Genomic DNA, 144,179 nt, shown 5'->3' on the forward strand with positions numbered 1-144,179 from the left:
AAAAGTTGTTATCAGATCCCAGTTTGTTAATCAGTCTTGTTCCTACTTAGCTTCAAATAATCTTTCCTACAGATGACAAATTGGGGGAATTTGGAACACATTTGTCAAACCCAAGTTCTTTTACAAAGCCAAAAGTAAAGATCATAAAAAAATATTTTGAAGAATTCTTTGGACATGAATTGTGCAAGCATTTCCGAATCTGCTGAGAGTGATAATCATTGCAAACAATGGGCTCATTGAGCCTAGACGAATTCAAGTAGGGCTACCAATTTCCATGTGAAAAATTTAATATTATAGGAATGTGTTAGGTTATTAAATATAGAAACCCATTTCTGAGAATGGTCAATAACTGAGCCTTAGAAAGCAGGCAGTTTCTCAGAGGATGTTTCAAGAATGGCTAAGGAAAACATTCCTGAGCCTTTCCAAATGCTGAAACCTGTAATTTGAGCTGTAACATGAATACTTTGTTGAACTGAAAATAAAGAAGAAAATATAGTTTCTCTCTCACCACTTTCTCTCCCTCCTCCTCCCTCCTTCCCCACCTACCCACACACATGTAGAGTCCGCATAATGCTCTTTAAAGTTTAGGTATGAATTTCCCTGGATGAGAGTTTCAGAATAAAAATATTTTATCTGGCATTGAAAGAACTCAAAGATATTTTATTAATATTCTTGTACTTGTCATCTTCTCTCATCTGGCTTCCTGTCTCAAATGATTCTTTCCCAATTTACAAATAAGCCTCAAACAGAACATCAATATTTTTGTGTTGTCCAATTAACTAATAATCATATATATTTCTTGCCCACAAGTATTGGTAGACAAGTTAGAGGAGGCTTGTTAATTCTCTCAAAGATTAGAGTCCATCTTGATATCTTTATTTCAGCTCTAAATACAAGATGAAGGGCCAGTAGGACTTGGGTGGGTGTCGTTGGGAGACACTGCTTAGTCTTTCAACGCCCTTCGTTTATAGCCTCCATTATCATTTTTCTCATACAGTGAATCAGATCATCCTCTTTGTCATTAGCCAGCCCTCCCAATGGCTTGGTCTGTTTCAAATGGATTGTTCGCTGCACATCATGCATGCTCAAATCTCTCATCAATTTCACAAAATTCCACTAATAAAGATACTTATACTTTCATTGCATCCTCAAAGAGCAATTTCCTAATGACTTATTAAAATAATGCCATTTTGCAGCCTTTGAAAAGTCCCACTTTTGCATAGTGTCATGCTATAATTAGTAATACAGCATCAGTGATTAAGCTGAATACCAATTTGAGGCATTTGCACAGCATTAACTGGGTTCGGTCACTAATGGGGTATAACGCTTTGATTGTTCCTTGATACCTGAACACTGTGACCATATCTAGATCTTTGGATTACCTTGAAATGTTGATTTCAGACTCTTGAAACCATGGCAACAGTAAATTCAAATGAATCCCAGGGCTTTAAAAACCAAGATTTTGAAGATTTTGTTGTTGAATTTCTTTGCTTTTTTTTTTTTTTAACCCCTTGGTTTAAAAAACCTGTGAGAAAATACTTACAACCAGACTTTGTATAAATGCAGTATCCATTCACCTTTCTTATAGAAAAGAACACAGGTGTGGTTATCTTTCCATCAGTGAGAGAAGGAAAAACTGGCATATGGATCCCATAACTGGTGTCTGAAGGTTGCATGTAATATGGTAGCAAAGTGATAAAACTGTACAATACTAGAATCCACCCAGTTGCCCAAGCTTAGGAATCACCCCCCTCCTATCTGATACAAAAACATCAAATTCTGTTGAAGAAATAGTTTTTATATTTCTTTGATCCTCCTCATTTTCTTTACCACCTTCCTAATTTAGGCAATCATCCATTAACCCAGCTCCCTGCCTCTCATCTGGTACCTTTTGAATGTGGTGGCCCAGATATTAAAGAATCTGCCTGCAGTGCAGGAGACCCAGGTTCTATCCCTGGGTCAGGAAGATTCTCCTGGAGAAGGGAATGGCAACCCACTCCAGTTTTCTTACCTGCAAAATTCCATGGACAGAGGATACTAGAGGGCTACAGTCTACGGGGTCACAAAAAGTTGGACACGGCTGAGCAACGAACACTTTTTTTACACTTTCATGTCTAGTTGATGCATGAGTGATCTTCCTACCTGAAAAAAATGTTCTTAATCTCCAGCACCTTCAGAATAAAATATAAATTTTTGACAAGAATTCAAGGCTCTCTAAAAACTGGCGTAGCTTAACTTTTTCACCTTTTCTATACTCATTTCTGCTATTGTTGTTGTTCAGTTGCTAAGTTGTGTCTGACTCTTTGGGACCCCATGTATAGTAGCATGGCAGGCTTCTCTGTTCTCCACTATCTTCTGGAGTTTGCTCAAATTAATGTCCATTTAATTGGTGATGCTATCTAACCATCTCATCCTCTGCCTCCTCCTTCTCCTTTTGCTTCAATCTTTCCCAGCATCAAGGGCTTTTCCAGTGAGTAGGCTCTTCGCATCATGTGGCCAAAGTGTTGGAGTTTCAGCTTTAGCATCAGTCCTTTCAATGAATATTCAGGGTTGAAACTGCCAGCCATATTGCTATTATGCCCATATTAAATTTTCTTTTAACTAACAGGATATTTCTTATTTTTTTCTGCTGTATTATAAACTCTTTGAAGGCCAGGGACCTGCCACATTTACCTGTGTGTTTCTAGCATTTAGCATAATTCTTGTTACATGACAAAATCTTGGTATTTATTGAGATGAATTATCACTAAAACTAATCCTGTAGCCTTCACTCTTTGAAACAGCCCAAGACAAAATGGTGAAGAAACAAAAACTTTTCTCATTGTCTTCTTTTTTTTCCTTTTTAGACCTAGCCCTACTTACCAGTCTAGTCCCAACATTGCTCTTGTAGCTTTTATCAGCACACAGAGAATCCATCATAGTTGGCCTTCCTTCAGGACAATCTCCACAATTTGTACACAACTTGAACAAATGCAAGAATAGGGGAGATGAACACAAAGGTTGTTGTTCACTCACTCAGTCATGCTGACTCTTTGCGACCCCATGTACGGCAGAATGCCAGTCTTCCCTGTCCTTCACCATCTCTTGCAGCTTGCTCAGACTCATGTCCTTTGAGTCGGTGATGTCATCCAACCATCTCATTCTCTGTTGTCCCCTTCTCCTCCTACCTTCAACCTTTCAGTTCAGTTCAGTTCAGTCGCTCAGTGGTGTCCGACTCTTTGAGACCCCATGAACTGCAGCACGCCAGGCCTCCCTATCCATCACTATCTCTCGGAGTTCACTCAAACTCACGTCCATTGAGTTGGTGATGCCATCCAGCCATCTCATCCTCTGTTGTCCCTTTTTCCTCCTGCCCCCAATCCCTCCCAGAATCAGAGTCTTTTCCAATGAGTCAACTCTTTGCATGAGGTGGCCAAAGTACTGGAGTTTCAGCTTTAGCATCATTCCTTCCAAAGAACACCTGGGACGGATCTCCTTTAGAATGGACTGGTTGGATCTCCTTGCAGTCCAAGGGACTCTCAAGAGTCTTCTCCAACACCACAGTTCAAAAGCATCAATTCTTCGGTGCTCAGCTTTCTTCACAGTCCAACTCTCACATCCATACATGACCACTGGAAAAACCATAGCCTTGACTAGACAGACCTTTGTTGCCAAAGTAATGTCCCTGCTTTTGAATATGCTATCTAGGTTGGTCATAACTTTTCTTCCAAGGAGTAAGAGTCTTTTAATTTCATGGCTGCAGTCACCATCTTCAGTGATTTTGGAGCCCCCCAAAAATAAAGTCTGACACTGTTTCCACTGTTTCCCCATATATTTCCCATGTAGTGATGGGACCAGATGCCATGATCTTCGTTTTCTGAATGTTGAGCTTTAAGCCAACTTTTTTTACTCTCCTCTTTCACTTTCATCAAGAGGCTCTTTAATTCCTCTTCACTTTCTGCCATAAGGGTGGTGTCATCTGCCTATCTGAGGTTATTGCTATTTCTCCTGGCAATCTTGATTCCAGCTTGTCCTTCTTCCAGCCCAGCGTTTCTCATGATGTACTCTGATGAAAACATAGAAAGGGCACATCTGGTCTGATGTTCTGATATTAGGGTTGGATGGATGCCATTCAAGGATTCCTGCTGTGTCATTCTCCTCACTGTCTCTCCTCTCTTTCTCCCTAGTGTTCTGGACAGACACAAAATTTCTCAATAGTTCTTGCCAGTCATATGGAGAGTCCTTCCCTTTTCCCCTTTGGAGAAGTCTAACCCTCCCACCCCCTTCCTTCTAGAGTTCTGATGCCTTTTGTAAATTAATGTGATCTCTTTAGAACAGTAGATAGTCATGGTATATTACCAGTTATCTGATCTTCAATAGCATCTGAAAATAGAAGAAAGTAAACTCTTGGGATATGTTTTCTTCCCCCTTGAGAAGCTGCCTGTGTATACTTATTAAAGTACCCCAATTACTTCACCCTGAAATCTCTACTGCTATAGTCTCTCACCCCAGGGGGTCAGAAAGTTGTCCAGCAAGAAGCAAAAACTTCATCTCAGACTCTTCTCTGTTTATGATTTTTGTTTTGCAGCTGTTTCATAAAAGGAGGCCAGAGAACAGCAGGCAAAGTAAATTCTGCTTCTGACATGGGTGGGGGTAGAAGTAGGGATGCTCCACACATTTTTTGTTTTCCTAGCCTCTGTCTTGTCTCTAGGCTTCTTTCAGAGACCTCTTGTTTCATTCTTAATCTTAGTTTAGCCTTTCTTGCTCTTGGGTTTCATCATACTCATTTAAATACTTCAGTTAATTTTTGAGTCATTCTTTCATCCAGCCATTTATTTCAACAAGATTTAATTGAACACCTATCATATTAGTCAGGATAAGTCATGCTAACTATTGAAACAAACATCTCCATAGCTTAGCACAGTGGTTTACTGTGGACTTTCATGCTCACCTAAAGTCCAGTGTGAATGTTCCTCCTGAGACCGCTCATCTCATAACTATCATCCAGACATTTGATCGCTTCTATGCTGTGGTCCTGCCATATTAAGGGATATAAGAATTCTTTGCCTCCAACCACACAAATAAAAAATCTTTGAAAAATTGCTTAGGATGTATTATGGCTAAGTTTGGTAGTGCTGTATATTACATGCACTCATGCTCCATTGGATAGAACTCAGTCACATGGTTATCTGTGGCAGGCTGGCAGTGGGTAGATTCAAGATGCATTTGGGAAATGTATTTTAATTGTGTATACAGGAAGGAGAGGATAATCAACACAATGCCAGACATTTTGCTTAGTATTGGGAAGTTTAAAAAAATGAATAAGGAATAGTGCTAATTGTTGGGAGCTCACAGTCCAGGGAACCAGACACACACAAATGGAAAATTAATATAATATGTTATTAGCAGTTACTGAGTGATATCTTCCTCCATGCACTACTTTAAGCCCTTAATATAGTGGCCTTTAATTAATATATTCCTTTCAACAGTCCCCAAAAGTAAGTACTTTTGTTATCCTCATTTCATAGATAAGGAAACTGAGTCATAGTACTTAAGAAATTTGCCCAGGGTCACTTTGCAAATGAGTGGCTGAGCTAGGATTCAGACCTACGTAGTCTGTTGGCAAAGGTTGCACACTTAATTATATTGTTCTACAATGATGAAGAGATGCTCAGGGTGTTGGTGGACTGTGCAGGGACCCAGCTGGTTGTAGGATTCTGCAGCAGGCCATCTCTGAATTTAGGTATAATGACTGAGCTGAAATTAGTCCAGTTTGGTGGCAGGGAAAATTCCAACAATGGAAATGAGGATGGATAAGGGTAAAGAAGTGACAGTTATCTTGGCATATTCCAGGATCTGTGTGCAATCTGATGCCATGAGTCAGGTTCCAGGCTAGAAATAGGAGAGACTAGCTATAGAGGTAGATAGGGCCAGGTCATGGAAGGCATTTTATGCGTTGCTGTGGAACTCAGAACTTATCCTAAGTAATGGAAGCCTTTGAAAAGCTTCAATTAGGGGATTTAAAAAGTCAACTTTACGTTTTACCTAAATTCTGCTGGTGGTTATCTGAAGGATGGATTGGAGTGGACCAAGAACACTGACTGAAAGATTAGTTAAGAGGCTTTCAAAGTAGTCCAGGATGGCCAAATGTTAAAATATCTTGTTTTATTTCTTATTACACAGAGAATATAAAATGGTAGCAAATGATTATTACTTATCATAGCACTCATTTGTCTTCACAACCATGTGTAAGAGGTACTGTTAACCCCATTTTACAGATGAGGAAACTGAGTCCCTGGGTGTGTCAATGGCTAGTAATCATTGTCACTAAGACCCAGCCTCTGCAGTCTGTTTCCAGAGGGTGTACAGTTAACCCCTAGTGTATACGGTCTTTCCATGTGAGGAGTGTCACATTTTATCAAAGATGCAAAAAGTGGATGGGTTATATGGGTGAGGGGGATGAGGAGGGATTGGGCAGCAGGATCAGTAAGAGGTGAACCAATCAGGGGGTACAGGGCCCTCCTCCTGAAGGTCAAGGAAGTGGGGAGTCTTGGAGGCAGGTAAGATGATCAGGTGTGCCTTATTTTACAGAAGGAAAATCTGAGGCATGGAAAAATTGTCATTCATTCAAGATCTTATAACTGGTAAGTCACAGAGGGGATATCAGTTCAGTTCAGTCACTCAGCCATGTCTGACTCTTTGAAACCCCATGAACTGCAGCATGCCAGGCCTCCCTGTCCATCACCAACTCCTGGAGTTTACCCAAACTCATGCCCATTGAGTTGGTGATGACATCCAACCATCTCATCCTCTGTCATCCCCTTCTACTCTTGCCCTCAATCTTTCCCAGCATCAGGATCTTTTCAAATGAGTCAGCTCTTCCCATCAGGTGGCCAAAGTATTGGAGTTTCAGCTTCAACATTAGTCCTTCCAATGAACACCCAGGACTGATCTCCCTTAGGATGGACTGGTTAGATGTCCTTGCATTCCAAGGGACTCTCAAGTCCAAGGGACTTCTGTAACACCACAGTTCAAAAGCATCAATTCTTCAGCGCTCAGCTTTCTTTATAGTCCAACTCTCACATCCATACATGACTACTGGAAAAATCATAGCCTTGACTAGATGGACCTTTGTTGACAAAGTAATGTCTCTGCTTTTTAATATTCTGTCTAGGTTGGTCATAACTTTCCTTCCAAGGAGCAAGTGTCTTTTAATTTCATGGCTGCAATCACCATCTGCAGTGATTTTGGAGCCCAGAAAAATAAAGTCAGCCACTGTTTCCACTGTTTCCCCATCTATTTGCTATGAAGTGATGGGACAAGATGCCATGATCTTCGTTTTCTGAATGTTGAGCTTTAAGCCAACTTTTTCACTCTACTCTTTCACTTTCATCAAGAGACTCTTAGTTCTCCTTCCCTTTCTGCCATAAGGGTGGTGTCATCCAATGAGATTATTGATATTTCTCCTGGCAACCTTGATTCCAGCTTGTGCTTCTTCTAGACCAGCGTTTCTCATGAAGTACTCTGCATACAAATTAAATAAGAGGGGACATGAATACAGGTAATTATTTCTGGAGTCTATATCATCATGTGTGAAGAAGTGAAGTGGCTCAGTCGTGTCCAACTCTTTGCAACCCCATGGACTGTAGCCTATCAGGCTCCTCCGTCCATGGGATTTTCCAGGCAAGAGTGCTGGAGTGGATTTCCATTTCCTTCTCCAGGGGATCTTCCCAACCCAGGAATCAAACCCAGGTCTCCTGCATTGCAGCAGACGCTTTACAGTCTGAGCCACCAGGGAAGCTATGAAGTGACGGGACTGGATGCCATGATCTCAGTTTTCTGAATGTTGAGCTTTAAGCCAACTTTTTCACTCTCTTTCACTTTCATCAAGAGACTCTTAGTTCTCCTTCCCTTTTTGCCGTAAGGGTGGTGTCATCTGCATATCTGAGATTACTGATATTTCTCCTGGCAATCTTCTGGAGTCTATATCATCATGCATAGTTACCTTTATTGTGCCACATCCAACCAGTTATTTAGAGTGAAAAGTGCTTTCCTGAAGTATGAGGAGGTCTTGGATCAGTATAAACTTTAGCATCTCTCAAATCTATTTTTACATTTATCAGTAAACACTTTCTACTACTAATAAATCAGGAGTAGCTGTAGAGTATACGTATTCTTGGTAAGAATGGGAGCCATTTTTTATGGTTTGCTAATGAATTACTCCCTACAGATATCATAAGGCATTAAAAATATATGTTTATGTCAAATCTGGTGGTATAAAATTGTCCTCATTTTCTTAGAGCTCTTGTGGGACTTCCCTGCTTTTATTTTTTATTATCCTGTGCATCCTCCAACCCAGCGCCACCATAAACAATGCTGAATACATAATCTTTGGGGCCCAGAGCAATACGAAAATGGGGGCTCCCTGTTCAAAAATAAGGAAGGATTTCAAGACTGTGACAACAGAGAATTAAGCCGAGCTTAGGGCTCTACTGAGCGTGGGACCCTGTGATTGCTTAGATCATACAGCTGCAAAGTTGACCCTGGTGGTGGCCCTGCCCAACACTTAGCTTAGAGGCATTGTCTGGTGTATGTCTCTCTGTTGATCCCTAAGTATATGGTGTTTGTGTCTTCAAAATGCTTAATTTGCTCACTAGGAGTTTCATCTTTAGGGCTTTCTCAGCTTCCCTCATTGTCCAGGGGTATAGAGGTTATGAATGACCCTGAGAGGACCCTGTTCCTTCTCACTGAGGCAGGCTGCCCGAATGTCAGATCCTGTCTTTCTGCTTCTGGCATCTTGGTGCATCGTTAAGACTACAGACAAAAGGAAACAATTAGAATTCAGTGGCCTTTTTGGCTTTAAGAATATGACAAAGAGTGAGAAAAAATATATTTTCAATACATAACTATCACAGGGTGATTGTCAGTAGCCAACGTCTTATGAAAATACGTTCCATCCCTCAAGTAATTAGGAAAATGCAAATAAGAACTGTAGAGGAATTTTATATTTGTCAGATTGACAAGTTGAAGTTTATTGATACCAATTTTTGTTGAAAATATGGATAAATGGGAACTTGAAAATTGACCCAGAAGCTTTGGGAAATGACTTGGATTTTACATCCTACAAACAAGCATACATATTTTAGCCTTATGCCTTGTGGCTCAAAGGGTGGTTCCTTACCTAGTAGCATCTGGTATTGGGTACCTGGGTGTTTGTTAAAAAATGCTTCTCAGGCCCCAGTTCTTACCGTGGAATCAGAATTTACAGGTGATTTGTGTTCACATTACAAGTTGAGAAGCTCTACTAGGGCACTTTCTTAGACATTTTTCACAGACACTTAAAGTCTAGAGGAAGAAGTACATTTTCCAACATCACACACACACACATAGAGTGATATGAAATTTCCTAAAGCAATTTTTACCAGATGACTTGCCTTGCACTCTGATATTTTTCATTTCTGTTGTCTTGGGAGACTGACCTAAGAAAATATTGGTGCAGTTATGTCAGAGAATGTTTTGCCTATGTTCTCTTCTAGGAGTTTTATAGTGTCTTGTCTTATGTTTAAGTCTTTAAGCCATTTTGAGTTCACGGTATTTTTTATTCTAGTGTAAACTCCTGGTTGAGATTCACTAAACTGACTCACTAATGGATGAATCTTGTCTAGAGAGCTCTGTTCTAAGGAAACTCTCACACGTGTCTGGAAGACACAGAAAAGAATGTTTGAAGCACCAGAGTCCATAATACCAAATATTCACACTTAGATATGCTATGTAGCAATGAAAACGAATGAACCACTGCTATTTGCAGCAACAAGGATGCATCTCATGGACTTAATGTCAAATGAAAAAAAAAAAACCCAACAGATTGTGAAGGAATATATGCAGTATAATAATTTTGTATAAGGTTCAAAAACATGGGAAAATTATATGTCGTATTTCTTAGGGATACACAGATATGCATGAAGCTATATAAAGACAAGAGATTGATGAATACATAATGTAGAATAGTGGTTCATGCGTTGAGTTTAGGGAGGAGTACATAGCGGTTGTGAAGCTGATGTTATTTCTTTAAGCTAGGTGGTTGATACATGGTGGATCACTTCCTTGTTATCCTTCATTTCTTGAACATTATAAATATTCCTTTGTGTATATTTAATATTAACAACAACAACATCAAAGATAAAGACTTCACATCAAAGCTATTATGAGCATAGTTTCCAAAAAGTGCTTTTTTTCTTTAAAAAGTTTTTTTTAGAGTAAGTTTGTGTATGTAAAACAACTAGACTTCCCCCATATGACTCGTATAATAAGATGAAAGCACACACAATTGATTTAGAAACCACCCCTGCAGCATAAATATGCCTTTAATCACTGTGTTGTTCAAAATATTTAATTGCGGTACTTCATTCTTCCATTTCAACGTAGGAAAACATGGTTTTGCTGATGACAGTTATGCTCTCGTATTACAATGGGGGCAGATGTCTGCACTTAATCCAAGAAATTATCTGCATTTTAATGTTGAAAATATCTTTCACAGTAATTAATAACAGACTGTGTAAGTGGACCCTTTCACCTCCTTGGCAAAGGCAACCACACGGGTGATACATAACCGTCTACAAACAGAGATACCATATGCTCCATGAAGTGTACCATGTGGGGCTGGACGCTAACTAGTCAGGATTTATTAGGCCCTCATCTTTTACTGAGTTACCATTTCTTTATTATTCATTCTTTATCAGCCCTGAAGAATAGGGCTGATAATTGCTACTCCCATTTTGAAGGGAAGGCAGTGAGAGGCGAGGTAATTTGCCAAAAGTAGAAGAGTGAGATGGTGACAGGCCAGAGATTAAAGTCCGCGGTCCCAGGGGGGTGATTTGGATTCTAGTGCCTCCGTGAGCAGATAACGGCTGCGCGTTCATCACACGCTTTTATCAGAGCTTTCTGAAGCAGTTCTTGAGCAGAAATCTCTTTCCTTCTGGTCTCTCTGGCCCTTACAGTCTGTACAACACCACTTAGCACCTATACTGCTCTTATATGTTTCTATTTTCTTCTTTAAATGTTCCATTTGTGTAAAGGATTTGAGTCCCTAATAAAGTTATGAGCCCCTTAACAGCAGGAAATGCGTTTTTCTGTTTCTTTTGATACCCTCTCTCTTTATCAGCAAAATGCCAGGCATGTAGGCCAACCCTCAACAAATAGCTATTGCTCTCTGATCCCTTACGATGACCGTTGGTAAATTAGGTGACCAAAACACAGGATTCCAATTTGCTTTATAAAATTACATTTTTCTTTTTACCAAAAAGGATCTGTGTTTGGACTACTTTTGAAACATAGCTAGATTTAACAAAATTCAATTTTGACGTAATTTCATGTGTACACATTCAGCAGAATGATATATGGAGTAGTCACCTTAGAGAACCATTTGCTCATGTAAAAAATTATAGAAAATGTGCTCTGTGCTCCCTGTGAATATTTGCTTGGGAAACTGGAACTATGTAAGGCACCATCATCCCTTGTCAACTCTAATATTAAAGTCCTTATTTAATTAGCTGTGTCTGGCCTTTATGATTTCCAGGTTTGAAAGCAAAATGAAGGAAAGGATAAGAGCATTGAACTGCTTACCATGGATGATGGGAATAAATGATTGTGAAAAATGCTAATCTTTAATTTGAACTATTTTGAGTATTTTAAAAAGAATTAGTTATATAAGATGATTTGTGTCCTCCCCTCCTTTTCTTTCTCTTTTCCTTCTTTAAATTTTTAAAGTGTTCCTTTTTGTTTGGTTTGGAGACTCCTAAGCATCAAATCCATCAACCCCAGCCTGACAAATTGGATAGCCTCTGCAGGCAGGACTGATATGCACCAGTTCCCACTGATAGACCTAACAGCTGGCATCCATTCTGAGTTGTCAGTCCCTGTACCATACTGGTTGTTAAAGATTTGACTATCACCCATCCCTTGCCATGCATGATATGGACTGGCTGCATATTTGGGTTCTCAACTATTACAGTGTTCTTGCTGTACCTTTCTCTTCAGTCCTACCTGGGGTTTTCAAAGTTGAAGATGAACAATATGTAATGGGCTTTTATTATTTTTACCTTCCCAGCATGTGTTGGCCCTGTTTTAACAGCCCCCAGATATTTTTGGGGGCTCATCCCTCTCCATATCAATCCAAGAGGTTCCAGTAGAACTGCCTCCATTCCAAACATATGTTCCAGATCTGGCCACATTGATTGGGAAGGATGATGTCATCTCATCATACTTCTTAAATGTCCTGAATTATTTCCTAGGACTACTAGCCTAGAAGCATATCTTCATTTCTACTGGTAGGGATGGAGAGTCTGGGGGCAGCCATCATGGTAACAAGTGGAGTCTGAGAATGGAGTTAGCACAGAGGCAGTAGAATGAGGACATGGAGACTAAGGGAAATCTGGTCTTAGGACTTCGGTTGAAACTTTGAGGTTTTAACATTTTCTTAATTAAAACGTTAATAGTATTTTAGAGTAGTGTGAGTTTCACAACAAATTTGAGCAGAAAGTATCAGATCAGATCAGATCAGATCAGTCGCTCAGTCGTGTCCGACTCTTTGTGACCCCATGAATTGCAGCACGCCAGCCTCCCTGTCCATCACCAACTCCCTGAGTTCACTGAGACTCATGTCCATCGAGTCAGTGATGCCATCCAGCCATCTCATCCTCTGTCGTCCCCTTCTCCTCCTGCCCCCAATCCCTCCCACCATCAGAGTCTTTTCCAATGAATCAACTCTTCACATGAGATGGCCAAAGTACTAGAGTTTCAGCTTTAGCATCATTCCTTCCAAAGAAATCTCAGGGCTGATCTCCTTCAGAATGGACTGGTTGGATCTCCTTGCAGTCCAAGGGACTCTCAAGAGTCTTCTCCACCACCACAGTTCAAAAGCATCAATTCTTCGGTGCTCAGCCTTCTTCCCAGTCCAACTCTCACATCCATACATGACCACTGGAAAAACCATAGCCTTGACTAGATGAACCTTTGTTGGCAAAGTAATGTCTCTGCTTTTCAATATGCTATCTAGATTGGTCATAACTTTCCTTCCAAGGAGCAAGCGTCTTTTAATTTCATGGCTGCAGTCACCATCTGTAGTGATTTTGGAGCCCCCAAAAATAAAGTCTGACACTGTTTCCACTGTTTCCCCATCTTTTTGCCATGAAGTGGTGGGACCAGATGCCATGATCTTCGTTTTCTGAATGTTGAGCTTTAAGCCAACTTTTTCACTCTCCACTTTATACAGAGTTCCATATATCCCCTTTCCCTACACATGTACAGACTCTCTCACCACCACATACCCAGAGTGGTACATGTGTTATAATGGATAAGCCTACATTGAGACACCTTTATCATCCCAAATCCACAGTTTTCATTAGGGTTCATTCTTTGTACCATACATTCTATAGGTTTTGACAAATGTATAATGACATGTATCTATCACCTACATGTATCATGTATCTACGTGCATCATACAGAATGTAATTTCTCCACTATTACTGTTGTCTTTTGACTGAATTGCAATATCCCTCAAAATTGGTCTCTCTGTCTTTAGTCTTGTCCTTCCCTTAGTCTTGTCTCCTAATCTTTCCTCCACCATGCAGCCAGAGAGATTGTTCTTATTTATAACGTGGATCATATTACTCCTCTGCTTAATCTATGCTTCTATAGCACATGGAATATTGCTGATAAAATGCACGGTTCACAGGGCCTTGGATGATCAAGTCCCCCTCTCTTAACACATTCCTCTCATTCTTTGTGTTTTGTCAGTTCCATGCCAGTTGTGGTACCTTTGAGGTTTTGCATATGCTGTTCTCTTTGCCTTGAAGACTATGTACTCTTGGCCTTCTCTCCTTCCTTGCCAGCTCCTCCTCGTCCTTCAATTCTCAATTTAGATATTGCTTCCTTCAGAAGGCTTTTTCTGATTCTATAATCTGGGTTAGGCCTCTTTACTATATGTATCCCCGTAATATGTATACTTAGTATTCACTGTCACGCTGGACTGTGATATCCCAGATGCTCTGGTGCCAAGCTTTGATGTGAGCCATTTCCTGGAACCAAGCCTCAAACTCACAATTGCAAGGGTGATGGGTAGGGGAGTGGGGCTGGGTTGGGAGTCCCAGACCTACTATAGGGAAGCAGGGATAAAATCAGATGGGTCCCAGAGTTGTGGGAAGGGGTAGGTAAAGGAGAAGAAAAGGCTGTGAAACAGTGTGGAGGAATGGAGGAAGGTGCACTTTATGTGCTAGGTGCTTTTGTGTGTGTCTCTGTGAAATGGAGGTGATTCTCTTCATTTCCCTGAAGATTGAGTTATGTAAGAAAATTACCCAAGCCTAACAATTAGCAGGGTGTGTACTTGGTGGCTCAGGGGTAAAGAATCCACCTGCCAGTGCAGGAGATGTGGGTCTGATCCCTGGGTTGGGAAGATCACCTGGAAAAGGAAAAGCAACCCACTCTAGTATTCTTGCCTGGGAGATCCCATGAACAATGGAGCCTGGTGGGCTCCAGTCCATGGGGTTGCAGAAGAGTCAGACACAACTTAGTGACTAAACAACAACAATAATTAGCAGAAGCAGAGTTGGTAGGACTGCCAGATTTAGGAAGTAAAAATGCAGAATGTCCAGTTAAATTTGAACTTCCAATAAAAAATGAGTAAATTTTTTTTTAGTGTTTATGTGTCCCAATTATTCATTGCTTATCTGAAAGTCAAATTTAACTGGGTGTCCAGTATTTCATTGACTCTAAAAGGCAGGGCACTCTGTTACACTAAAGACATGTAATTTCACAGTCAGGATATACTACCCTAGTTAAATCAGTGGTCTTGAGATTATTGAACATAAGAAAGCAGTGGGCAGGCCAGTGGTGTCAAAGTGATAAAGAAATCCTCAGTGGCAGTAAAAGTTTCCTTTCAAAAAACAATGAAGTGATATGTTTCTGGGAGGGCCACACATTCTGACTTGTGTAAGAATTCTCAGAATTTTAGGAAATAGCTAAATACCCTTGAGAAGTCAGTTAATCATAGATTCATTTTCTCAAGGAAGTATTCCCAAATATGGAAACATTTTTTAAAAAAAGATGCTCATAATTTAAATGCAAACACTCTCCAAAGTGGAAATAACATTGGATAGATGACTATATCCACCTTCATGGAATATTTTGCAGTTGTTAAAAGTAATAATTACAGAGAATCTTTAGTAACACGAGGAAATGCTACAAGGTAGGACACATGATTGTGTATACAAGATGATCGTAGCTTTTTGAAAGAAAGAAAAGGAAAACAGGATGAAACTTGTTTCAGCAAAAAGATTGGCAAGAAATATACTAGATGTTGAAAGTGTTTTCAGTGGGGGCAGGTGATCTTTTTCCTCCTTTCAACTTTTCTATCACTTCCAAAATTTATATCAATGATATATATTACTTTTATAGTGAAAACTATCAGTATTTTATTTGAAAAGAGGCAACCTAGATACTAATGTTAATTATTTAGAGTAACACACGTTTTCTCAACAGATATAAACTTTTAGCATTGTATTTGGCATTTGTTGTTCAGTCACTTAATCGTGTCCGACTCTTTGTGACACCATGGACAGCAACATGCCAGGCTTCCCTGTCCTTCACCATCTCCCAGAGCTTGCTCAAACTCATGTCCATTGAGTCGGTGATGCCATCCAACCTTCTTGCCCTCTGTTATCCCCTTCTCCTCCTGCCTTCAATCTTTCCCAGCATCAGGGTCTTTTCTAATGAGTTGACTCTTCGCATCAGGTAGACAAAGTATTGGAGCTTTAGCTTCATCATCAGTCCTTCCAATGAACATTCAGGATTGATTTCCTTTAGAATTGACTGGTTTGATCTCCTTGCAGTCCATGGGACTCTCAAGGGTTTTCTCCAACACCACAGTTTAAAAGTGTCAATTCTTTGGTGCTCAACTTTCTTTATGGTCCAACTCTCACATCCATACATGACTACTGGGAAAACCATAGCTTTATCTAGATGGACCTTTGTTGGCAAAGTGATGTCTCTGCTTTTTAATACTCTTTTTAATAGGTTTGTCATAGCTTTTCTTCAAAGGAACAAGCATCTTTTAATTTTATGGCTGTAGTCACCATCTGCAGTAATTTTGGAGCCCAAGAAAATAAAGTCTGTCACTGTTTGCATTGTTTCTCTGTCTATTTGTGATGAAGTGATGGGACTGGCTGCCATGATCTTCATTTTTTGAATGTTGAGCTTTAAGCCAGTCTTTTCACTCTCCTCTTTCACCTTCATCAAGAGGCCCTTTAGTTCCTCTTCGCTTTCACCATAAGTGTGGTGTCATCTGCATATCTGAGGTTATTGATATTTCTCCTAGCAATCTTGATTCCAGCTTGTGCTTCATCCAGCCCCACATTTCACATGATGTACTCTGCATACAAGTTAAATAAGCAAGGTACACTATATAGCCTTGATGTACTCCTTTCCCAATTTGGAACCAGTCTATTACTCCATGTCAGGTTCTAACTGTTGCATTTTGACATACATACAGGTTTTCTCAGGAGGCAGATAAGGTGGTCTGGTATTCCCATCTCTTTAAGAATTTTCCAGTTTGTTGTGATCCACACAGTCAAAGACTTTAGCTTCACTGACTTTAGTCAGTAAAGCAGAAATGGATGTTTTTCTGGAATTCTCTTGCTTTTTCTATGATACAATGGAAGAATGAATTAGGACAGGAAGAACGAATATTCTTTACCACTGCATTTGCTACGTCAATTAAAGAGAGTTGAGTGAATGGGGGATTTTAGCTCTTGGTGGTTTTGGACAAGCTTCCGAGACTCTCTGGGACTCAATTTCCTTACTTGTAAATTGAGGGCTTGGACTTTTTTCTCTATGGCATTTTCCAGAAGCTGAAATATTTTGTGATGATTTGATTATACAAGGTTCTGACTGTGAGGCAGCAAAGGCAGCAGCCATTTTGATTTTATAATTCGTGGCCAATTCTTACCTCTACTTTAGGATCAGGCAAGCCTTTTATGGTGGACTATTTTATGAGATGTCAGAACTGCCCAATTGTGCAGGATCACTCATGATTAAATCTACCGCTTTCTGCATTTCAAAGATTTTATTTTCCATCACTTGAATGCTTTCTGAATTATCGCTGTGTTCTGTAATGAGGGCAGTGTCTGTCCTATTTTAGGGTTGTTGGCAGCTGGCGGCTGCTCTCCAGAGCTGGCCGGACAGTTTGTCGTGCCTGTACTATATCAGAGAAATGGCACGTTGAGATGACCATTTTCTTCTATTGTTGCAATTATTATTTTGTATTTAGACAATCATAAAGGTGTTTCCTATAAAAACAAATTACCAAGAGGAGAGAGGAAATCAGAAATTCTTTACGTTCATGATTTTGTTTACCCGTTTGAGGCACATTCATAGATAAAATGGAAATGTACTCAACTGGCTACATTTGGGAGGATATTTCTGTGTTCAACAATTTTTGTGGTGAGTGAAGTCTTTCCTGTTTTGAAGATTTTTGCTGCTACTCTCCAAAATTTTTTTTCTAACACTTTGCTTAATAAGAAATGGTTAGCAGTGATTTACAAACCTTTAATCAACAGCCTTTAAAATCTTTTCTTAGTTTTAAATAATGTTCTTTTTATCCTTTCTAAAGTCTTAGTTTCCTTGATAAAAATTATTTTGGTTATTACAGGATAATTTCTTGTGTAAGGAAAATGGGAATGCTCTCAAACCTGGGTAGGTTAATTCTGCTTACAATAGGAATAGGCTAAAAATGCTGTTGGTCCAAGGATAAATCAATTGTGGAAATATCAGGAAGGCTGACTTACCAAGCACCATGTAACTTTCTCCATATTCTCCCAGGGTGTTCTCCCTAGTTTCTCCAAGAGAGGTTCAAGTAGAGATTACTACTACTACTACTAAGTCACTTCAGTCGTGTCTGCCAGGCTCCCCAGTCCCTGGGATTCTCCAAGCAAGAACACTGGAGTGGGTTGCCATTTCCTTCTCCAATGCATGAAAGTGAAAAGTGAAAGTAAAGTTGCTCAGTCGTATCCGACTCTTAGCGACCCCATGGACGGCAGCCCACCAGGCTCCTCCATCCATGGGATTTTCCAGGCAAAAGTACTGGAGTGGGGTGCCATTGCCTTCTCCAAAGTACAGATTAGGACATAGCAATAAAGTAATAAATTCATAAAAAAACAAATATACAAAATATTGAAACAATAAGCAGTTTCTGTAAATCTAAAATTAAAGCATCCATGCTTATGACACACAAACACAAATGCACATGAGAAATCAGCAATGGTTGCATCTTACATGAGGAATACTTTGTTTCTTGAGCGAACCTTTCCATCAACATCAGTTACCCCTCCAATTAGGACTTAATTCTGGAATGTTTTTAGCTTTTTCCTGTCACAAAAGCTGATTGATTTTTGGTTTTTTTTGTTTTTTTTTTTCGCCAGCATTCCATTATTTCAGATAAGAAGTATATCAGCTATTGAACTGGCATAAACATTTATTGGGCTAGATGCTTGGCTATTCTAGTCCTCATTCTCTGGCTATTGGGCTTTGACTGCAATTGTTAGAAACTGCATATAAAGGAAGAGGAGGCATCAATACCTATTGCAGTTTCTTCTAATCTTATCATTAGCAAATTGAGGGGAAAAATAAAAACCAAAGACTATTTCTTACCTTTTCTAATCAGGATGTGGATATTGAACTTAAATTCATGCTTTGGAGGAGGGATAGTTGGCTTGAGAGGGTATGGGGAGTGAGGTGGAAAGAAATTCTTCAGTTCAGTGAGAAGGAAAAATAAAGAATGAGGAGTGAATAAGAGATAGTACATTCCTGAACAGACTAGGAGGTAGGTCAGCCATTTATGGACATATTCATCATTATTTTTTCGCTCTTTGTCTTTGCAACATAATTCCAGTTCATACCTTAGCTCTAGATGTCCCTACTTTGGGATTAGGTGAGGCCTTTATGATCACTACTTTATGAGACTGCAGAACTGCCGAATTGTTCAGGGATCACGTACATTTTTGTTTAGTTGCTAAGTAGTGTCTGACTCTTTTGTGACCCCACAGACTGTAGCATACCAGGCTCCTCTGTCCATAGGATTTCCCAGGCAAGAATACTGGAGTGGGTTGCCATTTCCTTCTCTAGGGGATCTTCCTGACTCAAGGATCAAACCCTTGTCTCCTGCGTTGCAGGTGAATTCTTTACCACTGAGCCACCAGGAAAGTCTCACGTAGAATACATGTGGTGAAAAAATCTGTATTTCTCTCTCTGATCACCCCTGTATTTAGATACACTGTTCTACCTGAGAGTCTATAAAAGTCATATGGTTTCAGCCTTTTATGCTTTGCACATATGATTTTTTTGTGCTTACTTGCCCATCTCCATGCTTGGAAGTTTGGTTGAAATGTCTCTCTTCTATGAAGTCTTTTCAGATGCCTTAAGGCAGATATAACTATCCAATCTGTGATTCCACTGCAGTTTAAAAATTCTTTTTCAATTTATAAACTCTTTTTATATTGTAGCTAGATATTTGTATCTATCTTTTCTACAAAGAGGCTTCCTTGATAATTCAGTTGGTAAAGAATCTGCCTGCAATGCAGGAGACCTTGGTTCAATTCCTGGATCAGGAAAATCCACTGGAGAAGGGATAGGCTACCTACTTCAGTATTCTTGGGCTTCCCTAGTGGCTCAGCAGGTAAAGAATCTGCCTGCAATGTGGGAGACCTGAGTTTGATCCCTGGGTTGGGAAGATCCCCTGGAGAAGAGAAAGGCTACCCACTCCCATATTCTGACCTGGAGAATTCCATGGACTGTACAGTCCCTGGGGTTGCAAAGAGTTGGACACGACTGTGCTACTTTGAGTTATCTACAAAGACAATGAGCTCTTTGAGAACACATGGATGTGTTCATCAACTGTTTCATGAAGCACTGGGTTAAAAAGTAGGCACCTAAGTTCCTTATCTTCCATTTCTTTTCTGTCTTTCTGAGGCAGGATGGAATTTTCTTCCCCTTCTTCTTGGTGGAAAGTAGGTTTTTGTCAATTACAGTAAAGAAACAGTGACTGTGCACAACATGCCTATGAGAGGCAGTCAGTATTAGCATAAGTGTTTATCTTCTTCAACTGTAAAAAAAATAGAAAAGATCTAAGCTTTTTCCTTTGGTGAACTGTAGGGTTCTTCCTCTACTCAACAAGGACAGAGATTGATGTTTCTGGTTTCAGTGACATTGCAAAATAACTCCAAGACGAAAATGAGATGGAAGTGGACCTTGGGGAGCTGAGGGAAATGGAAGAGATCCAGGAAAAGCAGAAATTCCTGGAATTCTTTCTGATGAGATCCCCACGTGGAGGGGAAGATCACTGAGATGAAAGATCAAATAGATCCTTTGTACCATCTTCAGGATGGTAGGATAAAGGATTGTCTTAGTGGACTATGCTTTAAATGGGAATCTGGGAGTCTCTCTGTTGTCCTTTACTCTTTGTTCCCCTGCCTCCACCACACCCATGTCCCTGCCTTGTTTATTTCATGCCCATCTCACCCCTAGAATCTCAACCCTATCTTTAAGTCTCAGCCCTGACTTGGTAGAGAGAGATCACTACTGTACTGCAAGAATCAATGTCCAACTGGTGTGGACTGATGTCCCCTCACTTCCCCCATTTCCCTGGTAGCAGGGAAATGGTTGAGGATAAAGTTTCCATCTGTCCAGTAAAAAGGGACTATGGCATCAGAAGGTAAGTTAGTTATAGAAAATATAGTACTACATATTTCTTGTATACTTGTGTGCTGTGATTAGTACTTGCCAGTTTTATAAACATTTGTTTCTTTTTTGCATGATGAAGCAAACAAATGTCCTTTATATACATGTTAAGAATACAGAAAAACATAGAAAACCCCACCAATAATTCTACCATTATTTTTATCCAAGTTTGAAATGTAAAGAGTAAGTTTTAAACATTTCCCTCCTCTGCCATGCCCTCAACACTTATTTACTGCCATCCAACCCATATTTCTTTTAATATAGTTAAATATATGTTATTTAGTATATTCATTTATTTCTATAATTGAATAATTATAAGATATGAATTAAATACCCTGAGTGTGAAACACTGTAGTGGGTTCTATGAAGTTGTGTGTGTGTGTGTGTGTGTGTACACCTGCATGCATGTATGTAAAAGTAAGCTTCATTCTTATCCTTGAGGGATCAATTAACTGCATGTCAGAAAGACATGTGAAAAAGATGGAAATATTTTAAATAGAAATGTATAACTACACATAGTTTCAGCCTAAAGAGATTGATTCATTTCTTAGGAATAGGTTAAAATTGTTGGGAAAAGAAATTTATCTTTTTTTTCAGCTTCTCCAGTGACATTTAGCACTTCCCTTGTTATATTTTTGAAGTTTCTGCATTGAGCCAGGCACTTAGAAATATAATCAACTCAACTATGATATGGCCTTATAAAGAAAACAAAAAAAATCTCTTTTTTTCTAGGCCAGCTATAGGCATCACCCCTATCTGTTTGGCCCCATTGTGCCTCCCAAGCAGCACTGCGTGAGACCAGGCATGAAGAATGATAGGGAAAAGAAGCCCCTCTGTGATTCTGACAAGAAGTGAATAAATACAACACTCTTTCATCTTACAAAAATAAATAACATTTCCCCATTCTCTCACCTTGGTTTAGGCTTGATTGAGCCTGAAAGGGGAATTTTCTTCCTCCTTTCAGAGTAGCATTTATGAACCTCTAAATGGAAATCTCTCTATCCGCTTCTTTGCTCAGATGAGAGACATTGCTTTCATATCCTCAGGGTGTACGACATGGAGCATGGTCTGCCAGGAGGGAGTGGGAGCTCCTATTTCTGGCACTGCCCCCTGGCTTGCTGTGTGCCCTGGTATAAATCACGTGCATGTCTCAATTTCCCTGAGGGCAAGACAGCTGCTGAAGCATTCACCACTGTCTCCGGTGTCAGAGCCAGTGTCTTGCTACAGGCTTGAGAACAGGACAGAGTTGTGTCACTTGTCAGAAGAATCAGCCAGTCAGTTACTCATTTTTTTCTGATATGATTGAATTACCTTGGATAAATCCACCAGAGACTCAGAAGCAGATGGTATAATTTTTCACTTTGCCCAATTAAAAAAAAAAAAAAACGAAAACACCTCAAAACCTCCAAAACACTCAGGTAAAGTTTTATTTTAGTTTTGGGAAGTTTTAAGACTCAGATGTTTGGTCCTCCTGGGAATATATGTATAGTTTGGGCTTTGAAACAAGAGAATATGGGAGATTCTTGGAATCATAAAACTTGGGGAATAGAGAAAATTTTGGAAGTAGTCAAGATCTGACTGCTGATTAGAATCAACCAAGAAACTTTTGGGGCTTCTCTGATAGCTCGGTTGGTAAATCCTCCTGCAATATAGGAGACCCCAGTTCGATTCCTGGATTGGGAAGATTCACTGGAGAAGGGATAGGCTACCCACTCCAGTATTCTTGGGCTTCCCTTGTGGCTTAGCTGGTAAAGAATCCACCTGCAATGCGGGACACCTGGGTTTGGTCCCTGGCTTGGGAAGATCCCCTGGAGATTTCATGTGTAGAGTCATCTCTGTGTTGTTGGAAGAAAGTGTTTAGGGCTTCTCTTGTGGCTCAGCTGGTAAAGAATGCACCTGCAATGCAGGAGACTGGGTTTGATCCCTGGGTTGGGAAGATCCCCTGGAGAAGGGAAAGGCTATGCACTCCAGTATTCTGGCCTGGAGAATTCCATGGACTGTATAGTCCATTCTGTATAGTCCATGGGGTTGCAAAGAGTTGAACAGGACTAAGCCACTTTCACTTTCAAGGATCTTTAACAGGATTATTGATCCCCACATCCCAAAAGAAATATGCGAATTCAAGGGGCCTAAGCATTTGTATTTTGAGAGAACTCCTCAGAAAATCTGATGGTCAGTTAGGTTTGGGAACCACGGAATAAGTCCACTAAACTGGACACATACTCTTTCTCAATGTGTTTGAATTCTTCCAGATTTGGGGAAATCATCACTTACAGAAAAAGTAAATTGTGTTTTGGAGTTTGAGGAATTAGCTATTATTATCTCCTTTGATTAGGAACTAACACTACTTCTACCTCAGTTATTTCTACTATTGGTATGTTAATATTTATTGAACACTTTCTATTTACCATTTTTTACAGGGTAACCAGCCATGCCAGTTTGCCTGCTGCTGTCCCAGTTTTAGCATTATGCTTTTTAATTCTCAGAACTGGGCTATGAGATAGATCCTGTTACTGACCTCACTCAACGTTTGAGGAAATCCAGGTGCAAATATAATGATAAGCAGTTTGCTTAAGATTATTCAGAATGTAAGCTCAGAGTTGGAATTGGAACCCAGATAGTCCAACTCAAGAGCCCTTTTTCTTCATCATCAGTCATTTACCAAGGGTCATTCTTTTTTCTCCATTGCTTGACAGGTTCATCATGGTTTGTGCAAATGGACCCTTTCAAACAGTCCTATTTAGTGCTCTGTGATTGGATCTGTTCAACACCAGACTTTCTGGGTGACAAAATTTAAGTCTTGCTATAGAGCTGTGGTAATTAATATGGGGTCTTCCTTCAATTTTTTATATAGGTCAAATTGGTTGTAAAATAAGTATCATATGAAGTAGCCTCAAAGGAGCAGGTAAGCCATGGCAGAATAAACCTGAGTTGAGAACTGAGGGCATGTGCAGAAGGAGGCAGGAGGTGGTATTGCCTGGCTGCTGACTGTCAGCTGTTTGTTGGCTTAGGGAGTGTTTATGATGTGATTTTGTCCAAGTCTCAAGGTTGTTTGTTTTATTTTGCTATTACTGTTATTATTCTTTAGCATTGATTGGTAGTGCTCTCAGCTTGTCTTCTATTGCCTGACTCTCATTATTGTAAAAAATGCCCCAGAGAAGCCTGCACAGTGATGGAATTTTATAATTAAGAGTTATTATTATTTTTTGAGGGGCATATACACATGCTATGTTGCTTCAGTCATATCTGATTCCTAGGGACCCTGTGAACCAGATCCCACCAGCCTCCTCTGTCCAGGGGGATTCTCCAGGGAAGAATACTGGAGTGGGTTGCCATGCCCTCCTCCAGCGGATCTCTACAACCTAGGGATCAAACCCACATCTCTTACTTCTACATTGGAAGGCAAATTCTTTACCACTAATGTCACCTGGGAAGCCCATTTTTTGAGGAGTGATAGTGATATTGTGGTTATATTAAACAATATAGAAGTATTTTAGAGATACATGCCAAAATACCCTGGGTTGAAGCAATCTGCTGTGTGGATTTCCTTTAAAATAGTCCAGTAGAGGAAGGGGGATATGGGGATGTATGCAGATAAAAACAAGATTGATATGTATTGATAATTATGGAAGCAGTATGACGGCTACATGGCTCATTTTCCTATTCTCTGTATTTTTAGCTTGCTTAAAATTTTCCATAATTAAAAAGTAAAAGACAAATCCCCAAAGTAGGATCAGGGAGGAATCGCACTGTATTTCAGGGTGATCATATTGCATAGTATCCTTCAGAACTTCTTTTGGTTTGATTTTCCCCTTGAGATGTCTTCCTTACTTAATTTGATCTGACTCTTGCTGAAGAGATCTTAGAAAGTATTACATTAAATATTACTTTATTTTTAAATGTCTTTGTCACATGGGCATTTCCTCTGTGTGCAGACAGGGCAAAGCCTTAGGGCCAGGGATCACCTCACAGCTAGGCCACTGGCTTCTGGGATAGGACAGAGTTCAGCCAGGAATGAACCAGGTGGGTTGTGGCAGAGTCCAAAGCAATGGGAGAGATGTTGCTTACAGCACGATTTGATTTGGCTTTCTGTCAGTCTCAGGACTCCCTTATCAAGTTTCCCATCCCTACCTCCAGCTCATCTCATTTTGTTTAGTAATTTCCCCTTTCTCCTCACTCCTTAAAAAAATTCCTTTGCTTCCAGACACCTTATTAAAGCTACTCTCTTCTGTCTGTTAGAGTTAAGAATCTGTCAGCATTTTCCATTATACACCTCTCTCAGCTGACACTCTGTTCTTAATTGGCACTGTTGTGGTGGGGGAAAAGAAGACAAAAAGCTTTACTTAATGCTGGGCACCAGGACAGGTTTTCCATCTTAACTCTGTATTTCCTGGATTAGTGTGTTTAAGTTAGTCCTTACATTTACTTGAATATGTTTTACTCCCAGGTGACCTCTCTTATCTGCAGTGCTGAGCAACTACTGACAGCCAGAGGGAGATTCCTTTGCCAGGAAGACCTGGTTCTTCACTTAAATTTAACCCGAATCCCAATTGTTTTCCAAATAGGCTGGCTCATAAAAGGGAATAATAACACAGTAGAATATGCCAGTTGGAGGCATCCTAAGAAATTATCATGTCCATTCCCCTCATTCTGTGGATTTTAAAAATTGCCCAAAATATTTGACTGACTTTTCCCAGTCAGAAATCAAGTTTAGTGTGATAGAGTCTTGCGACTTCCATTTAAAGATAGATTCAGCCCTGGATATTTTTTATGGGCTTCCCTAGTAGCTCAGATGTCAAACCATCTGCCTGCAATGCAGGAGACCCAGGTTTGATCCCTGGGTCGGGAAGATCCTCTGGAGAAGGAAATGGCAACCCACTCCAGTACTCTTGCCTGGAGAATTTCATAGACAGAGGAGCCTGGTGGGTTACAGTCCATGGGGTCACAAAGATTTGGACATGACTGAGTGATTAACACACACATGGATATTTTTACTTTATTATTTTTTCTTCTAGCTTTATTGATATATAATTGACAAAACCTGATGCAAAGAGCTGACTCATTCGAAAAGATCCTGAGACTGGAAAAGACTGAAGGTAAAAGGAGAAGAGGGCAGCAGAGGATGAAATGGTTAGGTAGCATCACCGATTCGGTGGACATGAATTTGAGCAAACTTCGGGAGATAGTGAAGGACAGGGAAGGCTGGTGTGCTGCAGTCCATGGGGTTGCAAAGAGTCAGACACAACTTAGGGACTAAACAAGAACTATGTAAGTTTAAGGTGTACAGAATAATGATTTGACTTACATCATGAAATGATTATCACAATAAGTTTAGTGAACATCCATCATCTCAATATAGGTACGTATTTAAAAAAATAAGAAAAACATTTGTGATAAGAACTCTTAGGGTTTATTCTCTTAACAGCCAACTTTCATATATAATGTGCAGTCATATTAATTATATTTATCATGTTGTGCATCCCTATTATTTATCTTACAACTGGAAGTTTGTAGTACTTTTTGACTGCCTTCATCCAATTCCCCCTACCCTCTGCCTCTGGTAACCACAAGTCTGATATCTTTCCAGGAGTTTGTTTATATATTTGTTTATTTGTTTTGAAGTATAATTGACCTACAACATTATGTTAGTTTCTATTCAAAACACAGTGATTTTTTTCTATATATTTCAAAATGATCACCATAAGTCTGGTTACAATATGTCTCCACAAAGGTATTAGTTATGACTATATTTCCTACACTGTCCATTTCACATCTGTGACTCATTTGTTTTGCAACTGAAAGTTCATGCCTCTTAATCTCCCTCAACTATTTCTTTCCTCCCTCAACGCCTTTCTCTTCTAATAACTACCCATTTTTGTTCTTTGTGTCTAACTCCTTTTCTGTTATGTTTGTTCATTTGTATTTTAGATTCCTCTGTGAGTAAAATCATACACGATTATGTCTTTCTCTGACTCATTTATCCTAGTATTCTCCCATCTATGTTGTCGCAGATGGCAAGAGTTCATTCTTTTTTATGGTTGATGTGTATTCCATTGTGTGTGTGTGTGTATAAATAATATCTTCTTTATCCATTCAACTATTGATGGGCGCTTGGACTGCTTCCATATCTTGACTGTTATACATAATGCAGTGGTAAACATAAGGGTGCATATATCTTTAAAAACATTTTTTTTGATGTGGACCATTTTTAAAGTCTTTTATTGAATTTGTTATAGTATTGCTTCTGTTTTATGTTTTTGGTTTTTCAGCCAGGAGGCATGTGGGGTCTTTTCTTCCCAGCCAGGGATTGAACCTGAACACCCTTCATTGGAAGGCAAAATCTTAACCACTGGGATGCCAGGGAAATCCCCATATATCTTTTTGAATTAGTGTTTTTGTTTTCTTTGGATAAATACCCGGGAGTAGAATTGCTGTATCACATAGAAATTCTATTTTTAATTTTTTGAGGAATCGCCACACTTTTCCCATAGTGCCTGCGCCAATATACAGTCCCACAAAGAGTGCATGAAGGCTTCCTTTTCTCCATGTCCTCACCAATACTTCTTCTTTGTCGTCTTTTTGATAGTAGCCATTCTGACAGTTGTGACATGAGTATTTTAAAAAACTCACTTTTTGAATAAGGATTTCCACCACATGTTAATGTAGAGAATTAAAAAAAAAATCTTAAGTATTTATTTTACCTTAAATGTGGCAAATGTACTTTAATTTGCCAGTTATTGATTTCTCTGACATCCATAATGTATCATCTTTGATTCTACTTTCTTTAAAGGACTTGTAGCAGAGTGAAAGAAAAATATTTGTTTAGCAATCTGACAGCAGAGTTATTCTAAAATTTTAAGACTCCCCAATGGTCTTTAAGTTTCATAATTCATAACTAATTTGATAGCAGTATTTTTAGCAACTCACCTTTGTTGAATTTTCTGAAGAATTCAAGCTGTTTCTATAGAAACAGTAGGCCCCTCTCTTTACAAACTCACATTACATCAGTTATCTTAATATTTAATTAAATTGTGGAGTTAAAGTTACAAGTACTCAGGCAGTGACAGGTTTAGGAAACAGTACTATTTACCCTTAGTAAGCATAGCAACCAATGAAAGCAGAAGTAAATGGTTGTAGAAAGGAATTATTTACTAGTCAAGACAGGGTCATTAGTTAGTGGATTTACAAAGGTTATGAAGAGTTTTGGTTTATCTAGCCAGATGGTTAAGTGGTAGCTATTTAAGAGAATTTTTTAAAAAGATTTTTTGATGTGGCCCATTTTTAAAGTCTTTATTGAACTTATTACAATATTGCTTCTGTTTCTTTTTATGTTTTGTTTTTTTTGACCCCCAGGCATGTAGGATCTTAGTTTTCTGACCAGGTATCAAACTTACCCCCTGCATTGGAGGTGAAGTCCTAACCACCGGGCAGCCAGGGAAGTCCCAAGAGATAATTATTAATATACATATTATTGATATTTCCTATCAATGTGCTTTGAGGCATGTGGACTGATGAAAGTGAAAGTCGCTCAATTGTGTCTGACTCTTTGCAACCCCAGGGACTGTAGCCTGCCATGATTCTCTGTCCATGGGATTTCCCAGGCAAGAATACTGGAGTGGGTTGCCATTTCCCTCTCCAGGGGATCTTCCCACCCCAGGGACTGATACAAGGGCCCAATTCCCACTTCTCTGCCTTCTGGAACCCTTGCCTCATCCTGCCCTCGGACCTGAGGTCTACATCCAGGAACAGAGCTCTACTGAAAGGCTGTGAGATTAGTGTATATTTCTTGCTCTGTGAAATCTCCTTTTGTTTTTAATCACCTGGATATTTCTATTTATATATTTCAAATTCAGTTATGCATTTTTGGGGTCATATTTGATTCATCTCTTTTTTTAAGAGGAGGGGTCCTGTCCCCATCAGTTCAGTTTAGTCACTCAGTTGTGTCCAACTCTTTGCGACCCCATGAACTGCAACATGCCAGGCCTCCCTGTCTATCAACAACTCCCGCAGTTTACCCAAACTCATGTCCATTGAGTCAGTGATGCCATCCAACCATTTCATCTTCTGTCGTCCTCTTCTCCTCCTACCCTCAATCTTTCCCAGAATCAGGGTCTTTTCAAATGATTCAGCTCTTAGCATCAGGTGGCCAAAGTATTGGAGTTTCAGCTTCAACATTAGTCCTTCCAATGAACACCCAGGACTGATCTCTTTTAGGATGGACTGGTTGGATATCCTTGCAGTCCAAGGGACTCTCAAGAGTCTTCTTCTCCAATACCACAGTTCAAAAGCATCAATCCTTCAGCAGTCAGCTTTCTTTATAGTCCAACTCTCGTATCCATACATGACTACTGGAAAAACCATAGCCTTGACTAGATGGACCTTTGTTGACAAAGTAATGTCTCTGCTTTTTAATATGCTGTCTAAATATATAACTTTCCTTCCAAGGAGTAAGTGTCTTTTAATTGCATGGCTGAAATCACCATCTGCAGTGATTTTGGAGCCCAGGAAAATAAAGTCAGCCACTGTTTCCCCATCTATTTGCCATGAAGTGATGGGACTGGATGCCATGATCTTCGTTTTCTGAATGTTGAGCTTCAAGCCAACTTTTTCATTCTCCTCTTTCATTTTCATCCATCCCCATCAATTTAGTTCATTTGTCAGAAGTCTTCTGGAAGACTTTTCTATTCTAAGTAATTTGTTCAAGAAAGAAGAGCTATGATTCTTCCAGTGAAATGGTGCAGATCTTTGTATTCAAGGAGGCAGACACAGGTCTTCTACTAGGGGAATCTCTGTTGCTTAAATCCACCCAATATTGGAGCCGGCTTTGCTCTAACTTGCTCCTCACCTCTACACATTACTCCCAGGTTACTTTGGAAGCACTCCAAGTTATTGCTTTTTGTCTCCTTGGAAGCCAAGTTTTAATTCCACTTCCTATTATCCCATCACTCTGTCTCTTGGACATTCTTCTTTTGATATAGATCTGTCAGGCCCCTTTGTAAAATGTAAACCTATTACATTCCCTTTATTCACTCTGGCACTAATGTCCTGATTTCAAATAAATGTCTCGAAGCTCTGTTGGCTGGCCTTTACAGAGCAGCACATTTTAAAGTTACCTTCCATCTAGTGTCCTTTTTTACTTTGTTTAAGATGTAAAATGAGGGCAAAGAATCACTGGGCTTAACTAATGGTCTGCAATTTCCTGCTGTCTCTATACCTTTTTTATGACATTAATTCATTGCCACTTCTCTGACCTGTGGAATCTCTTCTGGATAGAAATGAGTAGAAGTTAAAATAAAGTTTAAAAAAATGCCAGTTTGATTCAGTAGTCTTGTCAGAGTTCTTGTCATTGTCTCTTTGGGACAGCATACACTATTGTAATCATTTTAACAACTGCTCTCTCTCTCTGTTAAAACACCCATCTTAATTACTTATCTCTTTTACCTGAAGGTTAGGGTTTTGATTTAGTTTCCTTTGATTAGAAAAGAAGTACTATCCACTTAAAGTGCTTCGGTCATCTAAATATCTCTCTTCTACTGACTTTTCTATTTTGTCAGTTTTCTCCAAACAGGTCATTATGGTATAAGAACTAAGAAAAACATGCAGTTTAAGTCTTACATTCTCAGTATTATCATTTGATATTCTACTCTGAATTTCTCAAAGTTGTTATGGTTAGTAAATATCAGGTAGCTTGTTTGGATTGCAATTAATAGAAACCAATTCTAATTCATTTAAGTACAATGGGAATTTATTGGAGATGCCCAGTGGTTCATAAAATCAAGGGAGGAGGCTTTAGAAAATGAACCATGTGTTAATCAGCTATTGCCACAATTATGTTGCATAATAAACCACCCTAAAACTCAAGAGCTTAAACAATGCACATTTATTCCCATTCTCATGGATCTACAGATTGACTGTGGATTGGTGGGTCCTTGATGGACTCCGCTGGTGTGGCAGGCTGAGTAATGGCCCTCTCACACTTCTCTCCATAGTGGCTGTACTAGTTTACATTCCCACCAACAGTGTAAGAGGATTCCCTTTTCTCCACACCCTCTCCAGCATATATTATTTGTAGACTTTTTGATAGCAGCCGTTCTTACTGGTATGAGATGGTACCTCATTGTGGTTTTAATTTGCATTTCTCTGGTAATGAATGATGTTGAGCATCTTTTCATGTGCTTGTTAGCCATCTGTATATCTTCTTTGGAGAAATATCTGTTTAGTCCTTTGGCCCATTTTTTGATTGGGTCATTTATTTTTCTGGAATTGAGCTGCATGAGCTGCTTGTATATTTTTGAGATTAATTCTTTGTCAGTTGCCTCATTTTCTATTATTTTCTCCCATTCTGAAGGCTGTCTTTTCACCTTGCTTATAGTATCCTTTGTTGTGCAGAAGCTTTTAAGTTTAATTAGGTCCCATTTGTTTATTTTTGCTTTTATTTCCATTACTCTGGGAAGTGGATCATAGAGGATCCTGCTGTGATTTATGTCAAAGACTGTTTTGCCTCGTTTCCTCTAGGAGTTTTATAGTTTCTGGTCTTACATTTAGATCTTTAATCCATTTTGAGTTTATTTTTGTGTATGGTGTTGAAAAGTGTTCTAGTTTTATTCTTTTACATGTGTTGACCAGTTTTCCCAGCACCACTTGTTAAAGAGATTGTCTTTTCTCCATTGTATACTCTTGCCTCCTTTATCAAAGATAAGCTGTCCATAGGTGCGTGGATTTATCTCTGGGATTTCTATTTTGCTCCATTGATCTATATTTCTGTCTTTGTGCCAGTACCATACTGTCTTAATGACTGTAGCTTTGTAATATAGTCTGAAGTCAGGTAGGTTGATTCCTCCAGTTCCATTCTTCTTTTTTAAGCTTGCTTTGGCTATTTGAGGTTTTTTGTATTTCCATACAAATTGTGAAATTATTTGTTCTAGTTCTCTGAAAAATACCATTGGTAGCTTGATAGGGACTGCATTGAATCTATATATTGCTTTGGGTAGTATACTCATTTTCACTATATTGATCTTCTGATCCATGAACATGGTATATTTCTCCATCTATTTGTGTCATCTTTGATTTCTTTTATTAGTGTCTTCTGGTTTTCTATATATAGACCTTTTGTTTCTTTAGGTAGAATTATCTAAGTATTTTATTTTTCTCATTGCAATGGTAAATGGATTTGTTTCCTTAATTTCTCTTTCTGTTTTCTCATTGTTAGTGTAGAGGAATGCAAGGGATTTCTGTATGTTAATTTTATATCCTGCAACTTTACTATATGCACTGATTAGCTCTAGTAATTTTCTGGTGATGTGTTTAGGGTTTTCTATGTAGAAGATCATGTTATCTGCAACCAGTGAGAGTTTTACTTCTTCTTTTCCAATCTGGATTCCTTTTATTTCTTTTTCTTCTCTGATTGTTGTGGCTAAAACTTCCAAAACTATGTTGAATAGTAGTGGTGAGAGTGGACACCCTTGTCTTGTTCCTGACTTTAGGGGAAATGCTTTCAATTTTTCACTATTGGGATAATGTTTGCTGTGGTCTTATCATATATGACTTTTATTATGTTGAGGTATGTTCCTTCGATGCCTGCTTCTGGATGTTGTATGTTGATGCTGAATTTTGTGAAAGGCTTTCTCTGCATCTATTGAGATAATCATATGGTTTTTATCTTTCAATTTGTTAATGTGGTGTATCACATTGATTGATTTGCGAATACTGAAGAATCCTTGCATCCCTGGGATAAAGCCCACTTGGTCATGATGTATGATCTTTTTAATATGTTGTTGGATTCTGTTTGCTAGAATTTGGTTAAGGATTTTTGCATCTATGTTCATCAGTGATATTGGCCTGTAGTTTTCTTTTTTTGTGGCATCTTTGTCTGGTTTTGGTATTTGGGTGATGGTGGCCTCATAGAAAGAGTTTGGCAGTTTACCTTCCTCTGCAGTTTTCTGGAAGAGTTTGAGTAGAATAGGTGTTAGCTCTTTAAATTTTTGGTAGAATTCACCTATGAAGCCATCTGGTCCTGGGCTTTTGTTTGTTGGAAGATTTTTGATTACAGTTTCAATTTCTGTGCTTGTGATGGGTCTGTTAAGATTTTCTATTTCTTCCTGGTTCAGTTTTGGAAAGTTATACTTTTCTAAGAATGCATCCATTTCTTCCATTTGTCATTTTATTGGCATATAGTTGCTGATAGTAGTCTCTTATTATCCTTTGTATTTCTGTGTTGTCTGTTGTGATTTCTCCATTTTCATTTCTAATTTTGTTGATTCTTTTCCCTTTTTTTCTTGATGAGTCTCACTAATGGTTTGTCTATTTTATTTATCTTCTCGAAGAACCAGCTTTTAGTTTTGTTGATTTTTGCTATAGTCTTCTTTGTTTCTTTTTCATTTATTTCTGCCCTAATTTTTATGATTTCTTTTCTTCTACTAACCCTGGGGTTCTTCATTTCTTCTTTTCCTAGTTTGCTTTAGGTGTAAAGTTAGGTTATTTATTTGATTTTTCTCTTATTTCTTGAGGTAAGCTTGTATTGCTATGAACCTTCCCCTTAGCACTGCTTTTACTGAGTCCCATAGATTTTGGGTTGTTGTGTTTTCATTTTCATTCATTTCTATGCATATTTTGATTTCTTTTTTGATTTCTTCTGCGATTTTTTGGTTATTCAGCAGCATGTTGTTCAGTCTCCATATGTTAGAATTTTTAATAGTTTTTCTCTTGTAATTGAGATCTAATCCTACTACATTGTGGTCAGAAAAGATGCTTGGAATGATTTCAATTTTTTTGAATTTACCAAGGCTAGATTTATGGCCCAGGATGTGATCTATCCTGGAGAATGTTGCATGTGCACTCGAGAAAAAGGTGAAATTCATTGTTTTGGGGTGAAATGTCCTATAGATATCGATTAGGTCTAACTGGTCCATTGTATCATTTATTTATTTATTTATTTTTTTTATATTACAAGACAGCAATCTTTTATTGAAACATTTTTTTTGGTCTAAAACTATGCATGGAGAGATTAACCTCTTGTTCATAAATTAGGGTAATTCTAACATCACTATTCCAAACCAATATTATTTACAAAAAAAGAACCTTTTCTTTGCTTTCTTGCCAGTTCACAGGACTAAATTTTAAACCAACTTCAGTCTAGCTTTTAAAATTTCCCTGCCACCAAATGCCCAGCAAACCTTATTAGGGTAGGGGGCAGCCTTTTGATGGCAACAGTCATCATTTACCAGGAATGTACAACCACAACTGAGCAACAACAACAAAAGATTAAATCATTCTAAACAATTCCTATTTGCTTTCCAAAAGCATGCTTTGTCTACTTCTCCCATTCTATACAGACAGGTGGGAGAGGAATGCCACAGAGCATCGTAATGTTAATTAAATTAACCTCTTCAAAAGGGGACAAGATGGTTTAGCGTATATATGGATGAACTGCAGTCAATGATACTGACAAGTAATAAACTTTAAACCCAGATTAACACATATCCCCAATAGCTGGCCAGCTCAAATCATTACTTCTCATTTAATCTGGATCACATGTGCAATTTTTTACTCTCTAGTTAAATACATTGCCAAAATTTTTCAAAGCATATAGGGAACAGGCTTCTTAGAAATTCAAATTAAAATGTTAAATAATAAAAATTGCTGGCTTATTATACAGTTTCTGACAAACTCCAATGTGCTGGGTGACCGAAAGTAATTCTATCTCAGTTGCTAGTAAAAAGGTATCATTTAAAGTTTGTGTTTCGTTGCTAATTTTCTGTTTAGTTGATCTATCCATAGGTGTGAGTGGTGTATTAAAGTCTCCCACTATTGTGTTACTGTTAATTTCCCCTTTCATACTTGTTAGCATGTGCCTTACATATTGCAGAGCTCCTATATTGGGTGCATATATATTTATAATTGTTATATCTTCTTCTTGGATTGATCCTTTGATCATTATGTAGTGTCCTTCTTTGTCTCTTTTCATGACTTTTATTGCAAAGTCTATTTTATCTGATATGAGTGTTGCTACTCCTGCTTTCTTTTGGTCTCCTTTTGTATGAAATATCTTTTTCCAGCTCTTTACTTTCAGTCTGTATGTGTACCTTGTTTTGAGGTGGGTATCTTGTAGACAGCATATATAGGGGTCTTGTTTTTGTATCCATTCAGCTAGTCTTTGTCTTTTAGTTGGGGCATTCAACCCATTTACATTTAGGGTAATTATTGATAAGTATGATCCTGTTGTCATTTACTTTGTTGTTTTGGGTTTGAGTTTATAAACCTTTTCTGTGTTTCCTGTCTAGAGAAGATCCTTTAGCATTTGTTGAAAAGCTGGTTTGGTGGTGCTGAATTCTCTCAGCTTTTGCTTGTCTGTAAAGTTTTTGATTTCTTCTTCATATTTGAATGAAAGCCTTGCTGGGTATAGTAATCTGGGTTGTAGGCTTTACTCTTTCACCACTTTAAGTATGTCCTGCCATTCCCTTCTGGCCTGAAGTTTCTGTTGAAAGATCAGCTCTTATCCTTATAGGAATCCCCTTGTGTGTTATTTGCTGCTTTTCCCTTGCTGCTTTTAATATTTGCTTTTTGTGTTTGATCTTTGTTAATTTATGCTTTTGAACTGTGGTGTTGGAGAAGACTCTTGAGAGTCCCTTGGACTGCAAAGAGATCCAACCAGTCCACTCTAAGGAGATCGGTCCTGGGTGTTCTTTGGAAGGAATGATGCTAAAGCTGAAACTCCAGTACTCTGGCCACCTCATGTGAAGAGTTGAGTCATTGGAAAAGACTCTGATGCTGGGAGGGATTGGGGGCAGGAGGAGAAGGGATGACGGAGGATGAGATGGTTGGAAGGCATCACCGACTTGATGGACATGAGTTTGAGTGAACTCTGGGAGTTGGTGATGGACAGGGAGGCATGGTGTGCTGCAATTCATGGGGTCGCAAAGAGTTGGACACGACTGAGCAACTGAACTGAACTGAACTGAATTTGATTAATATGTGTCTTGGGGTGTTTCACCTTGGGTTTATCCTGTTTGGGACCCTCAGGGTTTCTTGGACTTGGGTGGCTATTTCCTTTCCCATTCTAGGGAAGTTTTCAACTATTATCTCCTCAAGTAGTTTCTCATGGCCTTTCTTTTTGTCTTCTTCTTCTGGGACTCTTATGATTTAAATGTTGGGGCATTTAACATTGTCCCAGAGGTCTCTGAGGTTTTCCTCATTTCTTTTAATTCTTTTTTCCTCTCTGCTTCATTTATTTCCACCATTCTATCTTCCACCTCACTTATCCTATCTTCTGCCTCAGTTATTCTACTGTTGGTTCCCTCCAGAGTGTTTCTGATCTCAGTTATTACATTATTCTTTATTGCTTGACTCTTTTTTATTTATTCTAGGTCCTTGTTAAACATTTCTTGCATCTTCTCAATCCTTGTCTCTAGTCTATTTATCTGAAACTCCATTTTGTTTTCAAAATTTTGGATCATCTTTACTATCATTATTCTGAATTCTTTTTCAGGTAGACTCCCTATCTCCTCCTCTTTTGTTTGGTTTGGTGGGCATTTGTCATGTTCCTTTACCTGCTGAGTATTTCATGCCTTTTCATTTTGTTTAGATTGCTCTGTTTGGGGTGGCCTTTCTGTATGCTGAAAGTTTGTGGTTTCTCTTTATTGTGGAGCTTGCTCCCTGTGGGTGTGGTTGGACTAGTGGCTTGTCAAGGTTTCCTGGTTAGGGAAGCTTGCGTTGGTGTTCTGGTGGGTGGAGCTGGATCTCTTCTCTCTGGAGTGCAATAAAGTGTCCAATAGTGAGCTTTGGGGTGTCTATGGGTTTGGTGTGACTTTTGGCCACCTGTATTTTAATGCTCAGGGCTATGTTCCTATATTGCTGGAGAATTAGTGTAGTATGTCTTGCTCTGGAACTTGTTGGCTCTTGGCTGGAGCTTGGTTTCAGTGTACATATGGAGGCTTTTGGATGAGCTCTTGTCAATTAATGTTCCCTGGAGTCAGGCATTCTTTGGTGTTCTCAAGTTTTGGATTTAAGCCTTCTGCCTCTGGCTTTAAGTCTTATTCTTACAGTAGCCTCAAGACTTCTTCATCTATACAGCATTAATGATAAAACATCTAGGTTAATGGTGAAAACATTCTCACAGCGAGGGACACCCAGAGAGGTTCACCGAGTTACATGGAGAAGAGAAGAGGGAGGAGGGATATAGAGGTGATCAGGAGGAGAAGAGGGGCAGTCAAAAGGGGAGAGACAAATCTAGCCAGTAATCAGTTCCCTAAGTGTTCTCCACAGCCCAGAACTCCCAGAGAGATTCACAGAGTTAAGTAGAGAAGAGAAGGAGGAGGGATAAGATAGAGGTGACCTGGGGGAGAAACAGGAGAGTCAAAAGGGCAGAGAGCAATCAAACCAGTAATCACACCCCTAAGTAAAAATGGGTACTGAAGATTAGATTCTTAAAGGCACAAAACTGATAACAAATACCAAAAATCAAAGATTAAAAATCTAGAGTAGAGGTTAGACTCTCAAAAACACAATATTAAAAGTACAAAACAAAATCAATCACAAAAATTATAAAAAATATAGATATGAAATTTGCTTTAAAAATAGGGTCTTTTTTTTTGCAAGGTAATAGTAGGTTATAAAAATGAAAATTAAAGGGGTAATAAAGAACTTAACAATAAAAAAAATAAAAAATGATAATAGTAAAAATATATCTAGGAATTTCTCTAGAGCTGTTGAGGGCAGTGTGAGGCCAGTTCAGTTTCAGATAGTTCCTTGTTCCAGCTTATACTTCTTCTCAAGGTCTATAGGCCCCTTCCAATGCTTGCTGCTGCTGCTGCTGCTAAGTTGCTTCAGTTGTGTCCGACTCTGTGCGACCCCATAGACGGCAGCCCACCAGGCTCCCCCGTCCCTGGGATTCTCCAGGCAAGAACACTGGAGTGGGTTGCCATTTCCTTCTCCAATGCAGGAAAGTGAAAAGTGAAAGTGAAGTTGCTCAGTTGTGTCTGACCCTCAGCGACCCCATGGACTGCAGCCTTCCAGGCTTCTCCATCCATGGGATTTTCCAGGCAAGAGTACTGGAGTGGGGTGCCATTGTCTTCTCCATTCCAATGCTTAGTCAATGCTAACTACAGGGTTTTAATCTGTTGCACCTGTCACTTCCAGTGTGGCTCCCTCTTCTTTGTTTATTTTGGCTTCCTCTGTTTACAAGTCTCTTCAGTGTCTAATTTCTGCCCTGACACAAGGGGGCGAAGGTGGTCACTTATTTAGGCTCATTTACTCCGCTGTGCTATGGGGAGGGAGGAACACTGCAAAAAAATATCACTGGCGTGTGTGGGGAGTACTCGCAGTGTATGGACCACACTGGGTTTGCCCCAGCTCACGGCGCCTGTGCTTGCCCAGTCTACACTGCTCAGGCTCCAGGTTGCTCTGCAGGGGAACTGTCCAAAGTGGGCCCTCGGTTGTGTGCACTTCCCAGGTCTAAGCTGCTCAGGTTCAGGTTCTCGGGTACTCTACAAAGGCACAGACTCAGCTGGGCCTGCGTTTTGTGCCCTTCCCCTGGTCTGAGGAACTCAGGCGACAGGTACTTGGTGAGCGCAGTATCCCAGGTGTACGATGCATCTTATCACCTCCCTGGTCCCAGCCGCTCGATTTCCTGGATGTGCCACAAGAGTGCCGTCTCAGGTGTGCCGTGTGTCTCTTCTGAGGGGCTGATCTCAGGCTGTGACCCTCCTGGCAGATGTCAACTGTCCAGGATCCGAGGAAGATTTGGTTAGCACTGGGGGCCTGCTCACAGTTTGGTGGAGGATGCCGTCTCCGGGCCTGAGATTGCAGCTCGCCTTCCTGGGCTCTGGCTGTCACTTGCCTGCCTCTCTGCCTCTGGCAGGGGGATGGGCTGGTCCTCAGGCCATAGGTCTCCTTTGGTATTTGCTCAATCTTTGTCCTGTGAGCCGGCCAGGCTGTGCCTTAGGTTAGAGCTTTTTGTGGGAAAGTTCTCTCTCCCTCTCGCTCTTTTTTTCTCTCTGGCTGTCCTACAGTTTGTGTTGCTATCTCACATTAGCTCCTTCAGATTGTCTTCAGGGCATTCAGGCCCGGTCCTTACCCTAAGCATGCAACCTGTGCCTCTCCCGCTAGCTGGTGGCAGATGCTAGTGTCTGGGCTATTTCTCCACTGGGAGTTGTGGTTAAGGCACATATTCTGTGAGTTTTTTTTTTTTCCCCCTTCCCGGTTATGTTGCCCTCTGAGATTCCAAAACTCCCCACAGACCCGTTGGTGAGAGGGTTTCCTGGTGTTTGGAAACTTCTCCTTCTTCACGACTCACTCCCTGGGACAGGTCTCTGTCCCTAACTCTTTGTCTCTCTTTTTGTCTTTTATATTTTGTCCTACCTCCTTTTGAAGAGAATGGGCTGCCTTTCTGGGTACCTGGTGTCCTCCGCCAGTGTTCAGAAGTTGTTTTGTGGAAGTTGCTCAGCAATCAAATGATCTTTTGATGAATTTGTGGGAGAGAGTGGCCTCCCTATCCCATTCCTCTGCCATCTTAGGACTGCCCCCAGGGCATAATTTTTTTGTGACAAATCCCTGGAGCACACGCTTCAAGCTAAACTACAGAAGCACATGTATGTCTTAGTGCATCGCACTGGCTAATGTTCCTTTGTAACCAAAGCAAGTCACATGGCCAAGCAAGACATCTGTGTGGTGGGGAGGTGTCCTGGACCTACAGTGGGAAGGTGGGAGGTGAATGAAGTAAATATTCAGTGAACTATAAGGCAGACCTTCCCAGGCAGGGATCAAGTGAATCTGTGGGCCTGAACCACAGATGATCCATACACAACAGGAACAGTTGGACAGCTGGTAGTAGCTACCAGAAATCAAGTGTTTCTGCTGGGCTCTAGGCACAGGATGCTGCCATTACCACCTAATGAACTCTAAGCTGCTTCCTGATTTTTTTTTTTTTTTAAAGAATTGTATGTTCTAGAGTCACTGACCCATGTACAAATATTTGATTGGCCAAGTCTAGGTTGTGTGTTCAGGGAGAGCAATTTTCTAGCCCACTTACTTTCCACATTGGGAATGGGGTGGCCCCTGCCGACTGCAGAAGCTCACACAATGGTAGGACTCCCTCAGTTCAGGAAAGGGGTTTAGATGTGTGCTGTGCTTAGTCTCAGTCGTGTCTGACTCTTTGTGACCCCATGGACTGTAGCCCACTAGGCTCCTCTGTCCATGGGGATTCTCCAGGCAAGAATACTGGAGTGGGTTGCCATGCCCTCCTCCAAGGGGTCTTCCCAACCCAGGGATCGAACCCAGGCCTACCATTTTGCAAGAGGATTCTTTACCGTCTGAGCCACTGGGAAGCTGAAGAATAGTGGAGTGGGTAACCTATCACTTCTCCAGGGGATCTTCCTAACCCAACAATCGAACCAGGGTCTCCTGCATTGCAGGTGGATTCTTTACCAGCTGAGCTACCAAGGAAGCCCAGGGATTTAGACTCTGGGCAGCAAAAATCAATAATAAAAATCTTCCAAAGGACATTGTGATACAGTGGTAAGAGAAAGTTTGTTAAATGTTTTGAAACTTAGTTTCCTCATCTCTAATAAAGGGATAAAAATAACAGAAGTCTTTTAATGAATAATAGAATCCAAGTACTTGATACACTTGATGCCATTTTCTTTATTTTTTTAGGAGACAACCCATTATTTCCGACTTTGTTTTTCATGAGTAAATTCCCATTTCCTTGCCTACGAAAGAACAATTTTATGGCTCCCTGTGTGTTTGTCTGCCATCTAAAGCCAGATCCCCTTTTCAATATCCATTCTCCATCTCTTACTTATTTCTCCAGGAGTTGTTTACATTTTCAATGAGGTGGCAAGAGTTGGACACCCACTATCCACATTGTTCTGGGTGAGGTTCAGGTGATGAGAGTTACCCTTCTTCTTTTTCTTGGCCTGCACTTCATACATTTGTCTTTTCCTTCTTTACCTGTATGTGTTAAGTTTGTTCCTAGTGAACTCAGTGTTGTAAAGGGTAGATAGGTTTGTTCTGTAAGGGAAGTGTTAGGAAAACCATGTAGTTGTAGTGCTAGATGTAGTCCCGACTCTGGGATACTTTGATATCCAGTTACCCACTCTATTTCTCAGCTGGTTCCAAACCCATACTATGAAGGTATGTAATTGGCAACCCCAAACTTTCTAACATTATTTTTTAAGTGAGACAGAGAAAAGCTTAAAGTGGAGGGTTGTTATCTGAAACTCAATCCTAGTCTCATCTTACTGGGTTAGTTTCATGTCCTATAAAAAGATTTATTTTTGTATACATAAATGGCTGAACTCCAAATGTTAAAAATAACTTGAGAAAGCAAATGACAAAGAATTGAACAGTAACCACAGGGAAGGGCATCTCAAAGTGTTCATAGTCATCTAAATTGGCTCAAACCATGGAAGTAGCATATAGTTGGGAGCCAGAACAGACCTGTTGCAGACTCTGCCACCAGTTTGTTCAAATGTCTTTATTTTTGGACCACATGGGCTTCATGTACTCTGGTAAGTGCACAGGATGCTAAGGGGATCTCACCATAGCTCTTGCCACCTGGGTGTAAGGATGCTTGGAGAAAGAGTCCTGGATGGATAATCATCATGTCCTGTTAAAGTGATAATAGTTATTTCTTTCCAGACGTGTAGACATGTAGATGGAAGAGTCATCAATGTAGAGTCATCCTTTTCTTCACTTTCCCAATCCTCCCCTGACTCACATCATTTTTCAGGCCCGACTAAGTATAAGATGAACTCCACTTTCCTATTTGGAGAGCATTAAAAATGTGAAAGCTTATTTTAATTATTCTTTATTCTTGCAAACAATTGCTCAGCTATATATATGTCGTGCAGACTTGTCTTTATTGGAACTTTTCCAGAGTGAATCCAATAAATCAAAGCAAAGCTGTGACCCAAGAATGAAGGTATCTAGTGAAAGTTAATGAAATCTTGATACGAATGGCAGACATATGTAATTAGGGCTATAGAAGAGTAGCATGGATGTTGAATTTTTTGCCTTCCCAGCATCCATTTTCCAGTCTTCTGATATCAGCATTCTGAACTTCCTTGGGTAGAACTATTCCTCCTCCACCTTTCTATGTGGTTTGGGTCAGGATAACTCTACTTTCTAGATATTGAAAATTGTCACAGACACAAATTGATCCAATAAAAGAAAATCCTAGGAATTTTGGTAGAACAACTGGAGATCTGATTTATGACTATGGGGAGAACCAGTCTGAGAATGGTGCCACAGAGATAAGCAAAATCAGGAGAGAAAAGAAAGTAATAATCAAGTAAACAATATAAATCAAGTGCTGGATTTAGCCATACCTGAATCCCTGCTGCCTCTGGACTTTTTAAGTTTATGTTAGACAATAAATCCCTTTTAAGAAGTTCAGGTTGACTTTTTGTTACAATTGAAGATGTTCTTCCTTATGAAATGTGCTGACAGTCAATATGAAAAATAGAGGTAGCATGAAATTGCAAATAGAAAATGTGCAGGCTTAGGTTATTAATCCCAGTTCAATCACTAAACATTTCTGGGTCTTCTTCTTCTCCTGTAAAATGAAACTGAAGTTTTATAAATGTTACTTATTTCATTGAGAATCTAAAGATTGCTTAACTTGTAGCAAGTTACTGGCTTAGTCCTGCAGTGGGCAGAAGACATATGTTCTCATTTTAGGGCTCTGTTCACAAGATATTTTTCTCTGATACCAGTAACCTTTTATCCTATTGGCTTGACATTCTCTACAACCTTTGGAAAGTCACATGGATAAAATGGTATTGATTATGGATCATGAATGAATATTTCTCCTACGGCAGAAAAATGTTTAGCATTAGATATGAGGGGGCATTGGGAAACTGATCCACGTTTTTTGTACATTAAACTGAAGATCAGTGCATTAGAGATTTTTCTCTCATATTATATTCTTTGAAAAATTTTGAGGAGGATTTAGTCAGTTATTTATTAGATTCCCAGTGCCTTAGTAATGTGTCTGGTACATAATGTGTACATAATAAATATTTCATAAATCATTGAGTATTTTGATGTTATTTTCTGCTTGAATTACAAAGTATTTCAATTCAAAAACACTTCCTAAGAAAGGAGATATTCCAGAAGTCTATTCCTTTTGTTATTACTAAATAATATTCAAAAGTGATATTTTCTTACATACATGAATAATTTAAAAAATAGACATTTATGTATGATGACTCTTGCATTATACTTAAAAATATAGCTTCCTTAAGGAATTTATATTTTTTCTTTCATTTCTTTCTTAAGGACTTTATATTTTAAAATTCTGCATTTTATCTCTTATTAGTTTTCTAAAATTTCTTTGACTTACATTTTACATTTCTTTAAAAGATTAACTTCCTCATTCCTAGATAAATCAATATGTATATTGGAATTATATTTTCTTAAATGTTAACACATTCCATCTTATTTGCTATGCTAGTTCCTTCACTGAACAAGAATTGGAAATACACTTAGGTATAATTAGGTCACAGATTATTAAATAACCAGCTTTTTAACTTAGTCCTGTAAAATTTCCAGATGCACACACACATTTCCTTTTCTGGTCACCACTGCAGAGCACTTCTCTCCACTAAAACTAACTGAATGGAAATTGGTTTGTGATCTGAATTTATATAATGGCAGATATCTCATGTCCCCTCTTTGAAGTCTTCTTTAAGCTCCCAAACTGGATTTATAATTGGGCCCTATTTTCAACTTACTTTTTCAATTATTCATTCTCTTTCACACACAGTAGCCTTGAATCTCTTCAACTCTTCCATTATTACTAACCTCAGTTACCGTCTGTGTTCCTTCCTTTCTAACCTCCTTACCCCCTTCTGCCCTCTTTCTCTTCTTTCCTTCAGTTCAGTTCTGTCGCTCAGTTGTGTCCGACTCTTTGTGACCCCATGGACTGCAGCACGCCAGGCTTCCCTGTCCTTCACCATCTCCCAGAACTTGCTCAAACTCATGTCCATTGAGTCAGTGATGCCATCCAGCCATCTCATCCTCTGTCGTCCCCTTCTCCGCTTGCCCCCAATCCCTCCCAGCATCAGGGTCTTTTCCAATGAGTCAACTCTTCGCATGAGGTGGCCAAAGTACTGGAGTTTCAGCTTTAGCATCATTCCTTCCAAAGAAATCCCAGGGCTGATCTCCTTCAGAATGGACTGGTTGGATCTCCTTGCAGTCCAAGAGACTCTCAAGAGTCTTCTCCAACACCATAGTTCAAAAGCATCAATTCTTCGGTGCTCAGCCTTCTTTATGGTCCAGCTCTCACATCCATACATGGCTACTGGAAAAACCATAGTTTTTACTAGAAAGACCTTTGTTGGCAAAGTAATGTCTCTCTTTTTAATATGCTGTCTGGGTTAGTCATAGCTTTTCTTCCAAGGAGCAAGCGTCTTTTAATTTCATGGCTGCAGTTACTATCTGCAGTAATTTTGGAGCCTAAGAAAATAAAATCTTTCACTGTTTCCATTGTTTCCCCATCTATTTGCCATGAAGTGATGGTACTGGATGGCATGATCTTAGTTTTTTGAATGTTGAGTCTCAAGCCAGTCTTTTCACTCTCCTTTTTCACTTTCTTCAAGAGGCTCTTTAGTTTCTCTTCACTTTCTGCCATAAGTATGTGTCATCTGAAAATCTGAGGTTATTGATATTTCTCTTGGCAATCTTGATTCCAGCTGGTGCTTCATCCAGCCCTTGTGCTTCTTTCCTTCAGATCAGAGATCAGATCAGATAAGTCGCTCAGTCGTGTCCAACTCTTTGCGACCCCATGAATCACAGCACGCCAGGCCTCCCTGTCCATCACCAACTCCCGGAGTTCACTGAGACTCACATCCATCGAGTCAGTGATGCCATCCAGCCATCTCATCCTCTGTCGTCCCCTTCTTCTCCTGCCCCCAATCCCTCCCAGCATCAGAGTCTTTTCCAATGAGTCAACTCTTCACATGAGGTGGCCAAAGTGCTGGAGTTTCAGCTTTAGCATCATTCCTTCCAAAGAAATCCCAGGGCTGATCTCCTTCAGAATGGACTGGGTGGATCTCCTTGCAGTCCAAGGGACTCTCAAGAGTCTTCTCCAACACCACAGTTCAAAAGCATCAATTTTTCGGCGCTCAGCCTTCTTCACAGTCCAACTCTCACATCCGTACATGACCACTGGAAAAACCATAGCCTTGACTAGACGGACCTTTGTTGGCAAAGTAAATGTCTCTGCTTTTGAATATGCTATCTAGGTTGGTCATAACTTTCCTTCCAAGGAGTAAGCGTCTTTTAATTTCATGGCTGCAGTCACCATCTGCAGTGATTTTGGAGCCCAGAAAAATAAAGTCTGACACTGTTTCCCCATCTATTTCCCATGAAGTGGTGGGACCGGATGCCATGATCTTCGTTTTCTGAATGTTGAGCTTTAAGCCAACTTTTTCACTCTCCACTTTCACTTTCATCAAGAGGCTTTTTAGTTCCTCTTCACTTTCTGCTATAAGGGTGGTGTCATCTGCATATCTGAGGTTATTGATATTTCTCCCGGCAATCCTGATTCCAGCTTGTGTTTCTTCCAGTCCAGCATTTCTCATGATGTACTCTGCATATAAGTTAAATAAACAGGGTGACAATATACAGCCTTGATGTACTCCTTTTCTTATTTGGAACCAGTCTGTTGTTCCATGTCCAGTTCTAACTGTTGCTTCCTGACCTGCACACAAATTTCTCAAGAGGCAGATCAGGTGGTCTGGTATTCCCATCTCTTTCAGAATTTTCCACAGTTGATTGTGATCCACACAATCAAAGGCTTTGGCATAGTCAATAAAGCAGAAATAGATGCTTTTCTGTAACTCTCTTGCTTTTTCTGTGATCTAGCGGATGTTGGCAATTTGATCTCTGGTTCCTCTGCCTTTTCTAAAACCAGCTTGCACATCAGGAAGTTCATGGTTCACATATTGCTGAAGCCTGGCTTGGAGAATTTTGAGCATTACTTTACTAGTGTGTGAGATGAGTGCAATTGTGTGGTAGTTTGAGCATTCTTTGGCATTGCCTTTCTTTGGGATTGGAATGAAAACTGACCTTTTCCAGTCCTGTGGCCACTGCTGAGTTTTCCAAATTTGCTGGCATATTGAGTGCAGCACTTTCACAGCATCATATCTCAGGATTTGGAATAGCTCAACTGGAATTCTATCACCTCCACTAGCTTTGTTTGTAGTGATGCTTTCTAAGGCCCACTTGACTTCACATTCCAGGATGTCTGGCTCTAGGTCAGGGATCACACCATCGTGATTATCTGGGTCGTGAAGATCTTTTTTGTACAGTTCTTCTGTGTATTCTTGCCATCTCTTCTTAATATCTTCTGCTTCTGTTAGGTCCATACCATTTCTGTCTTTTTTCGAGCCCATCTTTGCATGAAATGTTCCTTTGGTATCTCTGATTTTCTTGAAGAGATCTCTAGTCTTTCCCATTCTGTTGTTTTCCTCTATTTCTTTGCATTGATCACTGAAGAAGGCTTTCTTATCTCTTCTTGCTATTCTTTGGAACTCTGCATTCAGATGTTTATATCTTTCCTTACTTCTTCCTAATTTTAAAGTTTATTTAAATAAATACTTTGAAACTGACTTACTAATAGAATCCCTCATTCTGGAAATTCTTGGTCACTCTGTGGATCCATGCACAAGGGCTTCATCTCCACCTTTTGCTTATATTATTATCTTTGTTTTTCTTTATATAGCTTTAGACCTCTGGATTTTTTGTCTTTTCCACAAAAAGCTTTAGTAAAATAGCAACATTATCTAGCTTTCATGAAGCACACTGTGAGATTTCTGGCATGTGTCCACAGCTAGCTCTGAGATGTGTATTTCCTGGCAGCTTAGGTTTTTTTTTTTTTTTTTTTAATTTTATGTGAAACAGAAAGAGAGGAAGTGAGGGAATTTAGTTCAGCAGTTTAAAGCAAAGGTTCTGCTGTGATGTATGTCAGAGAGTGTTTTGCCTACGCTCTCCTCTAGGAGTTTTATAGTTTCTGGTCTTACGTTTAGATCTTTAATCCATTTTGAGTTTATTTTTGTGTATGGTGTTAGAAAGTGTTCTAGTTTCATTCTTTTACAAGTGGTTGACCAGATTTCCCAGCACCATTTGTTAAAGAGATTGTCTTTAATCCATTGTATATTATTGCCTCCTTTGTCAAAGATAAGGTTTCCATATGTGCGTGGATTTATCTCTGGGCTTTCTATTTTGTTCCATTGATCTATATTTCTGTCTTTGTGCCAGTACCATACTGTCTTGATAACTGTGGCTTTGTAGTAGAGCCTGAAGTCAGGCAGGACCTCCCAGAATATTGGAAATAAAAGCAAAAATAAACAAATGGGACCTAATTAACCTTAAAAGCTTCTGTACATCAAAGGAAACTATTAGCAAGGTGAAAAGACAGCCTTCAGAATGGGAGGAAATAATAGCAAATGAAGCAACTGACAAACAACTAATCTCAAAAATATACAAGCAACTCCTACAGCTCAACTCCAGAAAAATAAATGACCCAATCAAAAAATGGGCCAAAGAACTAAATAGACATTCCTCCAAAGAAGACATACAGATGGCTAACAAACACATGAAAAGATGCTCAACATCACTCATTATCAGAGAAATGCAAATCAAAACCACTATGAGGTACCATTTCACACCATTCAGAATGGCTGTGATTCAAAAGTCTACAAATAATAAATGCTGGAGAGGGTGTGGAGAAAAGGGAACCCTCTTACACTGTTGGTGGGAATGCAAACTAGTACAGCCACTATGGAGAACAGTGTGGAGATTCCTTAAAAAACTGGAAATAGAACTGCCTTATGATCCAGCAATCCCACTGCTGGGCATACACACTGAGGAAACCAGAAGGGAAAGAGACACGTGTACCCCAATGTTCATTGCAGCACTGTTTATAATAGCCAGGACATGGAAGCAACCTAGATGTCCATCAGCAGATGAACGGATAAGAAAGCAGTGGTACATATACACAATGGAGTATTACTCAGCCATTAAAAAGAATACATTTGAATCAGTTCTAATGAGTTGGATGAAACTGGAGCCTATTATACAGAGTGAAGTAAGCCAGAAGGAAAAACACCAATATAGTATACTAACGCATATATATGGAATTTAGAAAGATGGTCACAATAACCCTGTGTATGAGACAGCAAAAGAGACACTGATGTATAGAACAGTCTTATGGACTCTGTGGGAGAGGGAGAGGGTGGGAAGATTTGGGAGAATGGCATTGAAACATGTAAAATATCATGTATGAAATGAGATGCCAGTCCAGGTTTGATGCACGATACTGGATGCTTGGGGCTAGTGCACTGGGACGACCCAGAGGGATGGTATGGGGAGGGAGGAGGGAGGAGGGTTCAGGATGGGGAACACATGTATACCTGTGGTGGATTCATTTTGATATTTGGCAAAACTAATACAATTATGTAAAGTTTAAAAATAAAATAAAATTAAAAAAAAAAAGAATAAAAGGAAAAAAAAAAAAAAAAGCAAAGGTTCTGGCTGGACTCTGCCTGGGTTGAATCCTGGATTTGCCATTTACCAGTCTGTGCCCTTGGGTAAATTACTTAATTCCTCTTACTTAAAAATGGGACGATACTAATGATATCTAATGAATCAAAATAATGGGAGGTTTAAACTCAACTAGAGTTTATGAAAAAGTCTTGAAAATATTCTATATATGCTAACTTTTATTATTCTTGTTATTGTTCAGTCACTAAGTTGTGTCAGACTCTATGACTCCATGGACTGTGGCATGCCAGGCTCCTCTGTCCTCCATTATCTCCCAGAGTTTGCTCAAATTCACACCCACTGAGTTGGTGATGCCTTTCAACCATCTCATCCTCCATTGCCCCCTTCCCCTTTTGCCCTCCATCTTTCCCAGCATCAGGGTCTTTTCATGAAGTTGAAAAGTTAGCTTTTTTTAACATCAAATGGCCAAAAGTATTGGAGCTTCAGCTTCAGTGAATATTCAAGGTTGATTTCCTTTAGGATTGACTGGCTTGATTTCCTTACAGTTCAAGGGACTCTCAAGAATCTTTTCCAGCACCACAATTTGAAAGCATAAATTCTTCAGCCTTCAGCCTTCTTTATGATCCAACTGCCACATCCATATGTGACTACTGGAAAAAACCATGGCTTTGACTGTATGGACCTTTGTCAGCAAAGTGATGTCTCTGCTTTTTAATACACAGTCTAGGTTTGTCATAGCTTGAAGGAATGCTATGACACTTTTAATTTAGTGGCTGCAGTCATCATCCATAGTTATTTTGGAGCCCAAGAAAAGAAAATCTGTCACTGTTTCCACTTTTACCCGTTCTATTTTCTGTGAAGTGATAGGATCAGATACCATGATCTTAGTTTTTTGAATGTTGAGTTTTAAGCCAGGTTTTTTACTCTCCTCTTTCACCCTCATCAAGAGACTCTTTAGTTCCTCTTCACTTTCTGCCATTAGAATGGTATCATCTGCATATCTGAGGTTGTTGATATTTCTCTTGGTAATCTTGATTCCAGCTTGTGATTCAGCCAGTGTGGCATTTTGCATGTACTCTGCATAGAAGTTAAGTAAGCAGGGCGACGATATATAGCTTTGTTGTACTCTTTTCCCAATTTGGAACCAGTCAGTTGTTTCATGTTCTAACTGCTCCTTGCTTCTTGATCTGCATACTGGTTTCTCAGGAGACAGGTAAGATAGTTTAGTATTCCCACATCTTTAAGAATTTTCCATAGTTTGTTGTGATCCACTGTTGTATTTGAGAATTATATTCAAATAACTGGAAGAGGAAGAGTAATACTTTTGTGACTATCAAAATGTGTAACTTACAAACAAATGTAAAAATGATCCATTTAATGACTCATTCAGACAATGAATAAAGAACTATATAATTTCAATGGTACTCAAAGCAAGTAGAAAACTCTTGAAAAGTTTATTTCTATATTAAGAAAAATATTATTGACTGTTGTCTTTCTTCCAGTTTTATTGAAGTATGATTGACATACAACACTGTATAAGTTTAAGGTGTACAGCATAAACTTATTAATACATATATCATGAAATTATTAGTGAACATCCATTATTTCATATAGATAAAACATTAAAGAAACAGAAATTTGTTTTTCTTGTGATGAGAACTCTTAGGATTTACTCTCTTAACAATGAACTTTTATATGAAACAGAACAGTATTAACTTTTGCTTTAATTTTCCTTGCCTGAGGAGATATCCAAAAAATACGTATTGCTAAGATCCGTGTCAAAGAATATATTGTCGATGTTTTCTTTTGGAAGTTTATGGTTTCAGGTCTTACATTTAACTCTTTAATCCATTTTATTTTTGTATATGATTTGAGGACATAGTTCATTTTGATTCTTTTGTATGTAGCTGTACAGTTTTCCCAGAATCACTTATTAAAGAGGCTGTCTTTTTGTATTTTTACATCCTTGGCTGTAGATGGATTGCCTGTATATGTGTGGGTTTATCTGGGCCCTCTATTATGCTCCATTGATTTATATGTTTGTCTTTGTGCCAGCACCATACTGTTTTGATTCCTGTAATTATTTAGCTTTGTAGTATATTTTGAAATTACGGAGCATGATAAGTTTTGTCCTGTAATATAAGATTGTTTTGGATATTTGGGGTCTTTTGTGTTCCATAAAATTTTTGTATTATTTGTTCTAATTATGTGAAAAATAGCATTAGTTTTTTGATATGGATTGATTGCATTGAATCTATAGATTGACTATTTATTAACACATTATTGACTGGAGATGTACTAATGCCACCAGTGTTGAAATACCCCAGTTAATAATGTGTTAAAAATCATATATATGTCTATGTACCAGGGGAAGATATGTTTCACTTATCTACTGACGTTTCACAATCATTCCAAAATGTGTAGGAGTAAAATAATACTATTTTACTTGTGCATGGTTTCTCTGGGTCAGGGACTTGGACAGAGCATAGACTGTCTTGTCTTGGCTCCATGATGTCTGGAGGGTCTCACTTGGGAAGACTCAGATGTCTGGGAATTTGAATCATCTGGAGGCCTCCTCACTTACATGCTGGCACTGGATAGATGGGTTGGGTTGGGATAAATGGAAGGCATGACTCACCTGGTATGGTTGATTGGTCGGACTACTTGTTGTCCTTTCCATGTGATTTGGACCTCTTCACAACATGGTGGCCTCAGAGCAGTCAGACTTCACACTTGGGGCTCCAAGAGTGTTTCAGAGGAGAAAGAAAGATCTGTATGAGCTTTTATGACCTAGCCTCCAATGTATATAGGATCACTTCTACAAGTTCTATTCATTAAAGTAGTCACAAACTTGACTCAGTTCAACGGGGGTGGGGTTATAATTCACATGTTAATGAGAGAAGTATCAAAAACTTTGTGGCTATGTTTTAAGACTACAAGGGCTAGAGAAAAATTAGTTGTACATCATTCTAGTTGCATCTGTTGGTTTCAAGGACCAAGTGGTTTTATTTATTTATATGAAAACATGGAGTGAAAAGATAGATGACCTAATTGAAAGGAAAGGATTTTAATAAGGAGCATCTGTAGGGAAAATAGTGCTGCCTCTCTGATCCTTTCTGATTTATGCTGACCTTGATGTTTTTTCTTGTTTAAATACATGTTTCTGTTTTTTAGCTCTTTCCCATTCCCTGATTACACAATTACAAAATGTACATAAAAATGTAGGAAGCAGAATTATGTTTCTATCAGTCTTCCCACCAACCATCCTACTACCAAGAGGAAATCACTATTAATATTCTGATCTCTGTCTATCTACAGATATACATGTCCAGTGTTTTTACCATGATAGTTTTATATACTTTACATAATAGTATACACACAATATTATATTTGCCTGTGTTTTAATTTTAACATTCTGTTGTAGCTTTTTTTTCATATAACTAAAATAATCTTTTCTTTTTGTCTCTCATTATATCATTGTGCCTGTGTGTGCATGCTCAGTTGCTTTAGTTGTGTCCAACTCTTTGTGACCCTATGGACTGTTGCCCACCGGGTTCCTCTGTCCATGGGATTCTCCAGGCAAGAATACTAGAGTGGTTTGCCCCTTCCTCCTCCAGGAATTTTCCTGACCCAGGGACTGAACCCACATCTCCTGCATCTCCTACACTGTAGTCAGACTTCACCTACTGAGCCACCTTGGAAGCCCCTGGAAACCTAATCATTATTAGGTTTTAAAATGAAAAAATTAAATGTAAATTAAAGCAACACATACTTATGATATAATGTTAACACACAGCTGAATAAAATTAAGGAAAGAAAGCCACTTCCCCAACCAGACCTAAGTTATTGGTCTATAAATAGATAACCCTTTTTTTTTTTTTTTTCAAAATGAGATTTTAGTTCATTTGTTGTTTTACTACTCTTTTTCCCTTAATATTAGTAAAATTTGAACTTTCTCTGTTAGAATTTGTAGATTTATCTTTATTTAGATAGTCTCTAATCCAAGTTTTTCAATGTTTGATATTAAAAAAAATGCTGCAGCAAACATCTTTGCAAATACATTTTGCACATCTGTAAAGCTTTTCTATAGTATAGAAATCTAGGAGTGAAAATGCTGGCTCAAAGGACTAATCATTAAAATTTTTGATAGATAATGATGAATTTTAATCATCTGTTTTAATAGATGTATAATACCTCCATATATAGACGTAACTTAATTTGCTTAATCTTTTCTCCAAAATTAGACATTTAAGTTGTCTGATGTTTTCCCCATTGATAAATAGTGCTGCCTGAATATCCTCATGATGAAATCTTTGTCATCATTACTTTAGGATTGATTTTTATAAAGGAAATTACTTGTCATAACATATGAACATTTTAAAGACTAATCATTCATATTGCCAAGTTGGTTTTTCAGAAATGTTCCATCAGTTTGCAGGTATCTGCAAAACTTTGAACTTGAGATTGGGATAAAATGTTGCTATAAAACATTATAGTTGGTTCAAAATAATTTCCTATCAGATCAGATCAGATCAGTTGCTCAGTCGTGTCCGACTCTTTGCGACCCCATGAATCCCAGCACGCCAGGCCTCCCTGTCCATCACCAACTCCCTGAGTTCACTGAGACTCATGTCCATCGAGTCAGTGATGCCATCCAACCATCTCATCCTCTGTCATCCCCTTCTCCTCCTGCCCCCAATCCCTCCCAGCATCAGAGTCTTTTCCAATGAGTCAATTCTTCGCATGAGGTGGCCAAAGTGCTGGAGTTTCAGCTTTAGCATCATTCCTTCCAAAGAAATCTCAGGGCTGATCTCCTTCAGAATGGACTGGTTGGATCTCCTTGCACTCCAAGGGACTCTCAAGAGTCTTCTCCAACACTGCAGTTCAAAAGCATCAATTCTTTGGCACTCAGCCTTCTTCACAGTCCAACTCTCACATCCATACATGACCACAGGAAAAACCATAGCCTTGACTAGACGAACTTTTGTTGGCAAAGTAATGTCTCTGCTTTTGAATATGCTATCTAGGTTGGTCATAACTTTCCTTCCAAGGAGCAAGCGTCTTTTAATTTCATGGCTGCAGTCACCATCTGTAGTGATTTTGGAGCCCAGAAAAATAAAGTCTGACACTGTTTCCCCATCTATTTCCCATGAAGTGGTGGGACCGGATGCCATGATCTTCGTTTTCTGAATGTTGAGCTTTAAGCCAACTTTTTCACTCTCCACTTTCACTTTCATCAAGAGGCTTTCGAGTTCCTCTTCACTTTCTGCCATAAGGGTGGTGTCATCTGCATATCTGAGGTTATTGATATTTCTCCCGGCAATCTTGATTCCAGTTTGTGTTTCTTCCAGTTCAGCGTTTCTCATGATGTACTCTGCATATAAGTTAAATAAACAGGGTGACAATATACAGCCTTGACGAACTCCTTTTCCTATTTGGAACCAGTCTGTTGTTCCATGTCCAGTTCTAACTGTTGCTTCCTGACCTGCACACAAATTTCTCAAGAGGCAGATCAGGTGGTCTGGTATTCCCATCTCTTTCAGAATTTTCCACAGTTTATTGTTATCCACACAGTCAAAGGCGAATGTGGTCCACTGGAGAAGGGAATGGCAAACCACTTCAGTATTCTTGCCTTGAGAACCCCATGAACAGTATGAAAAGGCAAAATGATAGGATACTGAAAGAGAAACTCCCAGGTCAGTAGGTACCCAATATACTACTGAGATCAGTGGAGAAATAACTCCAAAAAGAATGAAGGGATGGAGCCAAAGCAAAAACAATACCCAGCTGTGGATGTGACTGGTGATAGAAGCAAGGTCCGATGCTGTAAAGAGCAATATTGCATAGGAACCTGGAATGTCAGGTCCATGAATCAAGGCAAATTGGAAGTGGTCAAACAAGAGATGGCAAGAGTGAATGTCGACATTCTAGGAATCAGCGAACTGAAACGGACTGGAATGGGTGAATTTAACTCAGATGACCATTATATCTACTACTGTGGGCAGGAATCCCTCAGAAGAAATGGAGTGGCCATCATGGTCAACAAAAGAGTCCGAAATGCAGTACTTGGATGCAATCTCAAAAATGACAGAACGATCTCTGTTCGTTTCCAAGACAAACCATTCAATATCACAGTAATCCAAGTCTATGCCCCAACCAGTAACGCTGAAGAAGCTGAAGTTGAGTGGTTCTATGAAGACCTAGAAGACCTTTTAGAACTAACACCCAAAAAAGATGTCCTTTTCATTATAGGAGACTGGAATGCAAAAGTAGGAAGTCAAGAAACACCTGGAGTAACAGGCAAATTTGGCCTTGGAATACGGAATGAAGCAGGGCAAAGACTAAGAGTTTTGCCAAGAAAATGCACTGGTCATACTTTCCTATAGTTAAAGTTAATTATGTATGGCTCAGATGCACAGTCATGTCTGACTCTTTGTGACACTTTGGACCATAGCCCTCTAGGCTCCTATGTTATGGGATTTGTCAGGCAGGAATACTGGAGTGGGTTGCCGTTTCATCCTTCAGAGGATTGAATCCGCGTCTCCTCCATCTCCTGTATTGTAGGCAAATTCTTAACCACTGAGAGCTCAGGAAAGCCCCAAAGTTAATAGCATCTAGTAAAAAAGGGCCAGCATTTGGCCAGAAATGATAAAAAATTTTCCAGTGATTCATGTATTTCTCAAAATTCCATGGAATTTCTATGAAGAATGTCCTCTGTTGTCCCTTGGCAGTCACCTTCCTATTGCTACAACAATAAAGAAATCTGGATATATCTTAGTGGGGGTCAGGTCACTTGCCCTGGTATGAGTTTATTGTAAATTAATATAAAATAGAAAATTCTCAGTTCTGGAAATGTACTGTTTATCTAAAGAAAAACAATGTTGGAAATGATTCCCAAACAAAACTGTCTCCATGTTTACAACTGGATTCTGAAACTTTTAGAGCTATATTTTATTACTTCATAATTTTTCTTGTTCTTCAGGTTAAAATAATATTCTGAGGCAAATGGCTTTTGTATCTTTTGAGAGAAGTGTTTTAGGTTTAGGATATAAATAAATAGAGGACTGGATTTCTAGACCACCCTAAATTTTGACTTCCCCCTTTTTCCCTCCTTTTCTTTTATGTTGAAGTTTACTCACTTGTTATTTAGTCCCCATTGCTATGGATGGATTATTTATTTGGTTAGGGTGTGTATTTGTTATTAATTTCACTGTTAGGTTCTCAGCTCAGTGAACACAGTAAGTATTGCTTGCATATCTTTGTATCTCTGGATAGTGCTGAAAAAGTACCTTGACTATAGTAGGGTCTTCATTTGTTTATTCATCCAGTGTACAAATAGGCACACATTCTGTACCATACACTGTGCTAGTTCTGGAGAGTCATTGTGCATTCATAATTCTGTTTATTTTCCAGTTTCATTTGCAGTTGGGTTGGGGCCATATGACTTGTTCTGACCAACAGACTGTGAAAGTTTAACTGGGCTGAGACAAAGTTGATGTGCTACCACCATCTCTCTCTCTCTTACTCTGTTATGGCAATCTTGGAAGTCAAATACTGAGATGATGGCATCAGAAGATGCAGTCTCAATCCCCCAGTCAGTGGAAGTGAGATGAAATTTCCCACCATGTACACTAGACATCGTGTGAGTGAAAAATAAACTTTTCTTGCCTTTAACAATTATGATTTTCAGGTTTACTTTTTTCTACTGCAAAACTTATTCTATCTTGCCCTTAAACATCTCATGCTGCTGCTGCTGCTGCTAAGTCGCTTCAGTTGGGTCCGACTCTGTGAGACCCCATAGACAGCAGCCCATCAGGTTCCCCTGTCCCTGGGATTCTCCAGGCAAGAACACTAGAGTGGGTTGCCATTTCCTTCTCCAATGCATGAAAGTGAAAAGTGAAAGTGAAGTCGCTCAGTCGTGTCTGACTCTTCACAACCCTGTGGACTGCAGCCTACCAGGCTCCTCCATCCATGGGATTTTCCAGGCAAGAGTACTGGAGTGGGTTGCCATTGCCTTCTCTGAAACATCTCATAGTCTATGCAAAGTAAGGACAGGTATGATTCACTTTTGAGCATGTGACTATTAAATCGAGTGACCTATAAACTTTAGGTTCTCAATATAATAAGAGTTCAAAATGACTGGTTTCTCTGGGTTTTGGACTTTAACAATTTGCAAGTTTGAGGGAAAACTTTTAACTTCCTGGGGATGTAATTTTCTCATTTGTAAAATGAGAGGGCAGCATGTTTTTCCTGCTTTAATTCCATCTTTGCTTTGTAAGCAGCTGTGAGAGGAGAAGAAATGGAAACTATAAAGATGTTCTATCTTTATAAAAATAGGTACTTTTTGTGATTTCCTGGTTAGGTCCTCATAAGACTACAGTTGAAGTAGGGCCATTGTCTTCTAAAAGACACAGATCTTTCAGTCTATCTTCAGGGAAGCCACAAAGATTTATTGCAACCCATTCATTACTATCAACAGGGATGCCTTTTCTTTGGAAAGAGAATACTCACAATACTGTCAAACTCCTACTCAATCTTCCATGTTGGATATTGCATCTAAGGGCAATTTTTTCTGGAATATCTTCTCATTCCCTTACACAAAGGAAGTTATCCACTGTTGCCTATGTGCTATCTCTACATTCTACATATACTTTACTTATTACATGGTCTTTTATTGCTTTTTTTTTTAATAGCTATTTTTGCTCTACTTACTGCATACTTTAGATGGAAATAGCTTTTTTCCCCGTTATATCCCCAGGGTCTAATCCAATGCCCAGCACAGTATAGCTTTAATAAACAGTTCTGAAATAACTGAATGACAAGCAAGTGAATCCTTTACGGTTACCCAACATTTCCTGGTAAACTTGGCTTGGAAATGGATGAGAGAGTGCTAGTACTCTAATCTTTTTGCAGTTACCATAATTCCCTCCCTACCCTTTTTTCTCTTAAAAGAGGGGCTATTTCCAGGTAACCTGCCATGAAGTTGCATTGTAAAATCATGTTTTAGCTCTGGCTTCTTAGCTTGTTTTTGCAAGGGAATTAGGAAGTTTAATGCATTTGTGTTGCTAAAGAGCTTGAGATCTGCTCAGGAAAGTCACTTTAGAATGCCTAAGTGCTAGTATCATAATATTTATTGAGAACTGATGAATAGAGTTCTTAAAATAGTCTTGCTCATTGAAAGCATGCTATACTAAATCCCATTTGTCTTGGATATAGGATTTCTGAAAGATGAATGGATAGAGGAAATTAGTGGATTTTGTAGTGGATTGTATAAGAGTGAGCAATTTTTATGAAGGCCTTTTTCTTAAAGTGATAGATGCTAGAAAAATACCTTTAGCTGCACAAACATGGGCCTGGTAACTACAAGTCTAATACACAAGCAGATCCCATTTGCTGCCAGATGGAGAGTATAAGGGGCACTTCTGCCTTGAAGTCTTTTCTGGGATGGGGCAGAATAACTGCTGAAGGTCACGCTGATCTATAGTCCCTAATGTTGGGCATGTCATTTATGGTCACATGCATTCTCTGGGAGAAGGGATTCATTCCTGTGTTTTGTGGAGTTTGGTAGCTTTTGGTATTTATACCAGGAATGGCTTTAAAAAATGAACATGTCTTCAATGCTGAGGGAGGATTTAGTGATCAGGGTGGTTGCTGCCTGAGTTGGGACAGTCAGCTTAGTCGTTCAGTTGTGTCCAACTCTTTGTGACTCCATGCACTGTAGCACACCAGGCTTCCCTGTCCATCACCAACTGCCAGAGCTTGCTCAAACTCATGTCCATCGAGTTGGTGATGCCATCCAACCATCTTATCCTCAAACTCATGTCCATCGAGTTGGTGATGCCATCCAACCATCTTATCCTCTGTCACCTTTATTTGGAAGAACTTGGGAAGTCCCTGATGGCTCAGTGGGTACAGAATCTGCCTGCAATGCAGGAGACACAGAAGACCTGGGTTTAATCCCTGGGTTAGGAAGATCCTCTGGAAGAAGAAAATGGCAACCCATTCCAGTAATCTTGCCTGAAAAATCCCATGGATAGAGGAGCATGGTTGGCTACAATCCAAGGGGTTTCAGTCAGACATGGCTGAGCAACTAAGTATGGGGAGTGACTCTGGGAGACAGCTGGAGGGGAAGAAAACTATTCCACTTGGTGGTGTTGAATATTCTCTAAAGTGTGTTTTATACGTCTAGTCTAAAACATGCCCTTCTCTCTATAGCCAGTGAAAAGACGAAGACTGAATTTTTCTTCTCATATCCAATTTTTGCTTCTGGTTACTTAATTTTCTGTACAGAGGTTCTCTTGATGTTAATTCAAATCTCATTTTATTTCTATAAAAGTATATAGTTTCTTTCCTAGTGGCCCCAAAAGACCTACCCTCTCCAAATTTTCAGGAATGAATACTCCAAAACAGAAAAGCTCTATTGCAGTTTTCACTCTCAAAGAGTACTTGCTATCATCATTATCCAGAAACTTCTATCAACAACCCATTCTGCATAGTAATAATAGTTACAATAATAGAGGTTCTGACACTGGGAGTATTCATGCAACTTTCATAGTTACCATGAAGGAGAGGCAAGAACAGCATCGGTTGTACAAATTCAGTGTTGAACTATATCAAAATGATTGCTTGACAATCATCTATATTTAGCACTTCTCTCAGAAAGACAGGTTTTGATGACATCAATTCCTCTGATCAGAGGAAGGGAAAGTTTTCCCCCACAAGTGAGAGTCGGAGGTATGACTGGGTGTGGATGCAGGTACATGTGTCGAGGTTGCATGCATGGCTATGTGGGAGAGGGTGAGTAGAAAATAACTTTAGCTGAATGACATTGACATTATTGTCTCTAAAGTAGAAGTTAAAGTTTTCTACTGAGAGTGGGCAAAAAAGGAGCTTAAAGAGTGTGGTTATTATTCAGACTAGGCTATAGGTTATCAGATGTGTCTTCAAATCACAATTGTAAATTTCAGTAAGTTAAAGAATTTAATTTTATTCTCCATCATTATTATCATGATCAATCCTCTAGGTCTGTGACTTCATCAGACAGCATATATGCTTATAGAACTATGATGTACTCTCCGAATTGAGATGTTATTTCGAAGGCAACAATAATGTAGCACCAGGACACACGGGTTCTAATATTGCCTGTAGTTGTAAAGTTGTGGACAAAGATCTCCTGAGTTGTGGTAAATTCTCATTAACTCAGAAGCCAGATGGAAGACAGGAGAGGCTGACACCGCCTACTGCACCTCTGAGGGTTTACACATCATTCTTCTTTGTCCAGTTGCTCCATAAGAATTGGTGCATGCATGCTAAGTTGCTTCAGTTGTGTCCGACTCTGTGTGACACTATGAACTGCAGCCCACCAGGCTCCTCTGTCTATGGAATTCTCCAGGTAAGAATACTGGAGTGGGTGCCATGCTCACCTTCTGGGGGATCTTCTTGACTCAGGGATTGAACCCGTGTCTCTTATGTCTACCTACATTGGCAGGTTGGCTCCTTATGCTGGCACCCCCTGGGAAGCCCTCTAAGGAATTGAGCAGGGCACTGTTTCTAAGTACTTCAAGGACTTTGTGGATGATTGCATCAGTATGAAACTTTTTTTTTTTTTAACTTTTTAATTTTGTCGTATTTTCTTCCTTGGAAAGATTTGCATTGAAAGAACTCTGTAGATAGCTTATCTGTTCACAATTTTAGCAATTTGTCTGCATTTCTACTCTGAATTCAACTATTACCTTTTTGAAACTTTTCATGTCATGTTAAGGAAAAAAAAAACACTTCTTTTTGAAGCCATAAGAAGAACAGAAGTAGATATTGCTATTCAGTAAGGAGTGGGTATCATTAGCTTAGTACATCAGAAATCCTCTGAGTATAGGAGTATTTCTTCTGAAATGATATAAAAATTATTTAGCAAAGAATACCATTGTCATAAGCAATTCATCTTCCCAAAGAATTCTAACCTTTAATTTCTCACTTCTCTTTTTCTGAAGTGCTAAGCAGGGGAAGTTTAGTGTCAATACTTATAAAAGCACATTCTCTTTACCCTGGTCTTCTGTGTAAGTGAGGCAAATTAAAAATTAGGAGGACTGGGTCCTTTCAAACTCAACTACTATTTGACCTTGATAATCTTATTTTTTCTCTCTGAGCCTCAAGTTCCCCATGTATAAGGTTGGACTCATAATGATCTTGCATTTATATACTCCTTTGAGGATTATAAAGGGAAGGCACCATATAAACCAGGAACTCTTTATTCTTTATAGTTTTCAACTGAGAGTATTACTTACTAAAGGTTCAGAACATATCAATGAGGAGCTAGAAGTAGGATTTTTAAAGAAAGGTTAACCTAAAAGTTGTGCAGAGAGCAAATATTTATATATTAACTTATGTAATCCCATTGGCTTCCAATATGTTTGGAATGTTTCCATAGCAAAAATCATATACCTCCAACTCATAAGAGGAAATTTCACTTGAGAATCCTGATACTCAACTTCAGGGATTGTTTAGCCTTTGTTAAAAATATAGTCTGGTTAAATGTAATTCTCCTACTCATTCGGGTGGGATATTAGATGACCTTTCTGTATGATCATGCATATACAGTACTTTAAAAATATACTGGACACTAATTATTCTAGTTACTATCTCAGTGTATATCCTCACCGTCTCAACTGAAGTTGGATTGTTTGATCTATGAGACAGCTGAAGTTTAGGAGATGTGTTTAGTAGGAGGAAACTTAGAAAGGTGTATTTTCAGAATAGATGTTGTCTTCATTTAGAATAATAACAAACCTCTAATGTCCCTTGGTCTTGATTCCCAGAACTAGATTAAAAGAGGAGTCTACAGTGGCAGTGCTGATGAAACCTGCAAGAGGCCTATGGTCTTTGGAGGCAACAATGACTTCATATCTAAAATAGATCATTGTTTACATTAGCAGCATTAACAAAATTAATCTAAACCAAATGTGATCCAGGTGGGAAAGAATTGTTTTTTGGAGAAGAACAGATAAACATAAGTAAAAAGAATTGAATAAGGTCTTCTTGCTTATACAATGGTGAATTGCAAACAGATGTTCCAACTGTTTAACTAATTAACATTTACAGGTAAGGAGCAGCACTGGAAGCTGCAAGATGGTAAGTAAAAAGCAAATCATTTCTATATACCAATATGTCCCTTAATCAAAGAAAAGTATAAATAAAAGAATAACAACAATAACATCATAATTCAGGAATTAAAGATCTTGAGGGTAGTAGAACTACTCAGCCCTTTAAATGGGTAAAATGTGCTAGAAGTACTAGCTGAGAAGAATAAAGAAAATTATGGAAAAGAGAAAGTGGAAGAAAGAGAATGGAAAACCTGTTGGAGTTTCAGTTCAGTTCAGTTGCTCAGCCGTGTCCAACTTCTTGTGACCCCATGGATTGCAGCACACCAGGCTTCCCTGTCCATCACCAGCTCCCAGAGCTTGCTCAAACTCATGTCAATTGAGTCGGTGATGACATCCAACCATCTCATTCTCTGTCATTCCGTTCTCCTCCTGCCTTCAATCTTTCCCGGCATCAGGGTCTTTTCATATGAGTCAATTCTTCACATCAGGTGGCCAAAGTGTTGGAGTTTCAGCTTCAGCATCAGTCCTTCCAATGAATATTCAGGACTGATTTCCTTTAGGATGGACTGGTTGGATTTCCTTGCAATCCAAGGGACTCTCAAGAGTCTTCTCCAATACCACAGTTCAAAAGCATCAATTTTTTGGTGCTCAGCTTTCTTTATAGTCCAACTCTCACATCCATACCTGACTACTGGAAAAACCATAGCCTTGACTAGATGGACCTTTGTTGTCAAAGTAATGTCTCTGCTTTTTGATATGTTGTCTAGGTTGGTCATAGCTTTTCTTCCAAGGAGCAAGCATCTTTTAATGTTTATCATTTATTAACTACTGAGAATACCATTTTGTGAACTTATGTAAATGGAAATGTTAATCACTAAGTCATGTCTGACTCTTGGTGACCCCACAGATTGTAGCCTGCCAGGCTTCTCTGTCCATGGGGATTTTCCAGGCAAGAATACTGGAGTGGATTGCCATGCCCTTCTCCAGGAGGTCTTCCCAACCCAGGGACTGAAACTGGATCTCCTACATCACAGGCAGATTCTTCTATAATATCTTTGTATTATTTGGTGATGGAAAAATGACTTTAAATGTATATTTTACACAATCACATTTTATAATAAAAAGTTGTGGAATCTCCTTGTCAGTATACTGATGGAGAGAATGTAGCGTGGTTGTCATCAGTGACTGCAAATGTAAATGATAACTTGTCTTGAGCCATTAAAGAGTGGCAGAGACTGTGGTGAAATGTCAGCCACCAGTTATGTTCAGATAGAAGAGGATGAACTTCCTGACCCCTTCAGTCCTAAGTTCCTGACTATAAGTAAATTTCTTTACACTATTTTAAAGACAAAATTAAATGTGGCTTCTGTGAGTAACAGATCACCCATGAGAAGCTGATCTCTTGTGAACAAAGGTATTTCATAGCCTTAAGAAGGACAGCTCATTTCTGCAATGGTGCTTGCTCTATGAACAGTGGGTGTCCTATTGCTGATTCCAGGCAGCATAAACTTTGTACAGCTGACATTTTCTGACTCAACTCCTGCCATAATTGAAATTACTTTATTAAACAAGCTTGAATCATTTCAATTACTTCGTGGCCTGGAGTGCTGGTGGCATACATGATGACTACATGCTGATTAAATTAGAGCTCGTACACCCTGGAAAGATGTGCACACCAGAAAATGGCTTTCTGTTTCTTCAGTATAAAAAAACCCTTTCTAATTCACATTCACTGGATAGATCCCTTTGGGTTGTATATTAATATTCATAAGATAAACCACATAGCTAAAGCAGGAGATTAAAGTCAAGTCTCTTAATAAAGAAGTAAGAGTAATGACTACAGTAAAATCTCCAAAAATGCCATTATCCCCCTGAAGAGTGAACGCTACTACTGTACATGTGTTGAAGCTGAGCAAGAGAACAATAAAAAATGAATTACTGCAGTGATTTGGATTTTAAAATCCGCTAGAGAGGAATGAACAAACACAAACACTTAGACCAATAGAAAAGAATATCAGGATCAGACGGTTGTACAAAGCAGCATCTTAAGAGTAGAGTTTACAGTTCACCTTATTTCGATGTGAGAATAGATTTGTGCTCTAGGAGATAGCACTAAAAATTATGTCTCTTAAATAGACTATACTCTCTTGGATACTGCACTGAATTCTGAGGATCGGGTGTAAACTAGGAGTCACTCAGAGAGTTGATTCTTGTTAGTTTATCCACTATATGTTTGCTTTCCTTTGGCCACTTTGTTGAAAACTCCTTGAAGAGATGAGGACATTACATTTGTATATGCATTCCTAGATATTTCCTGAGTGACCATTTTGAGCTGGATACTTCTTAGGAGCTAGTGATTCAGCAGCAACAGACAAAGCTTCTGATTTCATGAAGCTTATATTCTAGTGGGAAGCAGTAAACGTCTGTACTAGTTATAATGATGATTTCAGAGAATGAGAAGTGCTAAGAGAAAAAGATGATAATATTGTTGGGGTGAATTGTTTGTTTTTCGTGGGATTTTTCCCTGATAGGGACCTTAGGGAAGGTCTGTCTTTAAGGAGGGGACGTTTGAAAAGAGAATACTTGCATGTTAATGCTATTATAATAATAATTTATTTTTGGATCATACTTTAGAGTTTACAGGGCACTTTCAAATAAAATATATCTTTTAGTCCACATATCAATCTTGTGAGATCAGAATTATGATCTTAATTTTCTAAATGAAGCTAATAAAGCTTAAGATGACTTAGCACAAATTATACAGCCAGTGTGTGGTAAGACTTAGGTTCATGCCATTTATTACGTAGGTACTTTTACTTTACACAGTAAACTAGAGGATTTAAATAAAACCCCAAATACTGCTACTTCAAAAGCATTATTTTTGCATAACCTCCTTTCAGTCTGTGTGTGTGTATATGTGTGTTTGCCTGAGAACATGAGGTGTATGTGTATTGATTCAAGAAGAATTTAACTCTTTCAAAAATGTATTACTCAGTAACTAGATTGTACATTAACATTCGGTCAAAACCAATTTATAAAGGAACTGTGAGGGTAATTTCTATAATTTGCAAATATTCAAAGTGTACCCCTCATGTCACATGGCAGGCTACAGTCCATGGGATCACAAAAGAGTCAGACGTGACTTAGCGACTCAACAACAGCAACCCCTCATGTCACAAGGTATATGCTAGTCCTGCAGTCTAGTTTATTCCGAATACTCTAATATGTCATGGTTAGAGGGTACGATGTCAGCTTCAATGCGGTTCTTTATTTCCTCACTGCTAATGAGGACGAGGACTAAAAAATGAGGCTCTTGACATAACTTACATGCAAACCACAGTTTTCTATAATTTGGTTGGTGAGTAATAGAATTTTAAAAGACTACAATTCTTTTAGGCATAGTGCTAATCACTTTCTACCTTTGTGCATTTTAAATTAACTCTACATGCCATAATTTGTTAAATGGTTCAATTGTCAAGTGCAGATTTCTTGTTCCAAACTGTTAGTACAATTTCTACTTATTAGAACAAACCCTTCACCTCAAAAAACTCATCTTGTTTCTGCCAGAATTTGAAGCAGTTGCATCTTCATTTCGTTTTTTTCAAGAAAGCTTTTTTAAGAAGTCGTGTCCCTGGCAGAGGTAACAGCATACACAAAGGCCTGGAGGCTGGTACCCAAGAGTCACTAAAGATGAAGACTGAACAGCATGTAGTGAGGCCCGATCTCAGGGAGCACTGATGCCATGCCAATGGGTGGGACCTTTCTTCTTGGATGGTGGGAGCCATGTAAAGGCTTTAAGCAGGGTATGGACGAATTTACTCAGTTTCTTTGATTATTTTTCAATTGTCATTTTCTTTTTAAACCTCTTGTCATATATAAATTTCATCAGAAATTAGCTGTATTTACAATGTAGGAGGGAATTTTATACTCAACCCTGAAACATATCAATAGACATGACCAAAACAATTCCTTCCTTTCCTTCTGAGCACAGTTTATACCATTACTGGAAGAAGTTGAGAAGTCTTGAAAAACATGTATTCATATTTTCAAATGTACATTTCAACTACTTAGAAATTTAGTGCATCTACATTCATGTGTTTAAGAGTGTTCATTCCATCATCTTAGCAGGCTCTGTTTTCTCCTCTTTTTGTTCTCTTATCTCCTTAGACAGCTGCAATTAAAGTCAGTGCTGCACCAGATTAGAAAGCAGCAAAACTATTCTCAGTATTATCATTTGGGTTCACACTGTTTTAAACTAGAGTCTTGAAAAAGATTGAAAAATTGGATTTGGGGATTGAACACTGACTCAGTTGTAGGTACCTTCCTGCAGAGATTAATTTTTTGTTCTGTTTGAGGAAAAGACTGATTTATAAGGTATACTTGACTGAGTGTTAGAGGACTTGAGTCTTTTAATGGCTTTACTACATAATAATAGCTGCAATTTATTGTGCTAGGTTTTATATATATATATACAGTCATATATGGGGGATTCCCAGGTGGCACTAGTGGTAAAGAACCTGCCTGCCAATGCAGGCATAAAAGACATAAAAGGCAAAGAGACAGAAAGACATGGGTCCGATCCCTGGGTTGGGAAGATCCTCTGGAGGAGAGCATGGCAACCCGCTCCAGTATTCTTGCCTGGAGAATCCCATGGACTGAAGAGCCTGATGGGCTACAGTCCACAGGGTTGCAAAGAGTTGGACACAACTGAGGTGACTTAGCGTGTGCACACACATAGTCACATATATGTATATGGATATATGTATATATGCATAGGTATATCATAATTTGCAAAACAACTCAATGAAGTAGGTATTTTTCCCATTTCAAAGTGAGGAAATCAAGGGCTCAAGAGGTTAAGAATCTTGTCCTTGGGCACACACAAGAGGTAAAACCTGGCTTTGAACCAGGCTGTCTGACTTCGAACCATGTCACTCAGCCCCTCCCACATCAACAAGCCAATTTTAGGCAAATCAACCTCTGTGGGTATCAGTTTTCTATACAGTATAGAAACTGGACTAGATAAAGAAGTTAAGCTCAATTATTTCTAAACTTTCTAGCTTGGACATTTTGTAAGGGGTCTTCCTTTTAGACATTGCCAGTTATAATCAGTAGAATTATGTGATAAAGTCATCATTTTATTCTTGGTTTATACTACATTTTCTTTATAGGAAGCAAAAAGGAATCAAAGTTTCTAGATAGGCCAGTAATGAATGAAAAGGATGGGGGTTTTAAAAAGGGCAGACCTTTTTTGCCTGAGGTAACTGGATGCTAGTCCTAGGTCTGACACTCAGTAGATGGGTCAAATAACACTTCTGAATTTCAGTCTGCTTATCTGGAAAACTAGGATGATAATACACACCTTGCAGGGTTGCATGAAAACTAGAGACAAAGTTTAAGGTTTAGATTTTTGATTGATGCAAGTAAATATTATCATTAATATCATTATTATTATCATTGACAGTATGATTACACATCACTGTCATTATCAGAACTCACACCATTAAGGACAGAAAAAGGGGAACTTCCTATGGTTCCTTGTGATAGCTACTTAAAAAATGGTCTGAATTGGAGAATTGATTCACACTCAAAAAACTGGGTTAGAACTGAGTGGATAGACCGTAAATAGTTGACTATAATAATGTTTACTCATTTATGAAACAAATATTAATTGAACAGCTATTTTAAACCACAGATTTACCAGGAAACAAAACAAAGTTCCTATGGTCACAAAATAACATTTCAGTGGGAATGACAGAAATAAATATAAATTATGTCAACAGAGATGAGGGTAATAATGAAATATAGAGCAGAGGAAGTGGAGAGTTTCTGTCTAAGGAAATATTTTGTTTATACAGTGGTTGGAGTGAATACTTTTAGTGAAAATATCTTAAAAGGCAATGAAGGAACAAGGAGTGTGGACATCTGAGGAACATTCTAGGCAAAGGCAACAGCATGTGCTAAGGCTCTGAGGTGGCATGTTTTTCAGTGCTTAAGGAAGAGCAAGAAAGCCAGTGTATCTGGAGCAGAGTGAGCCCGAGAAAAGAAGTGATACCAGAGCGATAGCGAGAGTCCATCATATTGAGTCATATAGGCTATTACAAGGTTTCTTGGTTTTTCCTCTAGTGAGATCAGAAATCATCAGAAAGATTTACGGAGAGAAGTGACACTCTCTGACGTAACTGCAAAGGTTACTTTGGTGGTGGTATTGCAAATAGATAGTAGGCAAGAGTGGAAGAAGGGAGACAAGTTAGGGGACTATTGAAATAAATGTTACAATTTTACAACAATGTTGTAACAATCCAGATGGTTTTAACGAGATAGTAGCAGTGGAAGTGATAAGTTGTTGGAGCATGGATGACTTTCCAAGGTGCAGCTGAGGTGATTTGCTCATAAATTAGTATTCATATACGAGAGTGGATGAGGAGGCAAGGATGACACTAAAGTTTTTGGCCTGAGCAACTGAAAGGACAAAACTGATATTTATTGAGAAGGGGAATAGTTTTTAAAAATTAAAAAAATTATTTTAAATATTTATTTGGCTGCGCCAGGTCTTGGTTGCATCATGAGGGATCTTTCCGTTATAGCATGCGGGATCTGTCTTTGTAGTTGTGGCATGTGGGTTTCAATCTGCACCATGTAGGATCTAGTTCCATGATGTGGGATCTACTGAGAGAGCTCCCTGCATTGGGAGCATGGAGTCTTAGCCGCTGGCCCACCAGAGAAGTGAGAAGGAGAACAGCTGAGAAGGACAAAATGGGAGTATTAATTTTAGTGGTGGTGGTAAGTTAAAAACAAATAATTCAGTTTCGAATATGGTAAGCTTGAGAAGCTTACTAGATAATCCAAATGGATACACCAGTGAGAAGTTGCATAAATGGTCTAGAGCTCAGCAGGGAAGGATGGTGTAGAGATAAATATTTGGGACACATCAGCACACAGATGGTATTTAGAGAACACGGAACTGAATGAGATCACTCAGCAAGTGAGTATCAACAGAGAAGTTCAAAGACTGAGCCCTGAGACTTGCTGATGCTTGGATTTGGGAAGATGAGAAGGAACAGACTAAGGGAGACTGAGAAGAAGAAAGCAGTGAAGAGATCTGAGAGAGGCTGACTTGGAAACCAAGCAGTGAAAGTGTTTCAGGGAGAAGATGTATTATCATGAGGATTGAGTCACATAAGGATTTGGGAAATGACCACCGTATTTTTACATCCCAGTGGTTTATAGTTTTAGCTTCAGTGGAGTATTTGGGTTTAAATCCTGACTGGAGCAGATTCAAGAAAGAATGACAGGAAACAGACTATTTAAAACTTTTTTTGAATAGTTTTGCTCCTATAAGGAATATATTGGGGGCAGGGTAGCTGGAGGGGACATATGAGGTCGCAAGAAGATATTTAAACATGGGAGATGTTATAGTCTGTTGCATGGTGATGGGGTGATAGAGTGAAAAATTAGTAGTGCTGTTGAGAGTCCCTTGGACTGCAAGGAGATCCAACCAGTCCATCCTAAAGGAGATTAGTCCTGGGTGTTCATTGGAAGGACTGATGTTGAAGCTGAAACTCCAATACTTTGGCTACCTGATGTGAAGAGCTGACTCATTGGAAAAGACCCTGATGCTGGGAAAGATTCCAGGAGGAGAAGGGGATGACAGAGGATGAGATGGTTGGATGGCATCACCGACTCAATGGACATGGGTTTGGGTAGACTCCGGGAGTTGGTGATGGATAGGGAGGCCTGGCATGCTGCGGTTCATGGGGTCGCAAAGAGTCGGACAGGACTGAGCGACTGAATTGAACTGAACTGATGAGAGAGGGAGAGAAACACAATTGCATGATGTCCTTGACTAGGTGAGAGAGGACAGCCTGAGATAGACACAGACGGCTCAGGGAGCTAATCAGGTTGCAGAAATCAGGCTTCCATTAAAAAAGACATGTGAGTAAAGATACACAACCACAGAGCCAGAATCAAGAGACTTCAATAGCTGGGGCAGCTTCCTGCCTTTGATGCAGAACCTCCTGTGGAATACAGCAAATTGGGAGGTCAATGAGACAAAGTCACATGGAATATCTGATTATCATCAGAAAGGCATGGGGAAGAAGTTAGGTGTTTCCTAGATTCTTGTTATCATAATAACAATGCAGGTGGTCATATGGCATCTTTTGTTCACTCTTAGAATTCATTACCTTATTGTAAATTTCCTGAGAGCAGGGCCAAGACTTTATATTTCTTTATATCCTCCTTTAGCTACTACAGTGCCTGGTACACAGTGGCTACTGAATAGGTGTAAAATTGAAGACACGCCTCAGTACTGAAAGTAGGTTTGCTGTTGCTGCTGCTGCTAAATCGCTTCAGTCGTGTCCGACTCTGTGCGACCCCATCGACGGCAGCCCACAAGGCTCCCCCGTCCCTGGGATTCTCCAGGCAAGAACACTGGAGTGGGTTGCCATTTCCTTTTCCAATGCATGAAAGAGAAAAGTGAAAGTGAAGTCGATGAGTCTTGTCTGACTCTTAGCGACCCCATGGACTGCGGCCCACCAGGGATTCTCCAGGCAAGAGTGCTGGAGTGGGGTGCCATTGCCTTCTCCAGAAAGTAGGTTTATATTGGGCCAAATCGACAAATTGAAAAATGGAAAACTGTCATCAACAACCTATATGACTATTTTTCAATGAACTAAATTTGACTATACTAACTAGTTTATCTAGAGATAAAAATGAGACTTCATGGATAGCTGTGCATTGAATGACCTCTTCCAGGTTTCCCATCCATTTACCAAAGGATATTTGGAGGCTGTCTCCCCAGCTTCTTTGTTTCAGTGGAAATAATGTACTTTTATTACTAAGTGACAGAACATTTCTATTTTATTTTAGCAAAGCAGGCCAGTCACTGCTATTTCTATTATGATTATTTCCAACATCTTCAATGGGAGGGAGCAGGGAGAAGACTGAAATGTAAAGTAGAGAGTTTGCAGATGGAGCAGAGCCACAAATACAAGCTTCCTCTGCTTGTCACCAGCTCTGTAATTCGGGGCAAGACCCTTCTATGTCTGAGGTTCAAAGGTCTCTTCTACAAATTATACTAAAACCTATCTTGTTGATTTTGCAGATTACTGTGAAGAGCAGATGAAAATGGTTGGAGAAAGATAAAATAGATGCTACTTTACTGGGGTACAATGGACAGGCTTCATGTGTATTCAGGAACCTCCTGAAATTGAACGTGAAACTTGCCTTTATGCCTTTTTGCATTTTATCCCTAGGTTCTCAAAGGTTTGTCTTCAGATTCTTACAGGGTTTTGCAACAACATCGCTGAAAAGCAATAATAACAGAGAAGTGTGTGTGTGTGTGTGTGTGTGTGTGTGTGTGTAGTCGCTTCAGTCATGTCTGACTCTTTGTGGCCCTATAGATGGTAGCCCACCAGGCTCCTCTGTCCATGGGATTCTCCAGGCAAGAATACTGGAGTGGGTTGCCATGCCCTCCTCCAGGGGATCCTCCCCACCCAGGGATTGAACCTATATTGCTTATGCCTCCTGCTTTGGTAGGCGCGTTCTTTACCACTGGTGCCACCTGGGAAACCCAATAACAGAGACTGTTGAAATTATTTACTCTGGCCAGGTGTGCTAACCCTAAAAATTACAGTGATGTTTTCTGTGCTTAGATGAGGGTTAAAAATAGCATTGCAAAGAGTAGTGCTTTCTCCATCTTTAGTGTGTATCGGAACCACCTGGAAGACTTGTTAGATTTCTGGGCCAAACCCCAAGCATTTTTAACTCAGTAGGTCTGAGGTGCAGATTTGCATTTCTAACAAGTTCCCAGGTGCTGCTGCTGGTGCTGGTCTGTGCATGCCTGCTCAGTCATGTCGGACTCTTTGTGGCCCTATGGACTATAGCCCTCCAGGCTCCTTCCTCTGTCCAAGGAATTCTCCAGGCAAGAATGCTGGAGTGGGTTGCTGTTTACTACTCCAGGGAATCTTCCCAACCCACCCGAGTTTCTTGCATCTCCTGCATTGGCAGGAGGGTCTTTTACTAGTGCCACCTGGGAAGCCCTGCTGCTGGTCTATGGTTACCATTTTGAGAGTCATTGGTGTAAAGTATAGGTAAGCTCTGTAGGTATTCAGTAGGCAGATTATTGGAGAAGCTTTGATTTTCAGGAAGTAGAATGGTCTTTGCTTTGGATTTCTTTGTCGAAAAGAAAAACAAGTTTCTTTGCATTTCGGTAGTGTTACTAAAGCTGACTTCTTTCTTGAGCAGCATGCTACAGCTCAACAGCTCTTAACATCTCTTTTGGGGGCCAGAATGGTGTAATACTCCATCTGACAATATGCCTGCTATTTCCCTGCGGATCTCAGAGTGGCAGAGTAAGAGCCTTGTGGCTCAAGTCCAGGAGCCGCTGACGGCTGCCATGCGGGCTGAATGGACCCTTTAACTGAGGAGGTCACAGGGTTCTCTGTAAAGCCTTTCCAAGGATTTGAAAATACATTTTCTTTTGAAAGGGAAGGAAAGAGGCTTTTGGAAATAAGTACCTTTTGAAGATGTTTCCATTTGTGGTGAACAGGGAATGAGGAATTGAAGTGTAAGTACTGTTTATCACGTGGAATCTGTATTTTTCTCTGTGGAACATAGTCCAACATTACTTGCCCTGTTCCTTCCTTAGGAGAAGGATGTACACAGATTTCACATGGCTGTCCTGGACAGCAACGAAGAGCACCGGCAAATAGCATAGAAATAAAAGTGCTAATTAGCAGCGCCCGGGATGAGAAACACTTGGGCGAAACTCGTTTCTGTGAAGCAGGAGAACATGTTTTAAACACTGCCAACAATGTGCTGCTCTGTGATAAAGTTTGGCTAATTTCATTTGACCTCATAAATGCCATTTTTCAAATCTCACTCTTCATTGCTATTTTAATTTTCTCAGGCCTGCCCTCCTCTTCATTTTCTGTTTGCACTTAATCCTTTAATACATTCCTCTTATCTTTACCTGACTGTTCCCAATACTTAGTGTTTGGAGAAACTCTTTCTCAATCAGATCTGGGACCTGTCAAGGAACAGTAAATAAGCATAGTAGTGTAGATTAGATTTTAAAAAGGCTCTTTAGGTCGCATCAGTGCAAGCCATATTAATATCTGAGATGCCAGAGAGCTTTCACAGTTGTGGAACTCAGAGGAGACTGAAATGTCTTAATCCTTCATATGTGGAAGAGGAAGAAGGAGAGATCATTTTTACTTAAGAAAAACTCGTCTGTCCAAGGGCAGGCAGGGTCTTCGAGCAAAAGGAGCTGAGCTGGCAGACCGTTTACCGGGTGGGGACAACCTTGTTTATTTGCCCATACAGATTTCTTCAGTGCCCCACGACACTTATCCCCTTCAAAATCAACTGGGACTTACGAGCACTTGCAAACTATTTTTAAGCAGGTCAGAGCTGGAGCATTAAAAAATGGTGAACAGTTGTAAATCCCGGGGAAACAGCGTGTGGGTGAAACTGCAAATATTTATGCAGTAGTTTTGGTTCCAGCATCCCCATTTCTCAAGACATTTGAATATTTTTGGTTTACAAAATACTTCCACTTGTTTTTTTAATGTGAGAAGTGTCTACATTTTTATAACTCTTACTGAGGTATCTTAGGTTCATTACTGTCTCCATAAAAGCTAGTGATTTGGTGGTGGTGGTGGAGCATTTTATGAGCTGTCAGGGGATGTGCTGCATATTATGTTAAGGTGAGGAGGGAGATGATGACAAACAAATCATAAAGTTGTCCACTTTCCTAGACAATTTTACATCTGTTTTCCTCATTTTTAAATGATCTGTATGTTTAGCAAAGTACAATGCTTGTGTTGTTTTTTCATGCTTGGTACAATTAAGGACCGTGTTCTTATCAAAATGTACATTTCACATTTTTTTTTTAACTAAACAGTGAAGAAGAGACTTGGATGCTTGTTCTACTTATGCTACTAAAGACATGAGGCATTTCTGAGTCTCTTTCTCTGTTATAAAGCAGTAATAATACTAAGTTCTGTAGGTCTTGATATAATATGGACTCCCAGGATCTAGAAGAATGGGGCAAAGTGACTTGATTTGTACATTGTCTGTATGGGATTTGGGTTACTGGTGTGTACTGTCAATTAATATGTCAGTATTTTAATTTATCAATGCATTGATGAAACTGTGGTTAATGCAACATAATCCTACTTGGACCTGACTACTCATGGGAAAATTTGGCACAAAGATAAAGGAACATTGTATGTAAAGTTAAATCTAAAGGTTTAGATTTAATTGTCAAAGTATTCTGAATTTTCTTACCTAAATGATCAGCATAATAAAAATTTAAAGGAAAATGATAAATTGGGATAAAATATTTGTGACAAATACAATGGTTAAATGATTAATGGCCTTAAAGATAAGGAGGTCTTAAAAATTGGTAAGAAAAACTTTCAAATCACAGTAGAAAAAAGAACACAGTAAATGAATAGGCAGTTCATAAAAGAAGAAAATTAATGGCCAGTAAGAATGGAAAAAAAACGTCAAATTTCATTAGTAATCAAAGATATATGAGCTAAAATCAAACATCATTCCTCTTGATCAAATTGGCAGAGATGTAAAAAGGTGATATTTAGTTCTTAATCATTTATTTAATGCAATGGCTACTCTTGCTCCTTCAGGATGGCCCTGAGATTTTAGAATGTGTTCCATTATACCTGCTACCGTTTTCTTCCTGGGCAGTGCAGCAGTGAGCTTGAGACCCATCTTTGGAATCAGACGCTGCAGGTTGGATTCTCAGCATTCCTATCTACAGTTTGGCCTTGAAAAGACTGCCAGTTTCTTAAACCTTTTGAGCTTCTGATTTCTCTTCTGTAAGATGGAGAAAATGGCTAACTTACAGTTATTGTGAAGAGGTAATGAAACTAGTAATGCTTCTAGAAAAAGAGTAGTTTCTAAATAGGTGTTGGCTATTCTATTGTTTTTAGACTATTTTATATAATTTTAAACACAGTATTTCACAATGTGTATTTTGTAATGCAAAATTTAGAGTATGTGTCAGATATAAATATGGGGCAGGCACAGCCTCATCAGAAAGTCCTAGGCTACTTTGTGCTATGAGATGTTTGACGGTGTGACTCAGGATATTACCTGTTTCTATATAGCAGGAAATATTTTTGTCGGGTAAGAGGCATCTTGGAACATCTTTTTTTTTTCCCCACCAAAAATCCATACTGAATTTTGCATCATGAAACATAAAATTCGTGCAGAACAAAGTGAGACAGACTAAGCAGGAGACAAATAGAGGCATCATACAAAAAGATAAAATCCATTTCCTGGATAATGGGGAATAGATAAAGGAGGAGAACCCAGTCTATTACATAGCTATCTGCAGTAACGGCAAGTCAAGAATGAGTCTCTTTATAGTTTGAGAACTGCATTTGATGAAGCTGCTGCACTTAACATGTGAACACTGAGCAACTGAGGACAGAGAGAAACTGAGAGAAAGGATCTGATACCAGAAGCAGCCAATGCGAGTGGTTGTGGAGGAGCTTGGAGCACAGAATAAAGAGCCTCGTACAAGAGCATGTCAGACAAGCAACAGGCAGCCTCTTCCAGGAGAGGTTTTTCTACTTGAGTAGTGATAAACAATCAGAATTGACAGTCTACCAAAATGCTTATTGTTTAGTCTGTATATGTGTAGCCCCTGTCTTGGCTAGCTCAGTATTATCCTGCCTGAGAAGTAACAAGACTTTTTAGGACTCCCTCATCCAAAGCGCATCTTCTCTCACAGGTCTGGGATTCTTTGCAGAATGGTAGTCAGTTGACTGAAATCACTAGCATTAACATCTATCCTTCAGCTTTTTCCTTTCTGGTGCTGGCTTCCACCTGTCCACACCTGGTACCTCCAGACCCTTTGGAGAGGCGCTGGCTTGCTGGCACTGACATCATGAGAGTCCAGTGTCCATGTGGAAGTGCCGTCTCTGAGGCACCAGAACAGAGCTGGATCCCAGCAGAGGCTGGACAAAGGGCCTCCTCATTCTCAGCCATACCCTTCTAGGTCCCTAAAATAGATCTACTTGTGACCAGTGAATCCAAAACTTGTCCAAGGGATCCCAGTGGACAATAACCGTGCTCTGATCAATGTCTTCCTTTACAGTTTCCTCACCTCATCAAAACATTCTCCCTCTTCTCCTAAGTATAAGCAGTCCCCTACCACCATCTCATCCCAAAGTGGCCCCACAGGAGACTTATGATACTGTATGAGAGCTTTGTAAGATACCCCTGCATGTGAGCAGGGGTGTCATCCATAGCCAAATGCTTACCTATTTAAGCCTATATTCGCTTAAGTTAACTCCTAGACCAGGGTTCATTCACTCTACTGTAAGAGGCAGCTATTCTCAATGTCACTTTCATAAAGTTTTCAAAAGAATCTGCATTATAATGGAACAACTGAGTAAATCCCAACTGGAAATGTACAGGTACCCTGTTTCCTGAACCCCACGTCTTCCAAAAGGGACTGCCTAAACGAAACTTGCTTTGGGCCCAGTGCCCACACATTCTCTATGCTTCTGAATAGGTTACACTTCTTGATGTTCCATTTTATCAGCTTACAATTTTCCTCGGATAACAGCAAGCAATTTCTCATTTCATTCCTCCTTTGATGTATGATCTTTCAAATATTCATAGATGCTTTCCCCCTGCCTTTTTTGTGGTGAACCTAGGGTATTTATCTTTAGACCTTCAATCACATTGGTTTTGCTGTTCTGAGTTCTTTCCCAAATGTATGACAGCCGTAGGTTTCTGGAGTCTGCCTCCCAGAGTGGAATAAGAGAGTAAAAGTTTTTGGGCACATGGCCTTGGGGCTTGCAGCCATCGGCTGAATGGTGTCCTTCTGGCTGAACCCAACCCTGTGTCACTTCTCTGGGTCTGAACCTCAGTTCAAATTTTCCTGTTCTCCCCACTCCAAAGTGGTGGCACCTAAGGAAAGGGAACTGTCTTTTTATTTTATTTTTTTTTGTGGTCAGTGCGGAAACGTGCAATTTAGGAATCTCTTTGTTCTGTTCTGGAATAGAGTGGAGTTCAGGCATGGGCATCATAAGAACAAGAGCACAGAGCTGTGCAGGGCCTGTCGGTGGCCTTAGGTGAAAGACTTAAGGTCTCTGAGTTCAGTTCTTTTACGTAGAAAGAACATCAGTGATTTCTGAGGCTGAACTGGGATGTCTAAACATGGTCTGACTGTTGAAACACACAGTAGGCTCAGAATAATGAGGAGATGTTGCCCCTGTGATTATGTACTTTGGAACCAGAGAAACCTAGTTTTATGTTCCACTTTTGCCACTCACTAGCCATGACCTTCTGTTAGGGGTCAGCAGGTTTCCCGTAAAGGGCCAGATAATCAATATTGTAGGCCCTGCAGAACATAGGCTTTGTTGCAACTATTTGACTCTGTCATTGTAGTGAACATAGCTCTAGTCTAGGTGGAAACAAATGGGCATGATTGTATTCTAATAAGACTATTTATAGACTTGAAATTTGAATCGCATGTAATTTTAACATGTCGCAAAATATTATTCTTTCCTCTTTTTTCAATCATTTAAAAATACAGAAATCATTTTTAGCATGCAGCCATGTTCTTAGTTTGCAGATGAGCTAGATTTGGACTGTAAGCCATAGTTTGCCAGTTCTCATCTTAGGTCAACACTTCATCTCTCCAACTCTCGGTTCCTTTTCCTGTCAGTTGATTTGTTGTTTATTTCAGTGAGGTGAAGTGCTTGGCATATAGTAAGTGTTCAATAAATTATAGTTATTACTATTATTAACTTTAGAAAGTGGAGATACTTATGTCTGCAATGGTATATATTTTTGTTTAATATGATTACAACTAGGGAAAAAGGTTTCAGTGTAGTTCCTTTTTGAGTTTGTCTAATCAAGAAGGGTAGAAGAATGAAATTTAATTTTATAAGCTTCTCATCCATTGTATAATAAAGAGTTTATCTGGTCTTTGTCCTGAGTTCTTGAGGGGGAGCTTCTAAACCCTTGGGATTTCCCAAGTGATAAAAGTGTCTTTGTTATTCACTGTGGGTCCCAAGGATCCCAGCTGAGTTATGCTAATGAGGTAATTATAGTGGCCCCTAGGAAGCGTCAGTATGGGAACAGGTTTTAACAGAAGAATTTTGGGGGAACACAAATATTCAGTCTACATCCATATATATATATATGTGAGGACTAATCTTAACAACAACCATTTATGATAGATACTATATTATTCTTTTATAGGTTAAATAACATAAAGGCACAGGGAAGCTAATAGCTTGTCCTAAAACACACAGCTGAAAAGTGGTGATGTCAAAATTTGAACCCAAGCAAACTGGCTGTGGAGTTCATGTTCTTAGTCACTAAGCTATATTGCATCTTAGAAAAATTGTGACAGCAACTAATATATTTGTGACAATCTCTGTGTGTCAGACATCACACTTACTTACGTTAGTATATTTAATCTTTATATCGGTCCTTATACTAGGAAGCATTATTAATCCATTTTACAAATGATAAAACCAGAGTACAGAGAGGTTAAATACTTGCCTAAGGCCACCAGCTTACTCAGTGGCAGAGCCAGTGCCCAATTCTTTGTAAAAGAATTATCCCAGTTCTCTAACTTGCTGAGGAAGAATGTTTGGGTGACAAAATTGGCAACAGGAGAGTAGATTTCACTCTGTGGTTCCAGGGGGACATTTCTAAACCTTGTAGAAAGAAGAGAGGCAGGCAAGGATACTGCAAGAATCACTCACACGCACCCCTGAGAGACACTACAAGTAATGCATAGCAGGGGAGACAGTCCTTACTGGTGGCCAGCACTGGAATAGTCAGCCCCCCATCCGCGTGGGAAAGCGTGTCAAGGAGCCACTTTACAGTTGACACTCCTAGAGGACTGTCAAGTGCTCTGGCATTCCTGTTGATTCTGCCTCTTCTGGTAGCCAAGAGGCAGATCAAGCTGTGCTTTTGCTAAAGCCGGCCATTCTGAAGGTTGTTTGGACGTGTGATGATGTATTTTGTCCTTAGGTCATTATGTTGTGGGTGAAAATGACTGACTTACACCCTCTCTGCCACATCTTTTCTACTTTCACAGCCTTTGTTTACAGATCCTAGGGGATCAGACCTTACTTTTACAAAACTGCAGCTTTTTTCAGTAAGCTTCTACTGTGAAAGGCAGAGGCAAACCTCTTAAAAATATGCTTTTTAATTGTTTCATTTGGGGAGAGAAAGAACAAACTATAATTTTTACATGGGAGTGTGTACAGATAATGATTCCCCTAAAAAGAGTAATAGAGACAACAACGTGTGGCCAGTGGGGTGCACAGCAGCGTGCTGGCAGTATTGATCTGGGGACTGGAAACTTGTTATCAGATAAGAAATTAAAGAGAAGAACCGCACAGTTCACTCATGCTCGGTGTGAACTTGCGACATCTGTGCTCCGGGTTCGCTGCTGGCTTCCCATCTGCTTGGGGATGCGATTCAAGGAGTCGAGGTGGAGATTGTGCTCTATGGGCCCATGGTGATTGGATCCTCACTCCTGCACTATGTCCTTTCTCTCTCTTGGCAGGTGCTGGTGACAGCTGACATGCTGAAGTCCTCTTGGGAGGAATTCTATATTGGGACTCTTCAGGCAGGGAGATCCCAGGAGAGGGCCATCTGAGGCAGGATAGATGTCCTGTTATCCTGGGGCAGCTTAAATCTGTCAACTTTCACTGGCCCCTGGCAGAGCTGTCGAGCACTAATGCTGGTTTAATTTAGTGGTGACGACTCCTGGGTGAGGGGAGGAGGTGAAGGTTAGAGTGACTGAAGGATGTTCTCAGCGTCCTCTCTTTTCCTCTCCCATTATGGCTCCTCGTCTTGTATTCCCCTTTTTCTGTTAAATTGGTTAATTTGCCCCAGCACCATCTATGCTGTTGTCTGAGCTGGTAACCCTGGAATCATTTTCCAGTTCTTTTTCCTTATTTCCCTTGTCCAATTAGTCATCTCAGCCACACATTTGACCCTTGTGACAGTTTTTCTCAGAAGAGACCATCCCTTCCATTATTGAGATCTGCCCTCGATCAGATTCTCATCACAAGTTGCTTGCCTTAGGAGATCTTAGTAATTAGTTTCTCTGCCATCACCATGGCCCATTCCAACGGAACAAAAACAGAGATTCCAGAATGATTTTTCTAAAGTGGTGGTTCTCAAACTTTGCTGCACATCTGAGTCATCTGGGAGCTTTTTAAATTGATGTCCAGAGCATACACCATACCAATTAAATTATAGATAAAATCCCTTGAGGCTGGATCCTGGCATCCTCATTTTTCATAACTCCCCAGGTGAATCCAATGTGTAGCCATGTCTGAAATCTTTGATCATATCTAATTCTTTTGTCTCTTGTTCAGGAATTTTTCAATGGCTCCCTGTTGCCTGTAGAATTGAAAGCTGGTAGTCCTTAGAATTCCTAGCCCTTTATGGTCTGGCCATAAGCACTGTTTTTAGTCCTATCTCTGTTTCTAGCCTGCTATCTAGCCATTCTAGTTTTAGCCTACTGCCTTGCATTATTTACCATATCTTATATATGCCATACCTTTCTTGCCTTAGTGATCTTGCTCATGTTTTTTGTTTCTTCTAGAAACTAGATTAATACAGAGAAGATGAAGAAAGGGGCCCCAAAGAAGGTTTTATTATCCCAATGGAGGCCCTTGGAGTAAGCAGTTGTGATTCAAACGAATGGCTGAAGATACCGGTTAGCACTCCCCCTTGCCTTTACCCTACTTAAAAAAAAGTCAGTGTCATACTCATAGGAAGAAAAGTCTCTTGTAGTTATATCCTGCCCTTAATTATAGATGCCTCAGTCGTCATGCCCACAGGCCACTTTCTAACTGGACCTCTCTGAGGAGCTGTTTTCCTCCTTAGTCTAGATGAAGTGAATAATGTAAGAGTCAGACATGTCCCCCTTTCTCCCTCCCACTCTCGTTCCCTGCCCCACATCCATCTTCACACTGCAGAGTCCGAACAGAATATTTTCTTTCTTTCTTCAGTTATCATAGCTTTTAAGGGAGCAAATGAATCTTTTACTTTTTAATCACAAACTTACCACTTGTGCCTTCTGCTGCAGGCTGCTCCATCTTCTCTGTAGCATTGCCTTCCAGCAAAGTGGTGTGGCTGTCTTTATTATTTATTTTTTTGTCCAAAGTCAAAGTGTAAATCCAGGTACTTTATAACAATATTGAATGAAATGAAAATCTCTGAAGTTTCTTTTCTCTGACTCAACATTTGTTTGAGAAAAATGAAGTTGCCATTGTTTGAGCTGATGAAGATTAAATGGACTGCCTCTGAATTTAATTGAGTCTCTGTTTGAATAATATCCATGGTGGGTCCTACTGTGATGTTTAGTGATTAATGGTGAGAATGAACAACAGTAACATCTGGACCCAAAGCTGTTCATGGCTTAGAAGGTGTTCATTCCTTTGAGAAAAAGGATTCTCTGCATCACTGTCCAAATAATCATTAGCAGATAGATCAGCTGAGACATTTTAATTAAAGTTTAAAATGTAGGGAGAAGAAAAGTTTCTTAGCACTCTTATTTTATGTAACCAAGTTAAATCAAAATTTATTATAAAATAGGGAGATAGGTTTCTATTTCCTTTCAGGAAGAGAAAGAAGGTGGATGACGAAGTAGCATTTGCTTGTTATGAATATAAGTACAAAGAGGAGAACTTGAGCCTAGGATATGTTGCATTCAGTTGTTTTAACCATCATTGTAGGCAATATTTAAGAAAACTTTGAGGAGTCCTTCAGATTTAAAATTAGTTTTTCCTGGTTTTTATTATAGGTGCATGCATGCATGTGAAGTTGCTTTAGTCATGTGTGACCCCATAAACTGTAGCCTTCTAGGCTCCTCAGTCCATGGGATTTCCCAGGCAAGAATACAGGAGTGGGTAGCCATTTCCTCCTCCATTTTATTATACAAATTTGTATAAACTAAATATTGGGTTGTCCAGAAAGTTTGCTTGTGCTTTTGTAAGAGCTTACAAACTTTTTGGCCAACTCAGTATAACAAAATAATAGTAAAAATCATTAATCATGAATCATTTAGATGATCGTTATTCAGTCGCTAAGTCATGTCTGACTCTCAGCGACCCCATGGACTGTAGTATGCTAGGCTTCCCTGTCCTTCACTATCTTGGAGTTTCCTAAAACTCATGTCCATTGAGTCAGTGATACCATCCAACTATCTTGTCCTATATCATCTCCTTCTATTCCTGCCTTCAATCTTTTCAGCATCAGCATCTTTTCCAATGAGTCAGCTCTTTGCATCAGGTGCCAAATGATTGGAGCTTCAGATTCAGCATCAGTCCTTCCAATGAATATTCAGGGCTAATTTCCTGTAGGATTGACTGGTTTGATCTTACAGTCCAAGGAACTCTCAAGAGTCTACTCCAGCATCACAATTTGAAAGCATTAATTCTTTGGGGCTCAGCCTTCTTTATGGTCCAACTCTTATATCCGTATATGACTACTGGAAAAACCATAGCTTTGAATATATGAACCTTTGTCCGCAAAGTGATGTCTCTGCTAAATATGCTGTCTAGATTTGTCATAGCTTTTATTCCAAGGAGCAAGTGTCTTTTAATTTCATGGCTGCAGTCACTGTCTGCAGGGATTTTGAAGCCCCCCAAAAGAAAATCTGTCACTGTTTCCACTTTTCCCCCATATTTGGTGTGAAGTGATAGAACCAGATGCCACGACTGTAGTTTTTTGAATGTTGAGTTTCAAGCCAGCTTTTCCACTTCCAACTTTCATCTTCTTCAAGAGACTCTTTAGTTACTTTTCACTTTCTGCTATTAGAGTGGTATCATCTGCATATCTGAAGTTATTAATATTCCTCCTAGCAATCTTGATTCCAGCTTGGGATTCCTTCAGCCTGGCATTTCACATGATGTACTTTACATAGAAGTTAAATAAGCAGCGTGATGGTATATAGCCTCGACATACTCCTTTTCCAATTTTGAACCAGTCTGTTTTTCCATGTCTGGTTCTAACTATTGCTTCCCAGGAGGCAGGTAGGATAACCTGGTATTTCCATCTCTTTAACAGAAATAAAAGCACAAGAATGCTTTAGAAGCTTTTTTTTTTTTCCCTAAGTGGTTGACTAATCATACTGAAATTATTACAAAATGTTTGGGTAAATGAAATGAGTCCTACATCTGTGGTTGTTGCCTTAGGACTTCTATGTGCTTGTTGATCAAATACATCAAAAAATTACTTGGAAGGGGTATCTTAACTGATGATATTTTAGTCTAATGCTCAACTAAGAATGCAAGGAATACATTTTAAAGAGCCAACTGTTTAGAAGAGATTTAACCCCGAGAAGTTTCTGGATACATTATAAAACAATAAACACAAGTAGACTAGCAAATAAAGCTGTTGTGTTTCTTTGTAAGCAGCATTCATGCTGAAAAGTTTCTTATCACAATGTGAAGAGATATCATTGGTCAAAACAAAAATAGCAACTAGAGAAAAATGAACCAATAAATGTGGGATATAATTGTTTTAATCCAGGTCATTATTTGATAGTATCGTTTTGGCTAGGCACCTTATTCTTTGTCAGAATGAGCATATATTAGCATAATCATAAGAAGCTGGACTTGAGTTTAGGCCTTTCACTAATATTGGAATATATTATAATTTGTATCATAGGGAGTCAATGTGCCTGCTCTAACATGTGAAATCTCCTTACCGACGTGATAAAAATTTGTTTTTGTTTTTTTTTTAGCTTTGTCCTTGTTATAATTGGAAAACACACATACTTTATGTGCAAGATGAAAATATTTTGCTTGTACAGAATGCCAAGTTCAATGATTATCTTACATAAAGGTAATACTTCAATAATAACATACTAGTATTTTGTAGGATATGAAAATTTGTCTAATTACTTTGTAGCATTGGAATTTTTTACAAATACATTTAGTTATTCAACAGATAGTATTGAGCTTCTTCTGTCTATAGGAGCTATATCTTAATCTCAAAGAGCTTAGGGACTAGTAGGGGAGATTAGAGTTCAAGAAAGAAAATGATACGTATCACTGTGGGTTGACAGAGAATTTATACTAATCAGAGTTATGGAGTCCCACAAAGACCCAGAGAGATAGAGCCTCTGCGGTCTCAGAAGCTGCTAAGAGCAAAGGGTGCCCAAGCATTTCTTACCACACTGGCAACTAAATGTTCAGACTGGAATTTGCACTTGTAACTTCCACTATAACTGAGTGTCCAAAGAGAGTCACAGGACCTCACCTGCTCAGGAAGTACAAATCTACCATGTGAACTATTATCTGAAACTAGACATAAGGGTAGTGATTATTCCAAGAGTTACATCTCTCCTGTTGGAAGGGAGGAGATTCGATGGGAAGTATATTTGACAGGGATCAATAATTTGGGTTAAATTTCAGTATTGCAATGTATATCCAAATATCTGTGCTGGTCATGAGATGCATGACATTTTTGATCAAATAATAAGGAGAGTTTCTTGGAGACCAATTTATAAGAAGAGATTTTTGTGTCTTCTCTTGCTTGTTTTCCCTCTGTATTACAAGGGGCAGCAATTGTATTTAATCTTTTAAGGCAAATCATCTTCCTCTGACAAAACGTGCGAGGGGAATGGCAAACCACTCTACGATTCTTGCCTTGAGAATCCCATGAAGAGTAGGGAAAGGCAAAAAGATAACACAGCAGAAGATTAGCCCCTCAAGTTGGTGAGTGTTCAAAAACTACTGGGGAAGGGCAGAGGGCAGTTATTAGTAGCTCTAGAAAGAATGAAGAGGCTGGGCCAAAGTGGAAATGACACTCAGTTCTGAATGTGTCTGGTGGTGCAAATAAAGTCAGATGCTATAAAGAACAATATTGCATAGGAACCTGGAACATTAGATCCACGAATCAAAGTAAATTAGAATTGGTCAAACAGGAGATGGCAAGAGAAATCAACATTTTAGGAATCAGTGAACTGAAATGGACAGGAATGGGTGAATTTAATTCAGATGACCATTATATCTACTACTATGGGCAAAAATCCCTTAGGAAAAAAAAAAAAAAAAAAGAACTGGAGTAGCTCTTATAGTCAACAAAGGAGTCCAAAATGCAGTACTTGGGTGCAGTCTCAAAGATGACAGAATGATCTCAGTTCGCTTCCAAGGCAAACCATGCAACATCATGGTAATTCAAGTCTATGCCCAAACCACTAATGCCAAAGAAGCTGAAGTTGAATGGTTCTATGAAGACCTACAAGTCCTTCTAGAACTTACATAAAAATAGATTTTTTTTTTTAATCACGGGGGATTGGAATGCAAAAGTATGTAGTCAAGAAATACCTGGAGTAACAGGCAAACTTGCCTGGAGTTTACCTTGGAGTGAATGGAGGTCACCTTATGACCTTGGAGTTCAGAATGAAGCAGGGCAAGGCTAAGAAGTTTTTTCAAGAGAACACACTGGTCATAGCAAATACCATCTTCCAACAGCGCAAGAGAAGACTACAGATGGACATCACCAGATGGTCAATACCAAAATCAGATTGATTATTTTTTTTGTATCCAAAAATGGAGAAGTTCTATACAGTGAGCAAAAACAAGACCTGGAGCTGACTGTGGCTCAGATCATAAGCACCTTATTGCAAAATTCAAACTTAAGTTGGAGAAAGTAGGGAAATTCACTAAGCCATTCAAGTATGACCTAAATCAAATACATTATGATTATACAGTGGCGGTGATGAAAGAACTCAAGGGATTAGATCTGGTAGTGTGCCTGAAGAACTATGGTGGAGGTTCATAACATAGTACAGGAGGTGGTACAATGAAAAAGAAATGCAAGAAATGGGTTGTCTGAGGAGGCCTTACAAATAGCTGAGAAAAAAAGAGAAGTAAAAGGCAAGGGAGGAAGAGGAAGATACACCCAACTGGATGCAGAGTTCCAGATAATAGCAAGGGATGATAAGAAGGCCTTCTTAAATGAAAAATGCAAAGAAATAAAAGAAAACAACAGAATGGGAAAGACTAGAGATCTTTTCAAGAAAATTGGAGACATCAAGGATGTCTCCAAAATTTTCATGCAAGGATGGGCACAATAAAGGACAGAAACAGCAAGGACATAACAGAAGCAGAAGAGAATAAGAGGTGGCAAGAATATACAGAACTATACAAAAAAGGTCTTAATGACCTGCATAACCATGATGGTGTGGTCACTCACTAGATCCAGACAGCCTGGAACGTGAAGTCAAGTGGGCCTTAAGAAGCATTACTACGAACAAAGCTAATGGAGCTGATAGAATTCCAACTGAACTATTTAAAATCCTAAAAGGTGATGCTATTAAAGTGCTGCACTCAATGTGCCAGCATATTTGGAAAACTCAGCAGTGGCCACAGGACTGAAAAAGGTCAGTTTTCATTCCAATCCCAAAGGAAGGTAAAGCTAAAGAATGTTTGAACTACCATATAATTGTGCTCATTTCACATGCCACCAAAGTAATGCTCAAAATCCTTCAAACTTGGCTTTGGCAATTCATGAACTGAGAAATTCCACATGTACAAGCTGGATTTAGAAAAGGCAGAGGAACCAGAGACCAAATCGCCAACATACATTGGATCACAGAAAAGGGAATTCCAGAAAAATATCTACATCTGCTTCATTGACTATGCTGAAGCCTTTTTTCACTGTGTGGATCACAAGAAACTGTGGAAAATTCTGAAAGAGATGGGAACATCAGAGCACCTGACCTATCTCCTGAGAAACCTGTATGCAGGTCAAGAAGCAACTGTTAGAACCGGACATAGAAAAATGAACTGGTTTAAAATTGGGAAAGGAGTACATCAAGGCTGTATGTTTGTCACTCTGCTTATTTAACTTCTATGCAGAGTACATCATTCGAAATGCTGGGCTGGATGACTCACAAGCTAGAGTCAAGACTGCAGGAGAAATATCAACAACCTTAGATATGCAGATAATACCACTCTAATAGCAGAAAGTGTAGAGGAACTAAAGAGTCTCTTGATGAAGGTGAAAATGGAGAGTGAAAAAGCTGGTTTGAAACTCAACATTCAAAAAGCTAAGATCAAGGCATCCAGTCCCATCATTTCATGACAAATAGTAGAGGAAAAAGTGAAAACAGTGATAGACTATTTTCTTGGACTCCAAAGTCACTGAGGGTGGTGACTGCAGCCACTAAATTAAAAGGCGCTTGCTTTTTGGAAGAAAAAGTATGACAAACCTGGACAGCATATTAAAAAACAGAGACATCACTTTGCCAACAAAGGTCCATCTAGTCAAAGCTATGGTTTTTCCACTGGTCATGTACAGATGTGACAGTTGGACCATAAAGAAGGCTGAGCACTGAAGAACTGATGCTTTTGAACTGTGGTGTTGGAGAAGACTCTTGAGAGTCCCTTGGACTGCAAGGAGATCCAACCAGTCCATCCTAAAGGAAATCAATCCTGAATATTCATTGGAAGGACTGAAGCTGAAGCTGAAGCTCCAATCCTTTGACCACCTGATATGAAGAGCCAATTCATTGAAAAAGACCCTGGGGTTGGGAAAGATTGAGGGTAGGAGGAAAAGAGGGTGACAGAGGATGAGATGGTTGAATGAGGATGAGATGGTTGAATGGTATCACCAAATCAATGGACATGGGCTTGAGCAAACTCTGGGAGATTGTGAAGCACAAGGAAGCCTGGCGTGCTGCTGTCTGTGGAGGTCCCAAAGAACGGGACGTGACTTAGCAGGTCAACAATAACATCTTCCTATGCAAAGTGAGTTGTCTGAGGGTTTTTAACAAGATATCTGTTGAGTTCTCATTTTCTCTGAGAGCAGGAGAGGGTTAAGTAAGTTTACAGGGAGATTTTTAAATTTCTGTGCCTCTGGTTTTTTATAACATCTGCTAGTGTTACCTCTTATTATCCTTCTTTGCCAATTTTTTTCTTGGCTATTCTTATGTATTTGTCCCTACATATGTATGTTAAAATCTTTTTTTTTTTTTTTTCATTTTTATGGTAGTACAGGCAATAAAAGTAAGTAATAATGATTACAACAAAAATAAATGAGTTAAGTATGAAACAAGGGTTACAAATTATATCCAGAACAACATGAAAATTGAGTGAAAGTAGTCAAGTAGGTTGAATATATTTGTCATTACTGCTATTCTAGAGATTTCTATATTTATAGCATTCATTTCACAAAGGGGCATTCCTACTGGGAATTATAAGTGAATTGAAATGTGTTGGCTAAATTTATGAAAGTCAGATTAGTAAGTGGTTTCTGAGAAACTAGAATATAGTTCATCTCTGAAGGTGACCTATGGAAGGATAAGCAAGGCCTTCTGGGCCATTACTGTCTCCTTAAATTCTCTGAAGTCTTAACATGACAGAGAGGATATTTTTTAAAATCATCATTCAAAAGTTGAGCAAGTGCTAGTATCTTAATTCCTTTTCTATCATTTTCCATGGACTGTCAAAGCTTTTTACATTTGACATTGGTGCATTAAGTCTATAGATGTATAGTAATTTTGATCTGAGGAAAAAACATGGCTGGGCCTCTAAGGTTATTATGCTTTCCAGTGATTCCCAAGGGAAACTTCAGATTTGGTTTGCTTTCTGCAAAATCCCTGTTAGGTGGTCTTTAATTTACAAAGCCATCAATAATATCTCATGTTTCAAATAAAATTTTATTTTCTGATTATCTGTGATTTGGACGTTATATATTTTTTAATCATGTGAAATTTAGAGGAAATGTTATTCTTCTTTCTTCCCAGGTTTAATTACCTTATTCACTTCAATCACTGGAAGCTTGTTTACTTTTCTGTGATAGGTGGGCTCTCCCAAATCATCTTGGCCATACAGAGTTATCCAAGTCCTGGCTTAGATAGGCAGACTGAAGATTCCTTTGGAATATCAGAAATAAAAATTGCTGGAGGTTTCTGGTCAAGGACTGGGTGAAACAGCATCTTAGGGTATAGCAAGGGCAGCATGCAGAAGCAGCTGAAGCTCCCATCTCTTAGGAAGTGAGAGCAGCAAAGCCTGAAGGTATATAGAAAATATTCCCGTAGAATAAGGACTTTCAGTGCAACACAATTATAACACATTAGCACAACACTCCAGTTTATGAAACATTTTCTTTTAGAATCTCTAAGCTGCCTGACAAGCAATTCAAGTTATATAGGTATGATGGTTGTTAGTATGATAGCCCCATTAACTGGAGAGAAAATGGAACCTTAAAAAGTTTAAGTGACTTACTCAAGGTTAATAATTGGATATAGAGTTCAGGTCTTTTCAGATCTTCTGAAAACTAAAGAACTATACCTCCAAATTTGTGACCACCTATCAGACAAGATTTCAAGGGCAGGATCACTGGTAGGCCCACGTGTCCCAAAATAGCGTTGTCCCCTCCCCTTGGTAATAGTATCTCTTAATCGACCATTAACTTTCGGATGATGCTTATATTCTTTTTCACTCAGAACCTTTTGGAAGATTTTGGCCTAGAAGATCTTGCTTGTCCCCCCAGTTCACAGCCAATATTCAAACAAGTTCCATAGACACTCTAAGATAGAATTTCCCCCAATTGCACAGACTGTACTTCCTAGCTGTGTGACTACACAAAAGTTACTTAATCCCTGTGGGCTGAAGTTTCACCTGTAAAAGGGGATAATAGCAATCCCTATGGTCCTGGGCTGTTAAGAGTATAATCTACACAAAACATCTAAAATAATGCCTGGCACATGGTAGCACTCAACAAATGTTGGATGTTATTATTAATATATGCAAAGTGCTTGGGCCTAGTAAGTGCTCAACAAAAGAGTTAAAAAAATTAAGGCAAGATAAAGAAAGGAATACAAGCTATACTGAATTCTGTTTTCAGGGCAGGCCTTGATGACTAGAAAGAGCAGCAGAACTAACTTCCCTGCACAAACTTATAAACAGTGACCCCCTGTAGCTGATGAACCTGTTCTGCTTCCCTACTCTCTACTAGAGTGCATCACCATCCATCAGAAAAATGCTGACAAGCCCCTGGACTATGATTCATGGTGACCACCAGAGCCAGCACAATAATGACCTCTGTTGCTGCCTCCCTGAGTGTGGTTGGAACTAGGAAACCCAGCCACTTATCTACATGTTTTTCAGGACTTTGGGCCCTTGCTATAATGAATGGACTCACAGGCACTTTTCTCAGCAAAAATGACAGCAGTGCTTTTAGGAAGAATATTCAGAGCACATTCACAAGAACGTTAAGCCAGGCATGTAAGTAGTAATCGTGAATTAAGTCATCACATTCTGGCTAATCTCTAAAGAGTATGTGCTTGCTTTTGAGCAGCTAAGAAAAATAAAAGAAAGGATTAAATTATTTGCATGCAGTTGGACTAAATGCTAAGTTTGTCTTTAGGGCAAAATGTTTTTATTACTTCCTTCCAGGTCTGCAAACAAGCTATTGTGCTCCTGGCTAAGATGATTAAGAGTCCAGCTAGCCGGGACTTCAGAACAGAAGGTTCTAACTACTCTTTGAAGAGGAAAGGCTTTTAGTAAGGATATAGGAAACCATATAAGGGATAGTAGCTCTAAGGCTCGCATTTACTCACTGGGTTCTGTAGTGAGGATTAAAGCGCTAAAGATGATTTGCTTTTCTTCAAAAGAATGGCTTGTCGAAAACCAGAGGGTAATTACCCCTCTGGCAACCTACTCCAGAGAGAAGAAAGAAGCCAGAAGTAGGAAACTATAAACAAAAAGTTATGCCAGGTCCAATCTCCTTAAAGACACCAAGTACCCCATCCACCATTTGATATAATTTTTTCTTTTGCTTCCTTTTTGAAAAAATTGAATAAATTTTTACTCTGTTTTTTATAGGTTTAACTTTTTTAGTTTCGACATGTAAGGGATCTCATATAGTACTTGTCTTTCTCCGTCTATCTTGATTAGCATAGTCTGCTCAAGGTCTATCCATGTTGTTGCAAATGGAAGGATATCCCCGTTTCTCATGGCTGAATAGTATTCCATTGTGTATATGAACCACTATTTTTTTTTTTTTTTTTTTTATCCTTTAGGAGAAGGCAATGGCAACCCATTCCAGTACTCTTGCCTGGAAAATCCCATGGGTGGAGGAGCCTGGTGGGCTGCAGTCCATGGGGTCGCTATGAGTCCGCACGACTGAATAACTTCACTTTCACTTTTCACTTTCCTGCATTGGAGAAGGAAATGGCAACCCACTCCAATGTTCTTGCCTGGAGAATCCCAGGGATGGAGGAGCCTGGTGGGCTTCCGTCTATGGGGTCGCACAGAGTCAGATACGACTGAAGCGACTTAGCAGCAGCAGCATACTGTCTTCTTGGAGAAGGAAATGGCAACCCACTCCAGTGTTCTGCCGGGAGAATCCCAGGGAGGGCGGAGCGTGGTGGGCTGCCGTATATGGGGTCGCACAGAGTCGGACATGACCAAAGTGACTTAGCAGCCGCAGCAGCCTTTGATGAGCTTTTGGGTTGTTTCCATATCTTAACTGTTGTGAATAATGCTATGATAAACATATATGAGGTATATATACCTCATTGAATTCTGTTTTCATTCCTTTGGGTATGTACCCAGAAATGGAATTGCTGAATCGTGTGTTAGATCTAGTTTCAATTTTTTTGAGGAACTTCCTTATGGTTTTGCATAGTGGTTGGAGCAGTTTACATTCTCATGGATAATACATAAAAGTTTCCTTTTCACCACATCCTCACCTAGACCTCTCTTGTTTTCTTGATAGTAGTCCTTCTAACAGGTATGAGGTGATATCCCAATGTAGTTTTGATTTGCACTAATCCTGGTGATGAGTGATGTTATCTTTTCATATGTCTGTTAGTCATTTTGATGTCCTCATCAAAGTGTCTCTTATTTAGCCTTCTGCCTATTTTTAATCAAATTATTAGTATTATTTTTATTAAGATGACCGAGTTCTTTACATATTTTGGATGTTAAACCTTTACTTGATACATAGTTTGTAAAAATTTTCTTCTATTAGGTAGGTTATCTTTCTATTTTGTTAATTGTTTCTTTTGCAGTGTAAAAGATGAGTTTGATATATTTCTGTTTGTTGATTTTTGCATTTGCTATTTGTACTTTTGGCATCTTGTTCAAATAATCTCCAAGATCAATATCGATGAGGTTCTTGCCTCATCATTGTTCTTATAGGAGTTTTAAGTTATCAGGTTTTATATTTAAGTCTTTAATCCATTTCCACTTTATTTTTTCCAGAAGTATGATATAGGGGTCTAATTTCATTGTTCTGCATGCTGCGTTTCTCCAGTTTTCCCAACACCATTTATTGCAGAGATCATTTTCCCCCCCGTTGGGTATTCTTGGCTCCCTTGTTGAATATCAGTTGACTAAATATGCCAGGATTTAGTTTTTGATGCTCTCTTCTGTTCCACTGGTTGATGTGTCTGTTTTTGTGCCTGAACTATACTCTTTATTACTATGGTTTTATAGTATAGTTTGAAATTCAGAAGTAGTGATACTGCCAGCTTTCTTTTTTTCTTTCAGTATTTTTTTGGCTATTTTGGGTCTTTTGTGGCTTTAGACAAATTTTGGGATTGTTTCTTATATTTCTGTGAAGAATATCTTTGGTATTTTGATGTGGATTGCTTTGAATTTGTAGATAGCTTTGGGTGACATCAGATCAGATCAGATCAGTTGCTCAGTCGTGTCTGACTCTTTGCGACCCCATGAATCGCAGCATGCCAGGCCTCCCTGTCCATCACCAACTCCCGGAGTTTACTCAGACTCACATCCATCGAGTCAGTGATGCCATCCAGCCATCTCATCCTCTGTCGTCCCCTTCTCCTCTTGCCCCCAATTGGGTGGCATCGTCATTTTGAAAATATTAATTCTTCCAGTCCATGAATAGAGGATGTCTTTCCATTTGTGTCTTCTTCAACTTCTTGGTTGAATTTATTCCTGTTTTATTGTTTTTGATACTATTATGAATGATGCTTGATATAAACCTTTCTTTAGGGAAATGCAGCGTGGATTAGTTTAACTTGAGTTAGTGCATATAGGGAGATTATAACGTCTTAAAACTTTAAGGGAGATTATGACAGCAACCTCACATGGAGGGCATTTCTTTCCTAAATGAAATTATTGATGATTGTGGGTTTGATTCAGATTGATGTTAGGTTATTTTATAACTTACTGTTCCTCAACTCCAACCTAACTTTTACTTGCTTTGTCCTTTACTCCAACTTCCTCTCTGAATGTTGAGATATAATACCAATAATACTAATAATAAGATAATACTTTTAAATTAGCCTTTACATATAGAAGGCTTGTTTTGTACCAATATCTTCCTTTATCCATATTTAGTTTCTCTTAACAAACAGTCTTAGGAGATAGATGTTTTATTAATCCCATTCTAAAGGTGTAGGAAATTTAAATAATTTGTCTAGTTTCATTCAATTGATAAATGGTAGTGTTCAGATCCAACCCACTTTTTACTACTGTTTATACTACTTCTGGGCTTCCCAGGTGGTGCTAGTGGTAAAGAGACCACCTGCCAATATAGGAGACATAAGAGATGTGGGTTTGATCCCTGGGTTGGGAAGATCCCCTGGAGGAGGGCATGGCAACCCACTCCAGTATTCTTGCCTGAAGAAGCTCATGGACAGAGGAGCCTGGCAGGCTATGGTCTATAGGGTTGCAAAAAGTCGGACACGACTGAGGGACTTAGCATGCGCCCATGCACTGCTACTTCTGCTATGACTGTGACAACAATCACTGCTACTAATACTTATTGCTAATAACTATAAATAAACTGTGGAAAATTCTGAAAGAGATGGGAATACTAGACCACCTGACCTGCCCCTTGAAAAACCTATATGCAGGTCAGGAAGCATCAGTTAGAACTGGACATGGAACAACAGACTCGTTCCAAATAGGAAAAGGAGTACATCAAGGCTGTATATTGTCACCCTGCTTATTTAACTTATATGCAGAGTACATCATGAGAAATGCTGGGCTGGAAGAAGTACAAGCTAGAATCAAGATTTCCGGGAGAAATCTCAATAACCTCAGATATGCAGATGACACCACCCTTTTGGCAGAAAGTGAAGAGGAACTCAAAAGCCTCTTGATGAAAGTGAAAGTGGAGAGTGAAAAAGTTGGCTTAAAGCTCAACATTCAGAAAACGAAGATCATGGCATCTGGTCCCATCACTTCACGGCAAATAGATGGGGAAACAGTGGAGTGTCAGACTTTATTTTTGTGGGCTCCAAAATCGCTGCAGATGGTGACTGCAGCTATGAAATTAAAAGACGCTTACTCCTTGGAAGGAAAGTTATGACCAACCTAGATAGCATATTCAAAAGCAGAGACATTACTTTGCCAACAAAGTTTCATCTAGTCAAGGCTATGGTTTTCCCTGTGGTCATGTATGGTTGTGAGAGTTGGACTGTGAAGAAGGCTGAGCACCGAAGAATTGATGCTTTTGAACTGTGGTGTTGGAGAAGACTCTTGAGAGTCCCTTGGACTGCAAGGAGATCCAACCAGTCCATTCTGAAGGAGATCAGCCCTGGGATTTCTTTGGAGGGAATGATGCTAAAGCTGAAACTCCAGTACTTTGGCCACCTCATGTGAAGAGTTGACTCATTGGAAAAGACTCTGATGCTGGGAGGGATTGGGGGGAGGAGGAGAAGGGATGACAGAGGATGAGATGGCTGGATGGCATCACTGACTCGATGGATGTGAGTCTGAGTGAACTCCGGGAGCTGGTGATGGACAGGGAGGCCTGGCGTGCTGCGATTCATGGGGTTGCAAAGAGTCGGACACGACTGAGTGACTGAACTGAACTGAACTGAACTGATTAGCTACAATAACAATAGCTACTACTGATGCAGTAGCCACACTGTTGAGACTATGACTATTACTACTACTACTTTTGCTACTACTAGAAATGAACCCATTGTTATTTAAAGGTCAGTGATAAAAATAATCTTGAATCATATCTGAGCCTCTTTTAGTAATGAGATATCAAGAGTTTCTAGTTCTTTTCTCTTGAAGTAGCCCTAATGACAAGTGAAAGTGAAAAGAGGGGTTGAGTATTGCCCAAAACAATCCTACAGAAGACTAGAACTATCTAGAAATTTTGTTTTCTTCAAAAAACCTTCAAATATTGTTTTTTCTGTCATAATAAGTCTGTGTTGGTTTTAATATAATAAGAAAAATTTCCCCTAATAGATTTTGAGTAAAATTGGCAGAAAGAAATCTGTGCAAAGTAATCTAGTGACTGCATTTTCCTAGTATACCTGGGTGTGTGAATTTGTGCATACTAGGCTAACAAACATTGATCCATGATGGCAAATAATTGATTGGCTGCCTTATATAGAGGGCTTGAAGTTAATGCCAACTTAACCTTGTGTTCTTAGATCAAATGCCGCCTCTTCGAGAGAAAGGCTTCCTTGCTTCTCCTTAACCTCACAACTAGGTCAGTCCATCTTCCATATTCCCCCTTAGTAGTAGTAGTGTTAGTCACTAGTTGTGTCTGACTCTTTGTGACCCCACAGACTAAAGCCCACCAGGCTCCCCTGTCCATGGATTCTCCAGGCAAGAACACTGGAGTGGGTCACTATTCCCTTTTCCTGGGGGTCTTCATGACCCAGGGATCAAACCTGGGTCTCCTGCATTGCAGGCAGATTTTTCACCATCTGAGCTACAGAGAAGTTCTATATATTCCCCCTTCCTAGACACCAAGTCTTCTAAAATATTATTAATCTTTAGTAGCTCATAGATAGAACCAACCTTGTGGTTCAGATGGTAAAGAATGTGCCTGTGATGCAGGAGACCTGATTTGATCCCTGAATCAACAAGATCCCCTGGAGAAGGGAATGGCAACCCACTCCAGTATTCTTGTCTAGAGAATTCCATGGACAGAGAAGCCTGGTGGGTGATAGTCCATGGGGTTGTAAAGAGTCAAACACAACTGAGTAACCAACACTTTTACTTTCTTCTGAAATATTACTAATCTTTGCTAGCTCATAAGACTTTTGTAATTTTACAAAAAGTACATTACATGAAGGCAAAGATCATGCTAATTTTTCCTCCACCATTAAATTCCTGGGTTTAATTCAGTGCTTGACACATAGTGTGCTGTGCTGTGCTAGGTCGCTTCAGTCATGTCTGACTCTTTGCGACCTATGGACTGTAGTCCACTGGGCTGCTCTGTCCATAGGATTCTCCAGGCAAGAATACTGGAGTGAGTTGCTGTGCCCTCCTCCACGGGATCTTCCTGACCCAGGGATCGAACCCATTATCTCTGCCATCTTTTGTATTGCAGGCAGGTTCTTTACCCACTGAGCCCCTTGGGAAGCCCAGACACATAGTAGGGGCCTGAAACTCTCAAATGAATGAGTAAAGGAATATGTGAGCTTTCGGCAGGGTCAGCTTTCCTCTGCTCAGCTGGGTGTGTGTGTGAACAGCCTCTCTGGGTTTGGCAGTCTCCCTCTATCCAGAGCCAGTACAGTTGGCAACTCACTTATTTGTCACCTTTGGAGATGAAGTTGTTCTCAGATGTGATGTATCCATCTAAAGGAAATAGGTATTTCAGTTTTAAAACATTAAAACATAGCCATCTGGACAGGAGCCCATCTGGACACCCTGCACTGGCTGATAGCTTTTTAGTGCAAGGAAGCACAGTCCCAGGGTTCAGCAGCACACATCTATACCTTGCTCAGGTGATACGAGATGTGGTGGGACGTGGTTAGGTAGAGGGCATTGGTGCCTGTCCATCTTCTAGAGAAGTTGACTTCTCCACCCTTGCAACTCTTGCTTTCCTAAAGGGGTTCTCTTTGGGAATGACTAATTTACCCTCTTTGGCCAGTTTTGATAGAAACTGCAGGGAAAGGAGAATTCTTTGAAGGTTTCTCTCTGTTTCTTTGGCCTAAAACTATTTTGGTCAGCCCAGCACGGGCTGTTTAAATAACACTGTAAAATTTTCACTTATCTAGCACTAGGTGGGGAATAGCAGTGTTCCACTTAAATGGATTTTTTAGATAACGGAAACTTTTCCTGCTAAATTGCAAACTTTAGAAAATTGCCATTTCTATAAAGACTTCTAAAATATATGATACCCGTTCCTTCCTGCCTTTTAAATCAGAGTATACTGAATATGTTTTACCTTTATTTTGACGGCTCAAGGTCAGAAATTTGAACATAGAATCAGGATTTTAAAGCACGGTGGGCCTTGGTGAAGACCATCTGGTTCAGCTTCCTCACAAAAGACAAGAAGAGAGTAAGGTCCAGAAAGCCAGTGTGACTTTATGAAGACTGTGCAGGAGGGCAAATAGAGACCTAGATGAAAATTCAGCCCAAAGCTTAGCTGAGTGCCCTTCTCATTGTCCTGGATCAGAGGTTCTTTAGGTATGTAGGATTTTTCATCTCTTTAATAAGTAGCTCTAAACTACTATGCTCATTAAGTTGCTGTTCCTGATTTTTCCATTCTCTCCCCTGCTACTCCCGTACCCTCTCTAGTTGAAAAAGTCAGATTTAATTTCTTGCTTTTATGATGTATTTACCTCTATCCTGTCCTCTTATTTCTGTTAACTCTTCAATGAAGTGAGTGGTTATAATGAATGGGAATGGGGACTTAAATTTTTTAACCAATAAACTTTACTTTTTAAAACAGTTTTAGGTTCACAGGAAGATTGAGTAGAAAGTATAGAGTATGCCAATGAACGCCTGGAATGAAGACATTTTTAAATACTTTCTTCTAATTCCCACAACTTAGCACAGTGTTTTGTGTGTAGTAAGCAATTAATAAAATAGTTGTTTGGTGGATTCTATCATCTTGTGGGCTGGTGAACCAAATAGTGAAGGTTGTTTGAAATGTATTTTAAATGAGTACACTCTACCATAATGAAGTTCTGAGGGAGGACCCAGGGATCAGATTATAAAGTCTATCAGCTTTTTTATATCAATTTGGCTACTCAAAGACATTTGCTTGCTTACTTCTGAGTTTCACGTCATTCTGGATGGGTAATGCCATTGGATAAAAAAAAGTATAACTATAGTAGGAGTTATACTGGAATGCAAAGTAGGAAATCAAGAAACACCTGGAGTAACAGGCAAATTTGGCCTTGGAATATGGAATGAAGCAGGGCAAAGACTAATAGAGTTTTGCCAAGAAAATGCAGTGGTCATAACAAACACCCTCTTCCAACAACACAAGAGAAGACTCTATACATGGACATCACCAGATGGTCAACACCAAAATCAGATTGATTATATTCTTTGCAGCCAAAGATGGAGAAGCTCTATACAGTCAGCAAAAACAAGACCAGGAGCTGACTGTGGCTCAGACCATGAACTCCTTATTGCCAAATTCAGACTTAAATTGAAGAAAGACATTTAGATATGACCTAAATCAAATCCCTTATGATTATACAGTAGAAGTGAGAAATAGATTTAAGGCCCTAGATCTGATAGATAGAATGCCTGATGAGCTATGGAATGCGGTTCATGACATTGTACAGGAGACAGGGATCAAGACCATCCCCATGGAAAAGAAATGCAAAAAAGCAAAATGGCTGCCTGGGGAGGCCTTACAAATAGCTGTGAAAAGAAGAGGAGTGAAAAGCAAAGGAGGAAAGGAAAGATATAATATCTGAATGCAGAGTTCCAAAGAAGAGCAAGGAGAGATAAGAAAGCCTTCTTCAGCGATCAATGCAAAGAAATAGAGGAAACAACAGAATGGGAAAGACTAGGGATCACTTCAAGAAAATCAGAGATACCAAAGGAACATTTCATGCAAAGATGGGCTCGATAAAGGACAGAAATGGTATGGACCTAAAAGAAGCAGAAGATATTAAGAAGAGGTGGCAAGAATACTCAGAAGAACTGTACAAAAAAGATCTTCATGACCAAGATAATCACGATGGTGTGATCACTCACCTAGAGCCAGACATCCTGGAATGTGAAGTCAAGTGGGCCTTAGAAAGCATCACTACGAACAAAGCTAGTGGAGGTGATGGAATTCCAGTTGAGCTATTTCAAATCCTGAAAGATGATGCTGTGAAAATGCTGCACTCAATATGCCAGCAAATTTGGAAAACTCAGCAGTGGCCACAGGACTGGAAAAGGTCAGTTTTCATTCCAATCCCAAAGAAAGGCAATGCCAAAGAATGCTCAAACTACCGCACAATTGCACTCATCTCACATGATAGTAAAGTAATGCTTAAAATTCTCCAAGCCAGGCTTCAGCAATATGTGAACCATGAACTTCTGGATGTGCAAGCTGGTTTTAGAAAAGGCAGAGGAACCAGAAATCAAGTTGCCAACATCCACTGGATCATGGAAAAAGCAAGAGGGTTGCAGAAAAGCATCTATTTCTGCTTTATTGACTATGCCAAAGCCTTTGACTGTGTGGATCACAATCACCTGTGGAAAATTCTGAAAGAGATGGGAATACTAGACCACCTGACCTGCCTCTTGACAAACCTATATGCAGGTCAGGAAGCAACAGTTAGAACTGGACATGGAACAACAGACTGGTTCCAAGTAGGAAAAGGAGTTCGTCAAGGCTGTATATTGTCACCCTGTTTATTTAACTTCTATGCAGAGTACATCATGAGAAATGCTGGACTGGAAGAAACACAAGCTGGAATCAAGATTGCGGGGAGAAATATCAATATAACCTCAGATATGCAGATGACACCACCCTTATGGCAGAAAGTGAAGAGGAACTCAAAAGCCTCTTGATGAAGGTGAAAGTGGAGAGTGAAAAAGTTGGCTTAAAGCTCAACATTCAGAAAACGAAGATCATGGCATCCTGTCCTGTCACTTCATGGGAAATAGATGGGGAAACAGTGGAAACAGTGTCAGACTTTATTTTTCTGGGCTCCAAAATCACTGCAGATGGTGACTGCAGCCATGAAATTAAAAGACACTTACTCCTTGGAAGGAAAGTTATGACCAACCTCGAGAGCATATTCAAAAGCAGAGACATTACTTTGTCAACAAAGATCCGTCTAGTCAAGGCTATGGTTTTTCCTGTGGTCATGTATGGATGTGAGAGTTGGACTGTGAAGAAGGCTGAGTGCCGAAGAATTGATGCTTTTGAACTGTGGTGTTGCAGAAGATTCTTGAGAGTCCCTTGGACTGCAAGGAGATCCAACCAGTCCATTCTGAAGGAGATCAGCCCTGGGATTTCTTTGGAAGGAATGATGCTAAAGCTGAAACTCCAGTACTTTGGCCACCTCATGCGAAGAGTTGACTCATTGGAAAAGACCCTGATGCTGGGAGGGATTGGGGGCAAGAGGAGAAGGGGATGACAGAGGATGAGATGGCTGGATGGCATCACTGACTTGATAGACATGAGTCTGAGTGAACTCCAGGAGTTGGTGATGGACAGGGAGGCCTGGAGTGCTGTGATTCATGGGGTCACAAAGAGTCGGACATGAATGAGCGACTGATCTGATCTGATCTGATAGTAGGAGTAACAATAAAGGTAACAATGATATTCTACATGAACAATGCTTTAAGCAAGGTTTGATAGTTAGATTTTACAACTAGTTGTGCAGTCACAACATAGATACGTCATGTTTACAGTGGTAACCTCGTATCTAGCCCAGGGCCTGGTTTTAACCTGCTGTCTATCAGAGTTTCTAGTTCTAACCTAGTGACTATCACAGTGCCCTGCATATCACAGTACATAGGGGAGGCTCTGACCGTTAGAGGAGGCACTGTCTAACTTGAATCCTGAAGAGCTAATCAGAGTTAACCAAGTGAAGGGAGGGATTATCTTTGAAAAGTACTATACTCAGATGGAAAATGAGTTTCAGACTCCATTGGGAGAGAAAACCCCTTGAGAAGGAGGTGATCATGGTCTGTGACTCCAGAGAAATAAGAAGAGATATTTCATGAAGGGTCTCATAAATTTGCTAAGGAGCAGAAATTTTATCTGGAGATGCAATAAAGAATCCCTGGAACATTTAAGTTGAGAAATGACATGGTCAGCTTTGTTTTATAAACATCAGTTGGGCTTCATGATGGAAAGTCTATTCATTCCACAAATACACACTGAAGATCTGCCCTGTGATAAAGCTCTGATTAGTCAATTTCCTAATCTCAGGGAACTTACATTCCAATGCATGTTTATGTGTATGGTGGCAGCAGTAGAGGTGGGGAAAAGTAGACAGATATAATTTCAGATAGTGACAAGGGGTCTGAAAAAAGAAAACAGAACAGGGTAGTAGAAAGTGGCTGGGGTAAAGGCAGTTTTGAAGTTGGATGAACATGATGGATGGCACTCTTTAGATGGGACATATATTAGGAGACTGAGGGCTTCCCTGGTGGCTCAGACAGTAAAGAGTCTGCCTGCAGTGCAGGAGACAAGGGTTCAATCCCTGGGTCGGGAAGATCCCCTGGAGAAGGAAATGGCAACCCACTCCAGTATTCTTGCCTGGAAAATCCCATGGGTGGAGGAGTTTGGCAGGCTATAGTCCATGGGGTCACCAAGAGTCGGACACGACTGAGTGACTTCACTTTTCACTTTCATATTAGGAGACTAAGAGTGGGAAGACTACAGATTTGCAAACGAAGGCCATGAGAGGCTAGAGTAAGGTAGTGGTAGCAGTAATGGAGAAAAGAGGCCCAATATTCCCCAGTACACCAATATTTAAGGAGGTAGAACCTGTAAGGCTTGAAGAATGATTGGATGTGATGTGAGCAGTGAAAGTTAAGGAGGTGATGATGGTGATATTAGCAGCAGCTGCTTCTGACCAAGCTTTGCCTCCTGGCCCTTGGTTACATACTGCATGATCCCATGCTGGCTTGTTAGTCTTGGACATATTGGAAGGCATGGCAGTGCTTATGGATGGTTCACCTCGCTTTACAGTAACTTGGAAGATTGAATTTTGTATGCAGTTGCATGGAGTTATGAAATAGTTCTAGCCAATGGGCTGTGAGCGGAAGTGACACACAGCTTTTGGCTAAGGCTCATAGTTATTGTTGTGAGGTCTTTCCCTCAGTCTTTAACCTTGTTGTGTGAACCATAGGCTTTGTGTTAAGATGGCTGGACTAAGAGATTCAAGCACCCTGGCTGGGTCTCTGGCTATAGAAATAGTTACCCTGGAGAGACACCTAGGTCTGAGGGGACCTTGTATGAGCAAAAAGTAAAATTCTACATGTTAAATCACTGAGGTTTGGGGGTGGCTTCTTACTGCAATATAAACTAGCTTATTCTGGCTAATACAAACATCTTGAGTTTAACGTGCCTGTGGGATCACCAGGTGGAGGTGCTCAATAGGAAGATATATAGGGCTGGAGTATAGTGAAGGGCTGGAATGGATTATAAGCCATTCACAAATATATAGTAGCTAATGGGAATGAATGAGATGAAACAGATGAGTGAGCAATGAAGGCTAAGGACAAAATCTCAGGAAAAATAAAATTTAAGGGGAAGAGATGAGAAAGAGAAACCCACAAAAAAAAAAAAAAAAAAAAATGAGTCGCCCAAGACAAACAGGAATATTAGAGACAGTGGTATGGGTTCAGAGAGCAGGAAAGGGAGGGACAGTACAAGTAGTGGATGTTTGCAAGTTCCTTAGTAAACAAGGCTTCGGGGCCACAATATGGTTGGAAGGGAGCCTGGAAGTCTTACCTTGATTGTGTATGCAGAGAAAATAGTGTTTTTATTGACCTTGTATGTCAATCAAAGTTGAGGGAATTGATGAAAACCATGGGGAAGGACTTATCTCTCACTCTCACTTCTCTTGCTGCTGCTGGTAAGTGCAGGAGACACTATGAAGGAAGTACTGCAGAAATTTTCCGTGAAGAATGAAGAAGTTTGATTCCCTTTATACATATTTACTCAGTACCTATAATGTATCAAGCATTCCTCTAGACATGGGGCATAGAGCAAGGAGCTAAATAAAATCCTTGTTCTCTAGGTACTCCTCATTGTTGCAGACAGAAAAAATACATATGCAACATTTTGGGTGATGGTAATGCTAACTTGGGAAGTGAGACACCATCAAGTGACAGAGTAGGATAAGACAAGAGGTAACAACAGGTATTCAAGGAAATCTGACACAGTAACTATGTGAGCAGAGACATCAGGTGAGGGAGAGAGTGAACCTGGGGAAAGACTGTTCCCAGCCAAGGAAGCCGCAGGGGCAAAGGCCCTGAAGCAATCTTGTGCTTTGCCAAGATGTATGGGGTAGAGCAAGGAAGACAGAGTGGCTGGAACAAAGCGAGTCAGGGAAGGGTGGTAGGAGGTAGTCTCAGAGAGACTCTGAGGACCAGTTCATTTAGGTCTGGTGGGTCTTGGAAAAGCTGTAGCTTTTATTCTGAATGAAATATGGATCTCTTAGACTATTTTGAGTAGAGTAATGACCTCAAATGACTAACATTAAAAAAAATCACTGTGGTGGATCTGTAAGGAGAGAAATGTAGGGGTTATTATGACCAACCTAGATAGCATATTGAAAAGCAGAGACATTACTTTGCCAACAAAGGTCTGTCTAGTCAAGGCTATGGTTTTTCCTGTGGTCATGTATGGATGTGAGAGTTGGACTGTGAAGAAAGCTGAGCACCGGAGAATTGATGCTTTTGAACTGTGGTGTTGGAGAAGACTCTTGAGAGTCCCTTGGACTGCAAGGAGATCCAACCAGTCCATTCTGAAAAAGATCAGCCCTGGGATTTCTTTGGAGGGAATGATGCTAAAGCTGAAACTCCAGTACTTTGGCCACCTCATGTGAAGAGTTGACTCATTAGAAAAGACTCTGATGCTGGGAGGGATTGGGGGGAGGAGGAGAAGGGGATGACAGAGGATGAGATGGCTGGATGGCATCACTGACTCGATGGACACGAGTCTGAGTGAACTCTGGGAGTTGGTGATGGACAGGGAGGCCTGGCATGCAGCGATTCATGGGGTTGCAAAGAGTTGGAGACGACTGAGTGACTGAACTGAACTGAACAGTAAAAAATAGGCAGTCTGATTAGAAGATGATTGTAAAAATATAGGTGATGGCTTAGAGTAGGGTAACAGTGGAGGTGATAGGAAGTGGTGGATTTGGCTATATTTTGAAGGTGGTACCAATAAATTTGCTCTTAGTTGGATGTAGGAGGAAAGAACAATAGGGTCAAAGATAATTTCAAAGTTTTTGGCGTGAGCAATTGGACTATGGAATGGATTTTTTTTTTTTTGGAGAGGGACTTAACTGTAGGAAAAAACGGTTAAGAGGGGGAAAATGTAGTGTAACTCCTGTATATGTTAAATTTGAGATGCCTGTTAGCTATCTACTTCCTAGGTGGCTCAGCGGTAAAGAACCAGCCTGCAATGCAGGAGCCTCAGGAGCCGCAAGTTCGATCCCTGGGTCAGGAAGATCCCCTGGAGAAGGGCATGACAACCCGCTCCAGTATTCTTGTCTTGAGAATCCCATGGACAGAGGAGCCTGGTGGGGTATAGTCCTTAGGGTCCTAAAGAATTGGACACAACTGAAATGACTTAGCCATGCACACACTGTTAGCTATCCAAGTGGCAGTGTCTACTTGGCAGTTGAAGACACAAAGTTAGAACTTGGGGAGAGGTTATGGCTGGAAATATCGACTATGAAATTGTCAGTTTATAGTTGGATCCTCATCCTGGAGGCTAGGTAAAGAAAGTATTTCAATGAATAAGGAATAATAGGCTTTGTCTTATGCTGCCACTATGCGAGGTTAGATGAGAGTTGAGATATGATCATTGTTGGGATGGCTATTAAGAGCAGGTACCATGAGATGATGGAGACAAAAGCCTGTGTCAAGAGAGCATTGGCAGAGAGGAATGTGACACTGCAGGTATAAATAACTTTAAAAAAAAGATTGAGATTTGCTATAAAGGAGGATAAAGAGATGGTGGTTGGAGGAGAATTTGAAATATGGGAGGAATTTTCTAAGTTTGTTTACTGATAGGACTAATCCAGAGGGAAAATTCAATGATATAGGAGAGAGGGGGTACAAAATTCTCAATTAGGCAAGAGCAGAAGTCCAAGCACACGTCAAGGGACTGGCCTTTGAAAGGGATGTCAATGGTTCCTCTGTTTTATTAATACCAGGAGGGAAGGAGGAGTATATGGGTACAGATGCAGGTGGGTTTATGGCTGTAGGAAGATGCGGGTCTTCTGACTACCTCCATTTTCTCAGTGAATAACTAGTCAGGTCATAGCTCAGAGAAAGGATAACAGAAGGGGTGTTGGATGTTTAAGAGGGAAAGGAAGATATGGAATATTCCTCTGAAGAGTGGGAGACTGAGAATGGATTGGGGAAAATATAATAATATGCCTGTAAAGAAGTAGTAGAGTTTGTAATCATGAATTTGAAGCAAGATGAATCAGCATGTGTTCACCTCCCCGGTGGCTTTGATGCCTGTGATTCCAGTGCAGATTCAGAGTGGGTTTGCAATGATCAGGGAGGTTAGGGCTTGCACAAAATAGTAATAATAATGATGGATTGTGGAATCGAGGTCAGAGTGGGGCGGGAAAGTGAAAACATAGATGGGTTCAAATAGCTTGCTGGAGTTGGAGTACCAGAGAGACTAAACCAGAGGGATACTATATGGAGCTCAGAGAATGGAATACTTGAAACTGAGCCGATGGAAGCAGTGTAGTCATTTGTAATGACTACGTATAGAAAAGAAGGAAGCTGAAGTGGGCTGAAAGATCAGGTCATAGTAGCTGAGAAGGCAGTGAAATTAAAAATCCAAGATACTGGAAGGAATTCCAAGAAGACACTGAAATCACCAAGAACAGAGGTGGAGAGTCACTGTGAGTCAGGTGCTGTGTCTTTAAGAGATGAAGAAATTAACCTGTGAGTCTCAAGGTAAACACAACATGTAGGATGAACAAGATGATAGAAGATTGGTAGCATGACTTTGAAGGAGTTGAGATACGTAGTGTTGAGGGAGAAACATTTGAACCTTGCGTAGCACCTTGAATATACCTTCATGATACTGTCTTATTCTACATTTTGCTTTAGTCCGTGCCTTTTTTTCTGTCTCTTTTAGAAGCCCCATCTCTTTACTAAATTGTGAGTTCATTAGGCATAGGAACCTGTGCTCTCATTTTTAAGCACCACAGTGCCCAACACAGTACCCAATCTATAGCAAGCAATTACCATTTGTTGAATTAGATTGCACCAAATGTGGAAATTTAAAGATCAAATGGCTAACAACCTCAGAGAATACAATTTTGAAATGAGATTTACACCTAGATTTATTGCATGTACTAAAAACATAGCACTGTCAGCTAATCATGTAGTTCCAATTGTTTCCTGAGTTCCAAAGACATTAAAAAATATAATTTGATCATAAATTTTGCAAAGAAAGGCCTGGGGGCATTCTATTTGCATGGAAAAGCGCTGTTTCCTTGTTTCCATGCTTCAGAAATAAAAATGTCTGGAAAGGAGAAGACTTGCTCTGACCATTTTCTGAACCCCCTAAATATTTGTTCATCCAAAATCACTCTTTGAAAGCTAAAGAATAGTTAATTTTTACTTTGCAGAAGGACCTGTCCCCCTGTTTTAGCTGTGCCTAGGGCAAACTGGACAATGCAGAAACACTATTCTTGAAAAATCTCCTCGCTGTGTAATGGCATTGTATACGATGAATAATAAACATCACAAGAAAAGAGAAATTTTGATTGAAACTGTAAACTCTACTTAGATTTGCTTCCATAACTTATTTCTGCAGCATCTAAATGTAAATCGTAAGAGTGAAGAACTGTTTTATGTGATGTCCAAAATTGCCTTTTGAAAACCATGATGCAGTGTCAGCACTTCAGTTCTGCCATTGACATAGGTAATGGAGACAGGCTATCCACCACACACGATTGCTTTCCGTGGGTAACTCGCATTCTCCTTGAGTCTTTCAATTACCGCTGGCAAAAATGCATAACTAATCAACTTAGATCAAAGATACTTGATTTGTACTGTTTCTTTCTCATCTCTGTCACCTCTTGCTCTCTGTCTTCTTCTTTCTCTCTCTTTCCTCTTTTCTTAGACACTCATAAAGCAGAATCACTTAAAGATAATAGCTCCTTCAAAGATACAGTTCCACAGGATTTAATTAAACCTTAAGTCCCAGACTGGCCTGGGGAGGCTGAAGTAGCACAAGATGAATATTTGTTCAGAGTGAACATGGGATTCCAGTGGCTTCAAGGTGTCAGAGACCAAGTGCATTAAAAGGGAGATTTGGCTTGTCACTGGTTGTATGAATTTAGTGAGTTAAACAGTGGGCTGGACAGTTAGCAGTCTTCCCTTTTGTATGACCTTGCCTATGGCAGTGTCCTCCTCTGCTGCTTCCTTATCTGTAAAGTGGACTTTGAATACCAACCTTAAACATTGTTAGTGCTTAGAAAACAACTTGTTAAATGTTCGTACCTAATTTTTTTTTCTCTTTGGTTTACAAAGTCTAAATAACTATGCTGGGGACATTTGTATTGTTGTGGAATATTAGATAAAGGTGAATGGGAGGGGCTTCCCTGGTGGCTTAGTGGTAAAGAATCTGCCTGCCAGTACAGGAGACATGGATTTGATCCCTGATCTGGGGAGATCCCACATGCCACAGAGAAACTAAGCCCATGTACCACAACTATTGAGCCTGTGCTCTAGAGCCCAGTAGCCACAACTAGTAAGCCCATGAGCTTCAACTACTGAAGCCTGCATGCCCTAGGTCCTGTGCTCCAGAACAAGAGAAGCCACTGCAATGAGAAACCTGTGCACTACAATTAGTGGGCAGCCCCCACTTGCCACAACTAGAGAAAAGCCCATGCAGCAATGAAGACCTAGCACAGCCAAAAATAAATAAATAAAAAGTGAAAGGGATTATTTTGTTAATGAGTATTCCATATTTTCATCATAACTTCTGGGATCTTAGAGTAAACTGCATTAAAACAGAAGTTACTATATCCCTTCCATAAACTCTACTTAGAGCAAACTGCTCATACAAAATTGCTATTGTTAAAAAAAGATCCCAGCTGCCAGAATAATTGTAATGGCTGTGCATACTTGCGTGCTAAGTGGCTTCAGTTGTGTCCGACTCTGTGCAACCCTATAGACTGTAGAATTCCAGGCTTCTCTTGTCCATGGGATTCTTCAGGCAAGAATACTGGAGTGGGTTGCCATACCCTCCTCCAGGAGATTTTCCCGACCCAGGGACTGAACCCACATCTCTTACATCTTCTGCATTGGCAGGCAGGTTCTTTACCACTAGTGCAACCTTAGGTGCCCCTGTAATGGCTAACACTGACATCATAATTAATGCTTACTATGTGCTAGAGACTGCTTAAACAATTGACATAGAGTAACGTGTTTATGCCTCACAACAATTCTGTACAAGACCAAAGGAAAAACCATAGCTTTGATTATACCGACCTTTGTTGATAAAAGTGATGTCTCGGCTTTTTAATATGCTGTCTAGGTTTGTTATAGCTTTTCTTCCAAGGAGCAAGCATCTTTTAACTTCACGGTTGCAGTCATTGTATGCAGTGATTTTGGAGCCCAAGAAAATAAAATCTGTCACTGATTCTACTTTTCCCTTTCTATTTGCCGTGAAGTGATGGGACCAGATGCCATGATCTTAGTTTTTTGAATGTTGAGTTTCAAGCCAGCTTTTTCACTGTCTTCTTTCACCTGTATCAAGAGGCTCTTTAGTTCCTCTTCACTTTCTGCCACTAGAGTGGTATCATCAAGTTCAATATCCCAGTTTGAAGAACGCCAGGCTGGAGAAATTCTCTTACTCTTGGGAGAGCCAGTCTTTTTTTTTTCTATTCAGGTCTTTAACTGATTGAATGAGGCCCACCACAGTAAGGACAGCAGTCCGCTTTACTTGGTCTACTAATTCTAATGGCAGTTTTACGCAAATACCCCTTCACAGACACACCCAGTATAGTATTTGACCAAATATCTGGGTATCCCATGACCCAGTTAGGTTGACACATAAAATTAACCGTCGTATCATGTAAGTGACTGAGCTAGGATTTGGGTCCAGGCAGCTTGGCTCCAAGACATGTACTTTTAGCCTTTACTTACCTCTTTCTTGGAGAAGGAAATGGCAGCCCACTCCAGTGTTATTGCCTGGAGAATCCCAGGGACAGTGGAGCCTCGTGGGCTGCAGTCCATGGGGTTGCTGAGGTCGGACATGACTGAGCGACTTTACTTCACTTTTCACTTTCATGCATTGGAGAAGGAAATGGCAACCCACTCCAGTGTTCTTTCCTGGAGAATCCCAGGGACGGGGAAGCCTGGTGGGCTGCTGTCTAAGGGGTCGCACAGAGTCGGACATGACTGAAGTGACTTAGCTTACCTCTCTCTAAGGTCTTAGAACTCCTTTCAACATGAAAGTCAAATAATGACCCTTTCAGACTTTAACAGAGCTTTTATAATTTTCAAAATCACAAATACCCACCCTCTTCCTACAACCAACATGTCAAGCTAGAGAGATCTTACAAAGAGAGGGTTTGCTACTAAGAATATTTGGCCTTATTCCCACATATTGTTTTTCCCTTTAATATTTCAGATGGGCCAAAACTAGATCCTTGGTTGCCTCATACCAAATCTCAAACATTCCCAATTGGTTATTTCATAAACCACAGAAGGAAGAACAGGCAATCTTTGCTTTTCTTTCCTAGATTCTTATACAGAGAGACCTGTAACTGGACCACAGGTCTGAGGACTGGGACTTCCTGCCTGATTTGGCTCTTCTGGAAATACAGCACTGTGTGGAAGAGGCAAAGACTCTGGTCATCTGCTTTAGAGTGAGGGCTGCAGTCAATACGTAAGTAAGTAAACGTGATGATATTTAGTTGAATGTGGGTTAGAGATATAAGTTCTGTGACAACAACTGAGCTGGGAAAAGGAAGAGAGATAGAAGATGTTGGTGAGGTGGCTCTTAATGTAAGACAATCAGAAAAGGCCTCCTTTGAGCAGGTGGCATTTGAGCAGAGATTTGAATGAAATAAGGGAATGAGACATGAGACTGTCTGTGGAAAGAACATTCTACGTGAAAACTCTGAATCAAGGGCCAAATTGGGAGTATTTGCTGAATGTGTAAGGAACAGCCTGATTGGAGGGGAATTAGAAAGGTGCAGAGAGGAAGGTGAAGGAACCTGAGGGGCACCCAGGGCCAGGTCATGTAGGGTCTTTTGGTTCATGGAAAGACTTTGGATTTTGAGATGGGAAGACTTTGGAGGGTTTCGAGTAGGAGAATAACACAATCTGATTCATGTTTTAAAGCCCCCCATGCCCCACTCCCCCACTGCCCTCACATGGCTGCAGTAATAGAATATTTACTTGGGAGCAAATGTGGAGACAGAGAAACTAATTATGAAGCTATCACAATGACGGTGGTCAGAATTTATTTGGATTTGGGTTATATTTTGAAGGTAGCCTGAGGGGCCTTGTTGATAGATTTTCTATGTGGTGAATATTAGACTATCACACAGAGATCTTACAACTTAGCAGATTTGTGTGCAAAGGCGTGGGTTGGACTAAGTGGTATCTAAGGTCTGTTTCTCTAGAACAGTGATTTTACTCCGTGCTCCCTGAGACAGCATTCAACTATTTTATCAGCTGCAGTTAAACTTTATTCTTTTGACATCTAAGGCTCAGTATATCTTCTTTGGTACAGAGTGATTTTTTAATAGCAACATTATTAGTCTACCAAAACAGAAGCCAGTGGAAGAAAATGAAAGAATATTCAGTGTATTCATGAACATGGTGGAAATATACCAAAAATTACAAGAAGAGTTTTGAAGACTTTGTAACTTTTAATAAATATGGGGAAAAGAAAGTCATGAAGAAGATAAAAAAGACACATAACATAAAATGATATGAAAATGTCCCTCAGGGAAGGACCAAAGAAAGGATTATTTTATTTAGCTGCATCAGCAAAAAATTGCCTGGCTTTGTATCAGGAAAAAAGTCCCCATAATCCAGTTTGAAAAGCACTTGCTCCATATATTATGAATGACATTTCCAGGCTGCCAAATTTCTGATTGAGCTGGTGATTAGAAGACAATGCAGCACCTCCTTTTCTCTCTCTTTCTTCCTTTCTTAGAAACAGCATTGCCTCAGTTCTTCTTCCTCTGAATGTTTCGTGAAAGTCAGAAACAGAGAAAGCAGAGAGAGACGTGTCAAAGAGCTGATTTGGTTGAAGAGAAATACTTAGCAGGAATGGGCAACAGCTAAGACAGGGAGAGGTGGTAGAGGGGAGATGGGGAACAAGAAGGGTCAGGAAAGAGCAGCTTTACCTGTAGCGTTTGAAGGTCACAAGGAGTGTCAGATATCAACAGTACCTGGGTTAATTGCCCCTGACACCAAATGAAATGAAGCTCTGTTCGATTTGCAGGCGACTCTGAAGAGAGATGGCTCATTTTCAACCTGCATGTTTATTTCACGTTACTTAATTGGCCTATTGAAGCATGAGGGCTGCTGTGAGGCAGCAGTAGTAGGGGGAGGATGTGGTGTGTGTGTGTGTGTGTGTGTGTGTGTGTGTGTGTGTGTGTGAGAGAGAGAGAGAGAGAGAGAGAGAGAGAGAGAGAGAGAGAGAGAGAGAAAGAGAGAGTTAAAAGTAGTAATTTATTATGATTGCTTTTCATGCTCACCGTAATAGACCACTTCCGAGCAATCAGGTTGTGCTCCTGCAGGACTTGGGGTGGCACAGGTAGGCATTATTTAATTCATCTGTAAGAAAGTGAGCAACAGAGGGGGATAAAGTGGGTATTAATCAGAACTGTATGAGATTTGAGATGGCTGCATCTAAATCAATCCAAGGAATCGTCTGGGAAATCAACTCCCTGTTTTCAGCTGGCTTACACATTTTATTCTGGTGGGGGTATATTAGGAGCTTTTTTTCAATCACATCTTCCAAGTCTGGTTCATCGTGATAAACTCCAGAAAATTCATAAGTCAGGATGAATTTTTTCTGCCTGGAATTTCATTCCACAGTCTCTGAATGCTGATAATAGGCGAGTGTTACTGGGATGTTATTTGAGAGCCTGAGGCTCTTCTGAGTTTGTTGTAGGGGCTAGCCTGGATTTCTCAATACCTCCTGAACCACAGGATATGGTTACATCAGTTTGGGAGCTCTGATCTAGTCAATACAGGTGATAGAGATACCTGAAACAGGATAAAATGAAAAACCAGAAATGAAATGCCAAGGGATCTTGCTCTGAGCTTAATTTGCAATATGGAAGCAGATTCATTAAGGAACATTTCCCTTGATTTTTGATTATGGAAAATAAGAAATATTCCCACAGGCCTTGAAATAATGTTTTAAAGAGGAACCCGTTAGTATGGAGCATGCCAAAAGTGAAGAATAAGAAGATAAAAACTGTCATTCAGTCCTTAGCTTTTGACCACAGCAGTAGCGCCCATACCTGAGCTCACTTTGTTCCATCCACACATGACCTCAGGTTTGAGAAGCCCTGTATTAAAAGTTAACTGCAGCCACTTTTGGTTATCCCCACTTTGGAAATACTCAATGTAAGGGGGTACCCAGATAATCCAGAATGTGCTTATACTGTTTTTGAAAGATCATTGAAATGAAAACATGTACTTCATAATCATAGTACATGAAGATTTCCCCAAAACATATCCATGGATTCATAGGTGTCTGTGAGAAAAGGAATTTGGCTGTAGGATTCTTCTCAAAAAAATCCTGGGGCATGTGAGCAACTCATTGGGAGTTATTCAGTAGGCTCTCTGGTAGGCAGGTGTATTCTTTAAGGTCTTCTGGGTGCTGTGAGCTGATGCTCCAGTGCACTTTATGCATGGCCCCCCGTCCCCCCAACAGTGTCCCTGTCATTTTTTACCCTCTTTTGTTCCAAGAGACCTGGAACAACTAATAAGCCATCTTGTATAGCCTAATATATACAAAAACAGTTTGATCAGGGTTAATGAAAGGGCTGATAATTTATAAGAGAAATTTATAGGAGTCAAAGCTTTTGAAACATGGTTTCAAATTAATAAAAAGTTTTATATGAGACAAAGCATTTGTTTATCTGAGTATGAAAATGTTCTAATCTAGGGAATGGTGATAAAGCCTAAGTTATAATGTTTGGTTGCTACATCCTTTATCTATTCTAGGCTGCAAAGCAGCTCTTCCCAACTGGCTGGCCTTTTCAAACTGTCTCTCTCCTTTGGCATGTATGTTGATTACAGACCTCAATGAAGATGGTTAAGGTGCACCAGTCAGTATATATTTTTGTAAATGTGCTAATTTTGAAAACACACATTGTTTTCTCAATGAAACATCTTGGGCCATACATAAATTAAAGTTGCTTTGTATGTTAATTAACTCAATGGGCTACTGGTGTTTATAATGGACCTCTAAGCCCTGTTGGATTCATCCTTTGGTGTTTAAAAAAGAAAAAAAGAAAGAGAGAGAGAAAGGAAAATCTTTGATCTTCATCTTATCTGGGAGAGGAGAGAAGAAAGGAACCAGAGACAAAGGACTAAATTCACCTTTTGAGAAACACAAGCAACAGAAAAGATAAGACATGGCTCCAAGTATTGCAGAATAAATGGCTTCTGTTGTGTAAAGTTTCTGGAAAGAGAAAGAAATGGTTTTCTCAGAGTTGCTTGCATAGGTCTGCTCTCCCTAGGCCTTCCTTCTCTGGGAATCCTGATGCTTTGTCCCATGTGGAGTTGTTAATACTATCCTGGGTGCACACTGAGGCAGAATTAGTTCATTCCCTATCCAGTGGCTCTGGTCTCATCTAGGTAGACCAGATTCAGACCCAGGGGAAGGAGGCAGAATGTACTTGGGCCTGGAGGTGGGAAGCAGCAGAAAGGAAGGGTCCTCCAGTGTCTAGGAGCATCAACCTGAAAACTTGTTTGACAAAAATAAAGCCTGAAAGCTGGAGCTGATTTTCTTTCTTCAGGCATTGTTACTTGCCACCAAATCCTGGGCTAACAGCATCTGTTCTGAGTACATTTCCATTCCCTCCCAGACAGCAAGTCCATTTCTAAGACAGGTCCTTACATTACTCCTCATGTGCTCTTGGTTAATGAATAATATTAAAAACAATAACAAAGCTTTTAGACACATCATGAAAGCAGGATATTAACAGTAGGTAGGCTTCATTAGTTGAGCTCCTACATTCAAAATACCCACAAATAACTGAACTCAGAGTGAAACTCTTTTTCATTCTACCCAGAGCTCTATTGTGGAGTACCTTCCCTAGTCAGTACTGCATATTAAACTATTAAAAGAAGTTCTGTTGATTCTCTTGAATCTACATCTTTTGCAAAGAAATCTGAACCCTTTCTTTTTCTTCTCATCGTGGATCATGAAGACAGAACACAGTCCTCAGGTCTATCACATATGATCAGCTCCTATGTTATCCACCTGTGAAATACTCACTTTGCAGATTCACTGGGAAGTGAGAATAGCAAAGCTGCCCTCCATTTGCTCTAGGGGTATTGTCAGTCTCCATTCTCCACACCACTTATGATGTATATTCAAGGAAAGTGCAAACTGCCTTTAATAGTAATTGAAGAAAAAATTATAAGCAAGAAGCTATATTCTATGCAAACACTGAAAATCATTCTAAAAGTATGTATAGAAATTACAGATTTTCCAAGGTTGGTATTACCTGAACATGATTTACTCTTTGTTGGATCTGTAAAGCATACGAGGACACAGAACTGTGTATATTTTAAAATTGATTGTTCCATGTTTTTTCCTTGATGATCTGAAGAGAGTCAGTGAAGCTAGGCCAGATACAGATACACGCCTTTTAACAGTAGGTAATTAGGCCTGTTGTACCTACAGACACTTTCCCAACAGGATTATTGGCCCCATTTACTCCCAGTGTGTTACTCCAGTTCACTTCAATTAGGAATATTTAGGAAAATGATTCAAAATGAAGAGCTATTAAGAAATCTCTTCACATGCTGAATTAATGGGACAGCAAGACAAGATGTGTTTTTATTAGATGAAAAATTATCTAGAGAAGACTTCCCATGGTTTTATAGGATCAGAATTCTAGTTGGTGTTTAGTGTTATGACTTTATAGAAGATCACATGGCCTTATAACTTTGTCATCCCTATCCTCAAATTCTTGCAGCGGCTCCCTGTTGCCTGAAATAGGTTGGATTTGACATTTGATTACCAATGTCAAATTGGCAATCTGACATTTCTCTGCACTTACCTAGCATTATTCTCCTTTTATAAAAATTAATTTTTATTTTATATTGGAATATAGTTGATTTGTAGTATTGTGTTAGTTTTAGGTATACAGCAAAGTGATTCAGTTATACACATACATAAATCCATTGTTTTTCTAGATTATTATAGTATATTGAGTTCCCTGTTGAATATCTATTTTGTATATAGTAGTATGGATATGTTAATTCCAAACTTCTGTTATCTCTCCCCTCAGCATTTCCCCTTTAGTAACCATAAGTTTGTTTTTGAAGTCTGTTTTGAGTCTGTTTTATAAATAAGTTCATTTGTATCGTTTTTTAAGATTCCACATATAAGTGATATCACGATATTTGTCTTTGACATACCCCACTTAGTATGATAATCTCTAGGCCCACCCATGTTGTTGCAGATTTCTTCTTGTGCTTGGCATCATAATCTCAAGGAACACTCAGCATTTGCTAAGCTTACCATTCCTGTCCCTCTCTTGGAGTGATTTTTTTTTTTTCTTTTTTTTGCTTTTTGTTTTTAAATCTTTGTGTTTTCTCTTCAGACTTAGAACTTATTTTTGCTCCATGTTCTAGGCTGAAATTCTATTTTAGGAACCAACTCAAGTGTATCACAAAAAATGTGACTCACTTCTGTACTTGGAATGACTTGTTTCTTTGCCTCACTCTTTTAGCACACTGGTTCTTGATCCTGATTATACGTTAGAATCACTGGAGAGTTATACAAAAATACTGATGCGTTCTGTGCACCAAATTCTCACTTTAAATATGAACAATGATCACCAGTGACATTTTACTCTTTACCCAGTCCTTTCCAGATACATGTAGGTAGTATCACCTTTCAAGGGCAACATGAAGGTGCCTGCTGATTCTCTCAAGGTGAGTTTGGAAGAGAGAGTGGGCACAGCTCACTCCCTTGGGTCAAGTGGCTGTATGTTCAGGCCACTCAAGGCAGCTATTTTCTTGCTTTGTGTACATCCTCTGCTGACCAGTGCCTGCTTTACCTACAAACTACTCACAGGACTGACCTTCCTACATACTGGCCCCATGCCCCAGCTAGTGATTGTTCTTATCCAGGGGACAGTGAGGGGTGGTCCCCTCTGCTGATAACTGATGAATCAACCTAATGTAATCCCTCCAATAACTGGTAGCTTTCCCCTGCCCCTGGGACTGAAGATCGCTGCGAGGCCCTGCCTGCTGTCTACCGCACAGGTGTGGTGTTGATCCAAGACCTTGCTTCAGACTTCTAAGCCCCCTCATGCATTAAACCAAGTCTCTGTTTCTGACTCTGGGCTCCCTTTGGTCTTGGAGCTGGGCAGGTACAGGGCTTGTGGGCCTGGTGATGGGGGGGCAGGGATAGAGGTATTGAGAGAAGTCTTTGATGCAACTGCCCCTACCTGCCACTGCTCCACCAGCCAGGTGAGCATGCTTATGTCATGAACTGTGATGTACATGAGACTATGGGTGATTGTATATGACCTGTGTGTGAAAAATCAAGCCTGAACAGTCCTGCTGCAGAACCTATGCAGATTAGTCAAAAAGCTGTTGCTACAGTGGTTCTGTGGTTCACTAACTATTGTAACTCATAAGTCTACAATCATTTTACTGTTTGGTAACATCTTTTTTTATACTGCAATAAACACTTTTGTGATTTCCTATTCATGTACAATAACCTCAGATGTGCAGATGACACCACCCTTATGGCAGAAAGTGAAGAGGAACTAAAAAGCCTCTTGATGAAAGTGAAAGTGGAGAGTGAAAAAGTTGGCTTAAGGCTCAACATTCAGAAAACGAAGATCATGGCATCTGGTCTCATCACTTCATGGCAAATAGATGGGGAAACAGTGGAAACAGTGTCAGACTTTATTTTTTCTGGGCTCCAAAATCACTGCAGATGGTGACTTCAGCCATGAAATTAAAAGACGCTTACTCCTTGGAAGGAAAGTTATGACCAACCTAGATAGCATATTCAAAAGCAGAGACATTACTTTGCCAACAAAGGTTCGTCTAGTCAAGGCTATGGTTTTTCCAGTAGTCATGTATGGATGTGAGAGTTGGACTGTGGAGAAGGCTGAGCGCCGAAGAATTGATGCTTTTGAACTGTGGTGTTGGAGAAGACTCTTGAGAGTCCCTTGGACTGCAAGGAGATCCAACCAGTCCATTCTGAAGGAGATCAGTCCTGGGATTTCTTTGGAAGGAATGATGCTAAAGCTGAAACTCCAGGACTTTGGCCACCTCATGTGAAGAGTTGACTCATTGGAAAAGACTTTGATGCTGGGAGGGATTGAGGGCAAGAGGAGAAGGGGATGACAGAAGATGAGATGGCTGGATGGCATCACCGACTCTATGGACGTGAGTCTCAGTGAACTCCGGGAGTTGGTGATGGATAGGGAGACCTGGCGTGCTGCGATTCATGGGGTCGCAAAGAGTCGGACATGACTGAGCGACTGATCTGATCTGATCTGATTCATGTACAGGCAGTGAAGCATGCAATTCTACCCCATTCTCCTAGTTGAGTCACTCTCCACATCTCCTGATGAAGACTTCACAACGTTTCCTTTATCCTCATGCTTTTATTAAGTGAAGTGGAGTCCCTTAGTTGTGTCCGACTCTTTGCGACCCCATGGACAGTAGCCTGCACCAGGCTCCTCCGTCCATGGGATTCTCTAGGCAAGAGTACTGGAGTGGGTTGCCATTTCCTTCTCCAGGGAATCTTTCCAACCCAGGGATTGAACCCAGGTCTCCCGCAGTGATAGACAGATGCTTTACCGTCTATTCCCTCTCTACTCTGCACTCTTGGCTAATGGCCTTGCTTCCTACTTTCCCAAGAAAGCGTTAGGAATCAGGAAAGGACATGCCCAGTCTCTCACCGAGCACTTTACCAAACTGCTGAGTCTCTACTGGGTATTGTTTCCCTTCTTGAGGCACAGCCCCAACTCATGTCACACTCCCACTCATGCAGCTGACTCCACCTCCCTGGCCTCTTTTCCATGATCTGCTTCTCCCATTTACTCTTCTCTCTTCTGCTTTGTTATGATCCTCTCTACTGGATCATCTGCCATCCTAAAAAATAAGTTCTTCCTTGACCCTCTCATTTTCTCCATTAACCTTTTTTGGCAGCCTTGAGAACGTGCCAGCAGAAGTCCTACAAAAGGGGGTGTTCTTGACTGAGGACCCCAACTGCTGAGCTCTGGAATCTATGCTGCCTTGGCAGTGAGTCAGTGCTTGCTGCACACTGCTCCCCACCAGAGTTTGGCAGGGACACTAATACAGATCCCATCTCGGTAGACACAAGACTCCTTTGTTGGTCAGTTCTGGCTCTTTGTTGAACTTTTGGTGGACAATGGACATGCCAGGGGGATAGAGAAAGGAGGAAGGGAAATAGTATGGATTATTTATTGGGATATGTCTCGAGATAGCTTTTTTCCCTTTTATTTTCCTCCTTTTTTTTTTTTTTTGTATTATGAAAACATTACCACAGACACTCACTGCAGACAGTAGAAAGTTCCACTGTATGACATCAATCATATAGTGCTAACAGCATGCTTAACAGGGCAGTCCAGTTCAGTTCAGTCACTCAGTTGTGTCTGACTCTTTGCGACCCCATGTATCACAGCACGCCAGGCCTCCCTGTCCATCACCAACTCCTGGAGTTTACTCAAACTCATGTCCATCAAGTCGGTGATGCCATCCAGTCATCTCATCCTCTGTCATCCCCTTCTCCTCCTGCCCCCAATCCCTCCCAGCATCAGAGTCTTTTCCAATGAGTCAACTCTTCGCATGAGGTGGCCAAAGTACTGGAGTTTCAGCTTTAGCATCATTCCTTCCAAAGAAATCCCAGGGCTGATCTTCAGAATGGACTGGTTGGATCTCCTTGCAGTCCAAGGGACTCTCAAGAGTCTTCTCCAACACCACAGTTCAAAAGCATCAATTCTTTGGTGCTCAGCTTTCTTCACAGTCCAACTCTCACATCCAACATGACCACTGGAAAAACCATAGCCTTGACTAGATGAACCTTTGTTGGCAAAGTAATGTCTCTGCTTTTGAATATGCTATCTAGGTTGGTCATAACTTTCCTTCCAAGGAATAAGCGTCTTTTAATTCCATGGCTGCAATCACCATCTGCAGTGATTTTGGAGCCTAAAAAAATAAAGTCTGACACTGTTTCCACTGTTTCCGCATCTATTTGCCATGAAGTGATGGGACCGGATGCCATGATCTTAGTTTTCTGAATGTTGAGCTTAAGCCAACTTTTTCACTCTCCTCTTTTACTTTCATCAAGAGGCTTTTGAGCTCCTCTTCACTTTCTGCCATAAGGGTGGTGTCATCTGCATATCTGAGGTTATTGACACTTCTCCTGGCAATCTTGATTCCAGCTTGTGCTTCTTCCAGCCCAGCATTTCTCATGATGTACTCTGCATATAAGTTACATAAGCAGGGTGACAGTATATAGCCTTGACATACTCATTTTCAGTTTCCCCTAATTCTTCATTAAACAGCTCTGTGTGTCACTAGCCTCCTGATTGCAAAGGTTGCAGATTTACTTTGCATAACCTTGTGGGAATGGGGACTGAGTTTGGAGTGGACCTGGGTGACACTGTTCTTGGGTCTCCATTGGCTTCTTCTGGTTTGGCTTTTTGTATTGTGTCAGATGCAATATCTGATGCAAACCAGATGTCTTTTGGTGCCTGGAAGTCCTGTAGCAGGAGCACATACAGGAGGCCCAGTCGAAGCTTTTGCGGCAGCCCCTCTCTGTGTGGCTGGATTGTGAGGAACACGGCTTTCTGCTGGGTAATGAGAAGAAAACATTCTAACAAGGACTCATATTTGCAACATCTGTTTCATCTGGGTAATTTTAGATAGCTAAAATCTCAGAATGAGGAGAGCTCTTATCATCTTACAAATGGTTTCTGCGATGTCTCAAAGCACCCACCACAGTAATTAATAGACTATAAGGACTCAGAAGAAATAGGGTCCTTATTAAACTCAGGAAACAGCATCCCTTTAAGGCAAACTGACACAGAAGAAAATGGCATAATGGACTGTCTCTCTTAGAATAGCCTAAAAAAAAAGTCTTCTCTCTCTTTTTCTTTTGAGAGCTGTAGTAGTGAATTAAGAATTTTCGTATTTCTGTTAACCTTTTCTTATCCACGTTCAGTTCAGTTCAGTTCAGTCACTCAGTCATGTCTGACTCTTTGCGACCCCATGGACTGCAGCATGCTGGGCTCCCCTGTCCATTACCAACTCCCTCAGCTCTTATCCAGGTATCTATGCTTAATTAATCCTAACCACTTTTCAAAAGAAAAAAACATCATTCAAAAGAAATGTGCATGGATAAAAATTGGATTTTAAAGATACTGACCAAACTCCAATGTTATGAGACTGATTTCTAAAGATAGCACTTGCTAGAAATGAGAGCACTTTTACTTAGAGTATTTTGGGGTGGAAACATGAGGGAGATTAGAAGCTGTTAATTGTATTATACCGATGATGAAACTAGGGGCTCTTAAAGGATACTTCCTCCACTTTTCTACCTCTCACAGCATTTTCCATTGTGCTCCCAGCAAGTGCTTAATAGACATATCTTTTAAAAAAGGTATAACTATGATGTAGATAATAGTGGCAAAACAGAAAATGTAACTTGGATTCATAACGTGTGAATCCCCTTTTATCCAACAAATTTTATTCTCTTTTAAATATCAGAACAAAAAACTCTCCAGTGGAAAGCAAAATGATGGAGTACTCACTTTAGAATGTGTGAACTTAAGTACAATCTAAATGGGCTCTTTGTCAAGCCAATTCCTATTTGTATAGCTCCGTGCAGTAAACAGAACACTTCGGCATACATTATCTCATTTGGTCCTCAAAATAATCTCTTCTGAGTTGAATCCCCAAAGCCTTCTCAGAGCTAGAAAATGTTTCAGAGCATTTCATTGCCACCCAGAGACTGAATCTATTCCAGTGAACGTGAAATGTTCTTTGAGAAAGAGCTGTTTGGTCACCATGACTTTTCTGCCAGGTATCAGTCTAGAGTGTTCTTTTTGCTAATGCTAACATGTAGCTGTTATTACCATGTAGCTTAATATATCTCACTGTGTTATTTTAACCAGGGTAGGGTAAGTTATGCTGTGGTGGCAAACAACCACATATCCCAATGGCTCACCAGAAGAAAAGTTTGCTTCTTTCTTACAATGATGATGGCAAATCCAGGTGACTCTCTGGGGTAACTCAATGGTCCAGGATTTCGAATGCCCATCACCCTGTGACTGCAGGCTTGGGAGCATGTCCCTGCATGGTTGCTGCAGCAGGAAAGGACTGAGCTGGGAGGTTCATACTGGCAGTTAAATATTTTGTTCAGGAAGTGACACGTCATTTCTACTTACTTGGGCAGGGAGGTATCATCTTCCTACGTACCCGGAAGGAGAGGAAAATCAGTTGTGGTGGGACTTAGGAATTCCTACTACGTAAGGTTTTTCTTTTATCAGTCAGTGAGGAAGTGTGAAGTAAGTGTTCAGCTTTAGCTTGGAGTAGACTTAGCTAAATCTGTCAACATCTGTGGCTTTCTTCCACTAAATATGTTAAAACTGTTACTCTAAAATGGCAGAGACAACTCATTTTTAGAACAGCTGTGTTGGATCTCAAATTTTCTCTGATATCGGGCTATGGTGGTTGCAACATGATGCCAAAACCACCCAGTAAATTCAGTGAATTCAGTGAGGGAATAAAGTTGGTCTGGTGGTTTTGATAATGTATAGAATAAGTAACCGGTTGGTTGTCTGCAATATTCATTTTCCAGTGCGTCAGTGAACAATGTGAGAAATGCTTTTTGCCTGGACTTTTCTTTGTACAGTTTTGGAGAGCTTAGAAATCAGTAGATGTAGGAAAGACTGAGGATCATAGGTTAGAGTCTCATGGGTCATAATTTTCTGCTTGGTACCAAATTGCTGTCTTTTAATGCGTGATTTTAGCCTCCTGCATGTTCAGTGATCTTACACTTGCTAATAAATTTGGTTTAGCAAATTGTTGATCACTAAATGAGAGTGTATGGTCCTACCTAAAAGGAAACTCTGAATCATCTGAATAACCTGTAAAATTCAAATTCCAGGGATCCACCTTAAAAATTTAAGATCACTAAGAAATCATATTTTTAACAAAGGGCTCTCAGTTGATTTGCATACTTGCTAGCTTACAGGCCATGTTTTGAGGAACACCGAACTAAGTAAAAGAACCTAGATTAGCCAGGAAATGGTCAGTCTTTTTGTGAATTCTAAGCAGCCCTCAAAAATATCTGTATTATCATGTAACTTGTTCAATATCCTACACAAAGGGCTTGGAAAACAGTCTGCATAGTAAAAGCACAATAGGCTTTCCAAGATTTGACTGCTGGAGACTGCTATAAATTTTCTAAATAATCTGTACAACGGTTTTAGGCATTTCTTCTAGTTAATATTGAGGGCTTTCCACCCACTCCATTTACTGGTGCCCTTTAGGATTGTAAAAAAGAACAGTTGGCCCTCAGTGAGGACAATGGAAAGCAAGTTGAATGAATCCCAAAATGGCATATTTTACTTGAAAAACATGCATTATGCTCTTTTCCAAGTAAACTGCACAGAAAAATGTAAATGAAGCATAAAGCTCTTATGAATTAGGCCCTAAGCGTTTTTCTTTTTAGCATATAAACTGCCACTAAGGATGTGATAGGAATGCATTTTCTACTATTTTTCAAACTGTAATTACGTTTCCCTAGTAAAACTCAAATACTTGATATGGTCCTGTTGCAACTGTACCAGACAGGTAATAATTGGAAAATTTAAAGCAGAGCTTTATCTTTTAAATGCTAAAAGGTAGGGCTACTCAGAGCATACAGAAGAGTTGGCATTAAATATAAAAAGTGTGAACCTGGTGTTTCTCTATGATGTTAATTTTGCAGCTGGAAATGTGTTCCAAAGCTGTAGCACCCTTTTAAAAATATAAGAATAAAAGACAATTCCTTCTCTAACCTTCTTCTAAAAGAGCCTGTAATCTCCATCTACTATTCAATAGTTCCATTTTTTAAAAATTTATGGCATTTCAGGTTGGAATGCAATGCATGTAAGTCTCAGCAGTAAATTAACTTATTTAAGAAGCAATGGAGTAAAATGAAGCAAAAAAGAGGAAAATTCTCTGAAGAGCACTGTTCAACTGTGTATCTAAAGACCATCAGAAACAGGCATACAATAAAAGTCATATAAGGAATTTAGAAGGTTTGAGCAATGTTCTTCCCATTCATCACCACAGTACACTTTGTTAACCAACATTTTTTTTTCTTACTGTCTTTTTGAAAAAAATCAGCAATTCTAAGACTTACACTGCATTAAAGATGCCTGAACTTACATAGATAATGAAACTCTCCTTAGTCCCTCTCTATGAACTGATAATACTTTTTTGCAGACAATGCAAATTAAATAGTTTCCACATGGACACATCATATGTAGTTTCTCTGGGAAAACTATAGAGTCACAAATTTACAGCAAAGCCCGTCACTGTCTGAAATATAATCTTCTACTTAAAGATGCTTAGAAAAGCAAAATATCTGAAATAATTTCTGATGAGATTTGTCATGAAATCTTCATCCTGAACTTTTCATCTTCAGCTGAGAAAACTCTGGTTTTTTCTAGTGCATGTGAAACCAAATTCTACAGCCCTTTGACAGCTGCTCATCTGTACTTGAGTTTCTTATGGGTTCCACCCAGAACGGATGCAACTTGGTTTTGTGTCTTTCAAAAGAGATATTAATTTATTTCCATATGCTACTTTTCCTGTCTTATTACTGTGCATATTTGATTTCAAGGGACTTGCCCCAGGACAACTTCATCACCCTGAGTGAAAGTGATGATTTCTGAAGTGTTTATCAACTTTGGGTGTATAAAAACCAAACTAAGTATAAACTAAAAACAATATAAGTTTAATCCTCAAATGCATTCAGTGTTCTTCAATAGCTCAGACTGGAGATCATCTTATTCAGTAGAAATATGTAGCTTTTGACAGCTGGGGAAACAACAGAGCCTAAGGATCAATGACTCAGACTTTGGAATCAGACTTGTTTCAAATCTCTGCTCTAACATTTGCCAGTAGTCCTGACCTTAAGCCTGTGCTGTTTGAGCTCAGTTTTCCTCATGTGTAAAATGGATAAGATAGTAGTTATAATGTTTAGGGTAAGCTAACTGCTATGTCAGACTCCCAAATTGATAATGGCTCAAATACAATAGAAATCTGATTTCTGTTAACTAATGGTATTTTGTAGTGACCTAGGAGCCTCTCTTCCAGTAAGTCATTCAGAGATCCAGGCTGACAGAAGTTCTACTATCTCCAGTATGCAGCTTCCAAGGTTACTTTAGAGCAAATATTTCTCAATTTTTTTTTTTTCATTTTCCCTCTTAAGGAGAAAAATTAAATCAATTAAACCCAGTTAACTAAAATTAAGTAACTAAATCAAATTTAAAATCTCTCTAATGAGAGAAATTAAATATTAAGAAATAAGATATTATCAGGCAGAGTTGAGTTTTGAAGAGCCATCAGCTATTGTAATATCTAAGATGGTTTTTGTGCCCTCAAACAAATATTTCCACTTCTTGGGAGCAATATTACTCCCACTGAGAATGCGTGTGTTAGAAGTACCCTCATTTTAGTGTGCTAGAAGGGAAAGGAGAATGCAAGAGCATATCTGGGAGAGGTTTATGGATCAGGCCTGGAAATGTCACACTTCACTTCCATTTATATTCCATTGGCTAGAACTCAGTCACATGGTCACTTCTAACCACAGGGACACTAAGAAATGTAATCTAGCGACATGTCCAGAAAAAAGAGAAGCAGATCTTGGATAAAGAGCTAGTCATTTCTTCTGCTATTTTACTTGCTTTGAATGAATTGTTGTTAGGATTTAATTAATGTTTAATAGAGTTAAAGCGCTTAATGTCATGTCTAGTACATTATAAGCATTTAGGTTTTTGAGAAAAGAAAAAATTAAGAAGTAAATAATCTTCCCATCATTTAATCTGTCAGAAAATGAAAGAAATCTTAGAGTTGGAAGGTACCTTAGTAACCATGTAGACCAACCTCCTAATGGAATTTTGCTTGAATGCTTAAAGTAGAAAAGAGGCAGTGCATTTCTTTATTGTATCTTGAGTTACCTGAAAATTTTTATTCTGGCCAAAATTTGTATCTTCCAACCATTCCATCCCATTAGTATTTGCATCTTCCAACCTTCCAACCTTCCCATTAGTATTTGCTTTGCCCTCTGAAATTTTTAATCATTAATTCATTTGACAGATGATTTGCTTACTGAGTACATCTGATAGTGTGCTGGGCTCTGGATATTAAAAATCAAATGTATGTTCCTTACCTTGAAAAGCTCAAAACATTCTACTCTTCAAAAAGCAGGGACATTACTTTGCCAACAAAGGTTCGTCTAGTCAAGGCTATGGTTTTTCCTGTGGTCATGTATGGATGTGAGAGTTGGACTGTGAAAAAGGCTGAGCGCCGAAGAATTGATGCTTTTGAACTGTGGTGTTGGAGAAGACTCTTGAGAGTCCCTTGGACTGCAAGGAGATCCAACCAGTCCATTCTGAAGGAGATCAGCCCTGGGATTTCTTTGGAAGGAATGATGCTAAAGCTGAAACTCCAGGACTTTGGCCACCTCATGTGAAGAGCTGACTCATTGGAAAAGACTTTGATGCTGGGAGGGATTGGGGGCAGGAAGAGAAGGGGACGACAGAGGATGAGATGGCTGGATGGCATCACTGACTCAATGGACGTGAGTCTGAGTGAACTCCGGGAGTTGGTGATGGATAGGGAGGCCTGGTGTGCTGCAATTTATGGGATCGCAAAGAGTCGGACATGACTGAGCGACTGATTGGATCTGATCTGAAGCTAAGGAACTCAAGGGGTCACTGGGAGACTAGCAGTAAGAAGAGGCAAGGAAGGATCCTTTTCTAGAGCCTTCAGAGAGATCATGGCCCCCTGAACGCCTTGATTTTGGAATTCAGGCCTCCAGAACTGTGAGGGAATAAATTTCCATTGGCTTAACTAGCTCAGCTTGTGATAATTTGTTATGGCAGCCCTAGGAAACTAACTCAGATGGTCTTACCAAAGTTCAGTCGATTGAGAGTTGAGAAGAAGGGATTAGCAATCAATAGTGCTCTCCTATGAGGCTTATGAAGGCATCCTTGATATAAATACAGTAGGAACTTTAGAAACTGGCTTATCAGATGAACCCAAATTCTCTGTGCCCTTTGTACAGGATGCTTGACTGGACACTTCTGATTAGTAGATTCATCTACAGTTTGCTCAAGTCCTTTTGATCTCAAGAGTTGAGCTATATGCTTACCAAATCCATTACTATTATGCTTTTAATTATGCAGTATTATTATGTATGTTATGCATAGATTATGAGAATTGTCTCTTTGAAAAATATATGTTTTAGAAAGAATGGAGTATGATTAAAATGTTATAAAAATCAAGAAGGCTATGTAGTCAGATTTCTTTTCAAGTGTCTTAATGTTTTGATATCAAAGACACCAAAACTACCAATTGGAAAGGAAGCATTCTGAGAGTAGTTTATATGAAAAGAACTTTGAGGAAATGCAGGCGGTGGCTGCTTGGTTATATACCAGAGTTGGACACATTAATGTATACTTGCATGTTCGAAGTTGAATTAAAATGTGTAATTTTTTATAGTTTTCTGCTTGAACCAACTTTTGCATTTAATTTTTCTGATTGCATTGAATGAGAAAGTATCTGTTGTAACTTGGTGAAGTGACTGGGTAGGAATGTTAGAAGGTGCTGGTTTCAGGGTTAATGAAAGCTTTCTTTCAATCACAGAGAGTGGGGCACACATTTCCTTCTCACCTGGCAAGTGACTGTTTTAGGAACTTGGATTTGGGTTCCCAGGAGTTCCTTGCATTCTGAAGTAGGACTGATGTTCCCTATATAAACAGTATCATAAATGGTGTTTTATTTCTCCGCTCTGGGAATCTATTTAACCCAAGGTCACAGAGCCATTACTGGTAGAACCAAAAAAGGAAACAGTTCTTCTTTTACTCATTATCATATTCTTTATAACAGGCCTCACCAACACAAAGGAAATATTATGCCAGTCACGTAGTGAAAACAGCATTTTCTTTTTCTTTTCTCTCTCCTTTTACTTGAAAATATATGTTTCAGAGTTTAATCCCTAGTTTACATATGGTCTTTCATAACATCACACATTTGCAAGTTGGAATAGTCTTGTATGTGTACTTTTTAGCATATTTAAGTTTCAAATTATATTTTGTTTGGATCAGTTCAGTTCAGTTGCTTAGTCATGTCCAACTCTTTGTGACCCTGTGGACTGCAGCATGCCAGGCCTCCCTGTCCATCACCAACTCCCGGAGCTTGCTCAAACTCATGTCCATCGAGTTGGTGATGCCATCCAACCATCTCATCCTCTGTCATTCCCTTCTCCTCCTGCCTTCAATCTTTCCTAGCATCAGGGTCTTTTCCAATGAGTCAGTTCGTTGCATCAGGTGGCCAAAGTATTCGAGTTTCAGTCTTTCAGTGAATATCATCAGTCCTTCCAATGAATATTCAGGACTGATTTCCTTTAGGATTGACTGATTTGATCTCCTTGCAGTCCAAGGGACTCCCAAGAGTCTTCTCCAACACAACAGTTCAAAAGCATCAATTCTTCGGTGCTCAGCTTTCTTTATAGTCCAGCTCTCACATCCACACATGACTACTGGAATAGTCGTTTATGGATAAACATTAGTATTAGTATAAACATTAGTATTTAAGTTCCCTGAACATAAATTGATTGATTATTGGGCATGCGGCCTAGAAATGGGAAGCAAGTCGAATGGTAGCGGAATTTAGCCTTAGTTTGAACTTTTGTCATGAATTCATCAATGAATAATTACTAAGTTATTAATCAGTTAGCAAATATTGTTTAAATGTCTAGCATTTGCCAGATACTGTGCTAAGTGCTGACATATGGTAAGTATGAAGAAGAAAGACTCCATCACGTTCTGGAGATTCTGTATTGGCAGGATCTCTGTCTTCTGAGATCAAAACTAAGATTGCCAGGAACAGTAGTTGTAAGCTTTAAAACCCTGCTGGAATATTTCAATGCTACAGGAGGTAGCACTCTTCATATAAATGTTATCAGGGGGAGAGTACTAAACTTTAGGTCCCAAGATTTAAGAAGGCACTCTCCACGTTTAGAATTACCAGTTAACTTATTGAGGAGCATACAAAGTGTTTTGAATTACTATGCTGTGTTGTAAAGAACATAATTGAGAGAAAAAGAAGAGAGTTTCTAGTCTCAGTTCTGCCAGTAAAAAGCTCTGTGACCTTGGGCAATTCAGTTTGATTCTTGGGTCCCTGTAACCTCCTTGGTACTGATTGGATGAGGTGATGTCTGCAGTCTCCTCCTGTTGTAAAATTTTCATTTATTGTAGAATTTCAAGGCTGTTTGAAGGACCCAGAGCCTCCTTTATAGAATTTTTGAACTACTTCATTACCCTCACCACACAGCATGATATTTGAAAGTATAGTTTTTGTCACAGAAACATTATATGATCCAATTTGCCTTCTTTCACCCCATTAGTGCTCCTGTTGGAGGGAGGAAGGAAGAAGAAACCAGTGTCTCCTTGTTGACTTGAGGGATAGTTGAAGGAATCAGAAGTATTTAGCCCGGACCAGCAGAACCTTGGGATAAATAAAAGCCAGTGTGAAGTATTTAAATGGGTGTCATCAAGTGTTGGTACTCACTACACAAAGAAAACATCCTATTTTTTCCCTCCAGAAACTCACTTGGTAGAGGAGACAGACACATGAAAAACTTGTGACAAGTCCTAATGCAGAGGCAGGAAGGGCCGGATCTTAGAGGATCCTGGTAGAGATAAAATGAAAGTACAAAGAGAATGGTATGTTTCAGTGTTTCCTCAGAGAGCAGAGCAATAACAGGTGGGTGAAAGTTACCATGGGCCAATTCAGCTCAATGTAAGGAGGGGCTTTCTAATATTTAAAGCAATTTACCAGCAGACGGTGCACCCCAGGGAGGAGAGCAAGACTCTGCTTTGTGCTAATACAAAAGATTCTTGACACATCTACTGGACATCTGCACCAGGTGGGGGCTGGGTTAGTAATCTCTACCTTGCCTTTAGCCACTCAGACTTTGTGAGACCCCTCGTAGTTGTGAGACCAAACAGCTTTCTTTTATTGGAATGATCTTGTAGGGAAACCACAGGGCAGATTTTGTGTTATCCAATGAAAACAACAATAGGAGCAACAACAGAAAAATGAGATTGTTCTGATGAAAAGGAGAGGTGTTATTTCCATCACCACTGCTATGCTCATTAAATAACTCTTATTATCTCCAGAGAGAACACACATGACCCCAAACCAGGATAGCCAATATACAGAAAAACCCAAGAAAGCCTCATCCCTTAGCAAGTAGTGGACTCCACGACTTCTGAAATGAGGGATGCTATGATAGGTTTTACTCCAAAGTGCTAACCTAAGATTTCCTTTGAGCCTGTCACCTTTAAGCCGCATGACTCCTCTGCAAATTCACAAAATAAAAATGTGAGCACAGTGGGTTATGTTGCCATTGCTGGTATCATGCTGGCAGTGATTGTAACAAGACTTGCCAAGCACACACTGACCCTCCGAGTCACATTGGTTCCTATGGAGATTAACACCATCAACGGTGAGAACAACAGCCCAGAAGTGCAATTGGTGTTAGACAGGGAGGAGAAAAATGGCAATACGATCCTCTAGAAACACAGCAATTGGAATGAAAAAGGATCTTGGGTTGGCGCAGCTCAGGAGAGAAATGACCTGTAATGCTGCTTCTCCAGCCCTTCCTGCAAATGGCCGGGAAAAAGCATGGTTCCTGGCAAATAGGCTACACTCTACTTTTATTTATTTGACCATTTCCAGGAAGTTCTCTTCTCATTCCAGATAGCTTATCTCTTGAAAGGAGTCTGTCCAAGGTGACCTCACTACAGACCAAGTGGTCCTGATGCTGGAACTGCAAGTCTGATTAGCGTGTTGGGGTTCAGGGATGGGAAGGACACAGATTACCTAGATGTATCTTGGAAGTTTTTCATTTTCTGTCTGGATAAAATGATTTTTACCTCTATTCAAAGAAAACCATGACTTAAATTTCACAGTTTAAGGTGTTTCATGTATCTTAATAAAACAGCTGGCTTACTGAGCTTTAGAGTCTGGTTTCACTCCTTGGGAGCTGAGGGGAAGGAACATGTTCCCACCTCCCTATTCCCATGCCACCAGTTCTGTCTGGCTACAAGGAGCTTTGTGCATAGGCTTATCATACTGGCGCCCAAGTTTCCAGCCTCTCCCCCATAAAGAGAGGGGAGAAGTCTGGAGACGTTTTCCAGATTTCAAGATATGTGACTCATGCCCAGCTCAAATCAGGGTATATAAGGCGAGCTGTACTTTTTGTTGTCTTTTTCATAACAACAGTTGTGGGAAATGCCTATTAGTTGTTGAATAATCAAACAGATGTAAAAACAATAGCTGGTTTTAAGCAAAATCAGATTAAATTGCATCAAAAGTAACCAAGCTGATATGACAACATGTCATCCTGGAAAAGAAAGAAGATAATGGTTTTTCAAAGGAATGACAAAGCTTTTTTTTTTTTTTGCAGAAAATTAGTTAATAGGATGTTTAGAGATGAAAAAACATGCCTCTATTCTCCCAATGTTGGTTGTTGATGACTATTCTATCTAGTGGGGGATGTGACTTGGTTTAAAGGGAAGTACACTAGGCTGTGCATGATTACAGAATCAGCTGTATGACTCTGGGGTCTTAGGCAAGGCTCCCAAGGTCACTGGGCTTCATTTGACTGAACTGAACAAGAGTTTGTATCCATATAGCCTCAGGGCACTGAACACAGGGCTTAACACAGACGAAACACTCAGTTAATGCTGGTGATGGTGAGGATGATGATTTCAGCAATGGCAACAATGATGGTGATGGTGAGGGTGATGTTGATGTAATGATCAGGAATATAAAGGGATTTTCCATGTTTCTGCCTTAGTTCCTTAGTTTCCAAATTCTATGATTCTGGAAAGGGATGTCATAAAAAACAATTTTAAGGAAGTCTTTTGTAAAGGTTCCAAATCATAGAAGGCTCAGAGAGATATTATTCTACTTAGGGAAGTAATTTAAAACCAGAGTCTTATGTTCTAGGCACATGGTTTTCAAAGTCTTATGTCCTCTGACCTTGCTTAATGGCTTAATGACATCCAGGGAAGCAGCCTAACAGTGTTTACGAGTTCAAGATCATGGTTATATTCCTGCTCTGTCATCTGCCAACTGTGTGGCTTTGGGCAGGTTATTGACTCTCTCTGTTTCCGTTTCCTCACCTGTAAAATGGGAGGATATTAGCCATACCTCATAGGGTGGTTGTGAGGATGATATATATTAATGCATGTAAATTGCCTAGACCTGTGTTTATCTAGCACCCACTACACATTCAATAGCTATCAGATATTATTATTATACTTATTTCTGAAAAACTAAGGATTTAATGAGGTGTTACATTTTAATCCTTTTCATTTATAAATTAATTCATTGAGAAACTTTCTAGAGAATACCTTTAACTGATGGTACTTTTGTAGTTGTCAACTCAGCTTCAGGCTTTGTTCTCAAATCTTCCTTGTAAAAAGCAAATATGTGTGTATGGGTCTATGGTAAAGAAAAAAAAAAAAAAGCCTCAAATGAATGCTGATGCTGCGTATCTTCCCACAAGATGGCGCAGCACTCCTGCCATTCCAATGTTCAGCTACCCCCAAGGCAGGCAGGGGATTTTGATCAGCATCCAAAGAATCACTTCATCTCTCTCTGCAGAGAGCACAGAACTCAGACCTCCATGTTCTGTCAAGTACATGTTGCTAATTCTTGCTTTTGATTACATAGGAACCACATAAAATCTAAAGCCACTTTAGCTTTTAACTTTCCCCCCCCAGTATTTTATTCCAGTCTAAATTTGACCTGTCAAGAACATGTTTTGTCTATGGCCCCTTACATCTGAAGGATGGTGATAGAGTGAGAAGTGGTTCAGAGTCTCTCTCTCCTGCCCCTCTAGATCAACTATGGAAAATAGACAACAAGTAGCACAGAACACAAGAGGCTGTTTATCTGGTGGAAGTAGAGTGCTGGAGGGACTGCCTCTGAACTCAGTATTATGGAGGTGAATTTTGCCCCCTGCCCCCTTCCACTCTGTCTCGACCTATTGTCTGTGACCTTAGGCTCCCCTGGATTCCTGATGTTTGTGCCTCGTTCTTATCCACCCTTCCCTGCTTCTACTGTTACCTCATGAAAGCTTAACTCTGGCCCTTCTGATTTACTGAAATCTAGTCTACTAATGGATTATTGTGCAGAGATAATTTCCTCATAAAGAAACACATTTAATTTTTATTCATAGCTGATAGTCCCAGAAATTGAGAAATGGGGCTCTCTGTGCAGACTCTGTTAATTTTTCCTAATGGGGTATGATATTTTTGCAAGAACCTTGTATTTTAGAAAAATTGTTTATGGAACTAATGAACTTATTTGAAAATTGCTAAGACAGTAGATCTTGGAAGTTCTCATCACGAGAAAAAGAAATTTGTAACCATGTGAGGTGATGGATGTTAAGTAAGTTTACTGTGGTGATCGTTTTGCAGTATATGCATATTGAATCGTTATGTTGTATGCTTGAAACTTATGCAATGTTGATAATTATATCTCAATAAAACTGAGGAGGAATAAAACTAATGAACTAAGTTGATCTTATATATATCTCACATGTATATCACATGTGTGTATATGTGTATGCATGCTGCTGCTGCTAAGTTGCTTCAGTCGTGTCCGACTCTGTGCGACCCCATAGACGGCAGCCCACCAAGCTCCCCGTCCCTGGGATTCTCCAGGCAAGAATACTGGAGCAGGTTGCCATTTCCTTCTCCAATGCATGAAAGTGAAAAGTGAAAGTGAAGTTGCTTAGTCGTGTCTGAATCTTAGCAACCCCATGGACTACAGCCCACCAGGCTCCTCTATCCATGGGATTTTCCAGACAAGAGTACCGGAGTGGGGTGCCATTGCCTTCTCCAATGTGTATGCATAGTCACAGGTATAACATAGTTTTGATCCCTTCCACATCTCTCCTACAAAGGCCCAACTCACAGACAGTTAGGGAACTTCTCAGATGGTATCAAATTGCTCCTGAGATGGAGAGACTATATGGTGCTAATGGAAATCGGATGGCCGGGCTCAGCTTTCTGGTAAGAGCTGGTCTTGGCTCCTTCCTTACAGAAAGACCTAGCTGGCATTACTCTCTCTCTTCCCCTCCTGTGCCATCTGAAATCTGTGCCCTGAGCCTGCTGGCAGCTTTCTAAATCTCTGTTACAAATTTGGCACAATCTTCCTTCATCTGCGACTTTGGAGTCTTCTGATGTATTACCCTATGATTCAGGCTGGAGGTGGAAACTGTTTCATTAACTTGTGGGTGTGTGTGCTCAGTTATTTCCTTTCCAGTTCCCATAATAAACTTTTATTTTTACCCCTAAAGAATCTGAACAACACAGCCATTACACAAATAAATTGTTATTTCATCATTTTGAAGACCATTTTGAAGTCAAAGCTATCATGTGTTGCCCTCTTGTAGCAGAGCAGAGTAACTTTAATTTGCCCATTTTCACACGTGCAGCCTTCCAATTCAATCACCCCAAACTGTCATAATGATCTGTTAGAAATATCAATTAGGCAATTTCACGCCTGTGTTTAAAACTCTTCATAGACTTCCCATTCTCGATTACTCACATTTTTATTCGTTGTCTTCAGAGCACTAATAACAATTTGTAATAATATCCACTTACTCATTTGTTTACATGTTTATTTTTATCTTCCCAACTAGAATGGAGGTTCTATGAACCAGGAATCTTACTGTTTTTCTTCTCCATTTTATCCCCATGAGCCAACACAGGGTTACACAGAGGAGACACTCCATAAATAATTATATAGTAAACATTGTTCTTTATCTGTCTGCCACTTTCATGATCTAGAGTTCTCAAATTCCACAACCAAAGAAAATTACAAAGGGGTGATAATGGGGGAAAAAATGGCCGTTTATTGAGCACTTACTGTATTTCAGGCATTTTGGGCACAATAGTTCTATATCTTGGATTTTGCAAGTTGATATTATTATTTCAGTTTTGTAGGTGATAAAGGTGAGGCGAAGTAATGCGCCCAAAGGCACACAGAGCTGAAATAAAACCCACCTATATTTGGTTTCAGAGTTGATACTTATTCTATTATTCCAGGCTTTGTCTTTATCACGCAGTCTTTACATTTCCCTGACCCTGAAGATGGTCTTATTTTTTTACAACTTGGGATAAAGTGTCAGAAAGGAAAATGTAGCATGTACTTGGATATTTTCTATCCTTCCTAAAGACATATTTTAGGGAGATGATATTCTTTTAAATCAATAAAGCAACCATGGTGCCCTCAAAGATCTTTTAAATTGTAGAGTACTTTGAAGGCTAGACCAGTGGTAAACAGCAGCATCCAGAGGGAAGGGCAGTTTTTTGGACAGCCCACAGCCTACATCCATCCCTGACCTAGCTCCTGTTTATCTGGGTTGTGGGAACAAAGAAGGCTGAATGTAAAGAATCTAAAAGGGGGTTTTCTTAAGATATGGGAGATGTCAAGGCACAAGCATTCCTGTTTGGCTGTTTTTCTGAAGGACAGTAATGACCCCAAACAGAGAGGGATGTTCCTCCTACAACCCCCTGCTGGAGCTGCAACAGTGCAGGAGTGCAGGGGAAGCAGCAGTGCCAGCAGGTGGGCAATTGGTGCCCAGGGGAGATGCCAAGGGCACCTACCAGTGGGAGCCATTCCTTACTGACCCATGCCAGGCAGAAGGGTCAGTGATATCTGACAGTCATCAAGAGGTATTGGACCAATAAGTTTTGTGCATGAACCATGTCTGACACCCTTGGAGACGGAGAGGGATACATGGAGGAATTTCTTGGGAGCTGTATTCTGATTAACTGATGGTGGCCTGATGATCACTGAGGATGTGACACAATTCACTCACAGCCTGGGTTAGCTTGTTCTAAGACAAGAAGAATACTCCTGTCTTACAGGACAATTGTGAGGACTGAATGAGATCACATGTGTGAAATACCTGCTCTATGCCTGGAGCATAGCAGGTGATGAGCATGGTTAATCTTCTCTCTTGCCCTTACTGTATTGTCTTAGACTACCAAAGGCACTGTGTCATTGCAGAGTGTAACTATTTGAATATCCTATTAAGAGCACTGAAATAAACTATTAGTGCTGAATGTTTGTACCAGGGACTATTCTAAGTTCTTCATATGTGCAAACATATTTAATCTTATTAGGTATATATGTTTACTATCTTCATTTTATAGAAAAGCAGCAGAACTGCCAAGAGGTGAGGTAACTCAAGTGGGAGTTAGAACTCACATCTGAGCAGTGATCATGTGCTTAACCAAAACGTTGCTTCTTTGTACTGAGTATGTTCAGATAACAAATAAAACATTGACTAAGTGCTTTCTATAGTCACGGCACTGTGCTGGGTGCTGCAAGCTGCATCGTACAGCTGCAGAGGGTGCCATTTACTGCAGTCTAGGTGAATGCAGTGCACAGCCTGGACAGCTGCACGCTGCGACCCTGGATGTGATACCTTCCCTGAAACGAGGCAATCTACCAAAGTGCCATTGTAGAGGGCAAAAAATGCCAAAGGAGCAAAGAGGACTGAGATTAATTTTGAGTCTTTTGTCTATTTAAAAGGCATAGAGATATCATAGTTTGTCTTTCATGCAGACCAATGGGAGACATGTCTCTAAGACTTTAGTATCTGGACACATTACTTTCCAGGGAAATAAGTATTGCTTTATTTTATGCAAAGTGTATCTCTTTAGTAGATAAAGTTATCTTTTTTCTTTTGCATATTTAGAAGCTTAGGACTAGACTGGGATTCCAGTTTTGATAACTGTGTGTGAACTTTATGGTGTGTATTCTGGTGAGCTAGTTTTCTATCTATCTCATGTACCTCCTTTCTTTTGTCATTGCAGTTATTTCTTTTAAATATTTACATTTCTATATCTAATTTCAATCATTCTTACTGGCTTGTTCCAATCCTTGGTCACGAGGTAGAGTCAGTGAATGTGGAGTTATTCCTCCTTAAAGGGGCACTAAGCAGGCCCCCATCTGCAGTCCCTGTTCACTACACAGAAAGACCAAGTACAACAGCTTGAGCCCCAGTCAATGTTTGATCTGAATGACTCCTGGCTATTTCAGAAGGAAGAATATTCTTTCTGCTCTTTTGCAGGAGAAGTGTTGCTGATTTTATGGCTGATTGATTGATTGTATGATGACAGTCCAGCTGTAAAGACCATCATCTTGACACTTTTAATATTACATTTGGTCCACTGAGGGCTGGCTTGATTTTGATAAACATGTAGCTGAAAGGAAAAGTCTATCTCTTGATAGAGCAGCCGTGGAAGTTTATAGAAACAAGAAAGCAGGTGGTCTTAGTGGAGTAAAGATCAAGAGAACTGCATACAATTCCCACATGTCTAGTCTGTTCCTTTTATGAGCCATGAGGAACCACATTTAACATCTGTCAGGGATGGGACTTGGTGTCTAAATCTGCTGGGGAGGAAAGGAAAATAAGGAAAAATGTTCCAGGAGATTTCTATCTTCTTTAGTCTTTACAGCAACCCTAACAGATGATCATTTCTAATACATTTATCTGTCATGTGGAGATAATACAGCGTTAGAGAAGTTCAGGACCTTACCCAAGGTCACATAGCTGGACTGTAAAAAGGCCAAGTAGGAACTGGGTAGGTTTGATCCTAAATGTGATCACCAAACTCAGCATGCAGTAGGGTGCTTGCTTTTCTAATCACAGGACAAGATTGCTAACTGTGATCATTAGCTTACTGAAGCCACTAATGAAGAGGGAAATCACAGTATTTCCAAGAGGTAGAAGTACCTCTGCAGTCCTGTCTGGTGGTTACAGTTTGTATGTAGGAGGGCAACAAACCTCTTGGAATCCCAAACTGTTTGTCAGGCTCTGAAGGCTCTTTAGGGTGGCTTGTATATTGATTGGACTGAGCTTGCATACGGGGTGTTTTGTGAACACAACAGACCACGGCTGCCCCAAATGCTGCCAGAGGAGAGCCTTTCCAGACAAAGAAAATCAGGATCCATTGCTTGTCAAAGAGCAAACAGCTTGTGCTCGATGCTGCCGTCTTCTGGTCAGGGTGGGTTAGGGACCCATTCATCCAGTGAAATAGATAGGATGTGACTTTTTTTCCTTCTGACTTGGTGTTAATAAGTCAGGAGATCTGGGCAGTATATGTTTTAAAAATCCAAAGTGTACAAAAAGTATATGGTTTTATTTTCTCAAGATGTTTTTCCCATACTGCTAGCCCTCTGAGAAAGCAGAGGGCTTACCTATGATCACTGACCTTGGCCTCTGAGAATCCTCTGTTGCCACTGTGGAAAAAAGAGAGCCAGTATCCTCCATTCTGAATCAGAATCTTTGGTGTAAGTCTTAGAGGGCACCTTGATGTTTTGGTGGCTCCAGTTCACTGCATGGGGTGAGAAAAACTGCTGTATGTCACAGGGACAGGGACTAGATAAACAATGCAAGCAGTGTGTTTACAGATATGCAAATAAGCATGCAAATTAGACTCCTGTCGGCTTCATTCAGAATGTAATTTAAAATTAATTAAAAATTAAGAGGTAAATTAGAAGCTAACATTCAACACCATATGGGAAAATATACATATTTATCAGAATGGCATATATATGTATATTGCATAGATGAGAGCTAGCTGTGATGTGTGCAGAATTCCTCCATTTTGATATTGCATAAAACCAATGTGAGGAAACCCAATATGTTTTAAGGATTATTTTTCAGTGCTCTATGAATTAAAATTCACTTTAACTTAAGGATTAAATGAATATATTTCAAATGCATTAAATTCTCAGTAAACTTATGCTAAAGGACACAGAGTTTTGCAATTGGAAAGTGAAATGATAAATCAGGTACAGTTTACCTCCATATGCTATAAAATATTCGTGAAAGTCATTTTTCTCAAATGGGGTCACTGAGCACATTCACCCTGCCAGGCCTTTTGCATATTGTTAATATGCGATCTATGCTTGGAAAGTAATGATTTCCTCTCTCAGCCACTCAGGGGTTCTGGGTGATTAATGAGTTAATGGCTGCATCCACACAAGGCCAAAACAACTCATTGAAAAGTGAAAAATTCAATCACTCCACTGACTGTTTTGTCTACAAAACAACCAAACAACCTCTGTGATTGATTTTCTTTTCACTGAATTGATTGCTGTTTTTTGGCAACTTCATTGAATTAACCAGTTATTTGATACAACTGGAGTGTGGACCAACTCCTTATGTGACGTTTGTAAAACATGTCTATATCCATCTTTTCTACCATCCCTAAAAATGCATATAAGCAAGGTTTCAATGTACAATGCCTGTGTAGGAAAATTAGATTTATTCCGTACTTTGACTATCTTTAACAAAATATTTAATTGTGTTGAAATACTTTCTTTAAGGTAGTTAAAAAGATAGTTCTTTTAAGATAATGAGAAGCAAAGAAAATTTTCTTATTTTTTCAAAAATTCACAAACACAAAGGGATCTGAAGTCAACTAGAATAAGATAACCATAGAGGATGCATGTCATAAAGAAAGAGAGAATGTTTTTTTGAATGTTGAGTTTTAAGCCAGTGAAAAAGCTGGCTTAAAACTCAACATTCAGAAAATGAAGATCATGGCATCTGGTCCCATCAGTTCATGGCAAATAGATGGGGAAAGAATGGACACAGCCAAAGACTTTATTTTCTTGGGCTCCAGAATCATTGCAGATGGTGACTGCAGCCATGAAATTAAAAGACTCTTTCTCCTAGGAAGAAAAGCTATGACAAACCTAGACAGCATATTAAAAAGCAGAGACATTATTTTGCCAACAAAGGTCCATCTAGTTAAAGCTATAGCTTTTCCAGTAGTCATTTATGGATGTGAGAGTTGGACCATAAAGATGGCTGAGCACCAAAGAATTGATGCTTTTGCACTGTGGTGTTGGAGAAGACTCTTGAGAGTCCCTTGGACAGCAAGGAGATCCAACCAGTCCATCCTAAAGGAGATCAGTCCTGAGTGTTCATTGGAATGACTGATGCTGAAGCTCCAATACTTTGGCCGCCTGATACGAAGAACTGACTCATTGGAAAAGACCCTGATCCTGGGAAAGACAGAAAGGGATGACAGAGGACAAGATGGCTGGACGGTATCACCAACTCAATGGACACAAGTTTGAGCAAGCTCCAGGAGATGGTGAGAGATAGGGAAGCCTGGTGTGCTGCAGTTCACGGGGTTGCAAAGAGTTGGATACAACTAAACGACTGAATGACAACAAAGAAAGAGAGAGAAAAATGACAACAATAATAACAACAACAAATAACAATAAAACTCTCACAAAAATGGAAGGAAGTTTCACAGTGCAACTAGTGAGCAAATTAGGAATTTGGAAGTAGTTCTGAGAGTTAGAATGGTCAGTGTTGAATTTGGTAAACTGGCCTGGAAGAAAAAAAAAAGGAGATTCAAGAAACATATATGTGTTCTTGGCTAGTATACAGATGTGTATACACTGTCCTAATATAATTTAACATTGAATAAAAATAGTTTCTTATATTCATTTATCTCTGTTAGCTTTGTTTCATTTTTAATAATGCTGGCATTCTCGGGCTAATGTGATGAAAAATGTTATACTTTAAAATATTGGAGTGGAAAGCAGGGTAAAACATACCTATTAAAGAGTCAATTAATATTTGGAAAGGAAAGAAAGTTATATTGTATGAAGCTTTGCTTTTTATTCATCCTAATTTAACGATGCAGCAGGTATGCAGAGAGGAAAGTTTTCATGGTTATTTGATGCAACTGGATGCAAAGAATCATGCTTAAAGAAGATAGATAGAAACTAATGGCACCACAGAGTAGAAATGAGCCCTGACAATCACTCACTCCAACTCTTCCTAGTTTATAGATGAATCTACTGGGGCTCCTGAAGGTGAAAAGACCTGTTCAAGGTCATAAAACCCCTTCAAGATCATGTGGCTGGTTTGTGCTCAAGCAGAAGAAGATTCCTGCCTGGCTGGCTGGGGAGTGGTCCCATAAGTGTGTCAGAGATGAAAGACTAAGGTACAAATTTTAAAAGTTGGAAGAAAAGGGATGAATTCCCATTTCAAGAACTGTATTTGAATCGAGGTTGCAGTAGATGGAAGGACTTGCACTGAGACCTAAGGAAGTGGAAGCCAGCTCAGAGTTCCCTCTCTGGGAGGCAAGAATTAATGTCACAGGGAGTTGCAAGGTGCAATCAAAATGGGCCTTCCTGGTTCTAGGAGAGTAAACGGTCATGGAGCAGGTCTTCCAGCTGATTTGGGAAGAGACACAGGGGACTTGAGAAGGGAAGGCTGACATGAACTTCTGAGTTTGGAACGTGTGTCAATGTCAGAGCCAGTCTCAAAGTAGTATAAGAGAACTGTCATTTTTGGAGAAAACAGAACTGTAAGAGAGGAATGTCTTAAAAAGCTAGTACTGTAAGGGCTGTACCCTCTGTAGTGCAGAGGGTAAAGGTGAAGGTCAAGAAGGATCATGCTCAGATGAAGCCAGGTGGTGGTGAGAAAGCCCCACACGGGGAGAATTTTGATAGAACTTGTGATAGACAAATGTGGAAAGGTCAGATGTGCATTTTGATTCAAATGCATTTTCACAAAGTGTCCATATAACCCTGCTGCTTGTCTTAGGAAAACTGACAGCTTGGCACTAGGCATTGCAATTCTGTCGCCGCACGATTCATTCATATTCAGTAGACATGGCTGAGGTGTTTGCCTATCATCAGCCTGAACCAACGGCAAAATAAAACAAGGCTGGCAGAAGCTTCCCCCCTCCCAAGAAAGAGCTAAGCAGAGCTCTGAATTGTGGGCCACAGGCTTACTGGGGTCATGAAGCTCCAGATGTTCATGGGTTTGTGACATGGCTTGTATATCAGTAGACGAAGAATCAAAGTTGATAAAGGCATAGTAGTCTGGGTGAGAAGTTAAAGATGGGAGCTGATATAGCCATTCACTTAGGCTTTCTGTTCCTAGACAGAGTGGGAAGAGGTAGAACAGAGGAGACAAAAAAGTGAGGTGCTTAGTCAGGTGTTTCCTCTCTCTCTCCCTCTGTGGCCTGGAAATGGGAAGTCATATAAGATACTTTGTAAGAATACTGGGGTTTTGTTTTCAGACCCTGGGAGGGGCCAGCACCAACATGGGATGGCTATAATTAAGGGCAAGGAGGATCTAGTTGGCATTCTTGAGGGTCTCTTGTTTCCTATTAATGATCATGCTGAATCTACAAAAGGGCTGAAGTGGCAGGTACAGGACATTTAAGCTGCCTTACTCTCCCACCCCACTTGTCACCACCATAGGGAGAGAAGTAGCAGGAGGGGAAGGCTGTTTGAAAGATGGAACAATTTTATTCAGGAGAAACTGGGTATTCCCTAGAGCTGCTGTTTAAATTATTGGATCAAACTAAATTTAAACCAGGTTGGACATATAGTTAATTTATTTTTCTCTAACCAGCAGGTGGAAGTTTGGAGGAAGACAAGATTATAAACAAAATAAAGGCACTACATTTTCTCTGATAAAAAGTCTCTTAATATTTTCATATTGTGTTGATTTCATAGGAAGCACAGTAATCCTTTGTAGGAAATAATCTCAAAATTGACGTGATGGATTTAAGATGGGAAAACATTCGAAATGCTGAATGGCAACAGGCTGTGCCTACACACACAGGTCCACATGGCTACTGAATATAGCTTTTTTTTTTTTAAAGTAGTTGAATTTGGCAAGGCAAGTATTTTATTGCTCAATAAGACAATATTCAGATTGAGTGAATTTCTTTTGCCCTTTATTTTGGGGGACTATGTTCACTATCTCAATATGAGAGTGAAAATTTGCTCTCAGATACTTTGACTGTCTTATAAAGAGCTTGAGTTAAGGTGTTATTCTATCTGGAAATATTTGAGGCCATGTTTAAGCAAAGGCTGTGATAGCAGTAAGCCCCATCCAATTCAGCAAAGATTGACTGTGCCCTTATTCTGTGGAGGGCATGTGACAGGTATTGAGGATGAGAAGGGATGTCAAGGGAGGAGGGATTCTATGAGAAAATAGACACAGAGGATAGTTTTGGTTGGGGGAGCCAGGAGGGCTTCATAGAGGAGACAGCCTTTGTGCTGGGTCTTGAAGAAAGACTTCCATAAATGGTGATTTTTCATGGGAAAACATTTGTGCTGAAGAAATGTGGATAAAAGAGCAAAAATGAGGAAGTGCCTAGTGGGTCTATGGCCATTGTAGGTGTCTGCTGTGTCTAAAGAGAGGCTACTGGTGGTCTCTAGTGGAAGAAGAAGAATGGACATGGGGTGGGGGAGTGAGATGGAATGGGGGCAGTAGGAGATAATGTTAGAAAATAAGGCTGGAGCCTGGGAGTGAAGGAAATTTGAAAATAAGGCCAGCTCCAGAACTTCCCTGTTCTCCCCTGCTGCGGGCACAGTTTCGATTCCTGATCAGGAAGCTAAGATTCCACACACTGTGCCCCCCAAAATCAGTAAATAAAATATATGACTAAAAAAAAAGAAAGCTCTACTAAAAAAATAAAAAAAAGGCCAGCACAGCTTACCTGCTCTGACATTGTCTAGATCTGGTAGATGTTGTTGTCTCTGTGACTGGGGCAGAATTAAAAGACTCAGAGCTTGTGAGTCTCTGGCACCTGCCATGTCAAACTAGGCTCTTGAGGTCTGCACTGCTCGAGTGACTGTTTTGATGGGCTCCACTGGATTAGACTGACTGACTCTCTTGGACATTGTCAGTTCTGCTGAGGCGACACCCAAGTCTCCACTCAGAGGCTACCGGGCTGCAGCAGTTGTTGGCCAGAGGATCAAAAGAAACAAGGGAAGGTGCAGTGAAAAAGGAAATGCAGCCAATAACAGGAGCTCCAGTTTCCATAGTGGATAATGAACAGACGTGGCAAAACCTCGAATAACCCCAAACCTTAATTTACCTCTGAGGCTCAAGCAAAGCAACAAACTCTTGTGGGTATATTGTAAAATCTCTCTGTAGGCTGGTATTTTCAATTTGGTATTGGGTGTAACACCTGTGTTGGTTCATTCTTACTCAAATTTCTGAGGTAATTAGTTTCATAGAATACCGCTAGGTTGGCATATTGCCCTTGCTCTCATCACTCTTGGGAATATTGAAACTAGAAGATAGGTACTCTTATCATAGAGTTATATTAATAAATTTAATTAACATAAAACAACATTAATCCAACGGCTGGCACCTGAGGCTGAAGAGCTTTTCCTCTTCTCCTACTACCAAATTGCCAATCTTGTGATGTCTGCCAGCTAGTGAGGTGTTTTTTTTTTTTTTTTTTTTTTAAGTGGTGTTTGTTGAGGTATGATTTACGTGGCATAAGATCTCCACTTTTCGGGGTGCTGTTCTATGAGCTCTGAGTAATGCATACAGTTCTGTAATTACCACAGTAAAGATGGAGAGTATTTGCACTGCCCCCAGATTTCCTGTGCCCCTTTTACAGCCAGTCTCCTCCCCTCACGCCAGCCTCTGGCAACTACTCATACCTATTACCACAGTTTTTCCTTTTCCTTAATGTTTTTGGAGAGTAACAGCTTCCACTGAGCACAGTCTGCTTTCCAGACTCTTCCATGTTATTGAATGTATCATTTTGTTCCTTTTTATTGCTGAGTAGTTCTCCACATTGTATGGATGTTCTTGAATTTGTTTATTCAGTTACTATTTAACGAATATTTTTGTTGTTTCCAGTATCTGGGGGTTATGAAGAAAGTTGCTCTAAAAATTCACCTACAGGATTTTTTTTGTCTGGATGTGTGCATCCCTTTCTCTTGATGAAGTGGGAGTGCTGGGTCATATGGAAAAGTGTATGTTAAACTTTAAAAGAAACTTCCAAACTCTTTTTGAAAGTGGTAGTCCTGTTTTGCATTGCTATGTTTGAGAGTTGCAGCTGCTCCACGTTCTCACCAGCACTGTTATCATCAATGCTTTTTGTTTTAGTCATTCTTATAGGCGTATAGTAGTAGCACATCGTAGATTTGGGTTTCCTTAGTTAGCAATGATGTTGAGAATATTTTCATGTGCTTATTTTCCACCCATACTTTTTCTTTGGAGAAGTTACTCGCGTTGGTGAAGGAATAGGCATATAAATCAGTGGAATGAAAGAGCCCATCCAGAAATAGCCCATAATTATATGGTCAATTGATTTTCTACAAAGGTGCCAAGGTAATTCAATGCAGAAAGAATAGGTTTTTCAACAAGTGGTGCTGAGACAATTGGATATCAACATGCAAAGGAATGAACTTAGAATCATACCTAACACCACACACAGAAATTAAGATGGTTCAATGTGAAGCCAAAACTATAAGAACTATGAAAGAAGAAACTATGGGAGAATATGTTTGTGATTGTGAGTTAAATGAA

The sequence above is a fragment of the Bos taurus genome, chromosome 6, assembly GCF_002263795.3.
Source record: "Bos taurus isolate L1 Dominette 01449 registration number 42190680 breed Hereford chromosome 6, ARS-UCD2.0, whole genome shotgun sequence".
NCBI classification, from domain to species: Eukaryota; Metazoa; Chordata; class Mammalia; order Artiodactyla; family Bovidae; genus Bos; species Bos taurus.